Here is a 121,896-nt window from a genome sequence, read left to right on the forward strand (position 1 = left end):
ATTAATCAATTTCTAAAACTGAGTGGATGAGTCAAGATACCCCTCCCAATTTTTTAAAGGGTGCATCAATATACCCATGTCTTATAATAGGGAATGGACCAATATACATAACCATATAATCATATAAGGTAATAGGACCTCATCCAAGGGGATAAATTGAACCAAAATACCAAACACGTCGTTGTAGTAAAATTTGGCAATTTTTTTTACTCATGAAAGGGAACAAGGTGAACTACCCAAATTTATCATAATACATGTTAGGGTCCAGTACTATAATACCAAATATATAAAATGAGCAATTTCCAAAATTAAAGGGGTGGGCCAAAGTACCCCTCCCAAAAAATTTAAAGAGTGCACAAATGTACCTATGTCTTATGATAGGTAATGGACCCCTATACATGACAATATAACCATATAAGGTAATAGGACCTCATCCAAGAGGATAAATTGGGCCAAAAGACCAAACACGTGGTTGTACTAAAATTTGACAATTTCGTACCCCTAAAAGGGAACGAGGTGGAACACTCAAATTTATCATAATAATACATGTTAAGGTCCGGTACTATAATACCAAATATATAAAATGAGCAATTTCCAAAATTTAAGGGGTGGGCCAAAGTACCCCTCCCAAATTTTTAAAGGAGTGCACAAATGTACCTATGTCTTATGATAGGGAATAGACCCCTATACATAACCATATAACCATATAAGGTAATAGAACCTCATCCAAGAGGATAAATTGGGCCAAAAGTCCAAACACGTGGTACAACGTATTGCTTACGTTTATATTTTGACAATTTTGTACCCCTAAAAGGAAACGAGGTGGAACACCCAAATTTATCATAATACATGTTAAGGTCCGGTACTATAATACCAAATGTTTAAATTGGGCAATTTCCAAAATTTAAGGGGTGGACCAAAGTGCCCCTCCCAAATTTTTAAAGGAGTGTACAAATATACCCATATCTTATGAAAGGTAATGGACCCCTATACATGACCATATAACCATATAAGGTAATAACACCTCATCAAAGGGGATAAAATCGACCAAAAACCAAACACGTGGTATAACGTATTGCTTACGTTTATATTTTGGCAATTTGGTACCCCTAGAAGGAAACAAGGTGGACCGCCCAAATTTATCATGATACATATTAGGGTCCTGTACTATAATACCCAATGTTTAAATTGGTCAATTTCCAAAATTTAAGGGGTGGGCCAAGGTACCCCTCCCAAATTTTTCAAGGGGTGCATTAATATACCCATATGTTATGAAAGGTAATGGACCCCTGTATACGTCCATATAACTATATAGGGTAATAATACCTCATCAAAGGGGATAAATTAGGTAAAAAAAACCGAAATTTAAATTTTTGGCAATTTTTTACCCATGAAAGGGAACGACATAGACACCCAATACTGATAGAGGTACATACTATGGTCCTAGGCTACCACACCAAATTTTTAGATTTGGCAATTTCCAAAATTTAAGGGGGGTGGTCCTATGTACTCCTAAAAGGGAATGAGGTGGACCACCCAAATTTATCATAGTACATATTAGGGTCCTATACTATAATACACAATGTTTAAATTGGTCAATTTCCAAAATTTAAGGGGTGGGCCAAGGTACCCCTCCCAAATTTTTCAAAGGGGGCATTAATATACCCATGTCTTTTGAAAGGTAGTGGACCCCTGTATACGCCCATATAACTATATAAGGTATTAACACCTCATCCAAGGGGATAAATTAGGTCAAAAAACCCCGAAATTTGAATTTTTGGCAATTTTTTACCCATAAAAGGGAACGACATAGACACCCAATACTGATAGAGGTACATACTGTGGTCCTAGGCTACCACACCCAATTTTTAAATTTGGCAATTTCCAAAATTTAAGGGGGGTGGTCCTAGGTACCCTTGCCAAAATTTAGGGGGTGGGCCAAGGTACCCCTGCCAAAATTTAGAGGGGGTGGTCCTAAGTACCTCTAGGTCATTGACCCCGGGCTAAGGTCATTGACCTTTGACCTATGACGTCACAAATGTCGGGGTCAAAGTCCAGATTTGCCTCAAGTGGGGCGATTACTACTAATGGGTGGCAGTTGTGGGTGGATTTATTGAGCAACATAGGATGGAAAGATGAGCGGAAGCTGGTCAGGAATTTGGTAGTTAGCAAGTAACTCCAGGTCTAGTGCATCAGGAGGTAGTGTGTAGCAGTACAGAGTATACAGGAGTGAGAGCGGCGGATGGAAATATCGAAATGCTGCTGGGTGGAGTGCCATATAATGCATAGTAGTCAGAAGTAGAGGATGGTGTGCTTCATAACGATTGTGTATGTAGGTGAGACGTAACTTTTCAAGATGAAACTGTAGAGATGGAAACTCAATGCGGTTGTATAATTCTGCTGTTGGGCTAGGTAACTTAATGCGAAATGCAATACGTAGTGCATGTCTTTCTAAGATTAAGAGCTTTTCGTAGAAAGAGCGTGCAGCAGCAATCCAAGCAGTGTGACCGTATGTTAGAGTCGGTCGTAGGAAAGCTTTGTAGGTATTTAATACTGTAGTAGGTTTCAAGCCCCATGTTGTTCCGGTTAACCTCTTTAGAAGATTTAGTCTATTGCAAGCCTTGGCGGTGACTGTTTGAAGATGTGGTTTCCATGTTAGATGTCTATCGAATGTAATGCCCAGATAGGTCACTGTTGAGCGTGCCTGTATAGGTGTATGGTTGACATGAAGTGTGAGGCGGTTGGGATTTCGACGGACTCGTGAGGTTTTCTTAGAGGGAATGAATACAATCGCCTGAGTTTTCGTGGCATTAATTGTAAGTTGCCATCTATCACACCAGCGGAGGAAATCGTTAATAGCTGTTTGCAAAGATTTGTTTATTGATTGGATAGTCGATCCCAAAGCAAGGAATGCAGTGTCATCGGCGTACTGAAAAAGATGGACTTTATCTGGTAGTGGAGGCATATCAGCAACGTAGAGAATGTACAGAAGTGGCGATAAATCCGATTCTTGAGGAACTCCGGATAGCAGAAAAATAGGGTGTGATAGGCAGTTGTTAATAGAAACATAGGAAAGGCGACCCACTAAAAAGTTGTAAATCAGACGGATATATGTGAGTGGAAAACGGTGCCGTATTAATTTATAGATAAGTGCTAAGTGCCAAACTTTGTCGAACGCTTTCTCTAGATCAAACAGTACAAGACATGATGGCTTGACGGAATTATAATGATGTGTGACCATAGTGGATAAGCGAAGCAGTTGGTCGTTGATAGAATAGCCTAGTCTAAATCCTGCTTGATGGATGGGAAGAAGGTGGCGTCTGTCGATGTATGTGTGTAGACGTCGGACAAGAATGCGTTCTAAGATTTTACTGAAGGTAGACGTTAATAGTATTGGGCGATACGATGATACGCTTTCAGGTGGTTTGTGAGGTTTTGGAAACATTAACGTCTTTGAAGTCTTCCACTGGATAGGAAAATAGCCTGTTCGGAGAATGAAGGTAAAGATGCTGGCAAGCAGAGTAAGCAATGGGAGCGGACTTTCTTTGATATGTCGATAAGTGATATTATCGAATCCTGGTGCACTATTACGTTTATTTCGAACAACAGTGATGATGTCCTGAACTGTAATTGGTTCTGTCAAAGGTTGATTAAGTGGAAGAGTATGGTGTGGATGAGGCTGTAAAGAAGGAGATGAAGTATTGACTGTGTCTGCTGTGTGGTGATAAGTAGGAGGAGATCCGTTAGGTGTGAATATTTTTTGAAGAAAATCAGCGAAAGCGTTGGCTTTGTCTGTATCTGTTTGAATGCGTGATTCCCCTTGTAATAGTGGGTAAGGTGTTTTGGTGTACTTTCCACAAAGAGCGTTAAAACGTTTCCAATACTTCGTCGGATGATTGACATCAGAGAGAGAATTACATGTTTTAACCCACCAGCGTAGTTTGTAAGCAGATATGTAGTTTTTGACCATCCGCTGAAGTTGCTGATAATGCCGAAGTGATTCAGGATTGCCAGTCCTTTGAAAATCTCTATAAAATTGTCGAGAGCGAGTAACGAATGTGAGATATTGCGGAGGTAATGTAGGCCGGTATGGTGTGGAGGTAGAAACTGGAATGAATAGAGAACTTGCCTCCTGAATTGTGGTGGTGAGATTGTCTATGTGAGCATATAGTTCGTCTTCTGTAGTGGGTGGTTGTAATGGCTCTATAGCTGTCATGAGATGAGCTCGATACTGATCCCAGTTTGCTTTGTCAAAGCGGAGACTAGTGCGCTGGAAATGATTAGAGGAATTCATACTAGTTGTACGGAGCTGAAGTTTAATTGGAACATGGTCACTGCCGACTGGATCAAGAACATCGATATGTACTTGGGAGACCAGATTAGCTGAAGTAATGACGATGTCCGGAGTAGTTTGTGAGATGGGTCTTGTATGTTTAGGCAGATTATGAATGATGCCAAGTGTATGAGTTGTAATGAAGTTTCGGAATGTGGTTCTGTCGTGTTCTGATCTACTATGCATGTTAAAATCGGCCATGATTATAAATCGTTTATAATTATCAGAAATATACTGAACAAATGAGGTAGGTAGTGGATGACCGGGTCGGATATAAATGGTGGCAACAGTGATAGCTATGTTACGGAAGTATAATGTGAGTAGTAGGTACTCAGGAACACCAGGTAAGTTACAAAGATGTCGGCGTGATGGGACACGATGAGGAAAACCCACAGCTGTTCCCCCATTAGCTCGTTTGGACGGAAGGAAGCTATCCTGTCTGATTAGTGTGTAGCCAGCAAACTGACACGAGATGGATGGAGTAAGGAATGTTTCATTTAGAATAAAGACTGTGGCTCTTTCTTCTAGTAGTAACGCTTCGAATAAAGGTTTGTTTTTGTGAAGTGAACGAATGTTAAGAAATATAAACGTTAAAGCCATGATGAAACAAACAATGCTAAACTGTGGTTTCCAACGAGAGGTATGGAAATATACATTTTGTCCTGAATAAGTCGCATAAAAATTAACATGGAAAATCGCTTTCGCTGCATGAGTAATTTGTTGTAACACGTGAGATCGATGAAATGGTTGAATATTTTGTAAGGTAAGTGTAAGAAAAGAAAGAAGATTTCGCACTGTTATAGGTGAGTCCATAGAAGGAGGAGCATCAGTGGAATAATTATGTGTGCGCAATGGTACTACATATTCTGGATGATTTACTTCAGGAGCAGGTTTGCCTTTGCATTTATAGCTATATGTCGGATGTGCTTCGTGACAAGTAGAACAAGTAGGTGGCCGTTCTAGATTTGGACAGGCACGTGTTAAATGCCCACCAGTGCAGTAACCACAGACGTTGGTGTTAGTACAGGTAGCGGTAGTGTGTTGATTATATGCCTGACATTTTTCACAACGAACAGGTAAGGGAGCAGAGGAGCGAGAGGGTTCGACACGATGCTTCCTGTTATATATATATGCGCCATTTGTCAGCAGACTATCTATGGTGCTTTGCGATGATGTTAAAACTCGAACCATGAATGTAGGGCCTGTAGCGTTACGGATTCTCAGAACTTTCTGGAGAGTGTGTCCTTCGTAGATTAGTTCTTCTTGAATCTCCTCATCGGTGTAGGAAGGATCGACACCCCGAATAACCACAGATAGCAGTGGTGTACGTCTTGGAGGAGGCATTTGTTTTTGTTTAGATGCATTAAGGCTGCTAAGTTGAGCATCTTTGCCAAACGTATCAATAGGCACTTTGTTCTTAATAGTGCTGAGTAAATTAGGATCCTCCGTTTTAAAGATGTATCCATTTCTAGTCTTGATAATTTCTTTTAACGAAGCTCTAGGGAGATATTTGCGAAGTTGTATGGCGATATGTTTCTCGTTCGCAAATTTACTGTCGAATTTCGTCAATAGAAATGAATAAGTTGTTGCAGATGATGGACTGGAATAATCAGAAGCTGCAGATGGTTCGGTTTCCATGTTGTTGGTACCTATCTCAATATCCAAAGTCTTCTGTGGTTTTTTACTAGGTGGTGAAAGCTGCAAACGAGTAGCATAGCTACCTTGGATTCTTGAAGACAGTGATGCAACAGAGTTAATGGAACTTTGGGATGCGCTCCTGGTACGAGCAGTTAGGTCTTTTGAACGCTCTTTTCGTTTTTCCACCTTAGTCGAACATCCGGAAGGTCCTGAAATGAAGCCAGGTAACTTGTGTCGACCGGTTATGGATTTGCCAGTGTCTACGCCAGAGTCCGCCATAGTGAAAGCCGTCTGGTGGGCTAAGCCCGAGTATGGAATACCAAATAAACCGTAAAACCAAGAACAATAGCAGTGTCGTCAATAGGTAAGACCAGTTAGGTGTGTTAGCCTTCGTGGAGGCTTAAAATCAACTCGACGGTTGTTTCCTCAAACCTCAAGGAGGCAAGTAATCCAACCGTATTTAGAAGTTCGCGATTCAACCAATGGGATGGAAATACTAGGGACTTGCTTATTTTTCTCCGCCAGTTACGGATACCCTATTTTTTTTACCTGGTTAGAGATTCCAGGTGGCCAGTTCGAAAAAGTTGTATAACCCTCATTTTTATTAAATGCTGAGTTAAATATATACTAGCCATGGTTTTTGATATTTATTTTAGAGATAATTGGGAAAATTGTGAAACTACTACCAAAATTTGAAACGCACTAACCGCAACATTATAGTTTTAAAAGTTCCGGCACTTTAATGATATTAGCTCAAACACAAGGCAAGTTACTGAACACAGATTGTATTTAATTCTATGCTACCATCTGTCCGGCATAATATAAATTTCAAACCTCTTCATACATTGCGCCTTTTCCTAACGGTCTCAAACGTTTGTGAGACCTCATCCCGGCAAAATTAAAATACCGCTAATTTTACAGTAATTATGTGATATCTTCAAATAGATAAAAGATAATTAATTGAAATGCGGAACTAGAGCACCCCAGACAATATTATTTTGTGTGAGGTACCGTTATCACAAGTCGCCTATTATAGTTGCTTTCCGTTTCCAGCCGTTTAGAAACGCGAAAATAAATGCCGATTTTCAAAATGGCCAGAAATCGAAAGCAGATAAGTGGGTCGTGATAACGATATCTCATGTAACATGATATTGTCTAGGGCGCTCTTGTTCCATATTTCGATTATCTTTTATCTATTTGAAAATATCACATAATTACAGTAAAATTAGCGGTGTTTTAATTTTGCCGGGATGAAGTCTCTTAAGGTTTTCACAAAGAAATTTGGAGATGCTGTTGTTTAGGTCTATATGTTTGTTTTGTTAACATTACTAATGTTGGAGTTCCAATGTAGAGTTATTTTTAAAACTCATGTATTTTTTCTGCTGAATACGTAAATATTTTTTCTTTCTATGTATTAGGCTGGAGCAGGAAAAGCTTCCATGTAATGCCGTGATTGTTCTAATCGGACAAATTTTATGAATTATGCCCCCAGTCCTCCTTTCATATGTAAATAGACAAATTTATTATTATTATTATTATTATTATTATTATTATTATTATTGTTGTTGTTGTTGTTGTTTAATTGTATGACGAAAACTATTGATCCTGCATATTGGTCCCAGAAGCGGATCCAAGGGGGCGATCGAGGCGATCGCCCCCCAGAAGAAGAAACTTTCTTATTTTATATATATAAATAAAACCCATCCTAAAGTTTGGAGCCATTAAAAGTAGCAGTATGACAACCCACCGCCCCCCTCAGAAGTCGGTCCTGGATTCGCCTCTGGTTGGTTCATGTCATCCTACTCATTTTATGTACAGTCGCTCACATTAATATTCAGTTTTTATTAGAAATTGTCAAAAAAAATGGATTTGGATAATAAAAGATCAAGTAAACATAGTTTGTAAGGCAAAAGATATCTGGATATATAATTGAACGCTGAGGGGAAAAAATGTGACACAAAATGCTAATCAATGCTTGGTAACAGAATGTGGAACAGATAATAAGTGGCGAAGGGTCGTAAGAGACCCTGAGGCCTGGCCTACCCTTTACTTTCAGAAATTATAATTTATAGTTCATTCACTTTCCTTACAGAGAATGTATGATAGTTTTCTAAGTTGAAAAAAAATATTATTCGATAAAGAATCGTGGTTAGCACCACTACTGGGAGGCTCACCGAGCAGTGTCTCAGGCGGCAGTAGAACTACAAGCTACTCAGAAAATCCCACGAGAGAACGTGTTGGTAATAACCTGTGAAAGAGAGCGGCCTCAGCGCTTATCGACTTTCTCTTCTACAAAAAGCGTTTTTCTCTTGACCTATGTCAAACAAACGAGCAAGAGAACGTAGAGCCCCATTCCGTACCAACTTTGCTTAATTTTGCGGACCCTAACGTAACGCAAAAGCTGAAACAAGCAATTCTAAAGGTGCTACGCGAATTATTGCTAACTACTGCCCCTTTGTTCGGTTACGTTGGCAGAAACCTGTACGAAATCAGACTCGTTGAGTTCATTAGAATTGAGTAGGGAGTGTGTGTGCTTTGAGATATTGTGTGTGACATTTTTTTAATTACATTTGCAAAAGCGAATGAGAGAAAATATCAGTAAGTGGAAAATACGAACATAGAATCTTCTATTAAAGTGGTCTTTTGAAAATTGATGTATTACTAAGGAACGATGATTAACGCCTGTGTTGAAAATAGAAAAAACAGAGGGCAAGAGAGTTCTGCATGAATTGGTACAGTAAAATTATTTGCAGTTGTTGAAATAAAAAGCAGCGTATGAAAAAAAAATAAGTCTGATTCTGTTTTAAAGGGAAATTAAGTGGCACAAAATGACTTGATTGAATGTTTGTCATGTGTTTTGAACGATATAGTTAAAGACGAAATTTTATAAGTAGAGTTTCTTTCAGTGCAAGTAGACTAAACAACATATGTTTCTTGTGAAGCGCAGATTATGTGATAATCCATCTTCCACATCCGATCACGCCCAATTAAAACTTCCCGGGATAAATCATCCACAGCAGTATAGTTTTACCAGATCCTGTGGATAGGCAACCGATAACGAAAACGCAGCGTTATAAGGAAAATTTAGCTAAGTTTGAAGAAACTTGTAATAAAATGTCATCCTTGACTCCTTTGGACAGTACACAATATAAACCAGTGGACGCGAGACTCACAATTTTTCTTTAGCCAGAACAACTGACTAACCATTCTAATGAAGGTGCAGTTAGTTCTTCCGAAGAATTTCCTGGTATCATGACGAGTGATTTTGAGTTCGATCCTAAGTTAGCGTCAACACCTTTAAAGAAAGAAGAACAGCAGCAAGTAGTTTCTTCAGAAGCGGTCAAGGATGAAGTTTATTTTCCATTTGATATACCACCTCATGTGGGCGAACCCTTGAAAAGTAAACTCCCGGAAAATTCACCACCAGAATCAAGTAAATATGATTCAGAAGACGAAATTAAACAATTGGCAAAAAAGGAGCTCTACCAGGAAAAGACTGCACGTGACGTACTAACACCAAGTCCTTTCTCATATGACTCAGGCGAAGAACTTAAAGAGTTTATAAATGAAGAACCTTGTATTGAGAATCTAACTTTTCCTAAATATCCGCAAATTGCTTCTCACCCTCCTCAAGTGAAATATTCCCTCACTGCCGATAACGCACTTGCACTATTGTTATATAAGAATATTAGGCAAGAAATTTTAAATAATCACGAAGTGAAGACTCCCTCTGAGGATTCATTACACTTGGACGAGAATAAATCAATAGAAGTTAATTCACCTTCTCCGAAAGAACCACAAGTAGAAAATAGGCAAAATCTTGATGAAACAAGTGCACGGGAAGAAACTGACGATCGAGTAGCCAGTGTACCGGTATTGAAATTGCCGAAATTTAATTGAAGTCCTAAAGAATCTGTTACTAGATTCCTTGATGAATATCAGACCATAGCTCGTGCCCTCAAATGGCTCGATTAGCGGCCTGTCTCGAAAATTCGGCCCTTGATTGGTTCCTATGTCATAAGGATGCTATCCAACAGTTGCAGTTTCGAGAGTTAAAGCAAATGATTTCTCGAGCATTTCCTGATGATTTGTATAAAGGTCAGCTTGAACAAAAGTTAAAGAGAAAACGACTCCCTCCTCGTTTCCCTCCTGGTAACTTCGCGTATACTTTAATACGAGACTGGAAGTTCGTAAGACCTGAAATGGGAGAGAGAGAGTTCTTACGCCTACTTTATAAAGCGTTGCCTACAAATTATGTTCAGGCCTTAGTATTAAAGGAAGTATCGACAATAGATCAAGCTATTCATGTGTTGCGTTTATTGTACTTAGCTGACATTTATACTGAATCTCATCGGAAAATGAAAAGAAAATGTAGAGAATTTAAAAGACCACATCATGTAAAACCTTATACGGGTGTTAGAAACAATTCGTTCGTCAAAAGAATGTGGACGTATAAGCGTGAAATCGGGAGAGATGATAGGCCAATTGAAGTGAAAAGAGCTCGAACGAAATTGTGTGATCACAGATTGCCCACGATTCCAATTCGAATTTTTAATAGAAAAGTAGATGCATTGTTAGGCAGTGGTTCTCAGATCTCTGTGTTGACTGAAGAAATGATTCCTCAAAATTTTCCAATTGCTAAGCGAATGCGTGTCACTATTCGTTTGCACACATTAGGGAATAAGTTAACTCAACCATCCCAGTGGTTCCGTTAAGTCTCCAAGTTGGAACCTATGGTCGAAGATCGCGTCGTTTATGGTTAAATGTAGCATTAGTTAACAGTCTCAATTAGATGAGAAAATGGTTCTAGGAATAGATTTCATTCAACGTTACACGTACGGTATAGGGTTACAGTCTATAACTATTAACGGCAATCAAAGACATCCTAACATGAAGATTTATGTTCAGTATTTGCCAAGCCGCAAGGAACAAACAGTATTAAATCTGTCACATGTTCAGTTTTACAACAAAAAAGGTAACCCTCGGACAAATAGAAATGTTAGCACAACATTGGTGCAGCGTACGAATGCTAAAGTGACTCAAAATTGTTTAGAACTTAATGATTCAGGTTCCTTTTCTGAAGATGTTATTCTAGATTCACAACCAGAGATCGAAAGTCCTATCTTGAAAATCAATTATATTGAAACTCACTCATTTCGTAATCTAATTAAAACAGTTGAGTGCATGCAAATACCTGCTGGAAAAGTTGGTTTAGTAAAAATTAAGCCAAGTTATTCTATAGTTGGAAATTATTATGTGGAACCGAATGACGTTTTACATCGATCTTACTCATGTTTATTACCACCCACAATTTTTGTGGAAGAAAATGGGTTTGCCAAACTGCCTGTATTCAATCTGAGTAAACGAGATGTGATTATACCTAACTCTCAAATCGTAGGACATTTAGAGAAATGTGTTCCTACACCAGAGGTAAGAGTGAACACGGTTAAAGTCAGCCCACTCTTCGCTGAGAAAGTCGAAAATTCGAAATCTAAATTACAACACGATGTTGGCAAGGAAATTGACATTTTCCCTGACCTTTCGTCTGAGGATCGAAAAAGAGTAGTAGATCTATTGAATGAATTTCAAGATATTATTGCGTGGACAATAAATGATATAACTGTAACACACGAATATGAGCATAGCATAGAATTAATTTCAAACATTCCTGTATCTTCACCCCTACAGAGAGACATTAGAGACAAAAAGAGCCATGAAAGAAGAGATTGACAATTTGCTTAAACAAAACATCATTTCTAGTTGTCGGTCTTCATACGCATCGCCAGTTATTTTAGTTAATATGAGAGATAATTCTAAGAAACTCATAGTGGACTATAGAAAATTGAACTCCGTCATATCTCCTGACAGTTACGCTCTTCCATCACTCAACGACCTAATAGATTTATTCACAAATATTCAATTCATAAGTTCAATAGACCTCAGATCTGGTTTTCTACAAATTCCCTTAAAGGAAGAGGATAAATTGAAAACTGCATTCATTTGTAGTGCCGGTTTGTTTAATTTTAATGTGGTCCCAAAAAGGTCTCTCCACTTCCTCCGTAGCACTTCAAAGAATGATCGACAAAGTGTTTGCAGGGTTAAAATTCAATATTATGGCATGCTTCGTGGATGACTTGATTGTTTTTGGAAAATCTATAGACGAAAAGTTAGATAGACTTCAAAAAGTATTCACTCATTTTCGGGAAGCCAATCTAAAATTAAATCCCTCAAAATCTCACTTTATGTATGCCGAACTACCAATCTTAGGATTCGTCGTAGGACGCGAAGGAGTTAAGATGGATCCTAAACAAATTGAGGCTATCACTAACTTTCCCGAACCAAAAGCAGTTCGTGACGTACGTAGTTTTGTTGGACTAGCTAGTTATAATCCAACATTTATTAAGAACTTTTCAGTTAACGCGAAGCCTTTAATAGATTTGACTAAGCCTGATGTGATCTTTCAATTTGGAGATAAAGAACGTCAAGCCTTTAATATCTTAAAGGAGAAGCTCGTTACTGCCCCTGTATTAGCCATCTTTGATCCTGAAGCCGATGCTACCGAATTGTATGTAGATGCTTGTGAATACGGAATTGGCGCCGTATTAATGCAAATCAAGAACGGAGAGAAGAAACCGATTGCTTATTATAGCAGAAAAATCTCAGACCATGAAGCTAAGTCCTTAACGATCCCAGAAAAAGAGACCATGGCTTTGGTACAAGCCGTGTTACACTTCCATGAATATCTAATAGGAGTGCCTCACTTCACTGCATTTACTGATAGTTGTTGTGTTTGCTATTTAAGGAACATGAAAAATCTAAAAGGAAAATATCTTCTTTGTTTGATAAGGTTACAATCTTACAACTTTTCGATTAAAGCGATAAGAGGTAACCCCTCCAATCGTCATTCCGACTGCATGTGTAGATTTCCTACGCAGACTCTAAGTGAGGAAGAGAACGCAAATCGCGAAGAAGGACTTTGTATAAATACAATGAAGATTGACGCGACTGATGTAATCAAGGCACAGAAAGAAGACGAATATTTTGGTAGAATACGCAGAATTAGTAAAGTCTGATCCTACTAATAATGAGGCTAGTCCTTATGTATTAGTAGACGAGGTGTTATATCGAAAAGCCAATAACGACTTAAAACAATGTGTTCCACGCTGTATGATCCCTGGAATTTTATATGCTATCCATACATCATGTTAGAAAGCGGACATCTTGGAGAGAGCAAAGTGTTTTCTCGTGTCAATGAGCGATTTTATTGGCCTCGGATGGGAGCTGATATTAAAGGTTTTATCAGAACTTGTCGCGAATGTCAAGAACGCAGGGACTCAACCCCTACACCATTAGGGTTGCATGAACCAATTAAACCAATAGGTCCTCTCCATACCTTAAATTTGGAAGTATTTGGCCCACTGCCTTCCTCTAATGGTTATAAGTATGTCATCACCGCTGTCGATATGTTTTCAAACTATGTAGTGGCACGACCATTAAGAACAATAACAGCCAAGAATGTTGCAAAGTTTTTATTGGAGGATATTATTTGTTATTTTGGTCCACCCCGCCATATATTGTCAGACTTTGGTTCTAAATTCCACACACAAGTAACTAGCGAAATTATGACTGTACTCGGTATACATCAAAAGTTTAGTATTGATTACCATCCTAGAACAAATTCACGAATGGAGAAATATGATCAAGCTTTAGTAAACTATTTGAAGAAATATGTGTCTACTTCTCAGAAAGATTGGTCTCTATTTGTTAGAACTGCTTGTTACTCTTATAATACTACGAAACACGAACACCATCCTTATTCTCCTTTTGCATTGGTGTTTGGTAGAAAAGCTAAATTAGTTATCGAACTCGAGGCTCCATGCCGAACCCCGTATGGAAAACTCGTGAAAAAGAATCTTGGTCGTATAAAGAAATTAGCACAAAAGGCCTTAATTAGTCTGCAGTAAAAACAAAATTGATAAGCGTAGGAAAGCCCATACGTAAAAAGAAAATGATTAGACCTCATTACAAATTTGGTAACTAAGCCGGGGTTATTTCCTAAATGTATGCAACGTGCATCATGAAGAAAGTTAATGTTGAACGAACGAAGTTATATTGTCCAAGTTCTCTAGTTTCAACCTGATCGAATTGTTCGATCATTTCATAGTTAAAAAATGTTAAGTTATCGCGATAGGCGTAGGAACTTCTAACGTGAAATTCAATGTTGATGCAGGCTTTCTGAAAGAAATGTTATATTAATACCTAAATAAAAAATTAAGTAAGTAAATGGGTACCCAATCAAATATTTATATGTATAGAAGGAATAAATAGAGAAAAGAGTAGTTTACAGAAGTACAAAATGGTTTTAAATCCATGCATGGTCGGAAACCCTGCTATAGAAAAAAAGAGAAAGAGAATAAGAAGAATATATATATATAGATACAACTAAGGAAACAGCTTGATTCCTTGCGTAGGTATTATATTCCTGGTATTGACAGACAGACCGATGGCCAGACAGACAGACAAACAAACTAAGGATAGAACTCTCAAAATGTAAGACCTATAGATAAAACTCAAAAACAAGCGAGCATTGGTATTTTTTTAATCTTATTCATTGCATTTCTTTCAATTTTATTTTCTTTCCTTTTACTGTTTAAATTTCTGCGCAGGTAATTAGTAGTTAGAAGAGATAGCTAAGGAAATAAAAATATATAAAAGGGACTGATATAATAATTTATATTCCCTTATATCATAAGATAACCAATCATGAATCACTGTATGCTTCGTCCTCGTATAGCAGAAAGGTGTACGTTTCCATAATTCTATTAGTATTATTTTACTCTAGAGCATTAGATAATGAAGCAGTGAGAACGATGAAATTGTCATTTGAAAACAAAAACAGACAAGAAAAGAACACGAGCAACAACAATTTTAATTTTGTATAATCATGTTTTGCTTCCTTTTACAGATAATGCCTCTATAAATTGTCATTGGTCGTAAGTAATTACGTCTTGTTTTGTTTGTATTAATGCAATTTACAGATACTGCAGATGGATGACAATCCACTATTCACCGTTTGTTTGAGCACTATAGGTAGCCCCGAAATACCTGTGTACGCCCCTCTTAATTTTTTTTGGATTGGCATGAATGTAGGTATAGTACTCTGTTACGAAGCAAGGATGCCTTCTTCCCCTTTACTTTATTATTTCCGGCCTGATCCAGCAACGTTCTGTACCTTTTTTAAAGGTCTCTCTCTCTAAGCAAGTATATGTTTTGTAATATATTTCATACTTGTTAATATATATATATATATATATATATATATATATATATATATATATATATATATATATTGTGACATACTTCATATTTGTTAAATCAAACATTGTTCTTTTCTCAACGATCTTATTTCATAACAGTATTATCTGCTATTATGTAATAGTGTTTTCTTGAGTAGTTTCTGCATTCCGGAAGTAAGTTATCTACTTCCTTACTCAACTGTTATCAGCACACACTCTCAGCACAACAATCTTTATCTATTATTTGTATGCAATGAAGTGCGTTACTTTAAAAAGAAGAAGGTTCTAAGATATAAAAATCACCATCATTACTAATTGAGATGAATCCTCTACTATTGGAATTACGTCAAGTTGAATGGCAACAGCCTTACTCCAAAAAAATGTTTTCATGTAATAATAATAATAATAATAATAATAATAATAATAATAATAATAATAATAATAATAATAATAATTAATGGTTAACTAAATTGTACCATACATTTAAACAAATGAATAGTCATGACATTCTATAATCTGGAAACAATAATAAGATTAATAATTAATTAACTTCCATTAATAAGCATAGTTCATTCATCATTGCTAATTACAAGGCAGTAGTTACTATAAATACCTTTTATTTTCTCAAGGGTACATATTATGAAACGTATTCACTTTCAGACCATTTATATTCATGGTTGGAATGGTCCTATTCTGATGGGATCTCTATTTCAGCTGTAAAGGAACTGCTTTCCACTTTACTCACACCAAATAGCAACTTATACTGCAAGGAAAATTAATAACATTAAATGAATTCTAAAGTTATTTAATCAAAGCTGAAAATTTAAAGAATTTAGGATGCCCTCGGATAGGAAGCCTTCCGTTCTCGAGTGAGCACGGAATTGCCTTTGATATTGTGTTACAAAATGGAGGCTGATCCTTGTTCGCCCACTGCTCCATTTCGAACTCTGTTTAGACGTTTGTCTTTAATCATGACCTTTAAATTGTTATCTAATTGTTACCTTTAAATTAGCTAATAAAGAAAAATATTATTGTTCCACTGGCTAATAAGGAACATGTGCTCCACAATAGCCTCTTCCAGGAAGGCCTTCTGCGTACGAGTGCTCTTACTCTGACCGCTTTAGGTTGGATGGAGCGTCAGTCATAAGTGTGATTCCCATTTCCTAGACAGCTTGACTTTTACCTGTGCTGACTATCTGAATATATCAAATGTTATTGACTTATGCGCCTTACTACTCCTTATTAATGTACTATTATGAACGTTATATTGCTTTGATTACAGATGATAATGTAGTTATGATGATATTATTAGTACATAATTATATGTGTTGCGCAAGTTATGTTTCAGGTTAATGTTGATTATCTTTGTATTATTGATTAATATTGATTTACTGTTTTTTATCATTAGAAGTGTAGAAGTAACGTTATATAATTGCTAGATTTATTTTAATATATATATGTAGTAGTTATTTAGTTAAGTTTTAGATTATCATATATTTTGCACATTGTCGATATATATTTTTGCACAAGATGCTATTAGCTTATGATGATTTTAAGCAAAGACCGAGTCATTATCATTCCTTACCGTGCTCGTGGGTTTTCTCGGGGTTCTCCCGTTTCCTCCCACTTTCTTCATTCCACCATTTCACTCATCTCTCATTATCACCGTCTCCTTTAGCCTAACCGGCATAACCGTGGGACGTAAAACTCAAAGATTTCATTTCATTTTTTATCATTCCTTATGTGTAATATATATATATATACAGAGTGTTGGCTTCGTTCACATATTTTATATAAGAACACTATGTTCAGTAACTTATAGGCTAACTTATTAATTAGTATATTACTCATATATCCCAATAGTATATTACATATGGATACAGTTAGCACACATATAGATATAACTCCCTTGAGTACACTACTGAATATGAAGTTGTGACAAATAAAACAACACTCAACATCACATACCATGTACATGGAACATGCATAAAACTTTGCGTTATATGAAACTGAGAATAAAATATATGGATAATAAGAAAAGTAAAAAAGAAATCAAGCAAGTTATGTCAATATTACATATTACACTACTACATGCATTACATGTCATTACTCATGCTACATTCCCTCTAATTACTAATTCTACATATACTCCAGACTCCATGTATTCAAGTCTTGTTCCAATGTGTAGGTGTTAATTGGTGAAATTCTTCAGTCCTCTCTACATCCATTTCCTAAGAGCATGCGAGGTGAATTAACAACATTCCCCCAGGGACACCCCTGCCTAACGGAGTTGAATTAAAATCACGCTAGAGTCAGGGTTGCCCCTAATGGAAGTTATTAGTAATCAACATAGTGCCATCAACCCCATTGCAGACTGTCAGGGTCCATCCACACACCAGGCCGGGCGTTACATCATGCAAACATCTATGGTATTGTTTCACTTTTTGCTACCGGCGCTCCCGAACAATTGGCGTAAATTTTCCCAAGTTGTTTCGGAATTACCTTTAACGGCCAGTGAGTATGTCTTCTTAAACCTGTGATGTATATGGTATATGGGACCTGTGATGTATATGGTCTTAATTTATTATACTTAAAAGTGACATACATTTTATTGCTGAACCTTTAACACACATTGTCAACAGTTGCATATTAGAGTCGATATTTCCTGATATGTTAAAACATGTTAAAGTAATTCCAGTACACAAAAAGGGCAATAATTCAGAATGTGACAACTATAGACCTATATCTATAATCCCTGTAGTAGCCAAGCTTGTTGAAATATTACTCAATGATCAAATAGTTAAATATTTTGAGAGTAATTCATTGTTTAGTAGCTCCCAATTTGGGTATAGAGAAGGATTAGGTACAATTAAAGCGACAACTTCTTTAGTTAAAGATCTTTTAAACAGTTTAGAAAGTAAATACTTTACTAAAGTTAGATTTTATGACTTGTCAAAAGCGTTCGACACGGTATCTCATATGATTATTTTAAGTAAATTAAAATACTACGGTTTTCAACATGATGCGTTAAACCTTATAAAATCATATTTATCAGACAGATATCAAAAAGTAGAATTCCATAATTCGAACTCCAAATACTTACAAGTGGGTTCTGGGGTACCACAGGGATCTGTTCTGGGTCCCATTTTATTCCTTATTTATATCAATGACCTTCCCAAAGTAGCTACTATTCCCGCTAAAGGCTATCTTTTCGCTGATGACTTTGGAGTCTGTGTAAGTTCTAAATCAATTATCGAAAGAGAACAATTAACCCAAAATATAACAACCGTAGTTGAGGATTGGTGTACTGCAAACCTTTTGTGTTTAAACCTGAGTAAAATACAAGATCTTAATGTTACATATAACAATCTAGATAACACAGAAAAATATTCCACAGTTAAATTTTTGGGATTTGAACTTGATTCAAAATTAAACTGGTATAATCACATTGAAATCACGGCAGCTAGTGTAACAAAGGGTATATACATGTTGAGAAAATTAAGAAGTTGCGTTAGTTTGAAAATCTTAAGAATTGTTTACTTTGCCCAAATTCACAGCTTTCTATCATATGGTACTATTCTTTGGGGTGGATCTAGTAACATTTATAAGCTTTTAAAGCTGCAAAAGAAAGCTGTCAGATTGTTATGTAGTCTTCCTTCTCGTAGTCGCTGCAAACCTAGTTTCAAGCTACTCAAAATAATGACTCTTCCTGCTATTTTTGTTTTTCAATGTTTAATGTATGTAAAAGAGAATAGAGATAACTTCCCTGAACATTCCAGGTATCATTCATATAACACAAGATACAAAGATAATATAATGGCAGTGTATTACAATTATACCAAAACACAAAAGAGTTTTATTGGCACGTCCTCTAAATTATTCAACTCTCTCCCAAAAGCACTGAGAGATACCGAAGTGGGTACTTTTAAAAGTAAACTCAAATCACTCTTATTAGATAATCCAATATATGATATAGAAGACTTTTACGAAATTACAAAGCAATTAAAGTGAAAAAATGAAGAACTATGATAGAAATAAATAAATATGTATAGTATGAGTAGTTATCTATTGTATTGTGTTGTGATCGTTATTCTTTGTATTGGAATTACAATTGATATGTATTACAGTTATATCTTTATATATATATATATATATATTCCTTTTTTCCTTTCTTTCTTTTCTGTATCCATATTTGTAAATATTATGTATCCAATTTTTTCCTTTTGTAAATATTGTATATGCATTTTAATCTGTAACTTTAAGATCTGACGATTGTAATGCTTTAGATGTCCTCTGAAGTTTCTGCAATAAAGATTATATGAATATGAATATGAATATGAATAAATGTCATTGAATGTCGATGAGTGCCTTCTTCTTCTTCAACGTACTGATGTGTTATGTTAACTTGATATTCTTGATATTCTAAGATCTTACCCATTAGTGTTTTTATCTCAATAATTATGGTGGACAACACCGTGTGTTTTCTCGAGATTTTCCCGTTTCTTCCCACTTCCTTCATTTCATTTTCATTCATTACTCACCGCCACCGTCTCCTTTAGCCTAACCGGCATAATCATGGGACGTAATTCAAGAAATTCAATTCATTTTCCATTATCTAATAAATTTTATCGCACTAATTTATATGGTACAACATGGTATTTAACAAAGGAAAATAAAGTAATTTTGTAAGAATCTAGTTCCTTTCTATACAGATAAAAGTTTGTTTTGCCACAAGTTAAGTATAATCAAGTTATTTAAAATGTATTCTCATTTCCAACCGACGACAGACCCCTATTATCTCTTAATACAAATTCTATTATTAAAAGACACAGGTAGACTCTTGAATAGGTAAATAGACAAATAACACCATAAATAATTAATCCTATGAACAGGGGTTTGCCTAATATCAATTGTGGAATGATGCCTTTTATCTATTTACAACCCTTTTAAGAGACTTATAAAAAAAGAAGAAAAAGAGAAAGTCTATGCAAACATTTTATACTCTTCAACTTCACTATTACTTAATCTTATGTAACAAATCATTACGTAAAGTTGGAAGCCCGGAAGACTTTATCATCACAAAATTCCAACGACTCGCTATCAGCAGAACAAGGACACACATATGAGTGAACAGACAAATGCATTATTATGCGGCTACGCATGTACTTTAGATTATACTACCAACGTTTTCATACTCATAAAAAAAAAAACAAGGGGTGAACAAGAATATAAAATAACAATATAAGAATATAGAATAAATTATTTATCCTTCCTTACTATATATCCATTCTATTAATTGTGTTGTGCTATTATAGAAGTTATCATTAAGTATTAATGTATTAACATTTGTTAATGGTGATTAATATTTATTGTTATGTATTAATGATTTGGATTTGTTAATTAGAGTTTATTTAGTTGTTATTTAGAGCTTATAAGATTATGAATTAATATATTTTAAATTGTCTTTTAATGAGTAACACTTGACTACGGCTCGAGAGACGCCTCGTTCAAAATTAACGGCCAGCACGGGAAGGGGATACTTCTAAAAAATTGGTTAAATCTTCAGACATTTGGAACAGTTATTGGACGGACAAGTGGATGACTGTGATCTTTACAAGGATAAGTTCACCCTTCAAAAAAAGTATTCCTGGAGCACCTGCAGTATCACTAATATATTATTAGTGGTATTCTATATGATGTTTGGTAGCACTAAGGAAAAGACAGACAATGCCTATTTACTTACCTGGTTAACGAAACTTTCCTTTTCTTGTTCTCACTTCAATACTTTCGTTTTTATACTAATTCTACAACATTTTTTTACACTTAATCGTTCACTTCACTAAATAACACTAGCGGTTCGTCTGGTGAGGCAGGTGATGCCTGGCCTCACCTATATTCTTGAGCAAAAGTAAATGAACTATATCCAATAAATTCCAAATTAACTCAATATTACTGTGTAGTTTTTGAAATAAAACTTATTTCAAATTATTTAATGTATAACAGAAAACAGACTTCTTAAAATTCATTTACTTAAGTGCAGAAAATGTTTATAAAATATTACAGAATTTAAAAGAAATTAAAGGCAAAAGCGAAAATTTATATTCTTTGGCATGATAATTTTAGTTTTAAAAATTCCAATCCTGTAGTGCGGCCTGAAACAGATTGAGCCTCCTCAGCAGCGAAGCAGTTGCAACGAAAACATCCCTCTTGCAGTTTGAAAGGGGAGAGGGGTAACCTAAGGGGAAAAATCTTGGGTTCGGAATTACTCCAATGTTCTGTGTTTCAAGGGAGGCCTGTTGAAAATGTGCCGCTGACACGCACTGCGCATGCTTGAACCAGAGAGGGACACTTGCCATACTCTCCGTTGTTGCCCAGACAAGGGTATGCAGTGTAGCAAATTGAATAAATTTAAACGTAAGCTTGATTATAAAGAAGTAATAAATTACATTTGCTATTTCCTTCATATGAACAACATTTAAACTTCTAGAACGTTTTACTGAGGAAGTATATTTCCTTTAAATGGAATTTTTAATATATGGTTTCAAAATATATAGTAGTTTATACTTAATTTCTAGTAAACATGCTAAAAATGTTGATGGCAAAAGCAAAAAAAAAAAAAAATAATAATAATAATAATAAAAATAAAAATAAAATAAAATAAAATAAATAAATAAAATAAAATAAAAAAATAACAGTTATAGCAATACTGTGAAACAAATTTTTGTAGTAAGAACGCGAAAATCGACGGATAGCGGGTGTAACATCATGGTTTTCTGCATGTTTTATCTTGTTTTCAAGCGAGTGGCATTGTGCGTTTGTAACAAGTTTACGCGTGTAGTGTTTTTCGTGAGTTTGGGACAGTGAGTTGTTTTCGAGCGACATTGTGGGTGTAGGGTACTTTTTGCGAGTTTGGAACAGTGTTTAGGACATTGATCTTGTGCTGAATTAATGTGTACATGATGGAAGACATTGGTTCTTGTGATGTGATAGTTTCGTTTTTAAACATACCATTTTCTAGGCGAAGTGAAGTGGCTCAACGGGCTATTCTTAACAATGGACATCCTACTCCTGATTTATCATTGATCCAGGTAGACGGTAAGAAAGCTAGAACTTTTAAGAAATCTTGGTATGACATTCATAAGTGGCTATGCGGTAGTACTGTAGTTGGTAGATTGTTTTGTTGGCCGTACTTGCTTTTAAGTGTGAAGAAAAATGTATGGTGTTCTGAAGGCTATTTTGATTTAAAGAACTTGGCGCGGAGCTTAGAAAAACATTCTAAATCGAAAGAGCACATCAATAATTTTATTGGTTTAAAACACATAAGCAAACAAGCTGCAGCCATCTTAGAACAGATAAATGAGCATGAAAAGCAAAGAAAATTATAGTATAACAAGAATGTCACAACATTACTAGCAGCGGGGAAATATCGGGGAAAATGCTGCAACAGGGGGGTGAAGAGTCGATTCACCGCCACCTAACCAAGCCTGCAACCAGCCTCAGAGCTTTGGGGGGCATGAATATGTTGGGGGGGGGGGAGTCATTAAAAATTCTCCTACAAATTGTTTTTTGTATTAATAATAGCATTTTGTATTGAGGTCTGGAGGGGCTACGAAAAGTTTAGGGGGACCTGCTCCCTCTAGTTGCGGCCCTGCACTTAACACTACGACCTGGTTCTCTGTGCCTCACCTATTTATTTAACCACGAGCCGCCTCTGCTAAATAACTGCACTAAATGCACTAAATAAATGCCCTTGTTTCTTGTAACGCCACCCAAATTTTACACTGTACACTACCTACGTGGCATACCTTCTGAATTCCTAGGATCGAATATTGAAGAACAATAGTACACTTCGATACGAATCGTTTCCGGACAACGCCCGACCGAATTTCAGCCACCAATCGAATAACAGAAAACATATTTTCAACCCATATTAGGCGTTATTGGTTCACTTCCTAACATTAGTAAGAATTAAAACGTTCCATCCCCACATTTTTTTCACTAGTATATCGATATCGCACATAAACAGCTTGAAGGAATATAAGTTGTAGAATTATGTAATACCGTATCTTGGTTTAAAACTCATACTTACAGATGGAAATATTGCTGCAACCTTATTCGTTGCATTCACACAAGTTCCTGTAATAGCATTTTAATGCGTAAACAGGAAACCCCTATCGAAGCATTGTGGTTGTCCACGGCGTAGCTCATAATACTTGTTATCTAATATTTCCTCTGATGTAACTCGTCTATGCATGAAATTGTATTTTTTTTAAAATTCTATGTATCTGTTCAATTGTCGTGATGTTAGTGAAATAGCCTCCTAGAAACGTTGATTCCAGGTTGATTCCATGTTGATTCAAAATTATATTAAGGATACGGTTTAGTTCCTGAATACAAGTACCCTGAGGTTCGATTCCCCTTCGTCACATATCGACAATCTAAAATCCTCTCTCCTCGCTCCATTGGCTACTGAAAGTAAATAATAGGAGAAAGGAGAGACGATTGCTACTTAATCGAAAGGTTACAAAAACGACTATTGCCCCTGCCCCTCCTAAATCTAAGGTTGCAAATAATCGCCTGTGGCAATATTCTTTGATGCCGGCAAGAAATTAATAATATGTGAATGATTAAACTTCTTTAATTGGCTCAATTCGGTATACCTAAAAACTCGCCCATGACCAGGCGGAAGTAAAAACCACTAGGTGTGAAGGTCCCAAATCCAACTAAGTATTGGTTCGATTCTCCGAAGTTCCCGAATAATAAACAACAAAGGATCCTTTTCCTTCCTCGCTCCTTTGAATACACCTGTAAACTTTTAAAAACGCACAAAAGAGGAGAAAGGAAAGAGAGGATTATTCATTATTTTGGAGGATTACTTAAGACGAAACAGGGTTCCAATAAATTTTAAATTCATGACAAGTAGACTCAAGGCAACGGCTACGAGTAAAGCCAATACTAAACTATTATTCGTTGTTTTGTCACGCTTAAAATAATATAACCTATAGTAAAGAGATAAATTAAAATTCAGGATCACAATATCAACAGTTTAACGGTAGTTCCACCTTGAATCTACATGAACTTAAATATTGGAAATTCATTATAATAAATTAACAAATCAATGGTAGTCAATAATAGTAATTCAACCCTTTTTGATATCTCGAATCCTTATGTAACCAAATCTCTACGAGCTATGTAACTGTAGAGATCTCTATTTAAACCCCATTACTAGTTGACGTTACTAATTACTCATTACTAATTACTTGGGGTGACTAAAATTGTAATCATTCATTTGTCTTTGTAAACAACTAAACAAGGCTGTCTTGCTATGTAACTACCACAATTTATGTATTGGCATATCTTCTTTTTCATACATGTTAGAATTTTGCTCTTCAATTTGCTAATATTATTCAATTAGATGGCACAAATGTCCCAATCTCTTAATCAATGGTTGATGTTCTCTTATTTCATTCAATCACTTCATAAGCACAATATTGAAATTAACATATGTGTGTAAGGTAATGAAATAATGCAAACTATTGTGCTCCTCAGTATATTACATTGTTAATAATTATAACAGTACTACTTCTTACTCACTTGTGTAGTGTTAAATTTCTAATGGGACCCTATTTCGTTGAATATGAGATGGTACACATCTCACTAGATTGTAGTATTTAACGTACGTAATCGTATTATTAAAGTTCAGAATTTGCCATTAGTGAATTTACTGTACTAAAGAAACTGAATTGAATCTAAGATAGTGTGCTGAACATTACAAAATCACCGTTAGAATGATAAACCGAACGATTCTCTGTTATTGTCCAGTAGTCTAATTCACTCTCTGTCATTACTTTATTCTCTGTCCTTTTTGCATATATTACAATTCCAATAAAATGTGGATGCTTGTCGTTAAGGTTTTTATGCAAGACTTTTTTTTAGTAATGAATCTTTAGAACTGAGAACTGTTAGTTGTTAATTAACATTATGTAGGTTGTTCTCCTGTTGCATTCTTGCAATCGTAGCATTTGTGACAATTGAGAAAATTGACTTTTTCTCTTAACGTAGCATGTTCAATATGTCATTGACTTTTCAACTTTAGTGTAATATTTCATTCGAGTGACTTCTTGCAAATTTTAGCACATTGAAATGATGTTCATCTTTAACTTTGAAATAGTACATCGGTAATGTTATATGATGTGTCAAACTAAAATATTTTTTAGTTGATGTAACTCATTCATAATCACCTGTATTTCCATTTAGCTGTGTTATGTGAAGGAACAGAGACACCATTTTGTTATAAACGTTCTCTGTATTATTGTTAAGAAAAGATCAAATGCGACTATGCTAACAACAGACTCATAAGTATGCTTTCTTCACTTTGCAAAAACTTTTTTTTCAATATATTTTTTACGAGGGTCACTCGGAAAGTAAGGATATTTATGTTCCAGCTTCAACGCTCGCTTCTTGATGATTTTCGAGGACGAAAATTATGAAGCAGTGGGAATGTGACGCTGAGTTCAAAAATATGGTTACATTGCTCTTTATTGAAGGAATTGAAAAAGATTATTTTGATTAATATGCATTTTAAAAGACATTTTTCTCTCTTGACTTGCTACAAGCTAGCAACAGAAAAAGGAAATACGTAAAACCTTCTGAAGGTGACTAATGTTGCTTTTGCTGCGCAATTTTGTAGGAAGTTTACTTGTCGAAGGTTACTCATACTCATCCTACAGGATACATAATCATGATTTTGGCAACGTGACACTGCATTGATATGTTGAAATTGGTTAAATAGTTATGAATCTATAGATAAGTCTAGAAATCATGCAATTGAATTCTTCCGGCTGTGACGGTACACGTATGTACATGTGTGTCACGCCACGTATCTTGGGTGCGGCAGTCTCTAAGAGCCAATCAAAATGCAAAAGAGCAACAAGTTTCCATATTTGTGAATCTGACGAATAGGATATGATGACTGATGTGAGGCTTGGGTGTGTCCCTCGAGAATAATATAAAAGAACCTCAAGGTCTCAAACGGTTGTTCAGAAGTTCCGAGGTCCAGAGGTACATAGGTTCGAGACGTCGGTTGTGAGGAGACAGAATCATCGTCAAAGTTTCTAAGAGTTACAAGAATACTACCATAAGGTATGTATAAGCCCTTGTTGCATCTTAAAATTCAAGTTTAGAGATGTCATGCAGTACTTCAAAATGATTTGTCTACCTACCGTAAAACTTCAAGGTTAAGGACTGAAGTCGCATATTCGTATTTCATCTTCCGTTTCTTCTAACTTAAATATTTGAATATCTAGCCTGTTAATCAATCTATATTAAGGTATCAAACTATCAAATGAACTATCAGATATCAAATTACTCTTGTTGAATCACTAATTTAAATGTTGTTGTATATTACCATTTTAGTTATGTAAAAAACTTACTTTTTATAAATAATGTTGTCATTCCCCTAGATTAAACCACTTTTTCCCATGAAAATCATGCTGTAATTTAAGTATATTTCTTTCGTGACACCCGCTAAGATATAGCGTGAGCAGTTCTCAATAAAATGTGGAAATTAACGAGCTAAGTAAACAGAAAAAGAGACGGCACATCGTCACAATTGTGCATTTAAATTTTCATTTCAACCCAGCGAAGCGGGTAATATATGCTAGTAATACTAATAAAGTTCGGGTACTGTCCTTTCTCTATTTCAAAACCACCTATTTTTTAAATCTCTTTCCTATAATATCTATTACTGGAGCTATCAGTATATTTTCGTTTTTCGTCCTTACAGAAATCCAAGGTTTTAAAGAAAGGTTTATTTAATATGGGTTCGGAGTTTGAATCTGATAGGTCGTTCCCAACCATACTATCTCGCCTCCAGAAAAACTGGATTCCAGGGCAGAGTCCAAAGCAAAAAATTTATATTTCCTTTGCTAAAAAACTTTAGTTCGCATATTAGTCATAGCACATGTTTAGAAATTTTTCAGCGAATTTGTATGAGACGAGACCTGCAAATGACAGGACTGAAAGTTGAGCTTACTTCAGGAGTCGAATCTGGTATCATACTAACAAAAAAATGCTAATGGCTAACTACTTTAATGCTCATATTTTATTCTCCTGTAAAAATTTAGGATGATCCTGAACCGCTAGTCTCCCCGTGCATATGGGCCTGTGCCCCCCCCCCCCCGTCGAACACAATTTTCAGGGAGAAAACCTCTATTCTTCCGTTTGTCTGTCTAGTTTACTGAAATCATGAAAAGCAAACTAGGTCACAGAGCATAGAGTTGAAAATGATTGACATGTTGCATCGCAGACATATTTCGTACCGTTGATGATTTTGGGAATTTTTCCAGGGACAAAATTCCCCTCGGAGTTATATCTCCTATGGTGCTCAATATGAGTTGAGTTGATTTTATTGTCCCTTTCAGCAGCGAGGCTATATGAGACGGGACCTACTGATTAATCGTGAAATCCGAACCACATGAGCTCTCGCCGCAATCGAACCTGGGTCTCTCACGCCAAAGGCGCGTATGCTAACCACTTAGCCACGAAGAAGCTCGGAGCTCATATTAGTAAAGAAGAAAGCACATTATGGGAATTTCAGTGCAGACAACTAAGTACGACGACTGTTAAATGAATACTTTTCATCTTGAATATATTGTGGTAATGGTCAATCTATTTGATAATGTCATTTTTTTTAAAAAAATAGCATTATCTTTTCATTAACTCACTACAGTATACAAGTTGAATTTCACACAATGTGCAAAAGAGGGGAATTGATTACAACGTACGGTGGATGGACTTTGCTTCCTACCCGATGAACAAAACCTTTCTTGTAAAATTCAGCGCTTTTTTAAGCCTCCACTTCCCCCTGCCTTGGCCGATTGCTTTCGGACTTATTTATGGCAGACGCAACTGCCTCTTGCCTTTATTCTCTCTCTTATACTTTGATGTTTCTTTATTATCTCGCTGTCTTTTCGGCTGTCAAACCTCAGCAGATTAAGATGAGGCACATTTCTTTTCAGCATCGCACCTAATATTTAAAACCATGCCCTTATATTTTTCTCTTATTTTGTTTGTTTGTTTTATTTTCCTTTATTTATCCTTTTTACATGCAGAAAATAACCTGAAAGAAGAAAGAAAATAATTAATTATAAATGACTGGGAAGCAGCCCATTCACCACCCTGAAAAGTAAAAATTTAAAAAGAAAAATAAACAAAACAGAGTGTAAAAAAGCATCTTCTCATTTGGTGTTAACTGTCTTGTAGTTTTTTCTTTCTTCCATGATTCTGTATGCTTTTATCACACTGTTTCTCATATGTGTTTATTACACTAACACGCACAACACTGACACACACACAATGTTAATAGATGTTATAGAAATAAAAACGACATAAATAAATAAATAAAAAGAAACGTAAGTTTGTACTATAGTTCTAAGTGTTTGCCAGAGCTTTAAAATTGTTTCTATTAGAATTTGATTTTTTTTAGTTGTATCTTTTCAAAGAGCTATTTGTTCAATTACCTTCTTCGTTGGGTTCGTTCATTCCATAGGTTTCTCACTACATGCTCTGTTATTTTTTGAAAGTTATCGAATTTTGTTTTATCCTGCCGTAAAGTAGTCCAATCTTCATCACTAATTTCATCTTTGAGATTCCTTATTTCTTCACTAGGTAGACCTACGTAATTTTTACAATTCCATATTACGTGTTCAGGTGTTTGGATTTCTCCACATGAACACATTTCGTTATTTTCAATATTTAATCTTTTCAAATGTGTTTTGAAGGGTCCATGTCCCGACAGCGCTTCCATAGTTTCCTTCTTTATTTCACCAATTTCCTTCCTTACTTTGATAGTTGGTATGTATTCTTTGAGCTTTTTTCTTTTGTTGTGATGTACCATTCCTCCTGCCATTTCCTTTCTATCAACATATTTAGTTCGTCTTCGTTGTTCGGATTTGTACCTAGAATCTCTATTATTTTTATATTTTATTTGTTTTCCATCGTTTTATAGCTTCTCTTAGTATTTGGTAGTAGGTTGGTTCTTCTAGTGCAAGCACCTGTAAGGATTCTATCGGTAGTGTTTTGATTATTCCTATTGTTCTAATTATAACTCCTCTGTGAACTCTGTTTATTTGTTCCCTTAAGTTTTTATTTGCAAATATTCTGTGAGCCCAGATGCTGGCACAGTATTTTACTGTTGGCATTATTACAGCATTGTTTTACGTTTGTAGGGTCTTTTTGGGTATCTTATAGTATTTTCTTGCAATTGTGAGTATTTTGTGTGCTACTTTCTTTCCTTTGTCAGTTACGTTTTCGACATGTTTAGCATAGTTCAGTTTATCGTCAATCCATACTCCCAAATACTTGAATTCTTAAACTCGTTGAATTTTTTCGTTCTTAATCTTTAATATTGGATCTCTTTGTATATATTGCCCGAATATCGTGTATTTAGTTATATTTCCTGATAGTTTCAGTTTATTTATTTCGCACCATTTTTGAAGCGTGTGTAAGACTTGGTTCCCTTTCCTCTCAATTTCGTTTCTTGATCGTGCTGATACGACTATTGCGATATCGCCTGCATAGCCGACTACTCCTTCCGTGTCTTCCTAATTTCCAGTGTTTTTAGACCGGGTTCGATAACGATGTCTCACATCGTTGGGCCGCATATGGATCCCTGTGGACTCCCTTTGTTGTATATGTGGTAATGTTATTATTTGGTGTCTTGTAAGTGACATTTAACTACACGCACATACTCTGATAGATTTATACGATAATATATAATAACTGTGGAAAATGTGCAAGCAGGGGCGCCATTTAGGGGGGGCAGGAGGGGGCAATTGCCCCCCCCCCCAAGAGTTTGAGGAATACATATACTTTAATCGATTGTCTACTAATATACTAGTACAAAACGTGAAAGTCTTATGTCGGTGATGCTCTTGCCCCCCTCAAGCAAAGTCTGAAATGACGCCCCTGTGTGCAAGCAGCACTTTGCGACCATTTCATTACTACCAGGATTGGCTACAGCTTAATTATTGCTTAGACTCTATTTAATTAATTTACAATCCTGCTATGAATCTTTAGAATCTATATTCTCTGTTTGCTACTCCGAACAATTTATCTTTAATAACAAATGCACAGCCACCTAGCGAGCATCGAAATAAATGCATGAAATTTGCTCTGCATAAACTAGTATGGTTGAAAAATAAAACATGCTTATATCACTGAAAATATTGACACTAAATAAAAATAAGTGCTGGATTCGTGTTCAGGGGGTAAAATACATAAAAATTCATCAAGAAATAATAATAAGCAAAATTTTTTTACCAGTGTTATTTGTATGTAATTGTATAGTAGGTGAGCATACTTTGCTTAGTTATGAATTGTGTGTAAAATTGCCTTTAGCTAACTAGAAACAATAAATTCTAAACATTGTTTCTGGTCTCGGTACAGGATTTTCATAACCAGTAAAGAAATCCATCAAAACATGGTGAAATACCTCGCTTGAACCAACAAAGAAATCCACAAAATGAAAAATGAACTCCTTGCTGGAGCCTGCATATAAATCTACCAATTTCTTGGTAGAACAAGCATAAAATACAGCAAAAATGGTACATTTTGGAGCCAGGTAAAAGCAAAGTACAACATGCTAGAATATCATTTGGAACCTTCATGGAAGTCTAGCAAGACATACTGGAATTCATAGCTGGAAAAGTTTAGTAATCCATCATAAAATGCCGGTTAGTCCAAAGACACATGGTGGAAGTAGTCCCAATTACCAGGGAAAAACTAGAATGTTTTTCTTGGTCCAGCGACAAATAATTAGTGGAACTTATTTTTTTTTTTTTTTTTTTTTTTGAAAAATTACAGTTCTTGCTGGTCCAACATTTATTTTCCAACAAAAGTTTTAACTGGTCACTGCTTTTACTTGGTTGAGGAATACATGAGCTGTTAACTGCATAAACATTTTGTAAGAACTAAGTGAATCAGTGTCATTCCTTGTTTGTAAATTTATATATGTGCAATGATTTCTACATACAATGCAAGTAAAATTTATGATGATTTTATTTTTTAATGATAACATGGAAAATATCTTTTTTCATTATTATGATTATGAACATAGTGTTTGTAATTTACTATTATTAGTGTTTCTTTTGCTTTTGTATTTATATATAAATGAGATGTTCACTTTGGGTGTATTGTAATACTGCGCTAAATATATGATAAAAGGACGAAAATAAATATAAAACAATACACTACCGTAAGACGGTGTTACTTTGCACAAGATTTAAACCATTTTAAAGAAATCGCTCGAACTTACAAAGGTAACGATTTGGAACACTGTATTCTAAATGTGTAAAAGCTAGATATATATATAAGGAAAATATTAGTTCAAGTTCATTAGTATACGTTTAATATAACCTTAGGTATTGAAATATAAACTTTGGTGCAAAGTAACCCCATGAGTGGGGTTACTTTGCACAACGTACAAAAAAAAGTATGTTCAATATACAAACATAATAACGTTTCTGTGCAATGTTTTCGCTTCAGTATTTATACATTTAATTTTCTACACAAAACTGCATGCAGTCTACAAATACTGTTATTAGAATGATGGTATTGCTATCAGTATTTAGTTTGAATTATCGATGTTTGTAAAGAAAATTATGTTTTTTTCTCGTACTGGCACAGGTACCGTATCCTGATAGTTTACCATATGTCCCACAAAAATGCCAACTCAGCAAAAGAAAAATAATCCCGGTAAACTGATTTGCCTTGGTTATTCCTGAAGTCCAAGAATATCGTCTCGACTGTTGTTAGTGAGAGAGTTACGGGTTCGGGACTTTCAGGCTGAAACTCACCCAAAGCGCATGATTTCTTAAAAAAAAAAATCTAATATTACTTATTCCTATGCGTATAGTCTGCAAGCCCGCCCCCCCCCCCAAAAGTTTATTGATATCTAAAAAGGAAAAATCGAAGTCTTTGTGTGTAAAGCCTCTCTCAAACTACTTTTCTGGATCCGCCACCGTTCATAGTTAATTTTCCAACAAGAAATTCTTTCTGGCATATTCCTAGATAGGAAATTTAGAATGCAGGAGGTTCCAGTAGTAAGTTTCCTATCTAAATGGTATTTTGGACCGGTGCAGAGTAACCACAAGTAGAGGCTGAAACTGTCTTCTCCCAGTTTTACTTTTTGACGTCAAAACATTTCACATTTCAATTTCATCTATTTCATCAAAATCTGATTATACACATAAGTATTCTACGAAATTTACTTAACTTTGACGGAAAATCTTGTACGTGATATCTTTCAAATTTTGGCGGCCTTTACAGTGACTGTTTCCCGTACCTCTACAACAATGAACACTTTCGGTAATTAGAACTGATGTTAACCGTCGACATTATACCCAAATTGAGTTAGATGTTCTATCTTACGTTGCAGTTGATACTACCACATTTCTGTTCATGGTTTTGCCGACAGGGGTCTGTGCCACTCTTTTCATATTTTGTTCAAAGTAATCCCTGATGTGCAAAGTAACCACGTCTTACGTTACGTTAGCGTAATTTGCCCCATTGTTGGCTAAATATACTTGCATTTTTGTAAAAAAAATATATAAATAAATAAAAAAATAAAGAAAAAGTAAAAAAAATAGAAGCAAGAAATGAATGAAACGACTTTAGTCGATGTTTCCATTAGTATATCTAAATTAAACATATTACATGATTTCTGTCATTGAAATTAGGCACTCAACAAACTAGGAAAATTTTTGTCAGGAATGGGAAATTTTCTAAGGGAAACTTAACAACACTGATAGTGGCTTGGGAAGCAAACAACGAAGTTCTTCAAACTTGTTGTTTCAAAAGAGTAATTATTCTGTAATTTTTAAAGATCTGATTGCATGTTTGATTGCAAGTATAAAATTGCTTCTATGAACGTTCTTGTAAGCCATTTCATTAACACTGCCAGCATAAAATAAAATGGAAGTATCAAGCACAGTTGCAAGTTCGTATTAAGTTTGTAGCAATAATGGCTGGTGAAGCGTCTGTTAAGTTGGAATTTTTGTGCAAAGAAGAAATTGATTATGGTTTTCCTCAGGAAGATCCACTCGAAGGGAAAGGATGGATATACGAAATGATAACTGACAGCAAAGAATTAATATCATCTACAACCGAAGGAGAGCAAACAAGAGAGAAGGATGTAGCTATGTATTCTTCGGATGTCAAATTAAACACTGATACGGTGAAATCTGAATTTGCAGTAAAAGATCCTGCCTTTGAAAATAATATAGAAACACTAAGAAAAGTAGAGGTTGAAGAGACTTGTGCTTCTTACTGTGATGACTACAAGCAAATAATGACCAGTAGTTCAAATTCAGTTGAGCCACAAAGGTAATGTTAAATTTTATATACACTAACTGGTTCAGATTGATAATACAGTTACAAGGGTACGAAATTTTATAGTTGTAAGGAATACTTTTCGAGAAATAGTTATGGGAGATAGGCCTACGTCGAACGTAAATTAATAATCAACATTTTGGAGTGGCGCGGCACAAATAGACTAGAAGTACCCAGAAACACAAGTAACTGCACCCATCTTAATGAAGGAATGATTACCTAATTATTGACTACACATTTCAAACCAATTCTTGTAGATATTTTTGATATGGGTACTTTGCAATAGTGTTCCATGCATAGAGGCTTGTTTAAGAGAAAACCTCCGTGGCTGAATGGGATCTTAAAATTTCCGAAATACAAACGTGATATTTTTTATGCCGGACCAAACGTATAGATGTTTGTAACTTTATCCCCAAATTATCTCGAATACGCCAATTTTCCGGTCTTCCAAAGACATTAATAAAACATAAGATATAAACCTAACAAAAAATAGATGGATATTTATTGAAAAACCTATATATAAATTCATTGCATATTTTACTTCATTTGCTAAAAGTCGGCTATTTTTATTTCCAACATTCATTTTTGGGGGACGGAGTTGCACTCATCCATATAGTTTCACATCATAGCGCTCCAGTGTAAGTACACAATAAGAATTATTATGTAAAAGACACGAATCAAATTGTGCTAGGTTGCCACTAGAAAGAAGTAAGGCTATGTAAGTCAGGGCAGGACCGAAGCATGTTGGCTGGAGAGGGAGGGAAGTGTTGCGTCGGTAAGGAACAGGCGCGTCACCAAAGATCAATATACATTTGAACAAGGATAGGGCAAAACACTGTATATGGCATAAAGTGTATTATTTTCATGCTGAATTGTGTATTTGTACGCTAGTAAAGATGTTATATGAAACATTCCAATACGTTATAATTGCTTATATATTTGTGTTCCAATATAATACTTTACTAACGTAAATTTTGCAATTATGTTGATCCCTTAAGTCTCGGATTTCTCTAGTACCGCGCCAATTACATTTATACTTCATTTAATTTACAATGGTTACTAGCTACTTTCTGTGTGAATCTGCGCATAACAGGTTCGATCTTGATTAATTTATTTTTATGAAGGTAGGCATCTTACAAGTAGAACACAATATATTTACGATATATAAGTACTAGTCTATTAAAATATATCGAATTGGGTGAAGATTTTTCTTTGACTCGGGCAGTGACTTCAATCGGTTTTTATTGGTTCAGTTACTTCCTCTGACTGTTTCTGCCTCAGTCAGTTGTTGAAACTGTATGTGCCTTTGGAGCTTTCACGTGGTATATAGTCCACTTTTCACACGCAAATACACTAACCGCTTAAGGACCGGACATGGATCCACCGGTGCGAATTCTTCAAAATTTTTAATATCTGTCCTTTTTTCATCCCTAAATAAATTTCTGTTTTGATTTGTCGCTTACCACATGCTAACATTTTGTGACGTGATGGTCCCTTTTGGGTACATTGGTACCTCGCGTTTGCAGAATTCACGTCTTAGTTTTTCTTTCACAATACTTTCTATAATTAATTAATTAATTAATAACATTAATGAATTTCATACAGACTACGTTTCTATGACTTCATTACACAAAGACACGCATATATATATATATATACGAAATACGATTTGCATATCTTCCCTACACATTACATATATTAATACTTAGAAGTAAAATAAGACATTGATTTTGCACACAGCAAATTCAAATATCTCTAACATTTTTTCTCTTGTCACATTTGTGGTAGATATGAGGGTAAATATATGTTGGAGGTTGTGATGTGAGGTGGAAGATTTCACATTTCGGAAAATTTTCCGCTATATTTTTCCGGAAAATTTTCCGTTCTAAAAAAATGAAATGAAATCTTTGAGTTTTACTTCCCACGGTTATGCCGGTTAGGCTAAGGGAGACGTTGATGATGAGTAATGAATGAAATGGTGAAATAAAGAAAGTGGGAGGAAACGGAAGAACCCCGAAAAAACCCACGCACACGGTGTTTGTCCACCACAAAGTTCACTTGGCGGGGGCTGGGATCGAACCCAGGACCCCTAGCACCAGAGGTCAATGTTCTAAAAAAGTATCAGTAATCACGTAACAATTTTTCAGCAATCATTAAATTGGTTGAATTCATGTAAAGAAACGTAAAACAGTGAAAGATCCTTTAAGGAACCTGAAAATTTTCATAGCTCAGACAATTTTCAGTCGTATGTAGGAGCAAGTTAAACATTTTTTCATGAATGGAATTATTTTCTGTCTAATATGGAAAAATTAAAGAACTTTTTATGAGTCGGAAAATTTTCATCATTTTGAAGCAAAAAGTAAATCAACTTTTTTTGTGAATCGGAAAGTTTTATTACTCTGTAGAAACAAGTGAAAGGAATTTTCATAGATCGGAAAATTTTCATCACGATGTAGAAACAAGTGGAAAAAACTTTTCGTAAGTCGGACAATTTTGGATATTATGTATAGTGATGTTAGGTGGAAAACTTTCCAGTATATTTAACTGCACATTCAGCTACAAAATTGAATTTCTTTAGAGGAAAGTTAGTCATCAACAAATTATAATTTTCCAATTAGCTTTCGGGAACCGGAAAATTTTCTAATATTTCAAGTTGGGAAGTAAACTTTTACACAGTGCTTCTTTCTCTATCTTCATCTGCGAGCTCCTTCGTTGTTAAGCGGTTGGCATACGCGCCCTTGTCATGGAAGACCTGGCTTCGATTCCCAGCGGGAGCTCATGTAGTTCGGATTTCACATTAATCAGTTGGTCCCGGCTTATACAGTCTCGCTGCTGAAAGAGACGTTAAACTCAAAATCAACTCAATTCAACTCCTCTCTCTCTCTCTCTCTCTATGTGTGTGTGTGTGTGTGTGTGCAAAGAGCAGAACACAAGAGTTCTAGAATACAAATATCCAATACTATTATTTAAAATTTCAATTTATTGAAAGTCATGAATGTTTTCCGTTTCATAAAAACATACTCCACCTATTCCTACATCGTTGTTTAGCCGTAGAATTTATTGGTAATAAATATTGTTTTAAAAATTTCATGAAGTGAAAATCTAACGATTCTGCATTTCAAGAAAGTTTCAGTATGTAAATTTTTACTTCCCAACTTGACATATTAGAAAATTTTCTGGTTCCCGATATCTAATTGGAAAATTACAATTTATTGCTGTCTAATTTTCCTCTACAGGAATTGCATATCTCAATGTCCAGTTAAATATATTCCAGTTAAATATATAAATATAAATATAAATATATTCTCAATGTCCAGTGGAAAATTTTCAACCTAACATCACTATTTATAATATCCAAAACTGTTCAGATATGAAGTGTTTTCACTTGCTTCTTCATCTTGATGAAAATTTTCCGATTCACAAAAAGTTGTTTTACTTTTTGCTTCAAAATGATGAAAATTTTCCGACTCAAAAGTTCTTCAATTTTTCCAGACACAAAATATTTCTATTTATGAAACATTGTTTCACTTGTTCTCACATAGTACTGAAAATTGTGTGAGCCGTGAAAATTTTCAGATTCTTTAAACGATCTTTCACTCTTTAACATTTCTATACATGATTTCAATCAATTTTATGAATACTGAGGAACTGTTACTTGATCACTGATATTTGTTAAGAACGGAAAATTTTCCGGAAAAATATAGAAGACAATTTTCCACCTCACATTACGGCTAAACAACGATATAGGAATACGTGGAGTATGTTTTTATTAATCGGAAAATTTTCTGGAAAATTTTCATCGCTGTATAGGACATACAATTCTTCGATTCACGAAAAATTGTTTAACTTGTTCCTACATAGTGCTGAAAATTGTCTAAGCCATGAAAATTTTCAGATTCTTTAAACGATCTTTCACTTTTTAACATTTCTATACATGATTTCGATCAATTTTATGAATACTGAGGAACTGTTACTTGATCACTATTTGTTAAGAACGGAAAATTTTCCGGAATAATATAGAAGAAAATTTTTCACCTCACATCACAGCTAAACAACGATGTAGGAATAAGTGCAGTATGTTTTTATGAATCGGAAAATTTTCATCACTGTACAGGACAGACAATTCTTCGATTCATGAAAAATTGTTTCACTTGTTCCTACATAGTACTGAAAATTGTCTGTCATGAAAATTTTCAGATTCTTTAAACAATCCTTCAATTTTTAACATTTACATGACTAATCAATTTATGAATACTGAGGAATTTTACTTGATCACTGATATTTGGTAAGAACGGAAAATTTTCCGGAAAAGTGTAGAAGAAAATATTTTCCACCTCACATCAGGGCTATACAATGATGTAGGAATAAGTGGAATATGTTTTCATGAATCGGAAAATGTTCAACAGTGGTTGAAGGGCTCGACGTTTTTACGTATGAGTACACTTGAATACCTATGAGCTTTTATTTTAGATATATATTTACTATTCTTACTATTCACTTACTCTTAGTATATGTACATGTATTTATTAGTATTTTTGTAAACTATATAACTAGTACTTTTTAGGAAATTGAAAAACGTATAATCGCAAAAAAAAAGTTTTTCCAATTCTATACTAGTCATGAATTTTTCTGAGCATAAGCTAACCGTCTTTTTTCAGGTCTTTGAAAAGACGCTTACAACCCATGGTCCTTTGGAGAACACTTCTGATCTTACCTCTTTTGACACAGAAAACACATTTTTCTTGTATTAGATTTGCACACTACTCAGCGTTCTTGTGATGCATCTACAATGTAATGCGTGTCAGAGTTTCGAGCTTCGATGGGGATATGCGATCTTGGACCTGGCCTAATTGATGTCATGTTTCCAATGTGAAGAAGACACATGGTAACTTCCCTCAAAAACTGTAGATATGTGAGTTCATTGTTCGTGTTGAATTCGTAATGCAATTTCCAAGAAGAAACAACTGCTAAATTGAGCGCATTATTGAAAAGATTCCACCACCATATCTTGGATCTGAGTTTGGGTCTGTATGATGCAAGAAGCCGATCCATAACGTCAGCTCCTCCCATTCTTTCATTGTACCGGTACTTTTGAATAACGAATAGTCGACTTACTGGAACCTTTTTCTTATATACACAAGAGTATCTCCTTACTGATGCTACTGGCAAGTTTTTAAATCAGTTTAAACCAACAGTTACAACCGCACTGTAATTCCACCTTACAAAGCACATATTACCATCACTTTTGACGTCAAACTCTTTCGTCCTTAGCAAGTTTTTCTGTGGAGTCAGAGGACACTGTTGAACACGATTATCTCTTACTGTCCTTGTTGCTCAATTGTCTTTTCCTTCTAATTCTAAGACAACATCATAAAACGCGAAGAAATTATAGTAAAAGACTTGGTGCTGGTCATTATTTTCTATGATCGATGTGAGACCACGAATAACTCGTTCCTAATGGGATATTCTCACTAACGTTATCAGTAGTATTGTCTTTTACACCATAGAGGTCCATTGCATATGGATAACCGTCAGAAGAAGATAAAAATCATAATTTGTAACCAAAATAGATTGTTTTTTTTTTCTAATAAACATTTTGCAGGTGTGATGCCCATAGTACGGAACCATGCTTTCATCAATGCTTAGAGATTGTTGAAAGATACTAAACTGCTGCAAGTTCTTCTGTAGTTCGTCGTATATAGGTGTTATTTTCCAAAATTTGTCACCTCTTGGTAACTTAGAATTGTCAACAATATGGAAATATTTCTTTGTTAGAAACGTGCTCTTGGCATTACGGATGAAACAATCGGTATACATAGGTCGTCTGGTGTACTCCAGTAGGACTTCTCAGAAGAAGAATATGATACCCACTGAGAAGTAATAAACGAAAAAAATTGTTGTAACTGTTCATATGATTTTTTTATGTGTGGAGCTCACTTCTGCTGTGCGTACAAATTAGACATTTGAACAAGGTGCTCAATGTATGATGGAGGCAAGATCTTGAAGAAAATATCTATCGGAGAACTACCGTCAAGATGAGGATGAGAAACCACATGTTTTTCTGGTGAACAGGAAATGGGATTGAGGCTAATTTTCCCAACATTTCTCACTTAGACACACACTGTTTCCCTTTCTTTTTAGATGATCAAGTTGATGGTATATTTTCGAGCTCATTTGCGCTGCGACTATCAACTCACCACATACGTCCTTAGGCATAACAGGAACTAATTTTTCTTCATTTATGTGCTCCTCGTCTGATATGTCATCTGTTTCATCTTGAGGGAGATTGAAAACATCCGTTTCCTCATGATCAGAAACACACAAAGTGTCCAACTTGTCTACTATTTCATCCAGCGTAAGAAATTACCTTGCCATCACGCGATTTTAAACAACAAATATTCAAATTAACTCGCTACGTACCAATGTTCCCAAATGGGAACATTAAAATATTTGAGTTGTGCAATAACAAACGATGGTCTCAGACGCACGTTCACTCATACTAGAAAAAAACACACACATTGAACTCTCAACTGTCCACAGTCTTGCCAACTTCTATATTACGTCGAAGCACGCAGTATTGCAATCTCTTTTAAAAAGCACGAAAACATCAATTGTAAAAAAATCGAAAGAAATTATTTAATATACATTGTTGTGAAATTAAGACAAAAAAAATAATTCACAATTCATTCATTTATAATACCACTCAATGTCAGGCAGAAATATAGAAAAGTTACAATGCTAGAACACTGAAAATTTCCTGTTTCCTACAGGTAACAATGGTGCGTAAACGGTTAATGAAAAAGTTACTTACTTACGTTACGAATCAGCTAAGATTTCTAAGCCACGCAGGTTTAATTTCATTGCACGTTTACCACCATGATAATACCACACAGCGTTACATCACGATCAGGTGGAGCGACTGGAATGTAATTCCTGAACTGCTCCGGGAACCGGGTCAGAGAAATCGGTTACACTGTCCAAATCAAAATAAAAGTTTGCCTGAATTTGTTATATATTGTTTACAATTCTGAGAATTTTAAAGTTTTTACAGTAGATCTGTAAAAAAAGAATGCTTGCGTATTGATTCCTCTTTTATAGAAATTCACAGAGTAGAGTTCGATACTTTAAAGCAGTTGTATGGAAAACATCATAGTTTGGAAGAAATCGTAGCCTTTATATAAACGTTTGGTTGTAAACTTTAACTGGAGAGGAGGAAATATCAACGAAGGAAGGTTGCTTCAAAATTTACACACACTCCCATATATATATATATATAGATATATAGAATAAATCAATCACGTGTCAAACATAGAACTCGGTTCATAGTCTGATTTCAATCAATGAGTTGAAATACACATGTAACTTACAAATCAGGAGAAAAATTCTATCAAGGTGAGAGACCACTAGGGTTCGGAATGGAGGGGATATATGAAAATAATCGAAAAGGGCAGCTGTCAGTATCGAATCCATTGTCTCAGAGGTCATTAAACTAATCGGTGGTAGAGTCAGTAACACTAAGCCTAAAGTAAGTCAAGAACAACCTCAATTTGCACATTGATATTTATTTTGCTCATTTATAATAATAATAAATATAATAATATTTATTAATGTTGATATTAATAGTGAATTGTATTTTTACCGGATTAGACATGGATAACGCTAAAATATTAGTCTTCTGTATTTATTTTCGTCAGTTTTTTAAAAAATTATTTTCATGCAGCTGCTGGTGTTTCAACTGGAGACGATGAAATAGAAGTTAATGCCGTTCACAATAATAATTTTTTGCTAACCAAGTGCAATAAAAATTATTTATTTTAAATTTGTTTTTGAACAAAGCACACAAGAAATATAATTGCAAAATGTATATTGATAATCATACTCGTTGAGTAATTAAGGAAATTACAGCATGCAGTTTATTTACTGATAGGAAGAACACATCTCAGAAATACGCTCCATCTTTAATATTGGGAATGGCGCCAATGATCCGTAATGTTTCCAAACCCGTTTCAAGGAGGAAAAGCTAGGAAATAGTTCGTGACATATCTAGGTCGATATTTACACTCCTATAGTTTCTAGAAAAGATATTAACCCATTTCATTGGTTTAACAAAATTGACGTGATTTCAAATTGTACCCTATATTAAAAGAGAATGTCCGCCATCAATCGTTCAAAATTCAAGATGTGTATTTAATAGAACTATCGGTAATTTTTTGATGCCTCATACCTATGCTTTCTTACACTTTTCCAAATTCTAAAAATAAAAATAACTCAATTTATTTAATTCTTGAAATGTCAATATGATTACTTAAAATGAAACACTTCCATGATAGTTTCTCATATTGGCGTAAATAACAGGTCGAAATTTGGAATAAATTTAAAATAGAGGGAAGAAAAGCTTCTCTTTGCTGGTATCTAATGACATTTTTACAGTAGATTGCTAAAATTTTAGGAAATATTTTTTTTCACTCAGGTAATAGGTATAAGAAAATTTCAAATTATATCCTTGGCGTTGAGGAACAGAAAAGCCACCATTACAAATTCGAAGTTCGATAAAATTTCAAATAGAATGATCGGTAACTTTTTCGTAACGTTTTCTGGACTTGTAGTTTTTAATCGAAACCATTCTACTTGAAAGTGCGAAATGTTTAATTTTTTATCTTTTAATTTTTATGATATAAGTGTAGTAAATTTCGAGCTTTATCTTTCCGGAATTGAAAAAAATGTAAGAATGTACGTAGCTACAAGTTACAAAGAGAGTTTAGTTCGTTCTATTTCAAACACATTCGGGATTAGAATATCTTGTTTGCACCTTATTGGAACCTATCGTCGAAGTATATATTTGACATGATGATAACTCTACTGGCAAGCTATGTAATAATTTTGGATTGTTGTATATAATCTTGTTGCAAGGTTGGGCACCTAAAGTGCTGCTTTTCGGCTTGTAACTGCGGATGGTTAAAATTGAGATCCTGTCATTTTTTCGGTGAGTGACATAAATTGATATCTTTTTTGGGAATTTAGGAAACGTAAAAGATCCATAGTACAAGTCACGAAAAATTTCCCGACCTCTCTATTTCAAGTATATTATGAGCTTTTTTTTTTCCTTCCAACGTCAGAGAATGGAACCTGAGGTCAGTCTTTCTTACTAGATAAATAAAATGAATTATGTTTTTTTTTTTCAGATTTTGGACGTGAAAATAACCCTAGATAGAAAACAATCATTTTTTTTATCTGTTTCGTTTCAAAAGTCTTTTGACATTATGCGGATTATTCTCGCCATTGTAGCTTGTAACTATATGTACTTTCGGCCTTATTTTACTTTTATACGAGTGAAATAAATATTTTTGTGAACTCTTAGCAGTGAATGAATCACACTGCATTTTGTAGAAATGTTTTTGTGTGCTTTAGTAGAAAATATATTGTAAAATCAAGGATTTTTTTTTCATTTCTTAAAATGGTTTCGAATCTGAAATTCGAAAATTGTTTCTTCTGGTTTCGAATCTGACATAATACCACCTCTAATTTTTTGAACTGTATACAGAAGTCTTTTTGGTAAGTTATTGTACATAATGTGCATAAAACCAAAGCAGCTTTTGATACTTTTAAGCTGTTACTTGCATAAGTTACAGAAGGATTATAGAATGGTTTGTCTGTCCGTTCGCCTGTCATTACAGCTATCAGAACAAAAATTGCAAAAGAACCGAGAAATGGATTTCGGAATCTTTTGAGCGTCCGAAGAATAGGTTCCATCTCCTCTGTTTACCCTTATCAAGCCTAAAGTGGTTAAAATTTTTCATTTTGAATTTGAACGTTTATTTCCAAATGACGAAAATTTTAATATAACGAGAAGCGGATGTCTGTGCATGATGCATCGTCTTAGCACAAAATTCAAGGCTATTTCAATTATTTATTTTGGGGCGCGGTTGCTCAGTGGTAGAGCGTTCACCTCCGGTGCTTGGTGTCTCCGGTTCGATCCCAGCTCGCGCCGTGTGGAGACTAGCACCGTGTTCGTGGGTTTTCTCGGGGTTTTCCCGTTTCCTTCCACTTTCTTCATTTTACCATTTCACTCATTTCTCAATTTCACCGTCTCCTTTAGCCTAACCGGCATAACCGTGGGACGTTAAACTTAAAGATTTCATTTCATTTGTTCCAATTATTTATTTATTTATTTAACAATCACCAAATACAGCTCAGAGGCCATTTTATAGTGGATACCTAACAACAACAATAAAAATCAAAAGGAATTGGGAATATGTTGGTCAGGGCCTATTTAGTTGGTACTATCCTGATATTTGCCTAATAGGACTGAGGGAGACTGGACAACCCCAGTCAGGATGATCGGCAAGTGAATGGAACCCACGACCTCCCGAATGCGAAGGCAACGTTCTACTACTTGCGCTATTTCGCTCGGTTCTCCCGAAACCGAAAGTAGTTCAAATTTACTATTGCGTCCGGTTCATGAATGATTCCCGTACGAGATAAACGGTCAATGCTTTCAAGATGACTTTAGTATTGGTATATCATTGTCTTAAGAATAGGCCCCATTTCGTCCGTTAACCCTGTTTTGAAACCGAACTCTAGTCATTTTGATTTTAGCCTTTATTGCCACAGAATATAGCTATAACACACAACGAGAAGCGATTGTTTGTAAACGATTCACTATCTATATATAACATACGTATCATGACTGTCTATAAGTCTGTCCAAACCGGTTGTTGTTCAAATTCACTATTACTTCAGCTTTCACATTTTCTGCTAACTCCTATTCAAACCGGAGCGATTGAAACCGAGTATAATGCATTTCGGTTTAAATATTTGTCAACATAGAACGGGAACGATAAGATATTGACAAACATTTTTCTACATTGAATAGATAGTCTAAAGAGGACGTACTACACGCGCAACACTCTAGCAAATTCGGAAGTGTTTGAAATTTAATAATATAATTCGTTTCTATACTGACTTCTATATACAAAAGACGGTAAGAGATATCGAGATATGTTTTGTTACAATCGGTTCAGTTTTCAATTGTAGATTCCTTCTTCTCCGTTAAGCCTCTATTCCGACCGCTAGTTTTTTAAATGACCATTTCCAGTTTCAACATTATAGCTTCTAAACAAAGACAGACAAGCGTGTGTATTTTTCTTGGTTCTTCTTTGTTGTTCATTCCAATATTTCATTCGTTTTTCATCATTCTTTTGTCCTTTAGCGTAGCCGACATATCTGTGAGACGTGAAACTAAATAATTCATTTAATTTAAATTTGAATGAAAACGGGTCAATGGTTGAACATTCACTTCTGATACACGGGGGTAGTGCCGCGATCCCAGCTCGCGCCAATCGGAATTTGTGGTAGACAAACACCATGTAAGATTTCCTTGGGGCTCTTCTATTTTCCTTATTTCAATATTTCATCCATTTCTCATAATCCCTGTCCCTTTTAGCCTGGTCGGCATAAGTGTGTGACATAACATTTAGATTACATTTTTGTATCAAAACGAAATCGGTAACAGGTATTGTAACGCGGGTCTCTGAAAACAATTCGGCGTTTAATTGCAACATATGATAACGAGAAACATTTTTGTGCAGAGGATTCAGCTTCGCAACACAATGTATAATGACTATCCTCAACAATCTTAAAGTGAGGCTGCACTGGCTTAGTAGCAGAGCGTTCGCTTCTGGTGCATGGGTCCTTGCTTCGACCGCAAGTCGTGCCAAGTGAACTTTTTGTTGGACAAACACCGTGCTTCCTTTAGCCTCCATCATCACTGCCTCCATCATGCCTCCATCATCACTGCCTCCTTTAGCCTAGCCGGCGGAAACGTAGAACATAAAACTTAAAGAAATTTAAATTGGGAAGTTGATCACATTTACAATTACGTCCAATTTCAGAGCTGATTTTTTTACAGCAAAAGCCCTAAAAGCTATTAACTTGCAGTTTCTTGCAATCGATGTGGCATTTAAAGAACATGTTCAGTTCCTGCGTTGAGATTCTATTCAAACAAGAAGTGATTAGAAATAACGATGTGTGGTTTCAACATTTATTGCCACACAACAAACACGGTAATAGATACGGAGTAGTATTTTCTTCAAACAGTTCAACGTGACTATTTACAGCACTATACCAGAAACGGATGTCTTAGATGTACCATTGTGGTTTGAACACTGTTTTCCGTAGAGCCAAAACGCTAAGAAATAGGGATGTGTTCTTCGAGTCGAGTTTGCTGGTCGAGAAAACGTTACGTTTTTCCGTTGAAGCTCTATTGAAACCATAGGTGTTTAAAATTAACTGTTTCCAGTTTCAACTTTTATCGACGTAAAACGAAAATTGTAACAAATAGCGTGTAATTATTTTATTTAAAAAGATTTCAGCCATTTTCGGCGTCTCAGGACAAGTTAGCACAACTGTCGATAACACTGTTCCAAAACAGAAATTGTTTCAAGCTTACAATTATTTTCAGTTTAACACTTACATCTATAGAACAAATACGATAAAACATATCGATATGAGTGTTTTTTAATTCATTAATTTTGACAAGAATTGGTTTGATGTTTTACGTTAACTCTAAGATAAAACCGGAAGAGGTTGAAATTGTCCATTTCTGGTTTCAATGGTTATCATAATAGAACCCAAATGATAATAGATGTCGACAAATTGTACTGGAATGGATATAACTTCTGTTTCTTATATAAAACTTCACAACTTGCAGCAGCGTATTGAAACCGGAAGTGGTTAAATTTATTAGTACTTCTGTTATCAGATTTTCATAGAGAAAACTCGAAAAGATGTAGAGAGATGTTTTCTGCGACCTTTTCAGCATCCCAAATGTAGCTTCTATCTCATCGCTTCACCCTCTATTTAAATTTGGAGTGCTTCAAATTAACGATAGTTTTCAACATTTATTTCCATAGAATTAATAGAATAAGGGAAAATAACGCCTTCTTTACATGGAATCAGTGTCCAAGGAACAAACACTATCTTTGACCTTGTTCTCTATTGCAACCAGTATTTACAGATGTATTACCTGTAGTCTGAGTATTGAATTCGCTTAGTTTGGAAGTCTTAGTTTCACACTTTAAATTTATATTCACTTGTTTAACTTGGGTATTGGTACTGATGACGCGTGTAATATATGTCACTAGGTTGAGTCCTAGTCATAGATAAAAAATTCGAGCAGTGTAACAGATTTGTGGCAGACGTGCGAATTGTTAAGCAAGATGTAGCTCCTTCACCGTTTTTCCTCCAGTGCCACCAGTTGTTGTTATTTTAACTACTATCCTAAAGTAAAGCAACGATATTTAATTCGTCGTTAAAACAATGATATATGTGTTACCCACGCCACGTTCTTACCATTTCGACAGTTACCTTGTATATCTCACACATTCGCTGACATCCTATCACTTATTCAATCAATTAAAAGCATTTTACGACCCCGTTTAACTCGATCATTTTTAGTTCTCTTACTGTAAACAAAATATTTCGGTGAGATTTTTAAACAGCTTTTTATTTCCTCATTTTCATATATACGCAATACTCTGTCCGCTTCTATCATTTTGCTAAGTATCTTATAAGCTATTGGGCCTTATGCAGAGTCGTTCTGACGTGTCATTAGAGCTATGCTGAAGAGCTTGACGGCCTCTAGCATTGTGCAATATATTGTATTATATAGATGGTTAATAACATGCAGGAAAGAAGACCTACGAATTTTCAAAACAAAATCTGAGTAAGTTACTTAACGTTATGTGAAGTAAATGATGGCTCACGTCGCTAAAGGCATAGTCGATGTTTACAAAAGAAAGATATCACATATATTTCCAAAAGTAATGCTATCAAAATGTCTAAGCAAATTTTTCACTTTGTTTGCGACAGAAATATGCATGGGCATTGTAATATTCTTCTTAAATTAGAAAAATATGTAAGCGGGTTTGTAGGTCAGAAGCGACAAGAGAGTATTATACAACAGGAGCCTATTAAAGTGCGTGATAGGAGTCCAGGGTAGCTTGGTTTAATCGTGGATTATATCCAGTAAAGATGTTTTTTTCTGACGCCATGAGCCTGCGGGACCACTTAATCACAGGGTGTCTGTATTTTGTATCTTACCGTATGTATACTCAAGTTTAACGATGAAGAGTATATTGCATTTTCTTCAGTTTTCACATATGCAGGTAAAATTACACAGCAAAAATTACTATCAAAACTTCTAATGCAACTCGGGTCTGTTGGATATATTTAACTCTTTAGGTCTTCGTTCATACTTTCGTGAACGTATGCACAATAAATTCTTTGCTTGTAGCCAGCGAAACAAAGACCTGATAGCGAGGGTGACACCTTTACAACAGTATGTCAAAAATACCAATGCTTAACTTCAACTTTTCAATTCCACAGATCGTTCAGTATATACAGGCAGGGTAAGCTTATTGTACACTAGTTCAGGATCGTTGCATTTTCACAGTCTTACTTTTGGCTGGATTGAAATATTGACCAGTTTCAAGACGCATTTCTACAAAGAAAGAGAAAGTTTAACTAAGAAAATGTAAGTGTAATTTGTACTTTCTTCAGAATGCGTTGGTGAAGCCTAAAAATAAGATATTTTTTTAAAAAAATTAATTTTAAATGTGTACTTCTTTTCTAGTTTCGGTCTTTTAAATATTTATATAGGTTAAGTGTTAATCACAACATTAAGAATATTGTATCATAATTTTCAATCCCTCTATCGTGTTAAAAAGTTTATACCATGTATAAACCCTTAAAACTAACTAGATGTACTGAAGAAAATTTTTGCACAAAATTTCTCCCTTGAACATTTTTGTGTATTAACTCGCAAACAAAACTAGTAATTTGAACTAGATTTACTCAAGAAGAAATTGTGATTCTGTGACATATTTTACCATTTCACATAAGTAAACGGGAAATTACGTTATTTAGATGAAAAATGAGGAAAGTACTTTGTTTGCCTGAGTTTTTTTTTAAAAAAATGTTGGCCACGAGACTTTCTGCAGTTTTAGACGTTTCACATGTTAGAATACCGAAACTAGTCTATATGTTGTGTTTAAGATGTATGGGTTCACAGCTGAATAATTTTTCATGACATTCCAATGGAAATGTAGGTATCCTAGTTTTTTTTTTTTTTTTATATATGCTGGGAAAGCTGTGATCACTAAACTGCATCAGATGATGTGTAATGGATATCTGTGCAATACATATTATAACGAGGGCAGATCGGGAAGCAACGCGCAATATTCCCCCCCCCCCCCAAAAAAAATTAATATACCAAAAGCAAACAAAGCACAAATAAAGTTACGTATTTGATCCATTTTTCTACAGTCACCAACTTTCTCAATACGTTTCTATCAGCGTGGTACCAGTTTCAAGATGCCCTGTTCGTGAAAGTCTGTAATGGTGGAGTATAGGAATGTGCAGGGTGCTGTTTTCACTTCCGCATCTGTCGCAAAATTTTGACCGTGAGAAATTTGTTCATGAGACCTAAGGGACTTTTGGACTGGCAGTAATGATGAAGTTTGACGTTGTCAGCATTATTGTAGCGGCGTTTGTCACGCAGGACACGACGCAACATTAACCGAATTTTAATTTAGGCTGCAGCATTTTCAGTGGTCCCGTGTTAAACAAATCCCCGAATAAAACAACAAACGTCCCAGAACACTGTCACAAGCACTCTTCTTGTAAATTGAATCACGTTTAGTTTTTGTCGTGTCTGGAACCAGTATGTTTCCACTCCTTAAAGACTGCCCGGTCTCGGCCGTCTAATAGTATGCCCAAGACATATCACCATTGACGATTGCTTACAGATGGCATAACGCGTTAGGTGATCCAAGCATGTCATCATTTCCTGATCTTCGTGGTTATCTGTCAGGTTCTTAAGCACCTAACGAGCACCAACTTTACGGAATTGTAACGTGTACTGCCTATGTCGTACACTACAGCATAGGTAGTATTGAATTTCTGTGATAAGATTCGCAGGTGGACACGACGGTCACTAAAAATTGCTGGATGGATGGCGCTGATAATCTGCGGTGTTAAAGCTGTTACCGGGTGCCCGGAGCGTGGCGGAATGCACAATAACTGGAAACATTGCAACAGTCCATATAATCGTCCCCATATACGGTACGCATATTACAGTAATTTTCTCTTGGTGTATGCCCTTTGACTCATTAAAATCTAAGCATAACTGGCTTCTCTTCACATGTAAGGGACCGTAACAAAACGCCATATTGGTTTCGTAGTTCAAGTTTGTGTCGCTAGAGCTACATAGGAAAACAAAGAAATCTCTGTAGAGCAAATTTCAAACTCTCTCGTCATCCAATTTCACCATTCCAGCTGGAATACCTGGGGAGAAAAAATTATTGTGGTTTACAATCTGCCCTCAAATTTAAATCATATGGTAATTTTATGTATTAAGGAAACAGCTGGAATTTCCCGTTTTCCTTCCTTAAAGCCGATAACACTTGCCCACTGGTTTTCAGTAAAGATTTTAATTAGGAGGCCCGACAATAACGTAAGAAAAATGTCTTTTTTAGCTGATGCTGGCAACCCTGCAAACTTAAACCGCCATTACAAACGGGGTGAGGGAACTTGTGCGAGCTAGTTAATATCAGATGCACATTTTCTCGATTTATGTTCAGTTCATCCGCAATCATTTTTACGGTTAATCGTCTATCCTGTCAGAGAAGTTCCCTCTCTGTGTGTGTGTTCTCTTCCATTCATATTGTTGTGAGTCGCCCACTACGATGTTCATCTTCGATTTCTGTTCTGTCTCCCGCAAACATTTTGTACCAACAATGCACCTCTGCCATTGATAACAATTTATTTCCAAAGGCCTGTTGAATCTTCCGGTACGTTAACGAGGCAGTCTTAACAAGTTTCATACAGATGGAAATTTCGTTGCACTGGACAATATTACGTGTGCGTGCCACGTGCTGTGCTATTGGAGCAGGCCCAAGGCCACACGCTGGTGACGGTTTCACACTGCAGCGTTGCCAGCAGAAGCTGAAACAATATTCTTATTAGTTTATTGTCGGACTTTGTATATCGTAAATTTCATCTTCGTAACGTAATCCACTTGTCAGATACTCTGTTGTGGCGTACAATTTAAAAGTGTTCTGTTACTCATAGAACACTGATTCTAATGATAGTAACGTAAAAAGACAATAAAGAGTAACAAAAGGGGGATACAGAGTGCTCATCTGTGGAAAGTATACTTTGAAGCTGTTCACACGTTTCCTGAAATTATAGGAAAAAAGCTGTATCTCAACTGCAAGTACTGATAAATATTATGCTTTATGTTACTCTTCTCCCTCTTAAATATAGCATTCTCCAATACACCTGTGAATGCAACCAAGTTTTTTAAACGATAAGCTTATGGTAAATTTTCTTTCTTTAACAAGAGAAACTCATGAGATGATAATTTTTGACGTATAATTCTTGATCCTCCTTCTCTCCTTATGATACCAATTTGAATGAAAGTAACATGATAAAAACTCAGATAAAGATAGGTAATCAACAAAATAGCTAACTTTTTTCAAATAGTAGAGCTGCCTTTCTTTTATAATTAAATATATACCAAGTTTCTTTCATTTTCTTAATATTCAGGGCGTAGCATTCTCAAAAGTTTTTATTTAAGAAGACTGCTTTTTTCACTTAGATGTATATCAATAGACTTAAAGATTGTATAAGGGTTCAAATCTTAATATCTCAGGGCATTCAAATGATATTAGAAGCACTAGTTGAGATTAGTATACTGCTTGAAATGACGTATTTTTTGCAAAATTTAAAACATGGTTGTAGTCTTGTTTTCTTTCTTTGTCATAATACGAACAGTTTTTGGTAGTTGTAATTGCAAAAATCTCTCGCAATTACTAAATGTTATACCACAAAATTAATGATATAGTATACAAGCACTGTCAGTGAGAGCGTACAACCATTTTCACCTGTAATAATCACATGCTCATTCCATAGTGTAACGTATGTATGTTAGTATGATGTTAGTCCGATAACTGATAGATAAATGTAGATACGATTTGAGATATCAAATGAAAGAACATCCTTTTGTTTGGAGAGTAGAAATGATGCTGAAACACCTCAATAGTTCTGTTTTCCTAATATCTACAAGATTTTATGTAATATTACAATAGTATTATAAATCAGTTTATCGGGGGAAAGTGCAAAACCTCGTATCTCGACTTTTTATGGATTTTTAGATTTTGGTTGCATTCAATTCCCCACATCTGATTCTACCTCCGTGTGAATGCTCGTAAACGAAAACCCGATAAAAAAAACGTGAAAAAAGTAACTTTTAAAACCTGGTATTGCATATAAGATAGTGTAAAAGCAGAACAGATTTATTGCTCTCCTGAAAGATTGGTTTTGATGAGTTACGAGGGTTAGCTCTTTCGGGGCTGTAACACTTATGATTACGTTGAAAAGTTTCACGTTATAAATGCAATACTTTTGTTGTTCTATTTTAGATGCGAACTTGTGCGTTTCTTTGTTGTTTGTGTTTCCATATAGTGTATGTAGATTTCCACTCCCTAGTTTACTGAATTTGTTACAGGCTCCATACATATTCTCTCTCCACAAAAGCGAATATGTTCAGAACACAAAAGGCAATAATTTCTCATTCAGATGAAAAATCTCATGCTTGCAAGGAGTGTAACCCTGGAAATTGTAGATCACATACAGCAAGACATACGTTAACACATGACAGTGTTAAACATTTTCCTTACCCAAAGTGTGATAAAGTATTTTGTCGAAATTCAAATTTGACAAGAGACATGTTAATACATACCGGTGAAGAACCTCACATGAACCAAGAGTGTTTAAAGGGATTAATTGACTCTTCAAATTCGGTTATACGTATGGTCATACATACAGGTTTAAAGAATCTAACATGCGAAGTGTGTTGTAAAAAATTTAGTCGGCGTTCTTTTTTGGCTAAACACATGTTAATACATAGAGGTGAAAAGTCTCATACATGCCAAGAGTGTGGTAAGAAGTTTGGTCAACGTTCATATTTAACTAGACACATGTTAATACATACAAATGAAAAACCTTACAAGTGCAAAGAGTGTGGAAGCAAATTTAATCACAGATCAAGTGTAACTAGACACACGTTCAAACATAGTGGTGCAAAGCAGCACACATGCCGAGAATGTGGAAAAAAGTTTAGTCAGCGTTCAAATTTAGCTGATCACATGTTAATACATACAGGTGAAAAACCTCACACATGCCTAGAGTGTGGTAGGAAATTTAGTCGGCGTTCTTTTTTGGCTAAACACATCTTAATTCATAGGGGTGAAAAATCTCACACATGCCAAGAGTGTGGTAAGAAGTTTGGTCAACGTTCATATTTAACTAGACACATGTTAATACATAGAAATGAAAAACCTTACAAATGCCAAGAGTGTGGAATCAAATATAATCACAGTTCAAGTTTAACTAGACACATGTTTAAACATAGTGGTGCAAAACCGCACGCATGCCGAGAATGTGGAAAAAAGTTTAGTCTGCGTTCATATTTAGCTGATCACATGTTAATACATACAGGTGAAAAACCTCACACATGCCAAGAGTGTGGTAAGAAGTTTGGTCAACGTTCAAATTTAAATGTACACATGTTAATACATACAAATGAAAAACCTTACAAATGCCAAGAGTGCGGAAAAAAGTTTAGTCAGCGTTCAAATTTAGTTAGTCACATGTTAATACATACAGGTGAAAAACCTCACACATGCCAAGAGTGTGGAAACAAATTTAGGCACCGTTCACATTTGGCTAGACACATGTCAAGAAGACATACTATTGCAAAACCGCACACATGCTGAGAGTGTGGAAACAAATTTAGTCAGCGTTCAAGTTTAGCTGATCACATGCTAATACATACAGGTGAAAAACCTCACACATGCCAAGAGTGTGGTAAGAAGTTTGGTCAACGTTCAAATTTAACTGTACACATGTTAATACATACAAATGAAAAACCTTACAAATGCCAAGAGTGCCGAAAAAATTTAGTCAGCGTTCAAATTTAGCTAGTCACATGTTAATACATACAGGTGAAATCTCACATGTGCGAAGAGTGTGGTTAAAATTTAATCAACGTTCATGTTTAGCTAAACATATGTTAGTTCGTAAAGATGCAAAACCTTACACATGCAGCAACTGTAGTCAAAAATTTAGTCAACGTTCATGTTTGGCTAGACATATATTAAAACACACAGTTACATAACCTCACATATACCAAGAGTGTGGAAGCTAATTTTGTCAGCGTTCAAATTTAGTTGCACACAAGTGAAAAACCACACATGCCAAAAGTATGGGAATAAATTTATTCGACGCTCACATTCAGCTGACTTATGTTAATACATACAGGTGGAAAATTTCACGTGTACGAAAGAAAGGTGGAAAGAAGTTCAGTGAAGGATCAAAGTTGGTTAATCATACGTTGATACATGCCTGTGAAAAACATTACTTACGCGAGCGGTGTGGGAGATTTTGTCGACGTTCAAACTTGACTAAACATATCTTGGTACACAGTTAAGAAACGTCATATACGGCAAGACTGTGAGTAGAGATTTCGTCAAACTGCATTTCTTTGTACATACGTTAATACATATAGGTGAAATTTCTCATCCATGCCAAGAGTTTGAAGTTGATTTTGAGTTTAACGTTCCGTTCTTAAGCGACACTAAGTGGACCTTATTATTAGCGTGGTATCTAAACCACGATCTATCGCCGGGATTCGATCCCGGGATCCCCACACCAAAGGTGCGTACGGTAACCGTTTAGCCATGAACGAGCTCTCATGCCAAAAGTATGGTAAACGATTTCTGCAAATAATTAACATTTGTCAGAAAGCGTTAATTAACAAAGGAAAAAGACCTCAGTCTGCGACAAGAAGTTCAATTTTGGCAAAGCACATGTTAGCATACACTAATGAGAAAGCTGATATATCGAAGGAGTTTGGAGAAGAATTTGGAAAAGATCAAACACATAAATTTTTTTCGCAAATTAAATTTTGCAAAACACCCACACAGCACAGGCACGCCCAAATATGATCCAGGAATTCAAGTCGTCTGAATGTAAGATGGATCAACATATTAGAGCAAACTGCGTGTATGAGAAAGTAAACATCCATTAATAATTCACCATGAATATATAGTGTACCTTAACAGAACACTAAGAGCATGTCCACTGAACGTTTGCATAGATCTTAATACTACTCCATGCAACGTCCATTACACGTCCGCTTTTTGGAGATCCAGTGGGTCAGTGAGGGACATTGCGGACGAAAGCAGATGTTCAGTATATGTCATGAAGACATCGATGTGTACGTTTATAGACGTTCACTTGTTAACCTTAATAGAGGTAAATCGTTTGTCGAAATTTTTTCAGTAAACTTTCAGGAAGTCGAATGTGTGCCCAGTGGACACCTGATACGTACCTGTATAAAAGTGTAATGTATGACGTGTGGATGCCAGTAATTGAGTTTTATGAACGTACACAGACGCTCAGTAGTGCCGTAGAAGTAAAACGCAGGTAAAATGAAAGTTTAGTGTACATGCACTGAACGTTCCTAGGTATGTAGAGGCACGTCCACTAGACGATTCATACGCATATCGAGGGACGTCCACTAGATGTTAGACAATATGTGTGTGTGCGGCTATGGATGTGAACGGACGTCGAATGTCCAAATTAAAGATAGCTCGTAAGGAAAATCATATCGGGAAAAATAAATTTTTCTCGCGTCGAACTCATCCATTAAACGTATATTTTAATATAGCAATATACAGCATTAATTCAATAGAAGAGGTTGCTTTTCTTTCCTTAGTTCCAGGCAAGAAACCGAAACTTTTGATTTTACCGTAATGCTTTCCCTTATGAGACGCCTCTAATTTTGGCTACATCCGATGTCTGTATAGGTAAAATACAGCTCGTCATACCAACGTACCTGTGGAAACAAAAATTACATAATCAAAACATTAAAGTCTCTAATAAAGGCTATATAAAAAGTGGATACCAATCAAGCAGTACTTGTAGAAACATTGTAAAATGTACTTCAGCAATCAGATGTTTGACATTTACGCGGATATTATATTTGTTTTACATTAACTCTGGAATACATTAAGAAGCTAAAAGGCTGTTAAGAATTACTCAACTACATTTTAAAAATGTTCCACAAAGAAAGAAAAAAGTATATACGCCCTTGGTTTGGTTTTACTCTTCAAGATAATATCTATTACAAAACAAAGAATTAAACACTAATTACACGCGCTTATAATACGTGTAATCCTTCCTTACTTGCAGGCAAAGCGTGATTGTATAATTATGAATACATGGATTCCATGTAATTAAATTATAATGGACAGTAGTGACTGTGTTTGCACGATTGACTGTACAAAATTGACTTCAATTTCTGTTATTATGCCCACTTGCTTCACAATTTTTGGCCTATAAATAAACAATTCTTTTTTTTTTGTCTAAAAATCTTTCAAGTCCAAAACTTATTTCAAAATCAAAAATGTCCTCGAAAAGATTTTTTTTTTTTTTTTTTTTTTGTAATTTTCAACTGGCTGTCTTCACCAACAGAACTGAAATAAAAAAATCACATATTAGGACATCAATAATATCATTAATCCCTGCACATTCAGTTACACATACACATTCATCAATATAGTTGTAATTGAAATTAAACAGGTAATTGGCAAGGAAATAAGCATGAATAGAAAACACAACACATGCAGCATACATATGCCTAAATACGTCCAGTGGAGATTCAATGTACGCATACAGTGCCTTAATCAAGGGGTTTGGGATACCCAAGAACATGCACCCTCACGACGGCTTAGTTTTTATTTACCGGGTACATAATGTTTTCGAGATATTCATGAGTTTGCCAAACAATCATATATGGAAAATTAAAAGCATTTAGTTCTGTTAGTTATTAATAAAATACTTTCCTTTCCTCTGTATTTTTCAACTTTAAAAATTGAATCTTTTATTTTGACTGAGCTGTGTATAGTGCGAATTCTTCCTATATTTCCATGCCCAAACCTACTGCTGGGCTGCATATTTTGCGGAAAAAAGTGTCGGAAAGAGTTTGTCGGGTACATTACGAAGATAAGCATATCATACCTTCCTTTTCTATGACAGAGGACAGAGTAAATAATCTGAGACACTTTTCAACAAACAGTGAAATTGATATCAATGTACAATATTTTCTCCCTCCTCATCAGAGACAAACGTCGGCTGAACATTATGTTGAGAAAGCAGTCACAACTTCGGATTTAAGATGCTAATTACAAATAAAGTGTTTCATTAAGGCTCGGATTTCTATGAAGTCATATATTCATCCTGTTATCCTTTTATATGTATAATTAAATGTAAACATATTTCTGACTGTTGTCATAAAAAAAAGTTTTTGTTGGTTATATATATGTATATTTGAACCATATTTTGGCGTAAGGTCATGTGGGCTTGAAGTGATACAAAGGCTTAATATTGATCACATTTTAGACGGGTTTCATTTTTGTTCAAATAGATATCTGTCATCATTAGGAATGAGCAGATGGTCATTCAGCTTTTGTCTTATAATGTCAGTAATATGCTGTGATTTATTCTTCAGAGCTTACAGATATTCATTCAGGCCAAAATAACTATGTAAATGTCTTAGGTGCCTTCCATTTCAATTCAGGCAGAGCATGTACCATCACCATCTCAGATATTGTTGAAACTTTTTTTATAGCAACTGGACATATTTTTAAGAGACCCATATTTTTTTGTTTTGTCGAAAAAAATTTTCCCGCCAAGTAATGGGCCATCAAAGACGGGGAGTACAATTTATGAATTGTAGAAGACGTGGAAAATGGTCAACTTCGGAGCCTCACCATTCGGCTATGGAGACAGGTAGAGAGATAATTCTTGTTGTGGTATGTACATAGGGATATAAATAAACTATATTTTATTATAGTTTGGTTTGCGCATGCGTATCTTTTTGTACATAAATTAACAAATGAACGTCAATTTATCTAAAAAGTCGAAGTTTGCGAATTTTTATCGAGCACTTCCGGTTCGAATTTTAAAATTCTGTTTTCACGGTTGGTAAGACCTGGTTACCCGCTTTCCGAGAAAATTTTTGTATCGCTTCTGTGTTCAACCGTTTTGTCGCAAAAAATTCGAGAAATTGTAAAATTTTAAAAAATCGCCATTTTTGGGCGCCATTTTCTCGAAAACACCATCTTTTAAAATTCTGAAATTTTGTCAGATGGTTCAACTTTACATGAATAATAAACACACCAAATACCATTCTCGACCAATGCCTCATGAATTAACTGCAGCCTTTTAAAGTTAGCAAAGTTTCGTTAACTTTGATGTCACAGTTAGCAACACTGGGAACAATAAAAGTGCAATGATTTGATGATGTTTGTGGTTCACATTCATTAAATGAAGAATAAAAGGTTTTCTTGACTGTTTTTTTTTTTCATTATTTTGATCAGGAAGGCTCTCTGAAATAGTAAAATGAGCCTCCCCCTACTCCTCCGTTTTCTTAAACCGAAATAATCTGAGGTGGAAATTACGATTACGTAATACACGAATTTTAAATTTACTTGAAACGGCCACCAATAAATTTTGATGATCTACAAAAAGCGTGAACTATTACCTCAGTGACGAATTGGAATGCTCCAGACAAAGTCTCAAGTAAATGCGATGTCATTACAGTGATCGAAAAAGGACAAAAAGTTTAAAAAATCGAAACGTTTTCTTACGCGTTGCAAAGAAATTTACTGACTTTTTAAACAGAACAATCCCAAGATAAGAATGGGTCACTCGGAATTTTACAGTATTCGACTAAAGTGGGTCAGGGAAGTGTGTATGTGTATGTGTATTGTGCAAATTTTAAGTTAGCTGCTACTGCGTTGCTACAAATCAAAGGTGCAGCCTGTATTGAAGCTGTCATGAGTGACCTATTTCCTTTAGTAGTATGGTCCGTAGAAAATGACAACTGTCTTCTTCAAGAATGTGGTGAATGCCCTGGAGTGGAAGGAATAAGTGTGGAGTCTTTAATTATCGATCCTGGTGAAAATGAAAGTGTTACGTATGCCATATGGGAAAACAATAATCTCGTTTAAAAACTGTGCCACTTTCTGTTTTCGTATCGTACATTGCTGGTTTAACTGTAAGAATTGTAATTCAGAACTACATCAAGAAAATCCAAAGAGAATTAATTGCTACCGAAAAGCACTTATAAAATTTCAAGATACAAGTTCTATTTTACTTCATGTGGACTTCGCTTAAAACTGGACTGTTGTTCTGCAAAGTGAAATTCAGAGTTATCACCGGGATATGAAACAACTGACAGTTTTGTTGTAATAAACGACGATAAAACACACGATTCGGCTCATGTACTCATAGCCATAGACAAGATTCTAAAAATACTCGAAGAAAAGCGAAAATATATTTTATAGAAAAGGGTTTGAATACGTCAAAATAAGTGTCTACAATTTCCCAAACCGTGTCAGTGATTTCTGATGGTGCTGCATCCCACTTTAAAAATCGCTTTCAGATGTTCGAGATGCAGACAGGTCCGATAAAGCAGTGTTTTTGCAGTGAAACCGGCCATGCAAGGGTTTCTGTGACGGTATTGAGGGGGAGGTGTAAGGAATGTGGCAACGCGGCATAACCTTAAGCAAAAACAGATACACAGTATTAAAACCGCAGAAGAAAAAAAATGAAATCTTTAAGTTAAGTTTTACATCCCACGCATATGCTAGTTAGGCTAAAGAAGACGGTGATTATGAGAAATGAATGAAATGGTGGAATGCAGAAAGTGGGAGGAAACTTGATAACCCCGAGAAAACCCACGAGTACGGTGTTCGTCCACCACAAAGCCCACACGGCGCGAGCTGGAATCGAATTAGGGACCCCAAGCACCGGAGGTGAACGCTCTACCACTGAGCCACCGCGCCCCCACTAAAACTGCAGAAGAATTCGTGAGTATAGTGCAAGTACAAACTCCGGGTATTACTCTCGTTTTGTTGCCTGGAACTGAATTCGACGACTTCCGGAAGGAAATAAGCGAAAGTATGCGACCGGTAACTTGTATTCAACGAAGTCATCTTTGGCTTTCGGAAAATGGCGAAGTTTTTATGGCAGTAACGGGTCACCATGAACTAACTTCATGCTTCCCCCAAAATCGAACTTCTGCAATTCAAAGTGTAGATTTAAGAAATCTGCAAAAAGGAACTTTTGTTACATATATACTGTATATGTATGATAACCAGTGGTGCGTAGCAGAAATATTATGAATAAATTATGAATTGCGTGAAGTTGAAGTGCTGTTTATGATTCTACATGGACCTTCAGCATTTGTGACTATCGACAATGTGCTACGCAGGGGGGGATCCAGGACGGACTTCTGGAAGAGGGGGTAATACTGCTACTTAGAGGTACTTTTAAGAGCTCCAAGCTCTGAGATCGGTTTTATTTATATATAAAATAAAAAAGTTTCTTCCCCCTAGATCCACTCCTGGACGAGATGTGAGTGAGCCAATACCTATTGGAGCACCTGCACGGTTACATGCTATTAGCGAAGACACCAAGCAAGCAAATGATTGGTCCATGTAAATAATAATAATAATAATCAGTGAAATTTTGTTTCCGAAGACCATTTTAAGTAAGTGAACTTGAAATTTGTGCGTTTCGTAATCGTAATTTCCACCTCAGATTATTTCGGTTTAAGAAAACGGAGGAGTAGGGGGAGGCTCATTTTACTATTTCAGAGAGCCTTCTTGATCAAAATAATGAAAAAAAAAACAGTCAAGAAAACCTTTTATTCTTCATTTAATGAATGTGAACCACAAACATCATCAAATCATTGCACTTTTATTGTTCCCAGTGTTGCTAACTGTGACATCAAAGTTAACGAAACTTTGCTAACTTTAAAAGGCTGCAGTTAATTCATGAGGCATTGGTCGAGAATGGTATTTGGTGTGTTTATTATTCATGTAAAGTTGAACCATCTGACAAAATTTCAGAATTTTAAAAGATGGTGTTTTCGAGAAAATGGCGCCCAAAAATGGCGATTTTTTAAAATTTTACAATTTCTCGAATTTTTTGCGACAAAACGGTTGAACACAGAAGCGATACAAAAATTTTCTCGGAAAGCGGGTAACCAGGTCTTACCAACCGTGAAAACAGAATTTTAAAATTCGAACCGGAAGTGCTCGATAAAAATTCGCAAACTTCGACTTTTTAGATAAATTGACGTTCATTTGTTAATTTATGTACAAAAAGATACGCATGCGCAAACCAAACTATAATAAAATATAGTTTATTTATATCCCTATGTACGTACCACAACAAGAATTATCTCTCTACCTGTCTCCATAGCCGAATGGTGAGGCTCCGAAGTTGACCATTTTCCATGTCTGCTACAATTCATAAATTGTACTCCCCGTCTTGGATGGCCCATTACTTGGCGGGAAATTTTTTTTCGACAAAACAAAAAAATATGGGTCTCTTAAAAACATGTCTAGTTGCTATAAAAAAAAGTTTCAACAATATCTGAGATGGTGATGGTACAATTTTATATTTTTTTGCCTGAGTTGAAATGGAAGGCACCCTTAACAAATGATTATTCTTAGAAATATGTTTGTTAAAAATTCAAGTTTAAATAAATTTTCAGTAAAAAAATTATTTGCTTCGTGTGTATTTGAGCACTTTTTAAGTCATAGTTTGCTATTTCTTCGGTCATAAAACATGCACATTTCCAACTTTGTTGGTTATAGAGATTCGAACCCTAGTTGTTATATTTCTCCGATAATGATTGGTAACCTATATCAGTTAATTGCTAAGCACAGCATTCCATCTTTGATCTTTATGTAGGTGATTATTCAACAAGATATAAAAAGCTGGTCTAAAAGAATCAAACAAATTTTCAGATATCCTGGATGCGTACCTACGTACTCCAGAAGTAGCTATTTCAAACATATCGTATATTGCTTCCTAGCATTTGCAAATATTAAAAAGAAAAACTTAATTTAAGTATAGTTCACACCCTCTTATGATATAGATATAAGGAGGTAAGTTAATGTTTGCATCAATTCTACACGTTTGTGTGTAGCTTTAGTGTCTGACCACGGAATTTTATCAGATAACTTTTATTCTCTATTGACATCTCAGAGCATATTTTATACTTCTTGAGTAGCATTCTGGTTGTAAGGTTTGAAGATCCCTTCTCTGCCTAGGTATAGATCAAGCATCCAATAACTATCTTAGTCTTCAAAAAAGTCGAAAACTTTAATCGCCTTGGGAAAATTATCGATTTTCCATTATTTTACCTAGTAAATAATGAGAAATGATTTTCTATCTATACAAAAACTGTAACAAGAATTTTCAAAGTAAATATAGTAGCACAATTTTTATATCTGGACAAGCGGGCTATCTGTTCCGGTGATCCTGTAAGGTAGTTCCATGGGAGTATAATTTTGTGTGAATTCTGACTCAACTTGAAATCAAATTTAGAACATTGTTGCTATTAAAAGACCATAATTCTCTTCTTATCAAATCTTCAGGTCTGAAACTTTTTTTTTTCTATGTAGCACTTAAACTGTCTCAGCAGCTAAATTCTTGATTTCCTGAGAAGAATCAAGCCAGGAGCCATGCCTACCAAGTGCAAAAAGCATGTTAACAGATCGTCAAGAAGGTTAGCATTAAGCTTTCTCTCTCTCACACACGACACCCCAAATGAATATATATATGTATCAGAGAGAGAGACAAAAGACTTATCTATGCCCTCTTTTTAACCAAATCCAAGCTATGCGCTTGTACGTATATGTACCTCTTAGTTGGTCCGTTCTGTTATTGATTTACAGATGGGTCCGTTGCAACGTTAATTGTCATCCAAATAAGTCTGTGTAGGTCCGTAGATATAACCTGGACACTGCGGTATCGTGTGGATATTAAGATCATTTTGTGGGAAAAAGAAATTTTTAGCGAGTATGGATCATGAATTAAGCACACTTCGTCAGTTATTTCTAACGGAATGTTCCCTGACATCACACATTGCTTCTCGGAGTTTTATTGAATACCTCTCCCAGAGCAAAGAAAAGGCAACATAGATAACGAACATTTTGGGGGCGTAGTCAGTAGTTTCACTGATAAACTGCTCGTGCGACTAACGAAACAACCAACCTTGTTTTGTTCAGTTCCATTTACTTCGTTTCCATCTTCTTTCTCATCATGTTCTCTTCAGTATCATAATAAAAGCAAGACACAGACAACTGAAATTACTATACTAGAATATTCGCTAGATATCTTCTTCAACGGACCATTTAAGCTTTTGCAGACGAGTCCTTGCTGCTATAACCTGAAGATGTTCGCAGAATGAATACCAAAGGAATCGTCCATTGAGCACGACAGAATTCCTATTCCTGGTTAGTTACGACTGTCGATTTATTGTAAAAATAAACAAATAAATGAACAATAGTAAATACCGTAAAGAGGATCATGGAATATTTTTCAATATGGAAACCGGATCTTTTCTCCGGTTTGAGAATAGAGATTAGTGTTGGTATGGGATATAATCTTGGGGGCACTTCATAAAATACACAAAAGCCCTTCTAGTTGCATTATAAGAGATTAACGTTAAAACCAAAACTGTTTTATTTTCCCCACCTTCGGTTTTAGTAGAAAGTTAGAGTCGAGATAGATCATTCTTGAAATACTTGATTACACAAAACTGCTTTTCGATACCGTTTTTGATCTAGCCATACAATAGTTATCAACACTAAAGATCGGAAGTGTTTTCCTTTTCACCACTAGTGGTTTGATTAGGAGTTTAACAGAGAGGATGATAAATAATCCCACAACGCTAAATTGATCCCGAAAACAACTCCTTCCTGCATCTTTGCTTTATGATGTAGGTCTAGCACTGGAGTTCTACTCCCTCATACTATCAACTTTTGTGGTTTCTCTCAGATCCACCTCTGTTCTGATTTGGAGTCCCCTTGTTCTCTCTCTTCCACTATTCTTACCTAAGGTTAATCCAGGAGGTAGACTATATAAGGAGTTGAGAGATGACATAGATAAGTTCCGGTTAGCAGAAAACCGTGGACTATCGAACTGATCGGACATGTTAGAAGCAGTCTCCGATAAATCATGATATTGCGGGACTTAATCTTTTTGCTGAGCCTCACTGTAGCATGTAGAGTTCGACTTCAAGTAAGTAAGGTGCATCATCCTTCACACAGCAGAGGTTAGTCCAACACACAACTCTTTCCTTTCGAGTTTTATTCCAATCGACTCTGTCTCTTTTTGCTATTTTTCTCTTTTACTACTTTTCCCTCATTCCCGAATTTGAGCAATAAGTTCAAGGAATAACAGAAAGCGTGGACACAATCTTAAACTCTATTTTTTGGAACATAATGTTCATTTTACTCCGACCTCACTCACCCTCGAACTCACACTAGCAGTTAGCCCTCGTTCACACTCTCCGTCGCGAAGGGAATTGTCCATTGTCCTCGCGCAGACTCGTCCCCGTGGTGACAGTTAGCTCTCACCCTCGTTATTATCGCCCTCATTCTGGAAACTTGTCCTCGTGCACACTCGCCCTCGCGAAGGGAGTTGTCCATCACCCTCTCTTCGTAGTGCAAGTTGCCCCTCGCCCTCGCTTGCTCTCACCTTCGTGCTTGAAATTTGCCCTCGCAGTGAAAGTTAGCTCTCGACCTCGTTCAAACTCGTCCTCATGATAATTGATGTCCATCGCCCTCGCGTTCCTACTGGAAATTTCTCCTCGCCCCCGTTCACCCTCATCCTCGCGTAGGGAGTTGTCCTTCGCCTTCGCCCTCATATCATTGAGGGCGAGGTTATTTTAGGGTGAGAAAGTCCTTGCGAGGATCAGATCCTCAAGTTTCCAGCATATTTCTTGAATTATTTCTTTAAAATACCTAATCAAAGAAAATTAAACATACCATCGTATAACTTACTCCGGATCACCTAAAATGGAACAAATCATTGACCACTCGACGCTTAATATTACCATGAATATGTTCAAGTAAAATTTGAATAGCGTTTCCCTTACATCTTTTGGTGCGAAACTGGTGTTGCCCATGAGCCAATTCGACACTAGAAATAAGAAAAACAAAGTGTAATGTTTGAGTTTTACGTCCCACGTTTATGGGGGTTAGGCTAAATAAGACGGATGAGAAATAAATAAAATGGCGGAATGACCAGTGGGAGAACCACGAGAAAATCCACGAGCACTGTATTTGTCCACCACAAAGTCCACACAGCGCGAGTTGGGATCGAACCAGGAACTCCAAGTACCGAGGTAAAAGCTCTACCACCGAACCACCGCGCCCCGTACGAGAAATAAGGTTTTTTTCGTCTTGTAAATTTTATAGAAGTCTCGTCCCGTCTCAATTCTTTGAAACTTCTTTATTGTCTCGATTCCCGAAAATTCACTTCTCGTCTCGTTCTGTAAATTTACGTACAAAATGTATTCCCTTATCTAGATGTTCTAAGAATCTTTCTGCGTCACTAGGAATGTAAGAAGTGTGTATCTAAGAACATTTAAACCATATTTATTATCGGGATATATTGTGTAATGATTTGTGTATATTTAAACGTTCATAAATGCTTTTCATTGTGATCGCACAATCACTTTTATCAATTTGTAGGTTTTACATACGGTTCATTTAGCAAAAAAAAAAAAGTATAAGACCTAAGACTCGGGTGAACTAGTGTTGCTCACGAGATTCGAAAATAAATTTCGTCTTGCCTCATAGTGCAAATTAAAAGAGTGATAATGGTGATGAGGTTCAAAAAGTGTTGTTTTATCATGTTTCTTTGATGAACTATTAGCGTATAAGGAAATATATAAGATTTTCGTAAAAGATTGAGTTAGTTATTTGCACGAAATTAATTTGGTTACTTTTGTTTACAATTCCACCAATAACACCCTTTGTAATATGTGGTATATGTTTCTTATTTGCAAAAATAATTGGCGCATTTCTTAATGTTACTTTTGTGTGTAGAAGTTAGTTTCTATTTTAGCTAAGGTGATGAGGAAGACACCTAAACTAAATTCAAAGAAATCTTTGCGTCATCACAGGACGAAATGTCGTTTGCCCCTCTCCTTACTGTCCCTATTGCGGCAGCTTCAGATCATCGGAGAAACCTTTCTCTGCCCCCAAGGAGTCCGTCGTGAATCCAGCCCTGGATTACTGTCCTAGATTGCCTGTAGGTGTTATAGCTGCAGTTAAAATCTTTTCTTCGGGTACTGTAAATTGAAGGTTCGTTCTGACGACTTTTCCAAGGAATTTGTATTGGTTGGTCAGTAGGTAATATTATCTGTTTTCTAATAATAATAATAACGTGTGTCCGAACGAAATTTATACTACTGCATAAGAACTATTTAAGAAATTATCATATTTAATGTATTTTTAGCAGGACAATATGTCTTCACACACATAATTAAAAGTACAGGCTGTTCCTGAGAGAACTCATATAGTTACAAATTTAAAGCTTCCTTGCTTCAAAGTAAGGATCGGAAAGGTAATATAATGGAATTAGAAGATGCAGGGCCCGACTGGGAACACTATTCCGGGACTATAGGTTCCCAACTAATTTGCATATACAGTATATTGCATATACTATAGTGCTCCAGTGTATGTGTGTGTGTGTGTGTGTGTGCTTTGAGCATATAAAACTTGGTTTTGTGTGGAAGAAGAGAAAGAAATCTCTCTGAGGCTATACCATCGGGGTGTTCAGGAACGTATCTTATATTCTTAATATCTATTTTTATAACAGAAGTTGGAAACATAAAGAAATAAACTACTGCTGAATCAACTTCAGAACATATTGCTTGTTTCCAGAAACTTAATATAAACTATTCATCTAACAATTAAGCGCGAGACGAACTGAGGGAACTGAACCCAAGCGCGAGCCCAGTTGAAAGAAATGCGTTCGAGCCCGAGTATGCCCAGTGCAAAATGGCAATCTATAAGCAAAGCTCATTCCATCAAGTCTTTTTCCATCTGATCTACTGCATTCTGTTGGTTCTCTCACGGCTTGTGTTTGTTCAGACACCAGCGCTCTTAAGATTGTCATTTACTGCTGAATGACTTGAGTCACTGTCTAAACGTGAGAGTGTAAACACTTTTTAACTAAAAAAGTTTTTAGACAGGCAGGGCAACAATCAGGCACACTCGTTTCTAAACGTAGCGCTATTTCTATCCGGAAACTTTCATGACAAACATGTAAATATATTCATTTGCAATATTATTTTTAATAATTATGTAGAAGTACAAAAGAGAAATTGTTCCTCTCCCTCGCGCAACCCACGCCCTCGCGCACCCTCACCATTCCATAACAATTGGTCCTCGCCCTTGCGAAAGGATTTGTCCATCGCCCTCGCCCTCGTGCTGAAGACTTGTCCTCGCCCTGGCGAATGAAGTTGTCCATCGCCCTCACCATTGTGTGGGGAATATCTCCTCACTCTCGCGTACCCTCAACCTTGCTTCATTGTGGGCGAGGGAATTTGAGGGTGAGGATGCCCTTGAGAGGGCCACCCTCGAAAGGGTGAAAATCTGGTTTGGAATAGTGTATCGGGCAAAATAATAGACGTTAATCTTAGTGATTTATGTAATCACGACACATAAGAAATTTATCTCACATAGTTATGTTTCCTCTCTTGTACTCATCTTGTATATCTATTTTAATATTGTAATAGACCCTATTATGTCTCATTGAACTTCTCCTAGGGGGATATTATGATAACACGGTTAGAGACAACAAACAACTGAGCTACGATTTCGATATGCATTCTCCATGACCTTCACTTCATACCAGCAAATCAAAGATGATAGGAGTATCTGGATTAAATGCGGGGTGTTAACTAATTACAGCCCCGTTTGGAAGGAAGGAGAGAGAGAGAGAGAAGGAGAACGAATTCCAAATCCATACAAAGCAAAGTTCTATAATGAAAATTGTCCTAAATGGAATAGTGTGTGCTTCTTGCCACGAACACACACTGTGTGGTTCGTATCACGCCTGTCAAACACGGTGGAGCCCTCAAAGCGTTACTGATCGGCTGCCGGATTACAACCTGTGGACCGCGTCATCTTCAGTCACCACACCACCGTAAAGGTTATGTTGATGGAGTTTCGCCAGGTATGAATGGTGAAATCTACACAGTAACTATACACCCCAACTACCCCAACCGTAATAGTTGGTGGCAGCCGCCGGTGGTACTGATGTTTTACTTTTACAGTCGTTATATCGTTTGCCGAGGCTTGTGCATCGGTGAGGCCAGTGCTACAATGTACCAGAGGTACAGTTTCATTTTTATTTTTATTTGTGTAATAATACACACTTGGTTTCAGCATTTTAGTGTTGCTATCGTTTTGTGTTTTTCTTACAAGTGAATCATAAAAATAATTACTTTCATTGGTGTTGTAATATACATGCTAAATAGCATGTAGTCAATGAACTGTGTCGTATAATACCGGGATAGTGCTCAACCTACAAATACAGATATGAAAATGATTATAATACGTAAGTAGATTTGAATGTAATTTCTCAATCGTTTCCTTATCTGGAGCATGGTATTAACGCACCATTATCCTTTTCGAGCTCTATTATGTAACGTTCGCTAATAATCCTCGACTAGATCAGAGCCTATGTTAATTTAGTGTTGCGTCAAATTGAAACATTCTCCCTTTTTAGTATAAAACAGCAAAAAATATTGTATAATGGAAGTAAACAGATTACACGAAGTAAATTGAATTTTATCTATCTTATCGAAATGATAATACAGCAATAAACTTAACACTAGTTCTAGAAAAATAGACAGGAGAAGGAAATGTAACTATCCTCTTAAAGCAGGACAAGAATTCGTCCTGATGAAGTAATTCTTCGCGAATTAAATTATTTGTGCTGTATGCATGTTTTTATAATAGGAACTAGGTTAAATCATAGCGTTGCTACGGATATATGTTGAGCCACTAAAAAAATAAAAAGGGCAAAATTGAACACTAGAACCATGAGTTTTCCGCAGTAAATAAAAACGTTGGCGTGAACTAGGGAAATCACATTGCCTAGCTGGCGAAGGAAAACCTTGTTATATGTGGTATTCATATGGCAATGTTTATTGTTTATATAATGATAAAGTTAAAGGAAAAGGATACGCTATTCCTCAATTTAGTCGATGGCAACGTAGTAATGCGCCGAAGTATATTGATACGTGGGATAGAACCTTGTATTTAGATCCTCCAACACCGACTTCTGACGTGCAAGAACCACCTGAGATCGGTTGTGAAACAACCCACTTAGCAGTTTGTAGTCCTGCAGGACCTGCGCAAAATCCTGCCCAAGGAAACGAGAAACTGGTTCCATTACTTCAAACTTTGGTTCTTTAATCGGAAAAAACGAATTACCGCCTGGTATGAATGCTAGAGACTTGAGAAACAAAAATAATTTACAAGATGAATAAGAAGTAGCGGAATGGTGGCTGGTCAGGTAGATACGAGGACCACTATTGAGTTATAATCACCCCAGGCATTTTTCTTATAGAGTCGAACCCAGTTCGTCAGAAAGGAATAGACAACGAAATTTTAGAAAATAAATCTCCTAGAACCGAAAATGGCAGTAGGAAGGAAGGCTTCCTCTATTTGCGTGAACCTGACCGGAAACAATTTACTTCCCAGTAAAATACGAACCATCTGAGATTCCATCTCAACCTGCGTTAGAACAGTTTGACAAGGAAACTCATAATACTATTATTAGTAACAAATTTAGCGGTGTCGATATAAGCGTTAAACCTGACTTGGCTGATACCGGTATCGAACCGAGAGCTTCCAAATAGCAACTACTAAGTGAATACAAAGAAAATGACCCGTACTACTCAAATATTAGTCAGGACGACGAAATAGTAAAACGAATTAAGACATAATTACAAACTGACTTATCGCCAGTGATAGGAGCCTTAGCGCAACCACTGATTAGAGGAGGGAAAAATAAGAAGGTACAAACCACCGTGGTTCGTTGTATGGACTAGGGTGTAGAAATATTATGAGTACTTTTTCAGGCAGATCCGATCATTCCTAACGAGAACTTATCACTAATAGATCATGTAATAGGGAATATCGACATCTAGGTTCAAACTGAATATCCCATGCGGAGAACGGACCGTAGTGTTCAAACCGACTTTAGGTTCCCATATATGATTACCATCGAGACTAATCCGGATCTCAAAACGTTATGTAGGGTTTTCTGAAACCAAGCCCGCAAGCTTTCCGCTGGAAGAAAAACTGTCGAACCTAGAAGGCATGGATAGTGTAGTTAGGCGAGTTAAATGTTCAGATAAAATCGTTAGTAATTCCGAATTCGAGGATGATGATACTATAAAGGAAGCGTGGCTGGAATATAAATTGAACCTATTACAAGCTGAAGACGAGTCTCCGAGTTGGAATTAAAGCATTCCCACAGAAGTAACCCAGAGTTAATTCCCACCTTATTGAGTAACGAAGCAGCGCCGTTTATTCCGTTGAGCACAGAAGACGACCTTACCTATTCTAATTGGGACACGTTAGTAGCATCCATACCCCAGTGTACAGCTCGAGATCTCATTCCTAGTAAAGGGAACGAAGAAGATGATGACGTCAACCTTGCTATAGAAGCAAGACCTTCAGTTGAAAAGGATAAAGGAAATAAAGATATTTCTCCCATCCACCCTTCTAACCAGATAGAGGAACAAATATTAGCGGATAACAACGACTCGTGGTCGGAATCTAGAGTTTTATAAAATATCAAAAAGATACCGGTATTTGAGTATGCGGAATACGGACCTTCGATAGTGTGTTTAGAGGAGATAGAAAAACCAAAATCTTCTGCACCTCCTTTACAACCAAGTACAGTTCAGGAAAAGATAGTGTGAGACATAGTATTAGTTTATTATGCACAGCTTATACGAGCTCGAAACGTAGTAACAGTTAATCACCGACCATTAAAGAAATGAAAAGGTACAGGAAAGTGGACAGTATATCCCGCTAAAATAGTTTGTTTCTCCACCTATAGTGCGGGCTCTCCCACTACTAGTGCGCCCAACATGTTAGAAAATGCAGAAATTAGACCGGAAGAAAGTAGAGAGTCACAGAGCAGTGATTTAAGTAGGTTATATTCGACGAAAACTTGGATGGAGGTCGACCCCCCACAAAAGAGTCACAGGACATGATAACTGAATTTTCTTCGTATGAAAGCGATTAAAAGGAAATGACCAGCAGTCAAAGGTCAGATTCAATTCAGGACACTAGTTCAAAACAAAAAGATAACATTACTACTAAATCTGAAACATAATTTAAGACTAGTCCGGTTACAGAACCTTCGTCTCAACTAACTAAGAGAAACCTCAGATTCCAAATTTATATTTAGAAGAAAATTGGCCATCTCCACCACCCGCAGGTGGTCCGCACACCCTATTATTGTTACCCAATCTCGAGCATATCGTATTTACTCGGAATTAAAAATCCCGTTATTTTCAGTCGGTAAATATGAGGCTGTAAAGATTTGTTTTCTTCCTACGAAATGACGGTACCTATATACGATTGGACACCCCAGAAAATGACGGATTATTTCGCATTTTGTTTAAAGGGCCGGGCAACCGCTTGGTAGTTTTTGGAAATAGCAAATCAGCCTACGTTAAACTATACGGAGCTACAAGGTAACGTACAATTTGCTTTCCAGTCTATTCCTTATCGCGCTAATCTTGAATATGACTTAGAACATAGACGAAAAAAGTAGGCGAAGATACCATACCTTTTGTTTACATGTTAGAGAAAGATTTTAAATACTTGTGTGGAAGTACAGATCAGTTGGAAGTGTTGCATAAGCTCAGAGTGAATTTACTACCACAGATTTTATATCAACGAATGCTTAATGTTGAAGACATAGATAAGTTAGAGCAATGCATATATTACCTGCGAAAATATGAAATCGCGAAAGGAACTGGTGGACATATTTGCAAACTAGTCTTGGCGTCATCCGAAAAAATGATCGTGTAGACTGGTCCTTGCTTGAAACTACTGTGCAACCTGAATCTGTTTCAGTTTGATATTACTCTTTGAATTATGCATAGCCTAAAAGTGATCGGAAGTCCTACCAGAATAATTACTCTAATGACTATGAGCTGGGCGCTGGCCGAGGTCTACCCAGTACAGTTAAAATAAAAATAGGAGACCGCTGGACGTCACATCTAATTGACAGGGGGACAACCATTTCATTCCTATCTGCTGAATGCCTATCACTTAGGTTCCCAGTGTTGATTCGATTGAAAGGTTACGTACAAATACAAGTAGTAGGCTCCCTTCTTTCAGAATACCTACCGGAGGTCAGAACGGCATGCTACATAAAAGATCACTTAAAAACCACTAGTCGAAAGTACATTGATGTAGTATGCCACCGCTATTCACCCTAAATGTTTAGCTCTCGCGGGTAGCGATGGGAACTTTGTAGAATATCGCTGGTTCCAGATTCCTCAGGATCTTCGAAATTTCCGTAAGAACACGGTCTATAATCTAGATTTAACACACGTTGAAAGATATACAAGAACAAAAGAAGTGAGAGCTTCCCAGACACAGAGATTTTGTGAACAATTGCGGGAAGGAAAAAGCTAACCACATATACCATACAACGATTCCAGTAATTCCCCTGCTCAAAACGGCACTTTAGGAACCAGAATTTCACTAAAAAGAATCAAAACTTCTCCAATTTGGCAGGGCGCCATTTAAAACTTTCACAAGGGAAAGGGAGCAAAATGTCCGCCCTACGATTATTAGGTCACGAGTATTTGTAGGCTTAAGGGAACCCCCTAAAGTGTCTTTTTCGAAGCCTATAATTACCTTAAAGAGGCCGTTTCAAGCGAAAGAAAGAGTAAATGATTTCACACTCAACGAAGGGAATTTTAACTGCAGTATTCAACCTTGGTAGAAAATGTTTCTTATTCCGTTAATGGTGTAAGAAAAACAAACAAGCCTGTTTCTTCGAAATTAGGGAGAAAGAAATATTCTCCTAGAATCGCCATTGCCAACAGTTCGACAGAATCATCTACCGAGAGCTATCAGATTCGCTCAATAGGTACGAATGATCAAATGTGTGAAACATTCTAAGAGAAGGCACCTCTAAACGGCGACTTAGACGAAGCTAAATTTCTAGAAATCTGTTCGTCAGAGGTCTCTTCGCAGAGTCCCTTCGAAAAGGGCTCTCAAGAAACGATTGTTGGTCTAAGTGATGAGATTGTAAAACTTTACCCCAACAGCATTTTTAAGATACAATTATCAACCAACCTGCGTGTTCCAGCCAATGCATGCTAAGAATTAGGTAAAGCTCTGAATATTGGACCGAACTTAGAACCCCATGAGAAAGACCAAATATTGGACATGCTTATTGGGCCTGCGACAAACCATGTCTCTCGGCGACAAGAGACAAATTCATGTGCCCGCCCCTAGAGGTAACTACAGATATTCCTGTTTTTTAGCCTCTTTATATTGGGAGACTCCCGAAAAGACAGAAATAATCGGGGCAGAGGTGAAGAAAATGCTGGATGGCTACATTATACGAAGGAGCAGGAGCACATACTCCAGCTCCGTCGTTGTAGTTCCTAAAAATAACAATACGTATCGGTTATCGAAAACTTAACCTTATTCTGAAGCCAAATATTTACTCGATACCGCGTATAGACGAGGTTCTAACGTTCCTCAATGGTACACAATGTACTACTATGTTTGATCGTTAATCGAAATACCACAAAATGCTCATAAAACCTAGCGACATAGAGAAAACTGTCTTTGTCTGTAGCAATAGTAAGCTTGATTTTTTCTCCCGTTTGGCCTGGCGCCAGCGCCAGCTCTTTTACAAAATATGATGGATGTGATCCTTTCCTATGTAAAATGGAAATATTTAATGGTCTATTTGAATGGTGTCATTTGTCCTAGTCCGTCTCTTCCAGGTCTGTCGGATAGGACAGGGGCTATCCTAACCCGGTTCAATAAAGTTAATCTCAAACTCAGTCCTAAGAAGTGTTTCTTCGCTTATGACGAGACCTATGTTCTCGATCACATTGCGGGAAAAGCGAGGCGTTCGTGTAGACCCTGCTAAAGTTGAGTCTATTTTGAAGGTACCCCATCCGACAACCTAAAGGAGGTTAGAAATTTTATAGGACTTTGTTCGGTCTATCGCTCTTATGCTCAAAATTTTTCAAGGATAGTTAAACCCCTCGTAGCCTTAGCAAAGAAGAACGCTAAGTTCGAGTTTGGAAAAACTGAGCAGGCAGCTTGGGACACTCTTAAGTAGCGTCTTATATCTGCCCGAATTTTAGCTCATTTTGACGCCACCAAGACGTAATCGTCTATTCAGATGCCAGCAGGGTTGGCATCGGTGGGTACGTAGCACAAGTTAAAGAGGATAACAAGGAGCACCCAATAGCCTACCTTTCCAAATCCTTGAACTGGTTTTCTGCCGAGCTTGGTTATTTGGTTCCGGAGCTGGAGGCACTATCGATAACAAAAACTTTCCTATACTTTTATTTTCTGCTCGCGGATAGAGGCTTTATAGTGAGAACAGATGACTGTAGAACTTGCTATCTCAAAAATAACAAAATGTTAAACTTGAGGTTGATGCGATGGGAAATACGTTTACAGCCGTATCAGTTTAAGATTTAAAATGTATGCGACAGAAACGTGACGGCCGACTTCTTACCTCGATGCCCACTAAAACAAGAATTATCCTTTTAAGTACGAACAAGAAGAGGATTGCGTAGATATCTGTCATCTGACCATGAGTCCTAAGAAAGATTGGAAGAGGTTACGGTATGAAGATCCCCATATTAGGGAATTGATTCAGAAAGACAGCTAATACTATTGACGGTGCACTAAAACCCTGTTTTAGTGGATGGGCTATTACATCGAACCATGAAGGACGCCAATAAGTTAGTGGTACTAGACCAAGCGATTAACGATGTCCTGAAAGACGCTCATACCTCTCCTTTTTGCGCAAGTTACTCTAGTTTTTCTCGAACATACTCAAAACTGAATGAGCGGTAGTATTTCCCGAACATGGGAAGAATTATCGAGGAATATGTCCGCTCTTGTGACGATTGTCAAGTGAATATTCCGCGGGTAAAGAAAAAATGTTTCTTCACCTCCTACCTGTGAAAGATGAGTTATTCACAAGATGGAGTTTCGATATATTTGAATAAAATCACCACAGTACCGGCTACCAGTATATATTAGTCTCGGTCGAATATCTTATCCATTTCGTAGTGTTAGTATCCTTAGGTAACGTAAGGGCACCCACCGTGACTGGAGGCATTTGGATTAATTAATTACCCGATACGGCCAAAAACTATTTTGACGGATCAGGTATCGAATTTCTCTTCAACATTAATGAAACAATTGAACGACCTGTTCGACATAAAGCATGTGCGAATCGCAGCATTTAATCCTATCATTATGTCCTCTTATAATACGCCTCTTTGTGACCTGCGCTCCGGGCGAACCCCATCTGTTAATAAGTAGATTTCCCATGAATTGCATCTTTGAAACTCTCTTTACCTTATGCTTTAATATGTTTATTGATCTAGTACTCAATTCTTATTATGCATTTTCTTATTGAAATTTACTTTTATTGTTATTACCATTTATTTTTATTGAAATTACCAAATACTCATACAAATGTAATAAATCAAAGTAAACTGAGATACATAACGCTATTATCATATTTTTTCAAAATATTCATAATGTGCGATAACTTAGTCTTAGCCACTTACTATCAGTGTTCACCTACATACCATTTTACCATATAGGTTTCAGCATGTTCTAAAGGTTCGTATGTTAACCTAACCAACAGATTTTCTAAATAACATTATTACAATAGGTTTCATCATGTACTAAATATGCGATATGTTAACAGAGCCTACTTACTACTTGTATTCACCAACTTCAACATAATTTATTTCACATGCGTTATATGTTCCGTGCGAAATTATCACATATTGTGTGGCAGTGTTCCGGACAGCAAGGAATGAGGCAACACTTGCATTTTGTCTTCACCTTTCTATCCAAGGAACGTGGACATAGTTGGCAACGCATCTTTTTTGGCTTCTCTTGCTTCCCAGTTTCAGCAGATGCAGCTTGCAATTTTGAAATGTCCATTCCCAGAGATTTAAGTGATAGACGAACTCCAGACTGCAAGGCTTGTGGTTTCTGAAGTCTTAGTTGAATCTGGACATTGACCAACTTCCTTCCAAGTTCGTTCAGAAATAGGAAACGTCTATGTCGCTTTCCAAGTTCCCAATCTGGAAATTTGAAAATCCAAATTATGTATATTGCTACCACTACACAGTACAGCATGTTGAACCATAATATCATAGGTTAACTGCGAATCTTTCGTTTACATGAATACAACCTGCATAAGTGGTGAAGGTTGTCTATACAGGATTTTTGGCATTGTAATGAATAACAATCTCGGGTTTTTTGTCTTTTCATTTATCACTTTGTCGTGATGCATTGAAGAGAGCAAAACAACATCTTTTCCTTTCTTAGGAATATAACTAACCAGGGTCAGTTCACGATCGAAAGAAAAGATGGAAGACTTCTCTTCACGTTTGGGATCTTTCAAAAGAGCTTTTGGTACTTCTTTTCGATGATGCCGAATTCTTCCAACTACTGTTGTTTTTACAGTTAATAGGTCTTCAGCTATCTCAGCACTGGTGAAGAAGTTATCCAAAATTACGTTGCGTCCTTTGTTTTTGTAAGGATCAACCAATCGCTTTACAAGATCCAAAGTATTACTTCTTCCAACCAGTGATGAAAATTTTCCATTCATAGAAACGTACTCCACTTATCATTACATCGTTATTTAGCCGTGATGTGAGGTGGAAATTTTTTTCTATATTTTTCCGAAAAAATTCCGTTCTTAATTAATTTCAGTGATCAAGTAACAGGCCCTCAGTATTCATAGAATTGATTTAATTTATGTATAGATAGTGTTAAAAAGTGAAAGATCGTTTAAAGAATCTGAAAATTTTCATGGCTCAGACAATTTTCAGTACTATGTAGGAACAAGTGAAAAATTTTTTCATGAATCGAAGTATTTTCTGTCTTGTATGCAAAAATTGAAGAACTTTTTATGAGTCGGAAAATTTTCATCATTTTGCAGCAAAAAGTAAAACAACTTTTTTGAATCAGAAAGTTTTGTTGCTCTGTAGAAGCAAGTTGAAGGAATTTTCATGAATCGGAATCGGAAATAAGTGGAGAATGTTTTCATGAATCGGAAAATTTTCCGTTTAAAAATTTTCATCACTGATGTGCAGTTAAATATAATGGAAAATTTTCCACCAAACATCACTATACATAGTATCCAAAATTGTCCGGCTTACGAAAAGTTTTTTCCACTTGTTTCTACATCGTGATGAAAATTTTCCAATCTATGAAAATTCGTATCACTTGTTTCTACAGATCAATAAAACTTTCCGATTCACTAGAAGTTGTTTTACTTTTTGCTTCAAAATGATGAAAAATTTCCGAATCATAAAAACTTCTTCATTTTTTCCATACAAGACAGAAAATGTTTCGATTCATGAAAAATTGTTTCACTTGTTCCTACATAGTACTGAAAATTATCTGAGCCATGAAATTTTTCAGTTTCTTTAAACGATCTTTCAATTTTTAACATTTCTATACATGAATTCAACCAAGTTTTTTATGCTTAGGAATTGTTACTTCATTACTGATATTTTTTAGAACGAAAAATTTTCCGGAAAAATATAGCGGAAAATTTTCCGCGGAAATTTTTCCACCCCACATCACTACTTCCAATTGTAGCACTAGGTTGTCGCCCGACATACACTTCTGAAGAAAAAGGTAATGAATTTTCTGTGTCACAGCATCAGATTATTTTACTCCGTTTTTTGCTGGCTTGGTAGGTAGGTATTGTTTATACCACTTCGTCCGCGAAATGCTACCAATTGTTCATCAACGGTCAGGTCACCCCCAGGCTTGTAAAACTTCGATAAGTTATACAAAAGCATTTTCCAAACATAGCTGCAGGCATCCAGTTTGTCTGTCTTTAGTCTCTGTTTCCTTGTTGCTTCATCGTCGAAACGACAGAAACGAAGCAAATGATGGAAGCGTTTTATTGACTTTGTACCACGAAATATTGGCCTTCCAGTATCCCTTGACCATATTTCTTCAACACTTTCATTAGGGGATTTGTAAATTCCACCAAGTAACAATATTGCAATAAAAGCATACATTTCTGTTTCACCTGTTTCTGCCCTTTTATTTTCATTTGCAGGATGTGATTTATTCCAGTTTTTACCACTTTTTTAGCCTTTCGATTTGTCTTCCGAACAATGAGATTGACCATTTCAGGTGTTATGAGCAGTTTCAGACCCCACATTTATCAGAAACATTCTTCGCATTACCTACTAATCCTCTTTCTTGTTGTAAAATATTATGGGCTGCCGTGTGTGTTCAATTAGGTTCTTCAGTAGTCCACTTGCACCCTGACCGCGATTCAAAAATATGATCTTGATCAACCGTTTACGACTACTACATGTTTGATCGAAAGACGAGTCACTAGTTTCACTACCACTGTCAGATTCTTGATAGTATTCATAGATCAAGTCTTCTATTTCATCCCCTTAACCTCTCTTCATATTCGGAGGATTCGTCGCAGCTACCAAATTCTACATCATCTTCACTGTCGCTTTCATATAATATACGCTTAGCTTCTTCCAGTGATAGAGCTTTTTGTCGTGACGTTTTGAAACCGAAGAACACAGCACACAATCAATCTACTCTTTTTCTAACTTAGCATTTACGTATGGTTAAGACAACAATGAAATCCCTTCAGGAGTACTCTACAAGAGGTATTTACTGGTTGGCGAACAGCCACAAACTGAACAATAATACAAGTGGTACAAAAATGTTGAAATTATCTGAACCTAGATTGCCCTGAGACCTGTTAATAAAATAGAGAAGCCAGCGGCATTGTTGAAGTAATATACACCCAGAATGTGCTGTTACATGTTGATAAGATAGAGAGAACTTTCAAACATCCTGCACGTGCACAAAATTAACATTTACAGATCGAATATAACTGGGGTTCGCTCGGACCTCAGTTCACATAAATATGATGTTAAGACTTTAACTCAGCAATAGTAAGCTTTCGTAATTTTTGTAAACGGAGTTGGTAAAACCAGTACAGAAAGAAACCCATGCGGACCCCAGGTCATAATGATGAGGTTAAGCCCTCTACAGTCGGCCTATGTGAACAATATAACTCCGTTCTTACTTATTTCCTAGCAAAATATACGGCCAAATACCCAAGGCGTTGGACCAAATATGTGCGGCTATGTGCCTATATCGACAACATATCTATTTCCCCTATTAGAAAGTATTCTTTTACGAGATTCCAAATCAACTGGATGTCTTATACCAATACACAAATATACAAGATCATCAAAAATAATTGCGTTTGATTCACGGCCTAGCTCAACAGGCTATGACGCAAGCTCAACAACGAACTAACTATGTGTAAGCCAACGTAGACAGCCTATTAAGTTAAAAGTTGGCGTCTTAGTTTTGTGTAGAGATTATTTGCCGAGGAAGGATGTCAGTCCGAATTTGACCGCGAAGTATTTAGGACCTTATATTCTACGGTATCTTTCCTACAAATGCATGTAGGATCGAACTCGTTGCAGATCCTAGTAACACACAGATAGTAATCATAGAAAGATTAAAGAAAATTGCTCTCGTAATTCACCGTCCGCAGGCGAAGTAGACAGCTACAGTGACGAGCATACGAATTAGATTTTTACATTACCGTGTAGCAGGCCTGAGTATGTTGAACTGGCCCATTTTCTCACCATACTCAAGGCCTACTACGCAGGAATTAAAACTAAATTTAAAGACCGGGACGTCTCACTCATTAACATAGAAGTAAACTTATTTCTATATAGGAATAATGAGGTTTACTTTCTCCTTCCTATGAACGGACTATGTAAAAAAATTTTGGAAAATATGCCTCTACGAAAACAGAAGGTTCAAACTAATAATACTCGTCTCTAGATGTTGTCTATATATTTTTCGTATGGAGCGCCTACTTAGATCTTGATATTAGTCCTTATGATAGTTACAAATAATCTAATATAATTCTTTTTACTGTTTATTTTTGTCGTAGTTTTCTTTTTGTCACCAAAAACAGAGCTTGGTTCTTGTAATAAAGCTTGAGAATTCACATGGAATTAAGGTCATATCTAATATGAAAGCTATCTGGTTAATTTCATTACCTAACATGGTGATGATACTAATTTTGAAAGACATGGGATTAAGAAAAACAAATATTTAACCATTTGTGTTCTTGTTCCCAGAACAATTCTCTTCTAAACAGCTAAGAACTTGTTTATTTCTGTTAACATAATCACGTAAGTCACATTGTTACCTGACCTTCTTGTAATTGCTTGTTGTGCTTACTGATAGCTGGAACTGAGATAACCATGACAAGTGCTATGACTATGATACCGATAGTTATTAGCATCAAAATTGACAGTTATGGTGGAACTCCAGGAGAATCCCGTGAAGATTTCTTCCAGACGTTAATACTCGCCGCCAAGTGCAGCGCGGGTGATATTATTAAATATTTAGCCTCTTATCTTTATGGACCCGGTCGTGATTTTTATGAATTACATTGTGAAGAATTACAATCTTTTACTAAATTTGAAGAAGCCGAAGTTAAGCCGCGTGCGGCGTTTGGCAATACTGACAAGCTTTCCGATAGTTAAGCTAGTTTACACAGCCGAACGAAAAAGCCTGAGTTACCTTATTCACAATACTATTTTGCTATGATGAAACTTTGCCAACGAGTTTCCCCTAACATGAATGATGAGGACAAATTCCTTTTATTACGAAGATTACCCGCGGAGGCACTAAGTTATGTAATTGAAAAGGGATGTGAGACCCCGGAAGAGGTAAAAACTGCCCTCAAAAGTTTGAAAAAGCGCGCGCTCACTTGCAGATGCGACGAGCACACACTTCTAATTCAACCGCCATCAAATCTACAGTTCGGACTCCGAGAACTCCGCTTTCTCGTAAACCACTGTCTTTCAGAGCAACCCCAACGAGATTGCAAACGGTCACGGTAGAACAATCTAAGAATCATAGTCCCCAGAAATATTTAGATGTAGAAGAACAAATAATTTGCGAGCTCAATGTTGGGTTAACACTCATGTTTTAGGAACTCCCTTAACGGACAAGGTTCCAGCAAAGTGCAAAGGGAATAAACCTCAAACCTAATAGAAATCATAACTGGCGTACTGCCCCTAGGCTAAATCATCAAAATGACTCTAATCGACCCTTAAGGGGTGAGCTACCCCTTAGAGCGTCTGAGAGACCCACTTCACATGTAAACCCAATTAATGTCCAAATTCCACAAAAACAAAAAGAGTAATTGAAACAAAAAGAGAGCTAGAGGTAACCTAAAAGGTAGAGTCAGAGTTCCATAGTTATTATTTAAAAAATAAGTAGTAATTAGTTAATTATGCTTAGTGTCCTAAGGGATTTTTATTTATATATAGTTAGTTATATAAGATATACCCGTTTACTAGATTAAGTTTAGCAGAGCGAGCACAAGACTCGGACTAGTTCCTTTTATTATCTGTAGGTTAAGCTACGAATAATTATGGCGCAGTCGGCAGAAGTGTATGAGTTAATTGAAATTGACGGGAACTAAGAAGAAACCGAGCATTCAGCTAGCGCACGGAGTGTCGACCTTTAAAGAATCATCGGTCTTATTCATGGCACCGCGGTTTATTGACCAAGCACCTGCCGTACCTCCTACTAATTATTTATTAAAGCCACACATTGGGTACGATCAATTGACAACTTCCCAGCAACTGACAGTATGGCTGTATGAACAGCTACATTCAAGAGGATTCCAACAAGTGATTGCTATTTGGACGAAGCCTACGCTAAGTGAGGCACCGCATCACCATCGCCTCCATCATATTCACCTATGGAGAATTGACGACCTCTACTTCGCGGGAAGCATTCCACCTCTTCCTTGTCATGGATCTGAAACCGTATACAACCATGTCATTAGAAGATCTTCCAGATCCAATGACCCCATGTCCTCATTCATCGAATAAGTATGCACAGTACGGTTGTAGTGCCGACGATTTGATGTGAGTGTAGAACAGGTATAATCTGAAGCTACAGTTTGAGTTAATCCTTTTTCGGCTTCCGTCATAAACCATTAAAAAGAGAGGGGAGAAAAGGGAAAAGATATATTTCGATACAGAACCAAGGTGGATTAAAAACCACAATAAAACCATTGTATATCACAAACATGGATATTTTCTAGTTTACTGTATGAACCATACCTTGTGTGTTAATCTAGTAATAGGGTTGACAATGGAACCGAAGCTGTGAACAGAGATAAAGTAAGAAGCCACCCCTCCATGAACCCAGCAATACCATTGCTTATTTGATTGTTAGCTAAGATTCGGGGTAACGATTATAATTTTAATTTAAATCTTATTATATTACAATTCATAGTATTTTAGAGTATGTATATGTTAAACTAACCTAAAAACACATTTCCTATTCCCTGTTGAAGTCATCCTTTATTATTCTTATGTTTTTCTTTTCCGCAGCCAACCTCCGTTAGTTCACGTTTCAGTAAAGGCAACATTGTAAGCTAATTTGCAAACTGTGCTCGCTAGTGCAGCTTATCACGCGCTTGACAAACTGTCATTACTTCTCTAAATCATTTGCAGTTAAAATTATTACAATCCTGAATCGACAATTTAGCCGGATTTGGTTTACATGCTCCTAAGGAACGATTTTATAGAATCATTGGAAGCCATCTGCGCTGGTCTCATTAATAGGAACCTGTCAGCTGACGTACTAACAGACGCTAATTGCGCCCTAACACAGAATATTATAGCAGGGTTACACTATGTCCGGGGTCAGTCAATGGCCTGTACTTGTTATTGTCATCAGGAAATGGATACCTCCAAGAAGTCGTAATCTGGAAGTCCGAATTACCGTATTACAATTAATAGAGGCAGTATCATTCCCTTAGGAATATGGGAGTAAATAACATTTTCAAAACGAAAACGGAATGCAAAAACTCTTCGCTTTCATTCCTCCGCGACAAGCATCTAAAGTATTACCACCCTTTCCCCCTATTATCTGCGACGATATCTTGCATTGAAATATAACAAGATAGGAAATTTTCTGGTACTCAAAGATGGCTACATACAATTGGTTCCCCAACTACAAAATGGATCATGGATGTTTACGCGACCTATGGCTTTGGATTCCGTGTATACCTAGTAATGGTACACGAATGACAACTTACTTCACCTACGGGTTGTTTCCCGAACCGTGTTCTGGAATGAAGTTTTAGAATAAGATCAAATCTCGTTCTAGATCAGTTAGACCGTTTTGACAATGTCCGTTTCTTTTTCTCTCTCGTATCAAACATTAAAATCAATAACTACAGATTACCTACTCTATGGACGCCAATACAGCCAACCATACTCTAAACCGCTGTTGGAACGAGAGGTAGAAGTTATATTGTGACCACCCGACCAAGATGAAACAGATCCAAAATCGTAGCCGATTCAATAATATTGTTAAAATTCGCCTTAATGACTCCACTCCGTCTGCTTCCTTTATACTGTTCGTATTGTACATTCTAATTGCGTTCGATTGTCGCAAGGGTAATCGGGAGTCCCTCGTTTACAATCCACCAACATAAATCATTAAGAAAAGTGTTGAATAGAAGACCTAACTCAAATGCGCGTTCGTCAAAATCTGGCATTGTAGTAACTTCGAAGTCTGAATTACAGGCTAAACCTGAAAAAGCGAAATGGACATCTAATCTCATTTTAAGAAACTTCCAGTGGCAGAAATAATAAATTATATACGAAACCACCAAAACGAAACAGAAAACGGAAAGCATGCCCTAATTTCCTTTATCTATGACGAACACTAGCTAGACAATTCACCAATCCTCACCTCTGATGTTATTTTATTTTACTTTTCTACCTTTTTTTATCACGTAGCTTCATTTTATATACATTAATTATCAAATTATTTTTTAGGGAATCGAAATCAACATTCTAGTACCAGGGATTATATTTTTAATACACACGTCAAAATGACGTCTTCCTGCTGATGAATATCTAAAGGATATATTTCAAACAATTACTACATCTACGAACACATTGCTCCATTACAAGAATATGCAACCAATTTATGAATAGTCTATGCAAAGTTAACTACCATATACATATTAAATAATTATAAGAAATTTTGAGCTGTGAGGCCAATCATTGATTACTTGAATTTTGTCATTATCTCTGTATATAAATCAAGAGTGCATGTTATCAGGTGGAGCATGAAACTTCGGGAAGATTAGCTTCCCGAGCAAAGATTACTTAGCTCATAGCCATTCTTTAATTTCCTTTTCACCTTCAAAATAAATAATACATTTTTAGTAATTATCAAAGTACTTGTTTGCTTCTTCAGAACTATTTTATTATATTTCTTCGCACTTTTATAAGATTTAAAAATAATTGGAAACTATCTTCAGGAAGTTTTCCTCTTTTCTTTTAGACGTTCGAAAACTTTTCAGATCCAGAAAACAGATAATCATTAATTTTATGCATTTTCTTCTTTTTTTAATCTTTGTTAGGGATGATACGGGCCACAAAACTAATTACCCACATCTAAATATTTAACCCAAAGCATAATTAAAATTTTAAATTGAACTTTTTTAGAAATAAACAAAATTTAATTACAAAACAAAAATTAAAATATATATGTAATGCACGGTATAGATTGAGAATACCGGAGCATTACAGTCTCCCTCTCGTCACGAATAAATTTTTTCGAAGTAAAATTTTATAGTTTGTCAGCATTCATGATTTTTTCTATTATTTTAATTTCTTTTCTGAGTAAGTTCTTATTTTTTCACATTCAGTGACTTCTTTCACAGTGGAATTATCCGGCGGATAGCGACTCAGTATAACAGTTACAAAATTATTCCTTCTACTTATGTGTTCGAAACGTAAATCATACCATTGTAGTTTGAGAATAATTCAAGTTGTTCGAGAGTCTAAATTTTTTAATGAAAACCCATGTGTAGCGGCATGATTATCACAGTGAACAACTGTCGGTCGCCCCAAGATGTAGTTAGAAAATCTGTTACATAAAAATAGCACTGCCAGTAATTCGATCTGAAAAATTGTCATAGATAACTCGTGTATCTTGAGTCGTCTACTAGCATAAGAAATAACATTTATATCTTCCGAATCATTTTGGTATTGTCCTAGATATCCTGCTAGATTTTCTGAACCTCCATCACTAAAGATATGAAATGGTAGATCGAAATTCAGCATCCCTAACGCTGGTGGTTCACTAGCTAGTTTTCTCAATTTATCAAAACTTTCAAAAGCGTCTTCATTGAACTTAAATGGAACATCCTTTTTTAACAGTTGAAAGAAAGGTGCCGTTAATTCAGAATAGTTAGATATGTGGCGATGACGCCAACCTATAATTCCAAGGAACGATTTTAGGTGTTTCTTTGTTCTCGGACTGTTTAGTTCGCCTCGTTTGACTTCGGATCAACTTTAATCTCATGTCCATTTACCATATGGCCTAAAAATTTGATCTCCTTCTGTAAGAATTTGCACTTCTTGAAATTTAGTGAGAAATTGGCATCATTAAAGTTTTTCATTACAGTGTTTAGATGTTGAACGTGACGATCCATGTCTGGTGAAAAGGATAGTATATCATCCAAATATACTATAATGAACGAACTGGTGTTCATAGCAAAAGATCGATTCATTGTAGCCTGGAATATTGCTGGAGAAAATCGAAGACCCATCGGTAGAACCTTCATACAGAATTGTCTACCAAGGTACACAAAACTAGTACCTTCGTATGAGTCTGGATGAAGACCAATTCCATAATATCCGGCAGTACAATCGAACGAGGAGAACACTTTTGCGCCCGATAATCTCGACAAAATATCTAGAATAGGTTCAACTTGAACTTTTGGGGCTATTACTTTCTTGTTTAGACCTCTTAGATTTAACACTGGACGGACTCCACCCGACGTCTTTCTCACGCAATGCATGGGATTGAGATAAGGTGAAGGACGTTCTTCTACAATACCATACTTGATCCACTTTCCTAGCTCTTCCTCGAATTCCTTTCTCATTGCCTGAGGTACACTGTATAAGCTTCCCACAACTGGCTCCTGGTCCGTGAGAAGAATTCGATGTGGTTCTGTTTCTATCTTTCTTGGATATTCGGTGAAAAGATGTCTATATGTCTCCAATAGCGTTATTAGCCGTTTTGTCATAATCAGGTCCTGTTTGTTATTCACTATATCTCTCAACTGTTCTGAAGTACGTTTGATTCAGGATATGTAAGTTGATGATCTTCAGTTAAATTTTGAAATTCGTTTTCCGGCTGATAGGATAGGTAGGTTTCGATAGATTTGGTATCGAAAGTTGTAGAAAATTTGGTTTCTCTATGTTAATGCTGATTTGACTCCCGATTTGATCAGTTAAAGTAATCCCCTTTCGGCTAACATCAATAATACACTTACATTGGTTCATAAATGGACTTCCCAATAACAAATCTGGCTTCATGTTGCGAACAATGAACGAAGGTACTTCGAATAAATGTCCTTGCAACTTTAAGTTCAATACTTGCAAGCCCTTCACCTGACAATTCTCGATGCCAGATAAGGTTCCTAATGAGATATTTGTATACGGAGGGAATTTCGCTGCTGGGTAAAGCTTGATTAATTTTTTCCACACATTCTCTGATAATAAATATACTTCAGCTCCCGAGTCAAATATGCACGTTAATGGGATGTTTCCTATGGATCCTCGTACCTTCGGAGATGGATAAAAGTAAGTATCGTCCATACACTTCTGTCCCTCTTCCTCTTCTTCGATAACAAAGGACACTTTTAAATGTATATTTGTTGGAGAGGCGTTTGTCTTACTCTTTCCTGAAAACTAGGAAAAGAATTTTGATCAGCATCTAAGTTTTGTTTTACATTGTCATATTTCTCTGAGAGTTTTTGTTTCTCCTCCTCAGTACAATTATATATCTTGAGATTTCTGATGCTGTGTGTCCCAGCAGGTTCTCGTTTCAGATTTTCCAGTACAGCACAATTTCTTAATACTTCCATCACTCGATTAGGCCCAACGTAGCAATGCAGATATTTTGCTGACTCACTTTTCAATCAGATGAAAGATAATGCGTTCGTTTCGTTACCAAATCCGCAGGTTGTAATTGAATGGTTCGTCCTTTGCTTCCCACATTAGATTTCAATACAGGTAATATTGGATTCTGTATTTCCAAGATCCTATCATGAAAATCAATTGGGCAGAGTTCAGTTGGCCAGCGGTATACTCTTTTAAATTGATCGACAGTAGAGTGGGATAGGAATTTCTCGGCTGGAATTTGTTTAGTAACTGTGTTGTGCGAGTTGTTCAGTAGATCTTGTATAGATTTTAACATCGTATTCCATTTCCCTTGATTCTCTGAACAGTATGATCTAATAAGTCGATTCAGGTCCCGATGCTTCCTTTCCACAATGTCATTACTTCTGGGGTTGTAAGGGGTTGTGGTGCGATGTTTAATGTTACGTTCCCTACAATATTTTTTCCACATGGCTGAGAGGAACTGTCGGATACGGAAATGTATAAAAATAGAATTTTTCCAGCGTGCTTATGATCTCCACGGTGTTTGCATTTCGCAAAGGATAGAAACAAACAATTCTAGAAAAGAGGTCTACCACTGTCAAAATGTAGTTATAGACTCCACTTCTTGGTAATTTGCCTTCTAGGTCGATGCAAATCTTCTTATCATTGTGGTTGGCCACAAGATGGTAGTCTTCTTGCGCTAATTTTCGATTGATATGTTTTGTAGCGGCACACTGCAAACAATTTCGAATACAATTTATCATGTCTGACTTTAATGTTCTCCAGTGGAAAACGGAGCGACAGAAAGCCAAACATTTCTTTTGTCCGAAATGTCTCTTCTCATGAATTTTATTAAATAAGCAGGTGCCATCTCCTTGGGTATCACTAGCAACCAAGTACCGTGTTTTACATTTTTCACAAACAATACTGAATTTTGCAACTTTATGTACGAGGAATTCTGACTTGTATTTAATTTGTTTAATAGCATCTGACAATAGGGGTCCTCTTCTTGTTTTCGTCTAACTTCTTCATGTTCAAAAAGATTGGGGTCTTCTTTAAAAATGAAGAGCCCGTAATACTGGAAAATATCTTTAACTGGGTACCTCGAAGTTTCTCCTACATTAGGGAAGTTCTTATATTCGCAACCAACTACTCCTTCCTTAGGCTGCGCTGTTAGTTTCCCTGATTCGGTACAACTTCTTGCACCGTAGTTGATCCTACGATGATTTCCCCACTCTGCGTCTGTGTTGTTTGTTCTCTGAGTTGTCCTGCTGATTCTGAGGGTGCATTCCAGAAGTAATTCCTTGTATTTCTGTACCATGGTGGTGATGGTCCGTAATTTGATTGTTTCCACCGTCTTCCTCTTTGTCCATATGTATTGTTTTGCTCGTATGTTACTGGAGCATTAATATTTCTCGTAGGGGTATTCATGTTTGACCATCGAGAAACAGGAGATATATTTGGTGGTGCTATGCTATCCGTCTGTGCAGCTAAATCGGTTTTAAATCGTTTGATATAATTTACGCGTGGTACGCGTTGTACATTGTTTCGACCGGTATCTCTTGTTTCATTTCGATAGTTATTACGATTGAATCCCTGTATGTTTGCTAACTTCAAAAGCATCTCATCCACATTTTTATACGAATGAGCTCCCAAGATTTTTGCGTCGTCCGTGGGTATACTGTTTAGTACAATATCCATTAATTCCTCATCATCCACCATACTTTGGTACCGTTCCACTAGGTCCCATACGAAATCATACAAGGATTGATGTTTACTCTGATCGTATTTCATGCCCTGTAATAGTCGTTTTTGTGCATGTTCGACATTAGGGGACAAGTATTGACGATGGAAAAGTCGAACGAAATCAGCGTAACTCCACCTCAGATTGAATATTTCTGAACCAAGCTCCAGCGGCTCTATTCGGACATTTAGATACGATAGTCAACTTCTGAGTTTCGGTTAGGTTAAATAATCCCAGAGTTTTTGTCAATTCCTCAATGAAAGTTTTCGCCGTACCATTCAATTTCCCATTGAACTTAGGAAAATGTGCTAAATAACTCACATTGACGTAATGACTAGCAGGAAGTTGACTATTTCCTCCTGTTATATTATGTATCATAGCCAAATTAGATTCACTCTCTTGTGTTGTGCCTCTTGGTGTAAGTCCACTACACATCACATCATTATTCAGTATCCCAACAGGCGCTTTCAATCGCAAGTTGTTGTAAGGTATTACGCTTGACATAGTTTGCATTTGATGGTTATATAACTGACCGACCGAATTGCTAGTAGTGGTAGTTGCTGTATTGAACTACTGGCAATCGGTATTCTCAATATTTCTTTCACTCTTCTCGTTTCATCGTCCTCCGAGTCAGATGAGTCTTTGTTCGACATCTTCAATTCTTGCATTTCCTTTTCTACTTTATTCATTCGCCGATTAAGATCTTCCTCCAGTTTCTTCAACCTTACCGTATTGATGTTTACCTTTTCCGTGCAGTGATTTTCTGACATACTGACGGCTTTGATTTTCGTGTTCAAGTTATCGCATTTCTTCAAAACTTCATCAAGTGTTTCTTCCACTCCCTCGATGCGTTTCTCATCAGATTCCTCTTTCTTCTTTACTTCAAATATTTCTTTCTTTACCATTTCAAAATCTTCTGCTATTTCTTCCCGAAGACTTTTCTTAAAGTCAACAACGTCCTCTTCAGATTTAGCTATAGAAGTATTCAGACGTTTATCAAAAGCAGAAAATTTCTTTGTGATGTCAACTTGGGTCTTTCTCCATTGTTGAAAAATCATCTTCATCATGTCAGTTGCGGACAAATTTTCTATTCCTTCCATCACATCCAAATAATCACCATCATTCTTTGAATCCATAGTATTATTTTCACCAAAGATCTTCTCCGGATCCCTTTTCTTTCTTGAGAGCCATTAATTTTTCCTATTTTCTGTTTTGTATTCTTTCCTTTTCTTTTTCTTTCTCTTTCGTATTTATCTTTCTCTTCTATGTCTGGATTAAGTATTGATTTATCTTCGATACTATTCTCATGTTCTTTTTTCTTCCTTCTAGATTCGTTACAGGTCTCCTTTGTATCTTCGCTTTCTCTTTTTCTTCATTCGTGTTGGATTTCCCATTTTTCACTACAGAAATGACTTCTTCCAATCCACTACTTTCGGAATCTGATATTTTCTTCTTGCAAAACTCACATATCCATTCCACTTCTGGTCTACTTAGGCAATCGAATTGTGTCTCATCAATATTTAAACATTTGAAGTGATACCAGTGATTAAAGAAGTCACACGCTATAACTTTATCACCGTTCTTTTCAGTACCATTAGCATCGTCCATGTCACCCAACACTAAATTGCAACACTTACCTTGTATAAACAGTCACACTCACTACACTGTCCTGTTCAACACTATACGAAATTTATTTATTCCTTTTTAGCTGCTGGGAAGCTTCTCTTCTCCTTCGTTTCGTTTTGTTCCACCTCACTTTCATAAACACAATAGAACTCTAAAATGAATTGTATAATCCAATTACAATAACGACTATATTTTAGTTTTGACAATGTCCACTTTTGTGTAATCTTACATTGTCATGTCATAGATGGTGAAATTGTAAATAGATGTACTCCCATTTTAATAATTGTAAATTTGCCAAAATGAATTATCTTTAAATTCCATTGTATCATGGTTGTGATAGCAAACTCAAGTAACACAGAAATTCATCATATTAGTGTTATTCTAAAATTGTAGTAATCATTACCATAATCATCTTGGCTTTTGGGGAGCCAAAATACCATTTACTGTAATGCTCTATTTTATAAAATGTAATAAAATGCCTGTTCATATCTATACCGTAAAATTTACTTGTTTTCTTTCAATTCATTTTCTGCATTGGTATTCCAGATGTTATTGTATCAATCTCGTATAACGATGTTTAAGTTATTTGGTGCAGTCCTCCTGAAATCCACGAAGAATTGAACCTGTGGCGCAGTTAAACGTCGCCATCTCGACTTGCGGAATCGAGAAGAAAATACATTCGGTTGGTTCGTGGCAAAACATGCAAGATCATACGAAAAAGAAAATTTACAATGTCATGTAAAAAAAATGCTGAAAAGGAGACATGACATAATGAATTTATTAACAAAGTTAATAATAAAATCAACTGAATTGTACACACAAACAAATAGTGATGTTTTCCAAAATAATATATTACTGATTTTATCAACATATGCAATTGATCTATTGTTTTACAAATGTTTACACAATAGTGTTCAAATACTCAGATGAACTTCCAAATTTTATATTCTACATTTCCGTGAATGAGTGTTTTTACATATAATTATTATTTGCCTACAGAATTCAGGTAAGGTTCAGGTAAGTATTATCAATTTCAAGTAGCAGTAGGTTAGGTTTGATTTTAAAAGGATAAGTTCAGATATAAAGTAATTAAGTTCCAGATGAATTTCAAGTAGACTAAGGTTGATTCCCATAAGGTAAGTATTTAGCATAAATCCAGGTAAAGAATTTCCAAAAGGTAAGTATCCAATAGGTTTGCAGATAAATATTAAAAGAGTAAATATTAATTCCCAAATAAGTGTGTTAGTATTGATGCTATATATGTATGTGATTTCTGTTTGTACTTCTTATCATTCTAATGTATTTTAGTTGACCTTTTGAGCAGTTGTTGCATAGTTTGTCTTTCTATTCAGTAAGCTACAAAGCTGGCTTTTTCTGATCTTTCAGGTTCACGGATGTGTTAGACGTGGCAGCCGAATCAACAGTAACGAAGTGATCCCGGTACTTGTTAGAATCTTGTCCCTATTTCCAAAACCTCATTCAATTTGTTTTCTTTTATTTGTATATACTTAGATTCCCTTAATTCTTAGTAACACATTTTTTTATTATTTTATTTTACTTTTACTACATTTTTTATCACTTAGCTTTATTTTATATCATAAATCAAGAGTGCATATTATCAGGTGGAACATGAAACTTCGGGAAAATTAGCTTCCCGAGCAAAGATTACTTAGCTCATAGCCATTCTTTAATTTCCTTTTTACCTTCAAAATAAATAATAAATTTTTAGTAATTATCAAAGTACCTGTTAGCTTCTTCAGAACTATTTTATTATATTTCTTCGCACTTTTATAATATAAGATTTAAGAATAATTGGAAACTATCTTCAGCAAGTTTTCCTCTTTTCTTTTAGACGTTCAAAAACTTTTCAGATCCAGAAAACAGATAATCATTAATTTTGTAAATTTTCTTCTTCTTTTAATCTTTGTTTCTAGGGATGATACGGGCCACAAAACTAATTACCCACATCTAAGTATTTAACACTAAACATAATTAAAATTTTAAATTGAACTTTTTTAGAAATAAACAAAATTTAATTACAAAACAAAAATTAAAATATATATGTAATGCACGGTATAGATTCAGAATACCGGAGCATTACAATATTCTTATAAAAAAAAGTTTGACGATGTTTCTTCCAAAAATTATGTAAATTTATTCTGGTTGTTTTGTTTAAAAAAAGGAAAAAGATTAAAAAGAGCGCCAATGTAAGAGTAGTTGTGGGATATTGCGTGCGTTTCCTAATAGGCGTGGTTCTTCTGCTCTTGGCTACCTGCTTGGTGCGCTGGGGATCAGCCACGTCTTACGATTTAGGAATTACGTCGAGTGAAGAACTCCGTGTTGGTCCGTTTGTGTTTTCGCTGGATTGGTATTAGCTGTGCACGTTTTGTGGAGTGAGAGTGAAAGCGAACAAAATATCCCAGATAGCACGAATACTTGCGGCAAATTTTTGCTTCGTTTAGTGGAGCAAACAATCTGAAAGTTTGTGAAGGCAAAATTTCTTAATATTTATTAAAAGCTTTCAATATGATCTGCAAATTTTCGCTGATTTGTAAAAATAAATTCACCACTGCAATTAACTTGCATTTTTTTTAATTATAGCGTTGAAAGTTTGCCGTCGCAAACAGTTTGCAACTCTGTAAGAAACTTGTTTCGAAAAATTTGCTGAAAGCAAATATGTGGTGATATTACCGAGTGCACGCGCATCGTACCCAGAATTCACTGCGCTACATCAACTGTGACAAAACAAGCGGGAAGTGAGAATCGAGAATCGGGAAAAACCAATGCACCAAAGGACTCGAGAAAAAACTCACTGGTCTCTTATCAGATGTTTTTGTTGACCCAGGCAGCCTGACATTATTTTGTGAATGTGTATGAGAGATATGATCGTTGAGTAAGTAGATAAATTGCGATATCCTTTGTCTGTGCGTTTATCGTTCGGAAGTTTCTTATCTTTGGCAAGTAGCTAAAGATGTTTAATGCTTGCCACTAAGAAAAGACGGATCCACATTATAAAAATTTTGATGTTTCATAAAGTTAGGTTTCACTTTATAAATTTGCAGCAAACATTACCTGATACATTTGCAGCAAACATGATCTTGCGATCGTGAAAACACCTTCTGCAATGTTGCTGCAAACTTTTTAATATTTTCACCAAATTTATCAGCTCATTTTCGGAAATTTTGTCAAAGAAAATTTGCACAAAATATTTGCAGCAAAGTCCTGGCAAACTTTCTTGCTGTGCAGTCGCAAACATTTCGTTTGCATTGGCAGATGTTTTCATTTTATGAGGCAACTTTGCTGCAAACTCAGCCAGCGTCAACTTCGTTATTTGTATTGAACTTTCGGCAAATTTTCTCATTTGAAAAGGCAAGTTTTTTGCAAACTTTTTAGTTTGCCTTTGCAAATTTTTAAACATTTTAAAAAAATTTTCTGTGCTATCTGGGATTTTGAATGCCGCAGAATAAGGAAAGAATATCTGTCCTTTTTAAATTTAAAGGTTTGGTTTTTGATGCTCGGGAGTGAATCTGATAGTGCAATTTTGTCAAAAAGTGTTAAAAGTAATGTTTGAGGAGTCACTAAATGGTGGGACAAATAGGTCCGTTATCAGAAGACTTGTGAATGTTTAATTAATGAGTATTACTAAGGCCTTTTTGAATGCCTTCTGTAACTTTTTCTTTAATATTCTAATTTCATCGTGGCTCAGTGGTTTTATGCTAGATATGAGAGGACAAAAGGGGTCCTGTTCAGAAGGCTCGTAAATGCTTGGTTAAATTGGTTTTGAAGGCTTGTTGAATGATTACTGCCTTCAATAAATTTTTCTTTTATATTCTAATTACATCGTGGCTCAGTGGTTTTATGCTAGATATGAGAGGACAAAAAGGGTCCTGTTCAGAAGGCTCGTAAATGCTTAGTTAATAACTTTTTTAAAGATCGGTTGTATGGTCATTTGCCTTTCGTGAAGTTTCCTTTAATAAGGCATTTGCTTTGTGGCTCAGTGGTAGGATGCTTATAAGAGTTAATTTCTTTAATACTTGAAAAACTAGTTGAAGTAGCCATTAAATTGTTGTAACGTTTATTTTCCGTTCCTTTCGTAAATTCTTAATTTGTCTTTCCGTTCATTTAAACCGGTATATAGGCTACTATTATTTTCCGGCTGTTTATGTCACTCCGTATACAGATTAGTTATAGGAGGCATTCGAATCAGTTTGTTCTGTGGGCATGTATGCTAAGTAAAGTCAGATAAAATTCCAAAGGAGCTGCCGAAAGAGTATAAGAGGAGGTATAAAAAATTAAAAACGGAAAGAATGTCTGAAAGGTGAGTGAAGATATTCTTTTATTTACAGTAATTGTGTTGTGTTCAATTTACGTTTGTGAAGGTTGTCCTATTTAGAAATCGTATTTCATTCCGCTTTGTATTGGTAAACCTCAGAATTGATCTCAGTAATCAAATCCGTCAGGGACTTGTGTTTTTTTCCTAGCTTTAGTAAAAAAATTCCTCCCTCACTTTCATTTTATTTTTTGACTGAAACATATTTCGATTTTTTTGGAAATGAATGCATAATAATCCAATATTCCTCTCAAAAGAAAAAAAATCCTTCAATAAAATTTTTTTCTTTACTTTTTCCTTTTCCTAGTTTTTAAGTATCGTTGATAGATTCTTCGAGTTTATTTTGGCGTCTAAAGATTAATTGATCAGAATGACTACGACAACTCTTGCATTGACATTTCTGAAATTTAATTTAACTGGGAATTAAATTAAGATCTGAATACTTCTGAATATTTTATGAAAAGAGTAATTGTACAGATATTAATAGGGTGTTAGGAAGTAACGTTTTTTTGGATCCTAAAGAAATTGCGAAGATTTATTAAATTGAGGCTAGAAATGTTGAATAGAGATTGAAATAAAATTTATGTACTTAGATTTGAATTTTTTTCTAAAAGATTGAATTAAATGAAAACAAAGATTTTAGATGGTGTATAAAAATTGAAGCAAGAATTGCTTTTTCGAAATATTTTGAAATTTGAAATTTAAATATCAATAAAATTTCTTTTGATAAAGACTATTCTGAGATAGCTAGAAAATTTGGATTGTAAAACTAGTTAGAGGAATTGAAGCACATTAAAATAATAATTGTGAAGAAATCGAAGAGAAGGGTTAGACTGTATAATATCTTGATTTATTATTTATCATTACATTTATATATATATATATATATATATATATATATATATATATATATATATATATATATATATTACATCAGCTAATGCCTATGGCAACAAATACTATTCGAAGCTTTCTTGCACCCACTGGAAAACCTGAAGTATATTAATATTTATTTGCATATATTGTTATTGTAGACTGTTCCCATAATGCCCACCGACTTCGATTTTACAAAATTTGAGAAATAAATTTCACTTTTTATTTAGTGGTCAATTTGAAGGCATTTTGTTATACTACCATTAAGAAACCCATATACATCATATTACGAATCAATCATTATGGAACAGTCTCATGTGTGACACGGAGCACTGGTACCAATCTTTGAAAGTTTCATTTACAACTTTTTTCCTTTTTCTTTTTTAACTGATTTTGTGAGTAATGGTGCATTCAGTATAAAGGTACAACAAGATATTCTCTCTCTGTGTGTGTGTGTGTGTGTGTGTTTGTTTCTAGTTTCCGGCGTAAGCGTGTGGATACTACCAGATATATTTTCGTGTGTGCAAATGCCAGTGTGTGTGTGTGTGGCGCGGGTATATGAACTACTAATTGGGATCGCATAGTGGAACTTATCAATATTAGTATGTACATACAAACGGTTGTTACTTCACACGATAACATTGAACGAATGCGAATTTTTAAATTCTGCTTTTTGCAATAAATAAGTAGAGTGATTCCTCTCGAGGGAGTTCCCCTAAATGGTAGTCCCTACCATGTCCAATTGAATCACAAATTGCCGCAATCGTTTGTACATTGTTTGTACAGAAATGTGCAGGCCAAATTTTCGTTTGTACACTATTAGGGGCGCCGCCAGAACGAAAACAAATTGGGGCTGTTTAACTGGTAGCCCCCCACCACCAACATGTTCTATTCAATCACTAATTATCGCAATCGTTTGTACTTCGTTTGTACAGAAATGTGCAGGCGAAATTTTCGTTTGTACAGAAATGTGCAGGCGAAATGTTTGTTTGAACAAACTTAGGGGCGCCGCCAGAACGAAAACAAAGTGGGGAGCTGTCTGAGTGGTAGCTCCCCCCACGATGTCCAATTGAATCACAAAGTAACGCAATCGTTTGTACATTGTTTGTACAGAAATGTGCAGGCGAAATGTATGTTCGCACGCAATTAGGGGCGCCGCCAGAACGAAAAAAAAATTGGGGGCTGTCTAAGTGGTAGCCCCCGACCATGTCCTATTCAATCACAAATTGTCGCAATCGTTTGTACTTCGTTTGTACAGAAATGTGCAGGCAAAATTTTCGTTTGTACACAATTAGAGGCGCCGCGACAACAGAAAAAAATGGGGGCTGTCTAAGTGGTAGCCCCCCCACCATGTCCAATTCAATCACAAGTTGTCGCATTCGTTTGTGCATCGTTTGTACAGAAATGTGCAGGCGAAATGTTTGTTTGAACAAACTTAGGGGCGCCGCCAGAACGAAAACAAAGTAGGGGGCTGTCTAAGTGGTAGCCCCCCCATCGTGTCCAATTGAATCACAAATTGTCACAATCGTTTATACTTCGTTTGTATAGAAATGTGCAGGCAAAATGTATGTTCGTACACAATTAGGGGCGCCGCTAGAACGAAAACAAAGTGGGTGACTGTCTAACTGGTAGCCCCCCACCAACATGTTCTATTCAATCACAAATTATCGCAGTAGTTTCTACTTCGTGTGTACAGAAATGTGCAAGCAAAATTTTCGTTTGTACACAATTAGGGGCGCAACCAGAACAGAAAAAAGGGGGCTGTCTAAGTGGTAGCCCCCCACCATGTCCGATTCAATCACAAATTATCGCAATCGCTTGTACTTCGTTTGTACAGAAACGGGAAGGCGAAATGTTTGTTTGTACACAATTAGGGGCGCCGCCAGAACGAAAACAAAGTGGTGGCTGTCTAAGTGGTAGCCCCCGACCATGTCCAATTCAATCACAAATAGTCGCATTCATCTGTACGTCGTTTGTACATAAATGTGCAGGCGAAATGTTTGTTTGTACACAATTAGGGACGCCGCCAGAACGAAAACAAAGTAGGGTGCTTTCTAAGTAATACCTCCCCACCTTGTCCAATTGAATCACAAATTGTCGGAATCGTTTGTACTTCGTTTGTACAGTAACGAGCAGGCGAAATGTTTGTTTGTACACAATTAGGGGCGCCGCCAGAACGAAAACTAAGTGGGGCTGTCTAAGTGGTAGCCCCCGACCATGTCCAATTAAATCACAAATTGTCGCAATCGTTTGTACGTCGTTTTTACAGAAATGTTCAGGCAAAATTTTCGTTTGTACACAATTAGGGGCGCCGCCAGAACGAAAACAAACTGGGGCTCTCTAAGTGGTAGCTTCCCACCAACATGTTTAATTCAATCACAAATTGTCGCAATCGTTTGTACTTCGTTTGTGTAGAAATGTGCAGGCGAAATGTTTGTTTGTACAGAATTAAAGGAGCCGCCAGAACGAAAACAATGTGGGGGGCTGTGTAAGTGGTAACCCCCGACCATGTCCAATTCAATCACAAATTGTCGCAATCGTTTGTACGTCGTTTGTACAGAAATGTGCAGGTGAAATTTTCTTTTGTACACAATTAGAGGCGACGTCAGGAAGAAATTAATGTGGGGTCTGTCTAAATGGTAGCCCCTCCATCATGTCCAATTCAATCACAAATTTTCGTAATCGTTTGTACATCGTTTGTACATAAATATGCATGCGTAATTTTCGTTTGTACACAATTAATGGCGCCGCCAGAACGAAAACAAAGTGGGGTTGTCTAAATGGTAGCCCCCACCATATCCTATTCAAGCACAAATTATATCAATCGCTTGTACATCATTTGCACAGAAATGTGCAGGCGAAATTTTCGTTTGTATTCTATTAGGGGCGCCGCCAGAACGAAAACAATGTGGGGGACTGTATAAATGGTAGAAGCATTAAAAAAAGTGTGTCACATTTATGGAGTGTTTTTCTAACAGGACTTTGTTCACACTATTGTGTGGTTTGGTATGTTCACACTATCGTGTGATTCACTATATTGATCTTATCCTAACGATGATGGAATTAAATGTTTTTTTTTTGTTTTTTTTTATATTTATATTTATACTTACAATCATTATTGCTGAGTTAGTTTTTCACTCCTCGGCTCTTATTATTAAACTTATTCAATATTTCTTACGTGAACTGAATCCTTATGAGAAAAATTTACTTTTTTTCTTTCTATCTTGCGCAGAAACCGTTATTCTCATCTCGTACAGGAAATTGATAAGTGGAAGATATAACAAATTCACAAAGTAGACTGTTAAAGGGAAAATTATAACACAGTATTTTGTTTTATTTGATCATCTTCATTAAACTCATTTTGCAGAAACTATACAATGCATGATGAAGTATTTTGGTGCACTCAGCATTCTGATTTACGAGTAGAGTTGCTAACTGGTCGGTATTTGCTGTGATTTTGATTAAGGCCGGTGACCGGTACAAACTTCTTATTAGACCCCTTCTGACCGGTATTTTGGAATCTGCAATCCAGAATATAACATTGAACATCGAAATTTTTCAACAGTGCCTTTACAAACACAAATTTTCGTTGTATTATACATTATCGATATATTTTTAATGTATGGCAGTTTTTTTTATTTATTTAACATAACAAATTTGATAACACATATATTTTATTGTAAAAGAATTTTATTCATTTATTGTGAGTAGAAAATGACTTTTTAAAGCAATTTCCTTTGTTTGAAGTGAAGTTTATAGAGTAAATTCCATTTTATGAATCAACTATTGTTACATAAAGATTAATATCCAGTAATATTCATCTGTTTCGATAATATTAAACAAGTGGCAATTGCTGGTAAATACAATAACGATCAATACAGTCTTCAGTTTCTCATTTGTACAGAGAATTTTGAGGGTGTGCCGGTAATTTTGTTTTCCTTGGTTGGCAACCTATTTACGAGGTTTTGTTTCAACTCTGCTACGTAGTGGCTCCGTACTGACACTACGGATGCAAATAAGTATGTAAGGCTACCATACGCCCCGGTTTCTTAAAATTTGTCCCGGTGTGCAGAAATTTTCCTTCTTGTCCTGTTTTTTTTCTTTATTATTATTATTAATTACATATCAAAATTTCTGAAAAGATAATAAAATCGACTTATTCCTTTTGCTTTCAATTCCGACAATACTATAGGGACAATTTCATTCTAATCTTTATTATTATTCCAATCGCTGCTTCCCCGGATATAACATGCAATGTTTAAATCCTCCTAAGTAGCACTCTTATCACTAAAAGTAAGAATGTATACCCCGAGGCAACAAATTCTTGTGACGTTGCAGACCAGCCCCGAAAACACATTTTTTTCTGCTTCAGAAAAACAATTATGCAAATTGCTTTCTTTTAGTTCGCATTTTAGGTTAACAAAAATAAATCAGCCTATTGAAATTTGAAACAACTTCATAAATCTGGATATTTTTCTTTATAGACATGTAGAGCATGTAAAGGTGGTATGCGTAATAATATTGAAAATATAATTTTTGCCTAAATATTGTATGCTCACTGATTGCGTTTATATTGTATAACAGCTTCTAGCTTCTATAATAATTTTTAGCACTGTTGATTAAGTATGGACTATATTAATACATTATTTTAAGTTGTATAACTAGTGCGATACTGTAGTAAAATTCGAAAGATAAAATTAATACAAAATGCAATATTTACTACTAATTTGTAAGATGTCCCGTTTTTTCTGTTTTCAAAAAGTATGGTAGCCTTAAAGTATGCTAAACCATACAAAATAAATTGTACTGTAAATTGTACCCCTCTGATAGTGCTCTCAAACGGGTCGGGTTACGGGTCGGGTCAGTCGAGTTAGCTCGTGTCGGGTCGTCACGTTCTTCACTTATTTTCTATACGGAATACTATAAAGAGCTTTGTTGTAGAATTCAATTCGAAGTTGGTGAACGAATGATAAATGTGACTAATTGAAGGTGAAATAGCAATAAAATTTTAATTTTACCCTATATTAACTAATTGGCATTGTAATTGTAATTAATATTACTACTGACTTTTTTCCTTTCTGCGTTTCTATGTCAAGTTAAATGTCACATTAAGTGAAATTGAAAAGAAGTATCTAGTTAACGTCCCACGTTATGCACCAACGCTAAGAGAGACAGTGATGATGAGAAATAATTGAAGTGGTTGAATGAAGAAAGTGGGAGGAAATGGGAGAACACCGAGAAAACCCATGCACATGGTGTTTGTCCACCAGAAAACTTACTTGGTACAAGCTGGAATCAATACCCATGGACCTTCGGGTCAAACATCTGCCTTTGGGCAGGGCACATTATTATTATTATTATTATTATTATTATTATTATTATTATTATTATTATTATTATTATTATTATTATTATTATTATTATTATTTTAAGAGTGTCCAAGAAAGTTCCGCCGCCTTTTCACCAACACCTTCGAACATTGGTATGTAACCTAAGACGTACCTGGAATATCAAAAATCGTCTCCATCAGCCTCGATAACCTTCTGAAAACGTTCTGGAAGGCCATGGATTCCATCGCAGTCGAACTTGGTGGGACGTGAAGTGAAGAAGGTATCAAGTGCATATTGAACCTCTACTAGCGATTTGAATTGGCGTTCTCTAAGGTGATTGTCCAAGGAATGGAACAGGTGATATTCGGACGGTACAATGTCCGTGGAGTATGGCGGATCCGATAGTGTTTTCCATCCAAGGCGTAGAATGATGTACTGTGTCATTTTAGCCACGTGGGGCTTAGCGTTGCCTTGTAACAAGAGGACCCCTTTGCGATTCAGAACTGCTGGATCCAGACAGTACACAGTTGCATTGATGATCTGACCAGCTGGTAGCAGTTCCCGATGGGCGATGCCTCGAGCAGTCCACAAAATGCACAGGAGAACCCTATTCTGGTGTAGTGCTGGCTTGGGCTGTTTTTGAACCGGTTCATGGGATGCTAACCAACAATCACGGCGCCGTGGAGCTTCGTACAGGACCCACTTCCCATCACATGTCAACACCCTGTCCAGAAATTGCTCCTTCCTCAGACGAGATACCAAAGAAACACAGGTGTCTGCTCGCGTTGCTTTCTGGCTCCAAGTCAAATCATGTAGGACCTATCAACCCAACTTGCAGTGCTTCCCAAGTTGATGGTGGTGGTGCCGAATGGTTTCTCCACTTACACTGAAATGTAGTACCAGTTTCTCACATGTCTGTCTTCGCCTCAATTACTGCCTGAAGATCTTTATTTTGAACATCTGTTTGTCTTGCGGCACGTGGTGCGTCTTCGAGTGTTTCGTCACCGTCCTTAAACCGTCATACCACTGCACTCTCCGCGTAGTCACGACACCCTCACCAAAGGCCTGTCATATCTTCCGCCCCGCGGAGTAGCAATTTGAACTCGTACAGCAAACAAGCCCTTATGACGCTCTGTGAAGGCCCTATGTTCACTCAGTCCTTACGCACGTTCACGGTGGATCTGAACAGCCACAACCAAGTAGTATGTTGGATATACTTACTAGTGTTGCTCACGAGACCTGGTTTGGGGCATTCTCGTTTCGAAAATGTGTCGTGAAGGTAGTCTCGTCTGGAAAAGTGCATATGTTTCTATTGAAAGAGCTCTGTCTCATCTCGTACCCCTTCATGAAAATTCTGTCTCGTATCGTCTCGTCCAACAACTGACCTTCACCTTATATCCATTCGCATTCAACTCATGGTGTGAGGGCCAATTGAACATAGACCTCCACAAAGAGACAGAACTTTCTTGGTCACCTTCAGATTATTATTATTATTATTATTATTATTATTATTATTATTATTATTATTATTATTATTATTATTATTGCTGGGGTAGTGATTTGACTTTCTCCGCAATAAAATACTTGCTAATTTTATATAACGTTGCAAATATCTTCTAGATAAATTAATCAAGAAAAAATAAAAGGTAATTCCCTACAGAATGATATTTCAGTGCAATTAGTTCCTTATGATTCTATCAGACAGCAACGCTGTTTTTAAATAGAAAATTCGGAATGTTAACGTGATGAAATTGTTGTTTGTTACACAGCAAAAAATATTAAAAGAAGTTCTATATACATTCCTTACTAGAAAATAATGTTTGTCTTCAGAACTTTTATTCTTTTAGTCTTCAGAACTTGTCTTCAGAACTCAGTCAAATTTTATTTTGACTTTCGAACTTGATTGCCTAAATTTTAACCTTGGAAATTTGGATGTGGAGTAAAATAAAGAAGGTTAGCAGGGTAGAGAGGAAAACGAATTAGGAAATGCTGAAAAAATGCAAGAGACGAGAGCAATATTAGACGATATAAGGAAACGAAAAATGGACGGATCACAAGTTTCAATTTTGCTAAGGGATTGCATTCTGAGAGATGTAGTAAAGGGGGTGATATCAGGAGAGCGAAAGTGTGTAAGAAGGTTGGAATTGATAGATTGTAATAAGGAGGGTTGTACTTTATGTTGGGTTGCGAGGCAGATATTAGCGGGAAATCGCAAAAATGGAAGCTTCTTACCTAGTTCACGGAAACTGGCCTGTCATTAACCCATTTGGGACCAAATTATTATTTTTGTGTTTTCTTTCACTTTAAGAAGTTAATTTAGTTTATTATTGCGTACGTATCACAAAAATATAACATTTTGATTTTTCCTGCGCATCAGATGTGACTTACGCCCTGTCCTATAAATAGGACGCTGGTCCTTTCTGATATACTAGAAAGGACATATATTTAACTAATTGCATTCTATTGTTTTAGTGAAGTAATTCAAATTTTTATCGCTAAGTGCCTCAAGGCATTGAGTGATAAAAGCCGGTCTATCAAAGCATGAAGTTTTCCTTTATATATATATATATATATATATAATATGTGTGTGTGTATGTGCGTTTTCAATTATACGGAAATTACACAAAATACGATATATGGTACATAACTAAACAGAACATACAAATACTAGTATTCAGAACACCTAACTGTTATGTTTGAAGTACAGATAATTGCTATTTTGTAATTTCGATCTACCTGTGCTAGTTTGTTACACGTATTTGATTTTGATTCAAGGTTTATTTTTCTTTGCCTTCGTTGTATTTCACGAAACACTTTCAAACACAATGTGACATTACACTTTTCAAAGGATGGTGATGGTTTTGAAGTGCATTCATTATCATGGCATCTTTACGTCTTCCTTTCCGTAATAAAGTAATCCCTTAGAGCGAAGCGTACATCATTGAATACATTTGAACAGGTGACTACCAAGTTTGATATATTTGACAGAAATGTTGCTCCTAAATGTCAGAAGATCCACATTGGACTGAGTTGGTTTTGTAAACGTAATCATGAATGTACGATCATTATGTTAATAATGCGTGTAAATATCACCCGATACCACTTCTTGCCTCTTATATCAATTCTAATTTTTGATCCAGCAAATCGAGATGATCGACACCTCCCGTGTGGTTATTGTAGGATGTTATAACGTGAGGATGCTCAATTCTAATATGTTCATCACGTAGTCGGCTCCACCTCTTCGTTCGCGAAACAGGATATATGCTTTTAAAATTTGTGCCAATTACAACACGTCGATTGTCATGCCATTTGGCAATGAGAACTTACCTCCTAGTCCAATCTGTATTCATGTGAACTTCATACATATGAACTCAACTCTTTTGAATCAGTCAAATGGATATACTGAAACACATAATTGCTTTGCAGAATACGGGTTGTTCTGAATTCCAATTCACGAAGATGAATTAGCAGATCTCTACTTGCGAAGAAATTCCCAAATATAGAACACGACTTTTCGGATCACCTGGTATATTGAGAACCACTCTGGAATCTAAAGAAAAATATCATTATGTATATTGTCTTTAGCACTCTCCTTTATCTTCATATCATTTCCATAGCAGAGATCAAATTTTTATAACAAGTTTTATAATCACACAAGAGAAAATGATCATTCTTTATCTCCGCACTATACCGATCTGTTTCTCTCCATTGTGTCACTATTGAAAATACAATAGAATATCTCTGTAGGTGATTTGTTTACAACATTTCTCTTTCAGTTCGCTCAAGTTTCTGTCAGTTTGTACACCAACTTGGGCAAACTTTGTGTATGATGCGTCCATTTCTCTCCAAATTTGAACATTATTATAAAGCAATTTTTTGTCTCTTCCATTTACTTCTCTACTGTAACTATACTAAAGCTTAGATATAAATTCCATTCAATTGACAAAAGCAAAAAATTGATGTTATCAAGCGTTGAACAATGAATGATAAGCATTAGAACTCGAAAAAATCAAGGGCGTTGGTCTATCTATACATTCCCTTTTATTGCTTGGTAATATATTGCTTTGGACCAGCGTCCTATTTATATGACACTAAATTTTCAACATCTATAGCACTGAAAGTTATAACAAAACTAAAATAACTTTAATATAGCGTAATTGCCGCATACCTATTGCTACCTAATACATATAAACCAAATGCATTGTTTCCATTAAAAACAAAAAAAAATAACGTTACCCGAATCATACCCAAACAAAGAAACTTACACGGGTAAATTTAAGTGGCCCTCTTTTTACAGAGAGAAAGGAAAATATATCAAAAAATTACAGTGCATTAGGACAGGTCTCCAATTGCTCCATGTAATTAGCAGAGCTCGAAAACTTTACTCTTCTTTGTTATAAAAAATAAAATATCAAGTGTCCTAAAAATAGGACGCTGGCTCCAAATGGGTTAATGGCAGAACACTGAGGAGGAGGAGGAGGATAATTATACTACAAATAAAAAAAAGCCGAAACAATGGTTTATGCATAAGAATTGGTCAGCATTTTTTTCTGGTGGCAGTTTCGTAAGGTTCTAGCTCTCTCAAACTGGTTAGATTGTAAGGTCAAGTCACTCGGGTCGGTTGTCGGGTTAGGTCACCTCGGGTTGGTTCACTCGGGCCACTTTGGATCGGGCCAATCGGGTCAGCTCGGGTCGGGTCAGTCAATTTGGGTCACGGGTGGGGCCGGGTCGGTCTTCAACACATATAATTTCCACGAAAATTACAATATACCACGGTTTATACCTCATTGGACTTCCAATAAAACATTTTCAATGATGTGTACACCATGTCACCATTTTTGTATGAGGGAATGTCTAGAGGGATTTTGTGGGAATTTGATGGAGTGTAGATTCCTGTGTGTGTGTGTGTGTGTGTGTGTGTGTGTGTGTGTGTGAGCGTGTGTGTGTGAGTGTGTGTGTATGTGTGTGTGTGTGTGATACCTTACAGGATACAAGATGTCGAGGAAGTGTGTAAATAAACCGGACAATTTCTGTTATGTATGTGGGGAGCTGATATTTAAATCACAACGTCGATGTTTTACTCCACTTGTGAGGAAGTGTTATCAGTTATATTTTGGTTGCTGTGTAGGAGACCAGGATAAGAACTGGGTTCCAAACTACATTTGTTGTACTTGCGTGAAACGTCTGACTCGGTGGGCAAATGGTGGACGAAACATGAACTTCGCAGTACCGATGATCTGGAGGGAACCAAAAGATCATTCTTCAGACTGCTACTTTTGTATGACAGAGATAAAAGAAATAAGCAGTAAATCTAACCACACAGTACAGTACCCTAATTTGCATCAGCAATTAGGCCAGTTCCACACAGTGCAGAATTACCTGTACCAGTAACTCCTCATCTTACGGTAAATGAGAATTACGTACTTGAGGCAACTATTGAAGTTCCAAATGAAGATGATGATTCTACTTATGTAAGAAGCACATCTACATTGGATTCCCATCTGATAACTCCGGGTGAACTAAATGACCTCGTACGGGATTTAAAACTCTCCAAGACACAGACAGAACTTCTTGATTCTAAACTTAAGGCTGGAATCTGCTCCATCGTGACACTAAAGTGTGTATTTTTCGAGTTTCATACAGAGTTTCAAAACTACTATTCTCAAGAAAATGATTTAGTGTATTGTAATAATGTCTGTGCTGTGATGGATACACTTGGACATGCACATATAAGTACAGAGTGGAGATTGCTTATTGACTCTTCGAAAACTAGTTTTAAGGCTGTCCTTTTGCACAACAGCAACAAATTTCCTTCAGTGCCTTTGGCTTATGCAACTAATATGAAGGAAACCTATGAAAACATCGAAATAGTGTTAGAAAATATTCAGTATGAGAAATACAAGTGGACCGTTTGCTGTGATTTACAAGTCATTTCTTTGTTAATGGGTTTGCAGCTTGGTTATACGAAATATTGTTGTTTCCTCTGCGAATGGGACAGCAGGAACAAAGCGCAACATTACATCAAGAAGGAATGGTCAACGCATGTATTAACTCCTGGACAGAAGAATGCTGTTTATTCCTCACTGGTGAGCCCTGATTAGATAATTCTACCTCCTCTTCACATAAAGTTGGGGCTCTTCAAAAAGTTTGTTAGGGCAATGGACAAAAGTAATGCAGGATCTTGTTACCTCAAGGAAAAAATTCCTCGGGTTAGTGACGCTAGGGATTTTTGTAGACCCCCAAATAAGATGTTTGATTCGTGACCAAAAATTTGAGGATCTCTTAACTCTGGTTGAGAAAGCAGCTTGCTGTCCATTTAAATGTTTAACAGAGAATTTTTTAGGAAACAAGAAAGCCCCAAATTACCGTGAAATTGTGAGTGATTTCCGACAATCATTCAATGAAATGGGTTGCAACATGTCCCTTAAAGTTCACTTTCTAGACTCCCACCTGCATTTCTTTCCTGAAAAGCTTGGTGCTGTTAGTGATGAGTATGGGGAACATTTTCATCAGGACATTTCCTCCATGGAGAAGAAGTACCATTGACAGTGAAGTTCAAAAATGCTAGCTGATTACTGTCGGACACTTAAAAGAGATGTTCCAGAAACCAAACACAGAAGAAAGTCGACAACTAAAACATATTAGTTGAGGTAAGTAAGGGTCCATTTATTAAGAAGATACCACTCACTTCTTTTGTATTATTTATTAAGTAGATATAAAATGGTGACACGGTGTATACATAATTGAAAATATGTTTTATTTCAAATCCAATAAGATATAAACCGTGCTTATATTGTAATTTTCGTGGAAGTTATATGTGATTTTATCTGCACTAAAGAATATTGTAAAATGAACAGTACACATAGCATATTTTTTATATAAATATGTTTATTTCTCTAGATAAAATAAGGCTATTCTTATGAAACTTAGAGGGCTTACTAAATATAAATCAGGCTAACATACAATATAATTTGTGCGTTTATATACCTAAGGTACCCAAGCTACAAGTATGAAAATGGTTTAAAAAAAAAGAAAAGAAATTTGAGGGGAAATTTTCCGAAAACACCTCTGTCACGGGAAAACTGAGGGTGATGGAGAAAAACTGATTGCAGGTTCGAATTCTACGTGAAAAGTTCTATTAGAATCAGGCCTTTTCTTCCGTGTGCCAGAGAAAAAGATTTTTTTTCGACTAGTGCAATAGGTACCATTTTCAAACTCATCAACCGTTATTCAAACCGGTTAATGTTGATCGCAGATTTTAAAAATACTCACATCCGTATATTATTTAATACAAACGAAAATTTTACCTGCACATTTCTGCACAAACGATGTATAAACGATCGCGACAATTTGTGGTTCAATCGAACATGGTGGGGCTAGCACTTAGACAATTCCCCTTTTTTTTCGTTCTGTCCACGCATCTGATAGCTTAGAAAAAAAATTTTCGCCTGCGCATTACTGCTCAAACGATGTGCAAACAATTGAGATAATTTTCTTTTGAATCGGACGTAGGGAGGTGCTACCAATTATTTAGCCTATACTTTGTTATCGTCTTGGCGCGCCCGCAATTGTGTACAAACGAAAATTTCGCCTGCAAATTTCTGTACAAAACCGTAACAAACAAGTGCGACAGTTTGTGGTTGAATTCGACATGGGTGGCCTATCAATTAGAGAGCCTATAGTTTGTTATCGTTTTGGCGGGGCCACATTTATGTGCAAACGAAAATTTCAGCTGCACATTTATGTACAAAGGCGTACAAACAAGTGCGACAGTTTGTGGTTGAATTGAACATGGTGGGAGGGCTACCATTTAGACAGCCCCCCACTTTGTTTTCGTTCTGGCGGCGCTCCTAATTGTGTACAAACGAAAATCTCGCCTGCACATTTCTTAATAACTATATTCAAACGATTGCGACAATTTGTGATTCAATTGCACATGGTGGGGGGCTACCATTTAGACAGCCCCCACTTTGTTTTCGTTCTGAGGTCGCCTCTAATTGTGTACAAACGAAAATTTTGCCTGCATATTTCTGTACAAACGATGTACAAACGATTGCGACAATTTGTGATTGAATTGAACATGGTGATTGGGCTATCACTTAGAAAGCCCCCACTTTGTTTTCGCCCTGGCGGCGCCCCTAATTATGTACAAACAAAAATTTTGCATGCACATTTCTGTACAAACGATGTAGAAACGATTGCGACTATTTGTGATTGAATTGGACATGGTGGGGGGCTATCACTTAAACAGCCCCCACTTTGTTTTCGTTCTGGCGGCGCCCTTAATTATGTACAAACAATAATTCAACAATAACATTTCTGTACAAACGATATAGAAACGATTGTGACAATTTCTGATTGAATTGGAAATGAGGGGGGCTACCATTTAGACAGCCCTCACATTGTTTTCGTTCTGGCAGCGCCCCTAATTGTGTACAAACGAAAATTTCACCTGCACATTTCTGTACAAATGATGTACAAACGATTGCGACGATTTGTGCTTGAATTGGACATGGTGGGGGGGCTATCTCTTAGACAGCCCCCACTTTGTTTTCGTTCTGGCGGCGCCCTTAATTATGTACAAACGAAAATTTAGCCTTCACATTTCTGTAGAAACGATTGCGACAATTTGTGATTGAATTGGACATTTGGGGGGGGCTATCACTTAGACAGCTCCCAATTTGATTCAGTTTTGACGGCGCTCCTAATTATGTACAAACAAAAATTTCGCCTGCACATTTTTGTACAAACGATGTAGAAACGATTGCCACAATTTTTGCTTGAATTGGACATTGTGGGGGCTACCATTTAGACAGCCCCCACTTTGTTTGTTCTGACGGCGCCGCTAATAGTGTACAAACGAAAATTTGGCTTGCGCATTTCTGTACAAACGATGTAGAAACAATTGCGACAATTTGTGATTAAATTGGAAATGGGGGGCTACCATTTAGACAGACCCCACTTTGTTTTCATTCTGGTGGCGCCTCTAATTGTGTACAAACGAAAATTTCGCCTGCACATTTCTGTACAAAGTACACACGATTGCGACAATTTGTGATTCAACTGGACATATTGGGGGGCTACCACTTAGGCATCCCCGACTTTGTTTTCGTTCTGGCGGCGTCCCTAATTGTGTACAAACAAAAATTTAGCCTTCACATTTCTGTAGAAACGATGTAGGAATGATTGCGACAATTTGTCATTGAATTGGACATAGTGGGGGGTATCACTTAGACAGCCCCACTTTGTTTTCGTTCTGGCGGCGCCCCTAATTGTGTAAAACAAAAATTTCGCCTGCACATTTCTGTACAAACGATGTATAAAACGATTGCGACAATTTGTGATTGAATTGGACATGCTGGGGGGGGCTACCATTTGGACAGCTCCCAATTTGTTTTCGTTCTGGCGGCGCCCCTAATTGTGTACAAACGAAAATTTCACCTGCAAATTTCTGTACAAATGATGTACAAACGATTGCGACGATTTGTGCTTGAATCGGACATGGTGTGGGGGGGCTATCTCTTAGACAGCCCCCAATTTGATTCAGTTTTGACGGCGCTCGTAATTATGTACAAACAAAAATTTCGCCTGCACGTTTTTGTACAAACGATGTAGAAACGATTGCCACAATTTTTCCTTTAATTGGACATTTTGGGGGCTACCATTTAGACAGCCCCACTTTGTTTGTTCTGACGGCGCCCCTAACTGTGTAAAACAAAAATTTCGCCTGCACATTTCTGTACAAACGATGTACAAAACGATTGCGACAATTTGTGATTGAATTGGACATGGTGGGGGGGCTACCATTTGGACAGCCCCCAATTTGTTTTCGTTCTGGCGGCGCCGTTAATTGTGTACAAACGAAAATTTCGCTTTCACATTTCTGTAGAAACGATGTACAAATGATTGCGACAATTTGTGCTTGAATAGGACATGTTGGTGGGGGGCTACCATTTAGAAAGCCCCCACTTTGTTTTCATTCTGACGGCGCCCCTAATTGTGTACAAACGAAAATTGCGCCAGCACATTTGTGTACAAACGATTGAGACCATTTCCGATTGAGTCTGATAAGGGGGGGGGGCTGTCTAAATGGACGTCTCCTTTTCACCTCTACTGTAATTAAATTCTTCCTCGAGAAAATCTGTAATCAACACTGTCAGTAGCTACGTCCTTGACTAATATACCTTAACAAGTACAGCTTTATTTTCGTATATTTTTCAACAGACCAATATAAAACTATCGGAAACAAGAATATGTAGTCAACTTCTTAAATACTTCGCTCGCCGAAACCCGTTCAGGCGTGCAACAAGCAAAAACATGTTTGGCGTCTCACAAATGGAAACGGGGAAAAAAGAGAAGGAAAAGCAGCACGGCAGTGCCTTATCGCAGTCAGAGCTGACAACATAGTTTCGGTCGTCACTAACGCGAATAGACCTACTAGCAGTGTACAAGAGTTATACAGTTACAATATACGTTGTGCCACAGTAGCGCTACAGGCGGAATGTGCACGAACTACAAATGAATATGTTCCCTTACAAGCATCAGTCACTGTTGCACCCTCTTTACATTCTACACATCCTTTTTTCTCCCACTTTTTGACCTTGACAAGCAGAAGTACCAGGCTTTCCGAGTTCACAACCATAAACTGTTTGTGTACAGAGTACGTTTTCAGTTCTTCGAATGACTGTGCGCGCGAAGAACAAGGGTGATGATCGGGCTACCGTATACGGAAGTCAGAAACACCCGGTTGCAATAATAAATGTAAAATAAAAATATAGAGCCTTGACAATGCCGTGAGGATGAATATATATATATATATATATATATATATATATATATATATATATATATATATATATATATATATATATATATATATATATATCGGTCATTTTTTAAAATTTTATATGATCAATTGTTTAATGTTTTTAACCGGTAGGGGTTCGGGTCTTGCTTGGTACGCCTTTTTTTTAACGTGATTTGGTTCGATTCCTGTTTAGTGCAGCATTTCTTCAACTTGAGTCGGTTCGACATATAACATCCACCAGATTAATTTGACGTCATATCCCATACTAGTTACTTATCATTGTTGGTTCATTTACGGTAAATCTGCGCGTGCTGCATATAGAATTCGGGATTTGAACCAATGCACAGTTGTATGATTAATGTCTTCGACTTCGCGGTTAAAAAAGACGAAACAATTTAAGAAAACACTAACATAGAAATTAATCACTCAATATTTACCTTTAACACATATGTATAATGATTTCACTCAAAAATATATTTATTGAAACGAGATTTTGCTCTTTTGAATCAAGTGCCTAGACTTGGGATGAATTAATATATTTTATATTCAAAGTTTCAACTCACATCTATGAAACACGTATCATGTTTAAGAATATTGAAATTTTAATTTTTAGTATAGCCCATGTTATGAAAAAAAAAAATAATAAGAGCTCAATAACGAAAATAATATTGTATCGAAGTGCTGGCTTATATTTTCATTTTCTCGAATAGCTATAGCATTTGCACACATTTCACTTTGACGTTTGGCTTTTTATATTTATATATCACTAATTCACACGCACAAATGATGTAGAGGAATTCTAGATAACAATATTCATTTATGAATTAGTATGTTGTTACAGCACTATTTTTAGGTTACATGATGGAAATTTTCTTCTAGTCTTAAGTATCGTGGCGTTATGCGTAAATATGAGTAAATTTGAGTTTTGGCGTTTACTTCGTTGTAATCGTTGGGCGATTCTATTTGGAAAATTATCTCGTAATGTTTATACTTAATATTTTCATTCTAACGATGTTGGATGCACACTCGTTATCTATAATACAATTAAGTATTTCCTAGCTGGTTGAAAATCGTCCTACGACACCATTACTTTGTAGCGAACCACGCTTCCTCTCGCGCACTGTTGCCAACTCGCCACTGTGAAATGTCGCTAGTTTAGTACTCTAAAGTCGCTAGAAGTCGCTAAACGCCTCCTGCCAAACGTCCGAGAAGTTGGCCCCCCCCCCATTGAAGCACTAATGATCTCTTCTAGTGCAATCGTTAGTGCTTCGTTAGTGCTTCTTAGAAAACCAACTCCCAACATTAGTGCTTCAATAGTTTGGACGCTAGAAGCAAAAAACTTTGGGGGGGGGCCAACTTCACGTTAGCCCCTCCAGAAAGCACTAACGATTAAACCTAGTGGAATCGTTAGTGCATCGTTAGTGCTTCCAGAAAACACGAATAGTTTCGTTAGTGCTTCACAATTAGTGTGGCTATAGCCAGTTATATGTCACGAAATTCCCATAAGGAATACATGGGGAATTTTTAATTGGCTCAAATTCCCAACAAATTCAAAAGCGCTAATGACCTCTTCTAGTGCAATCGTTAGTGCTTCGTTAGTGCTTCTTAGAAAACCAACTCCCAACATTAGTGCTTCAATAGTTTGGACGCTAGAAGCAAAAAACTTTGGGGGGGGGCAACTTCACGTTAGCCCCCCCCAGAAAGCACTAACGATTAAACCTAGTGGAATCGTTAGTGCATCGTTAGTGCTTCCAGAAAACACGAATAGTTTCGTTAGTGCTTCACAATTAGTGTGGCTATAGCCAGTTATATGTCACGAAATTCCCATAAGGAATACATGGGGAATTTTTAATTGGCTCAAATTCCCAACAAATTCAAAAGCGCTAATGACCTCTTCTAGTGCAATCGTTAGTGCTTCTTAGAAAACCAACTCCCAACATTAGTGCTTCAATAGTTTGGACGCTAGAAGCAAAAAACTGTGGGGTGGGCCAACTTCACGTTAGCCCCCCCCCCCCAGAAAGCACTAACGATTAAACCTAGTGGAATCGTTAGTGCATCGTTAGTGCTTCCAGAAAACACGAATAGTTTCGTTAGTGCTTCACAACTAGTGCGGTTATGGCAAGTTATATGTCACGAAATTCCCATAAGGAATACATGGGGAATTTTTAATTGGCTCTAATTCCCGCCAATTTCAAAAGCGCTAATGATCTCTTCTAGTGCAATCGTTAGTGCATCGTTAGTGCTTCTTAGAACATCAACCTTCAACATTAGTGCTTCAATAGTTTGGACGCTGGAAATAAAAAAATCTTCTTATTCTGTCAGTTATTTATCATAAGGAATACATGGGAATTTTTAATTGGCTCAAATTCCCGCCAAATTCAAAAGCACTAATGATCTCTTTTAGTGCAATCGTTAGTGCTTCGTTAGTGCTTCTTAGAATACCAACCCCAACATTAGTGCTTCAATAGTTTGGACGCTAGAATCAAAAAACTATGGAGGGCCAACTTCACGTTAGCCCCCCCCCCAGAAAGCACTAACGATTAAACCTAGTGCAATCGTTAGTGCATCGTTGGTGCTTCCAGAAAACACGAATAGTTTCGTTAGTGCTTCACAACTAGTACGGTTATGGCAAGTTATATGTCACGAAATTCCCATAAGGAATACATGGGGAATTTTTAATTGGCTCTAATTCCCGCCAATTTCAAAAGCGCTAATGATCTCTTCTAGTGCAATCGTTAGTGCTTCTTAGAACACCAACTCCCAACATTAGTGCTTCCATAATTTTGACGCTAGAAGCAGGGGCGGATCCAGGACGGACTTCTGGGGGGGTGGCGGTCGGCGGTAATACTGCTACTTTTAAGAGCTCCAAACTTGTTATGGATGGGTTTATTTATATATAAAATAAGAGTTTCCTCTTGTGGGGGGGGGGGCGATCGCCCCGTTCGCCACCCTCTGGATCCGCCCCTGGCTAGAAGCAAAAAAACCTTGGGGGGGCAACTTCACGTTAGCCCGCCCCAGAAAGTACTAACGATTAAACATAGTGCAATCGTTAGTGCATCGTTAGTGCTTCCAGAAAACACTAATGTTTTCGTTAGTGCTTCACTATTAATTTGGCTTTGGCGAATTACATGTCACGAAACGTCTGTAAGGAATACATGCGGAATTTTTCATTGGGACAAATTCCCGCCAAATTCTAAAACGCTAATGATATCTTTTAGTGCAATCGTTAGTGCTTTGTTAGTGCTTCTTAGAACACCAAGTCGAAACATTAGTGCTGCAATAGTTTGGACGCTAGAAGGAAAAAACTTTTGGGGTGCAACTTCACGTTAGCCCCCCAGGAAACACTAACGATTAAACCTAGTGCCATCGTTAGTGCTTCCAGAAAACACTAATGGTTTTGTTTTGCTTTACTATTAGTATAGATGTGCCCACTTATATGTTACAAATATGTCCAAACTCACGAGGTCGGCGCTCACGAGTTCGAAACTTACGCTAAATCTACCTCAACCTCACGAAGTGAGCGTGAGATAAGGCTGGTGATGTGAGCGTGAGGTTGAGTGAGCTCTGGGTGAGACGGGTGAGGTGAGCGTGAGGTCAGACTGGTGATGTGAGCGTGAGGTCAGACTGATAATGCGAACGTGAGGTTGAGTGAGCGTGAGGTCAGGCTGGTGATGTGAGCGTGAGGTCGAAATGAGTTTGTGAGTTCAGGTCGAAATTAATTTTTTGAGCGTGAGCTTGAGTGAGGTTAGGTCAAAGTGGTCACCTCTTTTTACGAAACTCCCATAAACACATGGGGAATATTTCACTGGGACTAATTCCCGACAAACTCAAAAGAGCTAATGATATCTTTAATACAATCTGTAGTGTTTCGTTAGTGCTTCCTACAGTAGTGACTCTTAGCACTAGTGCTGCAATAGTTTGGTCTCTAAAAGCAAAAAAAATTCAAGGACAAACGTGAAGTTAGTTTTTTTTTTTAACTCCTAGCATCCAAACTAATGAAGCTGGAAATAATGCTGGAATGTTCAGATTTCGTGCTCTAAGAAGTATTAACGATTGCACTGGAAGAGATCATTAGTGCTTTTGAATTTAGCGGAAGTTTAACTCAACGAAAAATTCCCAATGTTTTTCTTACGTGAGTTTCGTCACTAATAATGAAACACTAACGAAACTATTAGTGTTTTCTAGTACCACCAACAATGTATTATCAATTGCACTAGGTTTGATTGTTAGTGCTTCCTGGGGGGCTAACTTCACGTTTGTCTATGAAACTTTTTTGCTTTTACTGACCAACTATTGCAGCACTAGTGTTAAGAGTCACTGCTCTAGGAAACACTAACGAAGCACTAAAGATTGTATTAAAGATATCATTAGCTCTTTTGAGTTTGTCGGGAATTAGTCCCAGTGAAATATTCCCCATGTGTTTATGGGAGTTTCGTAAACAGAGGTGACCACTTTGACCTAACCTCACTCAAGCTCACGCTCAAAAAATTAATTTCGACCTGAACTCACAAACTTATTTCGACCTAACGCTCACACAACCTCACGCTCACATCACCAGCCTGACTCCACGCTCAAATAACCAGCCTGACCTCACGCTCACTCAACCTCACGTTCGCATCATCAGTCTGACCTCACGCTCACATCACCAGTCTGACCTCACGCTCACCTCACCCGTCTCACCCAGAGCTCACTCAACCTCACGCTCACATCACCAGCCTTATCTCACGCTCACTTCGTGAGGTTGAGGTCGAGTTAGCGTAAGTTTCGAACTCGTAAGCGCCGACCTCGTGAGTTTGGACATCTTTGTGACATATAAGTGGGCACATCTACACTAAAAGTAAAGCAAAACAAAGCCATTAGTGTTTTCTGGAAGCACTAACGATGCACTAACGATTGCACCAGGTTTAATCGTTAGTGTTACCTGGGGGGCTAACGTGAAGTTGCACTCTAAACGTTTTTTCCTTCTAGCGTCCAAACTATTGCAGCACTAATGTTTCGACTTGGTGTTCTAAGAAGCACTAACAAAGCACTAACGATTGCACTAAAAGATATCATTAGCGTTTTAGAATTTGGCGGGAATTTGTCCCAATGAAAAATTCCGCATGTATTCCTTACAGGAGTTTCGTGACATGTAATTCGCCAAAGCCAAATTAATAGTGAAGCACTAACGAAACTATTCGTGTTTTCTGGAAGCACTAACGATCCACTAACGATTGCACTATGTTTAATCGTTAGTGTTTCCTGGGGAGCTAAAGTGAAGTTGCCCCCTAAAGTTTTTTGCTTCTAGCGTCCAAACTATTGAAGCACTAATATTGGGAGTTGGTGTTCTAAGAAGCACTAACGATTGCACTAGAAGATATCGTTAGCGCATTTGAATTTGGTGGGAATTTGACCCAATAAAAAGTTCCCAATGTTTATCTTACGTGACTTTCGTCACACACAATTTGCCATATCTACACTAATAATGAAGCACTAACGAAAACATTAGTGTTTTCTAGAAGCACTAATGATGCACTAACGATTGCATTAGGTTTAATCGTTAGTGCTTTCTGGGGGGGCTAACGTGAAGTTGGCCCACCCCACAGTTTTTTTTTTTGCTTCTAGCGTCCAAACTATTGAAGCACTAATGTTGGGAGTTGGTTTTCTAAGAAGCACTAACGAAGCACTAACGATTGCTCTAGAAGAGGTCATTAGCGCTTTTGAATTTGTTGGGAATTTGAGCCAATTAAAAATTCCCCATGTATTCCTTATGGGAATTTCGTGACATATAACTGGCTATAGCCACACTAATTGTGAAGCACTAACGAAACTATTCGTGTTTTCTGGAAGCACTAACGATGCACTAACGATTCCACTAGGTTTAATCGTTAGTGCTTTCTGGGGGTGCTAACGTGAAGTTACCCCCCCCCCCAAAGTTTTTTGCTTCTAGCGTCCAAACTATTGAAGCACTAATGTTGGGAGTTGGTTTTCTAAGAAGCACTAACGAAGCACTAACGATTGCACTAGAAGAGGTCATTAGCGCTTTTGAATTTGTTGGGAATTTGAGCCAATTAAAAATTCCCCATGTATTCCTTATGGGAATTTCGTGACATATAACTGGCTATAGCCACACTAATTGTGAAGCACTAACGAAACTATTCGTGTTTTCTGGAAGCACTAACGATGCACTAACGATTCCACTAGGTTTAATCGTTAGTGCTTTCTGGGGGGGGCTAACGTGAAGTTGGCCCCCCCCAAAGTTTTTTGCTTCTAGCGTCCAAACTATTGAAGCACTAATGTTGGGAGTTGGTTTTCTAAGAAGCACTAACGAAGCACTAACGATTGCACTAGAAGAGATCATTAGTGCTTCAATGGGGGGGGCCAACTTCTCGGACGTTCCTGCCAAGTCGCTAGAAAAGTCGCTATACGATTTTACAAAGGAATTAAAATAATTTAAATATTTTTCATATACAATGGAAGACTCGAGTATTTTTTCTTTTAAAAAATGGCCATCTTGACAAAAATACTGCACTATGCGCTTTGAAGAATACAAAATTAATAAATATAGCATTGAAAGTTTGCAAATACTTAAAATTTTGGATCACTTTTCCCCATGCCCTCTTATTGAGTACGATTATCTTTTGGGGGGTTGGGGAATTCATGTTGCTTTCGTATTGGAACACTTCACATAACTCACCCCACGAAATTTCTGTATAATTTATATTAAGAACAACCGCAGTTCAATTAATATATAAATAACACGCACTACACTGAACCAGAAAAGCAGAATGTTCTCCAGCGTCAGTGTCACTGTAAGCACTGTGCAATGCAAGAGGTTACCAGCTATTACGCAACTAGTTAAATACGGGAAATTCCCGGATTTAGGAACCGCAGTGAAGAAGGGCATAATCCTCATAGCAGCGATGAATCCAACGAAGTAGGTCGCTCATAGCAGTAGTGCAACCGAGTGTGTAAAAGTCATTATTAGTATCACGAACTGCAAAATTTTGGATACTTTAATATAAATATAGAACAAAATATTTGAATTCCTAAATGTCCCTAGGCGCTAAATAAAAATTTTCGTCGTTAGACACTTCCAAAAGTCGTTAGTTTTAGCGACAAAGTCGCTAAATTGTCAATACTGCTCTCGCGGGCTAGATTATGTCACCTTTTGTATTCTTACACCAGTACATTATGCTGATTCATATTAAACTACCAATAAAAACTGTTAATATCACACTATATGGATGTAATCCAATTTACTATGTTTTTTTTTTTCCACGTATTATAGAAATTGTCATAACATGAAATCTTTAATTCACTGCAGATGATTATAGATTTTTAGGGATTAGTTTCTTCTCACTCACGTCAGCATGCCGTCTTTGTTTCGGGTGTGACACGTTAACGCCTACTTGATTCTCTCTGCTGGGTGCTACGAAAAGGAGTGCTGTTGTGCTACCAAGAAGAGTGCTGTTAACAAAAATTCTGCGCTGGAAAAGAAGAGCATCATTCCATATGAGATGAAAACTTGGGGGATATATTAAATGACAAAATGTAAGGGGGGCCATCCACGTATATGTTTAAGATTGTGTATATACAACAATCATACGTATTGGTGCATATACACGACCCTCTATTTGTTGTTAATAAAATTGTTATTGAAAATTGAATTTTTCTGTGTTATTATTTTCTGTATTATTATACTGTATATCATGTGTTTCTTTTGAAGAGGAGTATTGGATTAATGGATTAATTTAGCTAATTGTCACACCACTAGAGGACGGTTGAGTTCTCCAATACTTCCGTCTTATCCCAATTAATTCCATGATTCGCCTCCTTAACATGTTTAGATATGGCATTGGTATCTTTCTTCCTCCTAACATCATCTTTATGTTGTTTTAATCTTTCTTTCACTCTCTTTCCTGTCTCTCCTATATACGACATATCGCAGTCCTCACACCATACCCTGTATTCCGATATTGTCTGAAGAAGGATATGTTGGTTATTCGAAACCATTATTATAATTTAAAATAAAGTGTGTTTTAAGCTTTGGTCAGTGTTTCTTTTGTCAAAATTATCAATCCAAAGCCATGAATAGTCTTACTATCATTCTCAAATATGGCACGAATTTGTACTAAATTAAGACAAGGTACACATTACTTAAGTTCACTTGTGTTAATATCCATGGAAGGTCCTCAAGTGGGATTTTTCTATATAAGAAATATTATAAAAAAGTATGGTATAACGCATCCCCAAGATGAATTGAACTGCCTTCTTTAAAACTTAAATTGTAAAATATGTTAGTTTATTGAATATGTGTATTTAAATATTTAGTTCCTGAAAAGGTGATCAAAATATTAGTAAAAATTCTTGTATATGAAGAAGCTTTATATTTCAATAGCTAAAAATTAGTGTGTAGCAGTGAAGAACAAAGATACAGTTCTCTGAAAGTATATAGACGGTTTCTTTGCATACAGTATATAAAGGTATGGTTTGCATAAGGTACATGGTTACATTCCACATTTTTAATGAGCTCCCCCCATAGAATTTCAGATCCCCCCCCAAAAAAAACCGAGGAGATTGGATAAAAGAAACGATGAATAGTTAGCACATCACTCCCATACCATCTTCTAGTTCCGAATTCTCTTAACTCTTACTGCAAGTAGCAAATTAGTTGTCTTACGATTCTTGGACAATGCAAAAATACTTAACGGGAATGGAACCCGAGGCCATATTCGCTGAAAGCACAATAGCGTACACACGGGAGCTTTGTGAAGTGCCAATATATTATCACAATAGCTCATACAATTTCCTCATCTAATGCAGAAATTTCTCCTTGTTCACATACATATAATGTACATATAATCAAAATTTACTTTCTGTTCAGTCAAAGTTCTAAGAATAATAAACACGGCTTACCAGTGATCCATCAACAGAAAATTCGTTATCATTACAAACGTGGATTCACTGTACCTATTTCACGAAATAAAGCATTCTTTATCCTTACAGTAGCGTTATCTAGAGTGAAAAACGGAAATAAGGCAATAAAAAAGTGATAAAAACTTATTTTGTCTCAGAATTGTTGAATTTTTTTGATAACTTCACATTATAAAATAAAAAATATTTATGTGACCACCTACAGATATCTCTAAAATAACAGACAGAATTTGATCAAGATCAGAAAAAGCTTCTTCAACTATAGCATAATGGAGTGTGTCTCCTCAAACGAAACTAGGTCGATACTATTATTCAATAATGTAAATAGAGTACATATCAAAATACATGGAACAAAGGAGTCTTTCTTCTTGGTCTACTAATTAGCCTTGGTGTACGATGTCCCAGGTTCGATTCCCGGTGGGAGTTACAATATGGTTCTGATCCCACATTAAGTCTGATGTAAACGGACAAGTTTTGCTGATAGATATCACTACAGTCTTCGTATCACTCTAATGCATTTATTACCTTTCACGAAAATTCACGATTTCTCTTTAAAATTTCAACCTACAGACATCATATTTTTAGAGAAGAAACTTCATAATTTATCGAAGGCAAGAATCCGTGCCGAGTTTTTATTTAGAATTTTCTTCATTGTTGAATGGATATTCAAGCCTTTAACAATGAAGAATGCCGGTTGCTGGTTATGTAAATTGTGATATCAAATGCTCGGCAACTTTTTTGTTGCCGTCGCCAGTGAGCGAGGGTATGGCATCAAAACTGTTTTGTCTCCATGAAGTTGCTAACTGCAGGCGACAACGACGATATAGTTGCGCAACTGTTTTGTCGCCAGCGAGCGGTAGACCTTAAGGTATTCACAAAGAAATTTGGAGATGCTGATGTAATTATGTTTGTTTTGTTAACATTACTAATGTTGGAGTTTCAATGTAGAGTTATTTTTAAAACTCATGTATTTCTTCTACTGAATACGTAAATATTTTTTTTCTATGTATTAGGCTGGAGCAGGAAAACCTTCCATGTAATGCCATGATTGTTCTAATCGGAGAAATTTTATGAATTATGCCCCCAGTCCCCTTTTCATATGTAAATAGACAAATTTATTATTATTACTATTATTATTATTATTATTGTTGTTGTTTAATTATAAAACTATTTCCGCCTCCCAGAAAAGGAAACTTTCTTATTTTATATATATATATATATATATATATATATATATATATATATATATATATATATAAATAAAACCCATCTCAAAGTTTGGAGCCCTTAAAAGTAGCAGTATCACAACCC

At 36.4% G+C, this 121,896-nt stretch overlaps 1 protein-coding gene across 3 annotated transcripts; it reads left to right on the plus strand.

Moving 5' to 3' along the window:
* Nucleotides 1–33,051: 33,051 nt before the first annotated feature.
* LOC145665114 (uncharacterized) lies at nucleotides 33,052–121,687 on the plus strand. Of its 3 annotated transcripts, none has more exons than XM_081732402.1 (2): nucleotides 33,052–33,651; nucleotides 121,599–121,687. In XM_081732402.1, the coding sequence occupies exons 1-2, from the start codon at nucleotides 33,290–33,292 to the stop codon at nucleotides 121,657–121,659; spliced, it is 423 nt and encodes a 140-aa protein (XP_081588528.1). In that variant the 5' UTR covers nucleotides 33,052–33,289; the 3' UTR covers nucleotides 121,660–121,687. The 3 variants fall into 3 exon arrangements, with proteins under 3 accessions (XP_081588528.1, XP_081588519.1, XP_081588521.1); XM_081732393.1 differs by lacking the exon at nucleotides 121,599–121,687 and adding an exon at nucleotides 52,226–53,734; XM_081732395.1 differs by lacking the exon at nucleotides 121,599–121,687 and adding an exon at nucleotides 38,316–40,464.
* Nucleotides 121,688–121,896: the final 209 nt, after the last annotated feature.

The sequence above is a fragment of the Thermobia domestica genome, chromosome 1 (assembly GCF_964235325.1).
Source record: "Thermobia domestica chromosome 1, izTheDome1.hap1.1, whole genome shotgun sequence".
Lineage (NCBI taxonomy): Eukaryota > Metazoa > Arthropoda > Insecta > Zygentoma > Lepismatidae > Thermobia > Thermobia domestica.

Coding starts and splice junctions, on each gene's coding strand:
- LOC145665114 (XM_081732393.1), top strand. CDS start 33,290: ATGGCTGGTGAAGCGTCTGTTAAGTTGGAATTTTTGTGCAAAGAAGAA. Junction 33,652..52,225: donor AATTCAGTTGAGCCACAAAG/GTAATGTTAAAT, acceptor AATTTGTTACAG/GCTCCATACATATTCTCTCT.